At 38.3% G+C, this 130,895-nt stretch overlaps 9 protein-coding genes across 11 annotated transcripts; 4 read left to right on the top strand and 5 right to left on the bottom strand.

Annotated features, from left to right (window-relative positions):
- The first annotated feature begins 27,174 nt into the window (after positions 1-27,174).
- eya2 (EYA transcriptional coactivator and phosphatase 2) lies at positions 27,175-51,841 on the top strand. The gene is made up of 16 exons (XM_085457598.1): positions 27,175-27,457; positions 36,237-36,317; positions 36,521-36,561; positions 37,437-37,549; positions 38,398-38,514; positions 42,341-42,417; positions 42,571-42,754; positions 43,020-43,156; positions 43,281-43,364; positions 45,940-46,029; positions 48,123-48,181; positions 48,930-49,090; positions 49,840-49,954; positions 50,110-50,231; positions 50,336-50,436; positions 50,777-51,841. Exons 4-16 carry the CDS (start codon positions 37,447-37,449, stop codon positions 50,855-50,857), a joined length of 1,431 nt encoding a protein of 476 aa, XP_085313724.1. The 5' UTR covers positions 27,175-27,457; positions 36,237-36,317; positions 36,521-36,561; positions 37,437-37,446; the 3' UTR covers positions 50,858-51,841.
- A 246-nt stretch (positions 51,842-52,087) lies between these two features.
- Positions 52,088-58,673, bottom strand: tgm5l (transglutaminase 5, like). Of its 2 annotated transcripts, none has more exons than XM_085457596.1 (14): positions 58,591-58,673; positions 58,190-58,372; positions 57,851-58,084; positions 57,429-57,547; positions 56,943-57,071; positions 56,408-56,585; positions 56,072-56,207; positions 55,868-55,971; positions 55,535-55,774; positions 55,332-55,394; positions 55,028-55,240; positions 53,128-53,285; positions 52,579-52,715; positions 52,088-52,424 (listed from the first exon to the last, which is right to left on the bottom strand). In XM_085457596.1, the coding sequence occupies exons 1-14, from the start codon at positions 58,595-58,597 to the stop codon at positions 52,271-52,273; spliced, it is 2,055 nt and encodes a 684-aa protein (XP_085313722.1). In that variant the 5' UTR covers positions 58,598-58,673; the 3' UTR covers positions 52,088-52,270. The 2 variants fall into 2 exon arrangements, with proteins under 2 accessions (XP_085313722.1, XP_085313723.1); XM_085457597.1 differs by having other exon boundaries at positions 55,028-55,237.
- Positions 58,674-63,185: 4,512 nt separating this feature from the next.
- pxmp4 (peroxisomal membrane protein 4) lies at positions 63,186-64,769 on the bottom strand. Its single transcript, XM_085458103.1, has 4 exons — positions 64,603-64,769; positions 64,309-64,371; positions 63,991-64,189; positions 63,186-63,902 (listed from the first exon to the last, which is right to left on the bottom strand). Exons 1-4 carry the CDS (start codon positions 64,713-64,715, stop codon positions 63,633-63,635), a joined length of 645 nt encoding a protein of 214 aa, XP_085314229.1. The 5' UTR covers positions 64,716-64,769; the 3' UTR covers positions 63,186-63,632.
- Positions 64,770-69,543: 4,774 nt separating this feature from the next.
- Positions 69,544-80,353, bottom strand: itcha (itchy E3 ubiquitin protein ligase a). Its single transcript, XM_085457594.1, has 24 exons — positions 80,234-80,353; positions 79,223-79,269; positions 78,808-78,949; positions 78,400-78,524; positions 77,793-77,924; positions 77,355-77,403; positions 77,037-77,215; positions 76,571-76,793; positions 76,384-76,479; positions 76,003-76,177; positions 75,298-75,367; positions 75,125-75,209; positions 74,380-74,508; positions 73,695-73,767; positions 73,462-73,533; positions 73,274-73,362; positions 73,002-73,161; positions 72,033-72,166; positions 71,486-71,626; positions 71,149-71,269; positions 70,874-70,978; positions 70,599-70,695; positions 70,422-70,494; positions 69,544-70,016 (listed from the first exon to the last, which is right to left on the bottom strand). The coding sequence occupies exons 2-24, from the start codon at positions 79,245-79,247 to the stop codon at positions 69,917-69,919; spliced, it is 2,595 nt and encodes an 864-aa protein (XP_085313720.1). The 5' UTR covers positions 79,248-79,269; positions 80,234-80,353; the 3' UTR covers positions 69,544-69,916.
- Positions 80,354-80,723: 370 nt separating this feature from the next.
- On the top strand, positions 80,724-85,862 carry bloc1s1 (biogenesis of lysosomal organelles complex-1, subunit 1). Its single transcript, XM_085457593.1, has 4 exons — positions 80,724-81,046; positions 81,194-81,266; positions 83,111-83,243; positions 84,833-85,862. Exons 1-4 carry the CDS (start codon positions 80,986-80,988, stop codon positions 84,941-84,943), a joined length of 378 nt encoding a protein of 125 aa, XP_085313719.1. The 5' UTR covers positions 80,724-80,985; the 3' UTR covers positions 84,944-85,862.
- A 939-nt stretch (positions 85,863-86,801) lies between these two features.
- Positions 86,802-91,001, top strand: rdh5 (retinol dehydrogenase 5 (11-cis/9-cis)). Its single transcript, XM_085458102.1, has 6 exons — positions 86,802-86,947; positions 88,160-88,245; positions 88,381-88,703; positions 88,828-89,086; positions 89,915-90,078; positions 90,450-91,001. Exons 2-6 carry the CDS (start codon positions 88,214-88,216, stop codon positions 90,668-90,670), a joined length of 999 nt encoding a protein of 332 aa, XP_085314228.1. The 5' UTR covers positions 86,802-86,947; positions 88,160-88,213; the 3' UTR covers positions 90,671-91,001.
- A 2,598-nt stretch (positions 91,002-93,599) lies between these two features.
- Positions 93,600-105,631, top strand: gls2b (glutaminase 2b (liver, mitochondrial)). 2 transcript variants are annotated; one of them, XM_085457591.1, is made up of 19 exons: positions 93,600-93,638; positions 93,761-93,932; positions 94,281-94,380; positions 94,500-94,621; positions 97,262-97,391; positions 97,616-97,695; positions 98,227-98,390; positions 99,882-99,940; positions 100,431-100,463; positions 100,577-100,635; positions 101,092-101,158; positions 101,790-101,840; positions 101,931-102,107; positions 102,223-102,354; positions 102,840-102,932; positions 103,021-103,082; positions 103,466-103,542; positions 104,424-104,487; positions 104,695-105,631. In XM_085457591.1, the coding sequence occupies exons 1-19, from the start codon at positions 93,602-93,604 to the stop codon at positions 104,849-104,851; spliced, it is 1,836 nt and encodes a 611-aa protein (XP_085313717.1). In that variant the 5' UTR covers positions 93,600-93,601; the 3' UTR covers positions 104,852-105,631. The 2 variants fall into 2 exon arrangements, with proteins under 2 accessions (XP_085313717.1, XP_085313718.1); XM_085457592.1 differs by lacking the exon at positions 104,424-104,487 and having other exon boundaries at positions 104,695-104,808.
- An 8,095-nt stretch (positions 105,632-113,726) lies between these two features.
- Positions 113,727-116,407, bottom strand: LOC146710229 (elastase-1-like). The gene is made up of 8 exons (XM_085457590.1): positions 116,308-116,407; positions 116,098-116,195; positions 115,899-115,999; positions 115,579-115,704; positions 115,245-115,381; positions 114,923-115,065; positions 114,038-114,187; positions 113,727-113,818 (listed from the first exon to the last, which is right to left on the bottom strand). Exons 1-8 carry the CDS (start codon positions 116,390-116,392, stop codon positions 113,807-113,809), a joined length of 852 nt encoding a protein of 283 aa, XP_085313716.1. The 5' UTR covers positions 116,393-116,407; the 3' UTR covers positions 113,727-113,806.
- A 9,173-nt stretch (positions 116,408-125,580) lies between these two features.
- On the bottom strand, positions 125,581-128,533 carry LOC146710228 (elastase-1-like). Its single transcript, XM_085457589.1, has 8 exons — positions 128,449-128,533; positions 128,143-128,228; positions 127,900-128,000; positions 126,705-126,830; positions 126,318-126,454; positions 126,082-126,224; positions 125,831-125,980; positions 125,581-125,697 (listed from the first exon to the last, which is right to left on the bottom strand). The coding sequence occupies exons 1-8, from the start codon at positions 128,486-128,488 to the stop codon at positions 125,689-125,691; spliced, it is 792 nt and encodes a 263-aa protein (XP_085313715.1). The 5' UTR covers positions 128,489-128,533; the 3' UTR covers positions 125,581-125,688.
- Positions 128,534-130,895: the final 2,362 nt, after the last annotated feature.

Here is a 130,895-nt window from a genome sequence, read left to right as displayed (position 1 = left end):
TGCAAATCTACCTTTACCATAAAATTCTCCCTCAATAAAAATCCTGGCAAATGAAAAAATATTTTGTGAGTTTAGGTTGAGTAGGGAATGCTGCTGTACTCAGTCAACTCTAACAGCACGTATCCAGCCATATACAAGTTCATGTACCTAACATATAATGAGAAATCCAAAACCCTGGAAAAAGAACACCACATCCAACATGAAGACTGAAACCAACGGGTTACCACACACCAGTCGACCACAATTATTTTCTCATTCCTTTTTCTGTTTATGTTGAAACTCACATAGCTAAAATTATGTCAGTTGGAAACACTGGCCATAACTAATTTTTCTATCCTCTTGGTCTGAGCCATGCTAGTGTTATTAACCCTATTGAGTTTTTGCCATATATTGATACAGACTCTTGATAGCTTGTACGGTAAATTATCTCATGTAATTTGGCATCAAGTCCTAACCACACAATTGTCATTGTTTAAATGATCAAAGATCAAATTAGGTTTTGCTTATATTGCTCAACTTTGTGCAGAAATGATAAAGAAAAACATGCCTAATGTTGTCGTAATTCCTCCTGCAGATGATTGCGGGACATTTTTCCCTGTCGCAGCAGTCAGCTGTGTGATAGTTTTGATCGACTGGCTGCACTGAAGTGTACAGCTCAACAATTTATTTACCACAAATTTCATGAAGAACTGGGACCTTTGTGAGCCCAGCCAAGCTGACACACAGAGCCATGCAGCAGCACACAAGCGCAGTCCACCTGGATGCATTTTTACCATCACCCAGCCAGTTTATGATTATCTTTTCCACTGTGGCAAACCAGACTGAACACCCACCAACAGATAAATGGATACATGCACGCCCACATGCAAGCACACACGCATTCGCAGTCTCTAAAAGCAGACGTGCTTATGATACAGACACACACACGTTCCAGGGTTCCTCCTTGATGGCTGTGACCTGGTAAGGAAAGTCTCCATACATCAATAGAAGGTATATGAATGGAACAACTCCTTGTGTGCTGGCAGCAAAGACTCAGTCACAACTCGTTAGCCTGACAGGCTAGCAGAAAGGTTCTGACAGCATCCTGGCTGTGATCGGTGTGGCCTGGGGTGATGGGGACATACCTGTGGCTGCTTTGTGTACTCTGTGGGCACGTGGTGAAGACTGAGCACACGTAGCAGCTGAAGCCTGGCAGCAACAGTAGCTAAGGGTCTAGGTGCCCACGCCAGCCGCCGCCTCACCATACACGTCTTCAGCAATAACAAAGTTCACTCTCACTTTTTTCAGTATTTTCTACACCCAATTTCACCTTCTCATGCCCTCTCTCACTTTCTCCTGCCTTCACACACTCACACAGACACACACAGATTATAGCCATAAGGGGAAACCGTGAATCTAAGCACTGCTGTGGTACAGTGAGCTCAGTGCTAAGTTTGGACACTGAGCAAAAATCCATTTGGAGAGCAGTTATTATTTCAGTTGATTAACCAGATTTTGTGGTTTTAAATATATAGATTTGTTGGTCTTTAAAGAAGTAGTTTGACAGTTTGGTTACTTTCTTTCAAAGAGTTAGATGGTAGGAATTGTAGACTAGTCCCCTTGTGCAGTTAGTAGGCCAAATAAATATGGCTACACCTAGAAACCAGTTAGCTTAGATTATTAAGATGATGTAAAAGAAGCCGTTGGCCAGGAAACATACACATTTAATGCTTAAATATATGGATAATCGTCATGATAAAGCATATATTTTGTTAATTCATGCTTAAGAGGATCTTGCAAGTGTGTTTTGTTTCTTTGTAAAGAGCTCATTCCTCTGTTTGTCTTACACTTACTTTGAACTTTTGCATTTTTAAGGTACTTATTATTTATGTATTTTTTTTTTTTTTAAATATTCATGAGTCTTATTTCAGACATTTCCTTCAACAATGTGCTGAAAACGAGATGAGCGAGCCCTCTGCAGAGATTTTATTCAGCCCCTTTCTAGATGTCTCTCTGAGGGGTCTTTGGAAGAACACGTGTTTTTAATAAGGGTCTTTGCGTCTGGCCTTGCATAAATGTTTTGCAGTGTTCCTTCTGTGAGCTGGGGCCTGTCTTTATAGTGGAGGCTAATCAGCTGTAAATTCTGTTTTAAAAAGGAAAAGAGGGGCACGGAAGGAGTTAATCTCCAAGGCCCATTCTGTCTCACCTAATTGTCTCTCTCGCTTTCCCTCTCTCTCTCTCATATGTAGACCTTTATAGGTGATACACACTCCTTAAAGAAAGAGTCAAGAGAAGATGATGACAAAAAAGAAATGTGTGTGGGAGGGGAGAGAAAGGTTCAAGGCTCTGACAAATGATCTAATAAACGAGTTGGAAGATTACAGGCTAGGTGCCCACAGGGAGAGGAAGTGGAGCAGTAAATATTTTTTAAAAGCTGTCAATAAATTTGCAGTGTTGAGTTGAGAGAAGTATCCACAGCGAGAGCCTAAGAGATGGGGCTCCTGTGCTGGGTAGGTGCTTCACTGTCAGGACCCTGGGTAAGGCTAAAAGTAATTTAAGTGCTGAAATGTTGTTTTAAAGGAGCGCTAATATAGAGATTTCTTACATTAGCACCAGAAAGAGCACCTTGTTTGATTAATATGCTACAACGAGCTGTCGAATTAAACTGTATTCTTTCACACTTTTTTAAAGGTTAATATGGATACAGCTGTATAATAGTAGTCAGTAAGCCTTTATAGCAGTACGTCGAGGATTTCTTTTACTCTGCACAAGACAAGGATCACAGTTTACTGATATTTTGTTTTGTGGTTCTTTTCATAAAGGCATAAACAGCTCATTCTGTCGGTGGTCTATAAAGTTCACAGGCACCAGCCTCACTTTCCCACACCTTTCAAACATGCATTTTACTTAGCAGCCTAATTAAAGTTGATTCAAGGGTTCACCTGCATGCCTATTGGCAAATGTTCCCCACAGGGCAGTGCTTCTGTCTGAGTGATGGTTTGATGAGGTAATGTCAGGAGCACACAGGTCTCACCTGCAGATGTCTTTTGGTAGAACTCCAGTACAGGTTGTCTGATTATGTGAATAAGTCACATCATTCAAAAATGATTAAAACTATCTGACAGAAACAGCAAAGGAAGCAGCTGTGATTAAAATGTTAGGTGGCTTCATTTCAAGTTGTACTAACAGACGTTTTGTTACACAAACATTAATTACACATTGACTCATACTGTTATAATTACCTGTATTTACCCTTGATAGGCCCTGTGTGCCTCTACTAGGGTACTGAAAGTTAGGTTGTCATTTTAGATCCAGCAAACTCCATCTTTATTCACCTCAACCGGGTGGAGTAGTTGGATTCCAAGGTGCAATAGTGGAACCTACGCCACCTCATAACTACCATAGGAAATTGAAATTTTTAGACCTCCCAGTCATCAGACATAACAACACTGATTTCATTCTTCTGTACTTCCTCTCCAACCAGCTTGGGTAAACATCAAAATTAGTGGTCAGACAGTAAAAATAAAAACTAGCTCACTTTTTTGCTGGTTATAGTGAGCAGTGTGAAATGTTCAATTAGGGCCAAGAAAGATTTAAAAAAATATCTTTTTGACAGAAACATGGTTTACGGTTGGTGATCTTACTGACATATGTGTGCTTTCTCTATAACACAATAACACAAATATTCATTCCTGTGTGGCCATACAAACCGTAAACACAACAAAGCCCTGAAGACATGGGAAAAGCATCAGGACACTGATACCTTCTATGACACCTTCCTCCTCACTCCTGGAACAAATCCTCTTGAGTTTCTGTTTGGTAAGCAGGGAGAACATCCTCCCATCGCTGCTGTTCTCCACTTCCCAGCTGGTTTCCCCTGCTTTGGATAATGTTTCACTGATCCTCGCATCACACCGCTGCTGCTAAGGTGTGGTGGACAGAGGTTCAAGACCTCCAAGCCAAATAAACACAATACAGAGGAGGCTTGGTGAGGTGTTAAGGTTGCAATAAGAGGGTGTAAATTACAAATAGTAAGTTATAATAATGATCATACTTTTTAAAATAACATGATTCATTTAATCCTAATAGTTAGTGTCAAATAGAAACACATAAACACACAAATATGTCATTTAAAAAGTGCACAGGAATGTGCTCATTTTTGTCATATACAGTAAAAGGAAAAACTTAAAAATAGGTACCTCTGATTTAAAACACCATCACACTCTCATATTTAATGAATTAGCTCTTTTCTACATTATTTGAGACATTCAATACAAAAGATGTAAAGTAGCAATTATTTGGCGCATATGGTCGTAATTATTTATATTTTCATAATATAACCCTGTAAAAAGTGCCACACTAGTACACTAAGTTTTGAACCTTCTCATATTCATTCCCAGTCTTTGCAGTGAATTTGAGATACTGACACTTAGTGACACGCAGAATTTGAAGGTGTTTTTTTCTCCACACAAATTTTGCAATAGGACCCGTTCAGAAGGAAGGCTTACATTGTTGTCCTTAGGATGGCACTGGCTAATAAATGTTACCCCTAATCACTTTCATTTCTGATTCCTTCACACACCTCTTTGTTGTACTTTGTCTAACCGTGCCAAGGTCCAACTGCCTCTGACTTTTATACAGCTATCCTTGAAGCAGAAGCAGCAACTACCAAACAGACATCACTTCCAATCATTGTCACGACCCCAAAGCCCTCTGAAAACAAGCAGCCTACTCCAGGTCTCCAGTTTCTCTTCAAAATCCCACTAGACTCACCAGTATTCTCTTGGATTCATTCTGGCCTGCAGTGTCTTTTTTTGCAGGCAATGCATGTCATCTTAACAATCACTAAAAATCAGAGGCAAAAGAAAAAATTCTTTAAGCCATTATCTTTCTTTTGATGGGCAATTGACTTCAGGAACGGGAGTTTTTAGGGAGGGAGGGAGCGGGGCTGTGGAGCTCGGTTGTGCTTGCCAGTAAGAGCTCCAGGGCCTCCTGTTCTGTTCTGCTGTGATGCCTGCGCGCTGAGTTTGGCTTGGCTTGAGTCTCTGCACTTGATGGTTTATTCATATTCAGTGGTGCAGGACGCTGTGCCATGAGGTTCCTCTCACACTCAATATGTCTGCAAAAAAGTGACAGCGAAGAATTCTGAATCCCACTTTTGCTGCATAGGTGTTTAAAATGTTTTGTTCTCATCTTAAGATTGAAGCAATCATCGCGCACTGATGCAGCCAATACCACACATCTTTACCGTCTCTCTCCACAAAAGCCGACGTTTTACAACAACATCTTGTCACATGTGTTCTAATCCTGTCTTTTCAAATTTGGCTTTTGTTTTTTCATGTGTTTATTTTATTCTCCTTTTTTAAATTGCTAGTCTTCTGTTGTGACATCTATTTCAGCATCAAAACCATGAATTCCTTCAGTTTTTTGTGCCTCAAACAGACTGGGAAAAGAAGCTTTAGCAAATATATCTCATGCACATCAAAGCATGAAACAGGCAACACTGGAGAAAAGTTTGGCATTCCTGGGGAAATTTATTTTCTGTATATATTACAACCTCCCACACAGCCATACTATTCCCACAAATTCGTACTATACTTGTACATGCAAACTTCACATAAATACACAAATAGGTAAACACCCTAACTTCAATAATGTCTAATCTCGCCCGGGTGATTGTCTCCATGGCTTGTACTCATCAATTAACAAGCCACTTGCTATTCAAAAACAAACAACATCAACTTCCCCTGAAAAGCCCAGTCAAAACAAGCAGCAAAGCCTGGCTTGTCCACACTGCCCCTCTTAATCAAAGCCAGATGTCTCCTCAAAAACTATTTCTCTCTTTTCCTCGCAGCACCCCTTTCTCCAATCTCTCATTCCCCTTCTCTTCCCTCCGCATTCCCTTTCCTTTCAGATATTGTGTAGACCTCTTTTCCTCAGCAGTCATGATTTGGCACTCTTAGGCTATCTGTCTTTTTCTCTCTCTGTCTCAAGTTTTCCTCCTACTTCCCTCCATTTCCCTTTTTCTGTCCTGAGAATCAGCATCTTGTCAAGCAAGCACAGACCTACAGTGAACCTCCACAGCATTCACAATCACTCAAGGTGAAAAATTAGACCCACATGGAAGATGTCGCCAAAGAATTGCCTCTTGCCGAATACCTTCCAGTAGATCTGCTGGGGCATTTAATGTCATGGCGATTTTGAAATACATGCCACAGCCTGCCTGTCTAAGTAAGAGTTCCAGATTTCTTTCTATTTACTTAAGCGTGAGCCATGTCCCTTAAGTTTCAGCTCTTTGAAGAGAGCAATCTCGTGGCTGTCAACACACCATTCTCAGTTAGTCGGGGCGGGAGCCAAGCCCAGAATGAACGCTAATTTACTTTTCCACCTCAGTGCTGAGAGAAAACACCCTTCCCCAAAGATGCTAAACAGAATCGGCAGTTCTGTTCTGCTAACTGCTCTTTAGGGGGAAACCTCCAGAGCATGTCTTCCTACTACCACTGCTTTCAGCTCTCTTGCAAACTCACCCTCTTTAATCTGAGAGGCAAATAGCCCCCAGTGTTGTTCTTAAAGCTCAGGCACAGCTCTGGACAGCTCAATGGGCCCTTGGAGAGATGCAACAAAAGCACAAGTCTCTGTGTTTGAAGTCTGCCATGTGATTGGCACTAATTTAGTGGCTCTTTAGCCTCTTTCTGCTTTTGCATCGCATTGTGTTGTACTGCCTCATATAATTAGCTGTGATTTCGTGTATTCTGGTAAGGAACTGTTGCTCAGAAACTGCTCTGTCAAATGTTGCCAAATGTTCTGGTCTTAGATAAACTCCTCCAAGTCATTCATTATGCAAATCACAGATGGAATCCAACAAAATCTGAAATTACCTCAGTTGGTCCTTTGCTTTAAGGATGACAACCAAACAGATGTTTGCCGAAACAACTTTTTACAAACAGCTTTTTAAAAATTATTATTAAGTAAAAATGTATGTTGCACATATATTTTGATTGACAGAGGCCATTCAATTTACAATCAAATGGCTTCCTCAACTTAAGTCTCTGTATTCTCCAGATTTCTTAATCCTTGCAAAACACAACATCCAAAACCGTTAAAAAAACAACAACAAAACCTTTTCTGTAAAGCTTTGTTTTTAAAGTTTAATTTTAATTATTATAATCCTCACGCCTGCATAAACATATTGGTAAACCACTACTTGATTTATTTTTAATATGGAAGAAGAAGAAAAAACAACTCCTTCACACCATCCTGTCCTGGGTCTTATCAGCACGGACTTCATGCCTGACTTGCTGGCTTCATTGCTTCAATGGGTTTGAGAGGATGGAGGAAGGGGCAGCAGATTCTTGAAGGGGACACTTGTGGGAAGGAAAAGGGTCTCATTGCGAGAGATCAGCTTGTGTAAACATTCAGGTTAATGAAGCTCAGTGGGTCTAATCCTCAGTCCTCTTTCTCACTCTCCCTCACCCTGGCCTCAAACTCCCATCACCCCTCCCCAGGACCCACACCCCTATTTTCGACTATAATCCCTTGCAGGAGCAGGCACTGTCAATCAAAAGAACCTAAGAAAAGAAAGACAAGGGGTGTCGTGTGCATGTGCTCGTGTGTGTATATACGCATTTACTTTGCATACAGTACATCTGAATGTGTTCATATGTCAGAGAGGATATCCGCTTGTATACACGAACCACAAACGCCATGTTTGTCAATGTACGGTTACGCCGGGTGCTTTAAGGTAGGGGTTGGATGGGGGATTTCCATAGTTCTTTAAACCATATGAATCGAAACAGTGGAAGCTCTGGGCTGAGACCTGGACTCGGGGGTAATCAGCAACACATGAACAATGCGTGTGTAAGAAGAAAAGGAGATGAAGGAGGAGGAAAAGAACGGAAAGTAAGGTTTCTAGTCTAAGTTCTCCAAACATTGTCACACGTTGTGGTCAGACTATCAGGCAAGCACAGGAGGAAATATTTTTTCTACCCTAAAACAACGTCACATTATCACAGCACATTGGGCTCGCTGAGAAATAAGTGTTACATGCCATGCTGCTCCTCGTTCATGGGAAAAATTCTTGGTTAAAGATTTTGATATACAACAAATGTTGGAAAGGATTTCTGTAGTTAAGACACATATTATTTATTAAATCACACAAAGTTTACTGTTTAACAGAAACTTCCCAGAGCAGGTCTTTGAAGCTTTGATCCAGTGCAAAATGGGTGTGCGTGAGGCTGTAGTAAACACAGTGCTTTGGATGTGAAGCATTTGAAAGCAGGTGGTTTGTTCTGAGTTTATTTTTAGCTGGTTCAAATTCAAAGTTGTCGCATTCCTTAGCACGTCTAAATAAGTTACTTACTAACTAATTACTGAAGTAGTCATGGTTTTAATTCCAAAGAATATGTTACTAACTTCATTTTAGGTTGCTCAGTGGGTAATAAGCACCTGTTCACACCAGAAAGCCTGAGGCTTGGTTAGTTTTGGTTACAGATTGTAGTTACACAAGTGCCCTTAAGAGTATATAGTACCTATATCCTCTTATCATCATATGTTGGATGCAACTCCCTTTACTTTATACCACTGATTTGTAGCCGGTATTTGTCTGACATGTTTTCCATTTAGTGGGTAGATCTCTACTGTCATTTCAATTCATGGAAACAAATGAATGAAAAAAAGGATTTATATTGCTGCTATTTTACACACTTGTTTTTTTTTTTTTTGTTTGTTTTTTTTTATTAAATGACATCAGAAACAGCAGTATGCGACATTACGTGATGGCAGAGCTTCAGTTCATCCTTTGTCATTTTTTTTTTTTTTTTTTTTTAATAAATAGGACAGGGGGAATGAATGAGAGAGAGAGGGGGAGAGAAAGAAAGAAAACCCAAGGGGAGAAGAGACGGTGAGAAGGGGGGGGAAGAGAGACAAAAAAAAAACTCCTGGGTCACCTGTATGGAGAAAAAACAAACAAACAAACAAACAAACAAACAGAGGAGACAGCAAACAACAAAGAGCAACATAATAATAGAGAAAACAAAGCACCATCACAATAAACTAGCTAGTCATAGATATCAGTATTTACTAAGTAATAAACGATATTGTGCAGCACGCAAGATAGACAGCGCACAGTGTGCTTTGAGGCAGCAGCCAAGAAAGCTTTAGTCCGCGTCTGTGAATACCCATGTGTGCATACCTGTGTGGATCAGCATGCTTGCATTCCAAAGGTTTCTCCATGTAATGATCTGCTAGGGAGTGTGGGGGGGCCACAGCCCCGTCCTCCAGGGTGTGAAGCGGGTATGGAGGAGATCAAAACTCCAGACATCCAGAGGCCCCCAGAACACAAGAGACCATGGAAGACCAACAGAGGGGCAGCCGCGCCACTGTTCCAGTAAGAGCTGAGGAGAGTCCCAGATGAGGGCTCACTCAGCAGCCGCGGAGCAGAAGCCAGGGGGGGTTGCAGTGACGCGCCCGTGAGCTCCGCCGGCCCCCAGCTGCGCCTGAGTGACCGAGCCCTAGGCCGAGAGGCCGGGGGCACCCCACCTCCAAAGGGGCCCGAGCGAGCCCCAGGCCCCAGGCCCCGACAAGCGGCCGCCAAGGAGTGAGCCGGTGTGTACCCGGACGCCCACCCCCAGACACAAAGAACCACCAACACACCGACACCTGAGGGAGTCCGCCACCGGCAGGGGAAGTGGTGGTGGGTGGAGATAGGCCTCCAAACCTTGGAGGGCCTGAGGTGTCCCCAGAGAGGTGGCGTCTGATACCCGACCTGACATATAGACACAGACATACAGGCACACACAGACACAAACATCCATTCCCACCCTCATGCTCTCATATGCACTCACTCCACACTCAACCAACGTGGAGACAGACATAAAGAGACGCTGTACACACAATCACACTCCCCAAGCGTACTCTACAAACCGGGTCTAGGTACCCTTGCCCCTGGAGGGGGGAATTGCACCCAGACCCAGGTGGTGTTACCCTTTTCCCTGCGGTGGGGAGAGGCAGACCACCCCGACTCCGCAGCAGCAGGGAGGCCCCACACCCCAGACCGCAGTCGGACGGCCAACTCCTCCTACTAGCCCTCCCGCTCCAGCAGGCCGCAGAGAATGGGGGTGGGAGAAGACTCCAAACCTCCCTCCACCCGCTCATTGTAGTGTTGATGCATATGTGTTCTAAGGTGCAATTAAAACCCAGGAGGGCATGGAGCTACCTGCCAAGGAGCAGCAGGTAAGCGCATAGTCCCTCCTGCTAACCCTCAATGACTAAGTGTATTTAAAATTGAGAGGTGGGCAACGACGTCAGGGGTGAGGTATACACCCTGATGGTGATTTGGACTCCGTGATTGTGCCCACCCCCAAGATCCTATATGTATGTGTAATGAGAGTGTGAATAATGTGAATGTCTAAGTTGTGGGATAAAATTGAGGCAGAGGCAGCCAGAAGGGGACAGGGGGGGGGGAGGGGTGGCCTCCTCTGCACCCTGGTGACATACCCCCACTCCAAGGCCCTGCATGTGTGGGTGGTTGTGGAGGAGCGGGAAGAGGGAGGCAGCTGGAGATGGGGAGGGAAGGAAGGGAGGGGCAGGTAACCCCTCCCTGGGGCCAGCTCCCGCTGACCCCAGTAGGCACTCCCACCCTCCGCGACCCGCCAGGGAAGGGGGGCCCAGGCCCATCAGACCGGGGCCCAGTGCAGTAGCGCCCCCCGGCTCCACAGAGCCCTGGACAGTCCACCCAACCCCACCACAGAGAAAACTGCACCCACCCCACCAACCACACATCTTCCAGACTACATAAGACGGTAAACGCCCAGGCTGAGATCTTCCTCCACCTCTCCTGTATCTCCCCCTCCTGCAGAGAGTTCCTGAGAGAAGAAAGCTCCTGCCAGATGTGACCGTCCCCCCCACCAGTTGAAGAGCCCCCCAGGCGGCTCGATGCACCGGCGGCACCCTGCTCCAGGGCCGGGCCCCCATGCACCCACCCGCCCACAACCCCGGCAACACACCAACCAGGACCCGAGCCCCCGAGGCCCGGCCCGGGCCCCCGCCCAGAGGGGGCCCGGGCCACACTTGCACACACTTACACACTTGCCACACTTACACACTTGTACTCTCATCCTTTGAGGGGTTTTTTCCCCTTTGTGAAACTGTAGAAACATATTTCAGTAAATTTATGACAGCCTGAATTTTCCCCTTTAAATGGCGAGTGACACAATTTGGAATTAATGCTTAAATAGCTAGCAAGTAACCATGTAGATCGTAGAGCGGGGTCATGTCAGCAGTCCATTATAATTTGCCCCTACCAAGGTCTTCAAGGCCAACTTAATGATTTAGTGTTGGAAAATTGACAAAAAAATATGCATAACTTAGAAACTGTGATACTTAAAAGTGTGGTTTCTATTGTCAACATATAGAAATTACCATATAAGGATTTAAAATATCACGTTACATTTTACCTTTGACCTATCTTTCTAGATCAATAGATTGATCAGAAGGTCAAAGGGATAATGCCTATATAGAGTTTTTTACTGCCATTTTTTAAATAGACAACATATAGGTGAATAGGAAATATATACATATATATATATATATATATATATATATATATATATATATATATATATATATATACATATAGTCATTACTTTTTTATACACATTACAGTAACATGTCTTGATGCATGCCGTATCATCCAGGTAAGCAAATCCCAAAAAGTTGATTCTGTCCATCTGGATGTAACATTTTCAGTGGAAGAAACATTTCATGAATCATCCAAATGACTTCCTCAGTCTCAGCTGATTGCAGGTTTCCCCAACCTTAAAAACATTAATTATATTTAATAACATTAACCAGCTCTGGTTACTGTCTCCACAGCAGCTCACATCCCAAAGAAATAGTTTGAGCTAGCACAAGTCCACTGTTGTGACATTGGCTTCAGAGCTTGACCCATCTTATCATGTTACTCTACTTCTGACACTGTTGGGAGCTAACATTCATTCAGATTTTTTTTTAAAGAAAAAAAAAACTAAACAGACACAAAAAACATTATAGAGCTCTCATAGATAAGAGGCATGGAGGGCACGTGGGTTAATTTGAAAGACTATGGAGGGCATGACTAATCAAAGGAGTATTCGCTTACTGGTCATACTTAGTCTTTGGTCCTTACAATTTTTCTCACAGTGCTCATTTTTCTACCATCTTTACAGATTTCCCTTCCTCTACCAAAGGTTGGTTGCTGTTTTATGATAGCAAAGTTATTTGTGAGGATGAAGATTTATGCTTTAATATGCTTGTCCCATTTCTTTCTGCTCCCTGGGTTCCCATAAATCAGTACTTATATGGAGCCCAGCATTGCTTCTCATGGGACATGCAAGGGCTAAAAACAAGGGGGCATGAAAGATAAATCAAAGAATTACTGAATATTATCACCATCCTATTATTTCCTGAACATTTAGTTCATAGTTCAGTGTGAAGTGTCTGTATAATATCAGTTCTTTTGTCCTCTTCTCTTAAAAAAATTTTAATGAAGAAGCAATTGTAAACGATTTATTGTCTACCTCTGATTTACTGGCGAAGCTGTCGGTGAAGTTTTTGCAGTAAGATTTGGTGAAATAAAATGAGCCCCATTAATGCCACCCAGACCATTATGACTGAGCTGTCTGAGCACTTCTGTCAGAGGTCTGTTCACCGAGGCCAGATGGCAGAAAGAGCGAAGGAGGAGAAAGAGACAGATGACAGAAAAGAGTGAGGTAAGAGAAGGACAAGATGAAAAACTGGGTGGTTTGGGCTTTCCCTAGCATTCCACATTAAGCTCTGAACCCAAACCACACATACAGGCACAAATACAGTATATCCACACATAAACACTGGAGTATTCACTCCAGACTCTGAACCCAACCAGTGGCTCTGATCCAACATTAACATGGTACCGTCCATAGCCACGTGTGGCACCATGGAGCAAGACTGGATTGTTCTGCCAATTTCTCTGTGGCAAAGCTGGTGTATGGAACCAAACGATGAAGCCAACAACATCCCATTGTCACTGCCAAACCCCTTCTTTCTTTTTCTGTGGTGGTAAGACTGGTCTCTTGTAGTGACAAGGGCAACCTGAGATACGTGGAGTGCCCCTCATTTGACTGTATTGTCTCATCTCGGGCCTTTTATTAAGAACTCAGCAGGCTTATTATTTTTATTATGAACTGCCTGTGTTTTTGTCCTCAGGATGCCAGGCTTCAGTGCACACAGCTGTTTCTCCTCAACTCCCATGTTTTCTTAACTTAAGAGGTGCTTTTGCAAAATGCCGTTCAGATATTTTTCTTCAGCATCCCCCCAGACTATGCCTATCTATTCACTAGTCTGGCTTCTCTTTTTTTCTCCCTTTCCCCTATCCAGGATTAAGCCAAGCTGAACTGCCATGTCTTGAGGCTGAAGTGACAGACTAGCCATATTATGTCGAGTACAACAAGCCAGATAATCATTAAAGCATGAAATAATAAATCCAAATTTGCCTGGTTTGTCTCAAGCAGGGCACCCCAGTGTGTTTGAACATTCAAGGTGACAATAAGAAAACAAAAATGATCTCAGGAATGTAAACCCTATGTAGACTTTGAAATTATAATAATAAAAAAGCACCACAGGAAAGAATTAGCGGTAATGAACAATATTCAAAATAGACATACTTCCTCTATATCCAGCTGATGAAATTCTACTGGGAAGATTTATGGGATATATTTTTATCTATCATTAATCACACCCCCACTTCTTTTAAGAGAGGGTCATAAAGTGAATGTGGAGACATCAGGCTTCTAGCTAACAACATGGAAGTCTGATCAATAGCACAGATCAGGTTTCCCAGCTACATCGCAGAGAGAAAGTAAAGCAGCAGCTGTTTAGAGTTTCAATTTGGATATTAGGTGCCAAGCTTAGAAAGAGCAGAGAGGCATTCCTTAGTGCAGTTCAACATATGGACAGTTCGTCTGTGTAAAAGATGGCTCAAAGGACAGCTTTCTATTTTTGGTGTTTAGACTTAAATTGGACACAGGGACAAGTTCAACTTGGGTTGCAAACAGACTCTTCATTGCAGTTCATGTTTGGGTTTTTTTGTTTTTTTTAATTTATGGAACTTCTTTTGAAATATGTTCTCCAATGTCTTGGCAATCAGAAGGTAAAAGTTAATCAATCAAGATAATCTTGTTTATCCTTTTCTTTCCAAAAGTCCTTTTAATATTCTCTAAAACATGATTGGGGTTACACACACTGAAACAGAACTTGTTAATGTACCAAAAGCTGTCATTCTTTCTACATACACCATTTGTTTTGGTTTTGCTTAAAGAATTTAAATAATTGATTATGCATTTCACCTGGTGATCACATGCTGGTGTCACTACTATAATGAAATCGTATTTGTTTGTCGCAGATACAAAGGCTAAAGACTAAACCAAAATAGTTCTATTCGATTGCCAGCTGTCACAAAATCAATAAAAACAATGTATGATACAATGTTTGTCTGTAAAATCTAAAGACTATGATGAAGAAAAAGACAAGCAAAAAAAAAATTCTCACAAATTTAACACATACAGAGGACCTCAAGCTGCGCCCAGAAGCAGAAAACATGATTCACGCTTTGAGACATGCAGAAACTCCTGCAGCCGTCAGTTTTTATGGATCCCCAAAGTCCTATTATCACAACCCTCTAGCATGAAACAAGCACATATTCGCCAATGCTTTGTAAGTGGGCCCAGCAAGTCATTGTTAATGTCAGCTGATTCACTGCGCTTACATTGCTCTAAAAACTGTTCAGACTTGACATAATCTCTATGCAATTTCACCAGAATCTCAGTCTAGAATGATGTAGCGATTAGTATTCACTGTGACCAGCGGTATATCAACATAGTGAAAACAGAGGAGGAAACTCTGCTCTGGATAAGAGAAACAACAAAGGTTAACTTGAAGCAGCACGACTCAGTGACAGTTTTGATGCAAAGTGAGTTTGCTTATGTGTTTGAGATTTATTATAAAGTAAAGTTCAGCAGTCAGCTAACAAAAATGAAACGTATACCGCTTAATTTAGATTTAAAAAAACAACAAGTTACAAACCCTTTCCCAAAACTGTGAGTATTTGTCTTTTTATGGCAAGGATGTGTTGCTGTTAAACCTTACTACTGAGTCATGCTTTTCTTCTCCATCACCACAGTCTAATGGCAGTAAGACTAGACTTGGTAAAGCCAGAAAAGGGGGATGGTAGAATGGATGATCTGTCACCATGTTAAGAAAAACACTCAGCATCCATCAATTATACTCCCAGGACAGTTGACTTTCTTTCTGTCCTGGTGGTTTATCAATAAAGTGATTACCGTAATAGAGAGAAATCTGTCCTTTAAAAGCCTCATTAGTTGGGATATACCGTAATTAAACCAGCAGCGAATTCGTTAAGATGGTCAGATGTGTGAATTATTGATAAGTTAGTTGAGATTTTAGAGGATCTCTGGGGATGATTAATAATTGATACCTTCCATTTAGATTAGTACATGATCGTGAAAACAGTCATTGTGTTAACATAAGAGAATTTGAACTGTTCATACATGTATCCATCATGCTGATTCCTTCATGTTCTTGGGCCTCAACTAGTCCAGCAGCAGCAATGAGAAGCAAAGTCCAGCAATCATGTGTGTAAATACTTGCCTGCCTTGGTGGCTGCTTGAAAATTTCCCTCAATTGTCTGCAGAGTTATTAAAATCAGGCCCTGTGTCCTTCTGTACCCAGTCTGAGTAATAACAGGGTAATGCAGTAAGTCAAACAGTCTTGTTCTAATTAGGTGTGGTTGTGTGCAGCGTTCCAGTGCCTGTCGACTGCTCACAGACATGACCATAAACACGTTGGCCTCAGGAGTCATTGGATTCACAGCATAGACTATAGGGCATAGATGGATCCAATAAAGCATTTTCTGTCAATGATCAATGAGAAAAAGAATAATAATCACATGGGAATGCTGTTAAAAAGTAAAAATAGCTGAAGGCAATGGAAAGGGGAGAGAAGCAGTAGGTTGCAGCAGTTTGACATCCACTGGGGAATGTTTGCTGATTTGTTTTGTGCGAGAATTTCCTAGAATAAAATTATTCAAACAATTTTACCAAAAAACAAAAAACCAAACAAAGCAAAATGAAAAAAAAAACTATAGAAGAAAATTCCTCAATTTTCCTAACCTCATAGTGGATAGACATTCAAGAAAATACAAAGACTTTTTGCAACTGAAGTTAAATTATGGCTGGTGTCCTTGTACGCTGAATTATCTTACCAAGTAGTGCGGTTTTGTTTTTCATGTGGTTGCAAAATGACAAAATGACACAGTGGACTAGAGCTTTGAAGTGACATGATGACAAACTGCCGCTTTACCAGTGTTTGGTTCATAGCTATAAAACATTTGTTACATCCTCATATTTAAGTGTTTACAGAATGTATCGGGTTTTATAAAACAAAGACATCTCAGTTATGTCTATTGTCATCACAACCATGAGAGCAATTTATAAATTAATAGTCAAAAAGCAAATGTTTATTAGACCAAATGATTTAGGGGTTAAATTGTTTAATGTGAACCTGAAGATCACTCATCAAACAGACCATGAATAACATCTGCACAGACTTTGGACTGGAAAGGAGGTTGTTAATGTCATGTGGTCCACGTGAAGATACAAGATGGCAGATTAAATGCTGAGCAGTAGTTAAGACCAGCTGTAAAGTTAATTGTTAATAAATTGTCAAATTAATGGTTGAATTACATGTTCTATTCATATTTAATGTGTTTACGCAATTTAATTAAAAGAAGTTCACTGAATCACTAAATAATAAAAATAGATTGCAGGAGACAGGCATATACAAACAACACACACACATCCATGCTGCATATACATATACTATCATGATATTCAGAGTATACACAGATAAAAATATACAATTCATTTGAGTATAGCCATGAGCATATCTTTAAAAAGTTGCTTTTAAGTGATTAAAATATTTACAAAGCAAGTCTTCACTGTATCAGTTCAGCTGGTTTTGAAACATTGACCATATTAATTTTTGTTAGAATGTGTTTTATCCTGGAATTCCTCTCTTCTTTTACGTTTTCTGTATATGGATCTTTATAAAAGCTCTTTTTTTTAATCTTTCATAAACTAATCACACAGTTCTTTCCTATTATGCATGATGACTTATCTCTCTACAACCTGAAGTAACTGGATAGCAGTTGGTCCTTGTATGTTCTTTACTTATTTATTGGTCGCCGAGCAGGATTTTGTTTGCCTTACAGTGTGTTAACTTAGACTTCCTTGCTCTCTTTCCCTCGGCCTTCAGCTCGTTGTGGGCGGAGTTTTCACACACTTTGCAGTGACAAGACAATGTGCAACAAGGTGAGGTGAAAATCCACTGCCTGGAGCCACCAAGCAGAGACGAAAGGAAATGAAAACATCACTCCTTTTTTCACACCTTTACCTTTCCCCCAGCCGATCCCCACCTCTCTTCTCCTTCACTCCCTCTCCTTCTTTCTCTCTCATTCACCCCAGGCATTGAGTTGATAATCCAAAAAGGTCACCTGTGGCCTCCTTCTCTCACCCCTCCTTTCTATTTCTCTTCTACAAAGAGACGAGGGAAGAAAAAAAAAAAAACGAGCCTGAGGGAGTTTCAATCCTGAAGTAAAACAAGTATCTCTTCTTCTCATTGCAATTTTCTCCCACATAATTTCTTCGTTCAGTGAGAACCCTTCATTTATTCATGAGGGTGAAAAGGTCAAACAGGTATAAAATGCAAGTCACTTCAGGGTTGAAGAGCCTGTTTCATCAAGATTTGGTAAGAAAACAATAATACATGTATGTAGAAATGCATGACACATAACATTGTAAATATGTGTTGGGTTTTTTGTTGATTTGATTGTTTTGCTTGAATGTTTGTTTTTAGGAACGCGGATTAGTGCAAAATGTTATTCAAAATGAAAAAAAAAGATTGATTTTGTCCTGTAAACCAAAAAGAAAACTAGTGCAGCTTTAAACACACCAATAAGCTCTTAAAATCTCTGTATCTATCCATTAGCTGTGTGTCTAGCTATCACTTTTCAAATTATTGATTTGCAGTGATCAATTATATGGCTTTGTGTACATTTTTGGTGGAAGGAATGAAAGGTCAAAGGCCGCGGGTAGGTCCCCCTTCCCACATTCATTTGTAATAAATCAATATTTACACTTTCCAAGCAGACGGGTAAACTGGTGGAGCAATTTGTACCATTTCCATGTTATATCAATAATCACTTTAAAGACAGTGTTACTCATGAGTATCCCACCGCTTTGGGACAAATGAAATCAAGAGGTTATAAAAGTAAACCTCAATTCTGTACAATATCTCTCGTTTTTATATAGTTTTCAAACAGATATACTGTTATACTTATTAAGTCAAAGGAAGGTGAAAGCAAATTAATTTCACAGAATTTTAGAGGTGGGCAAGAAAATGTATCAACCTCCACCTCAAGAATTCGCTATAGTTATATGGGTGTTTTTAAAACATAAGTGTGGTGGTTTATAGGTGCCTAAAACCTTTCTGCATAACCCATGCATAGTAATGCTGTTCTATATCCACAGTCCTAATAATTTTCAACATGTTTACTTGGTATTCTCATGGTTTGTCATGGTTTTTAATCATGTTCTCTTTTTGTTTGCACCTCACTGTTGTGAATTTTTAATATATTTTATTTTTCTTTAGTTCTTTCTTGGAGGACGTAATATGTCTCAAAATTTATTGTCCATGTGGAGAAATGTCTTTATTTCAGCGTTCACTCCTTAACTCTTTATTTTGCACTTTGCCCCAACATCATTATTCTTTATCCCTCATAACCCACTTTGTTTTTGCTGACAGTGATAAAACATTTTGCTCACTGAAGCCGAAATCACGCAGACATGCGCACACAGGTCATGTAATGAAGACTTCCTTCCCTTAGCCTTCCAGCCATGGGAATTCAGCCCAACACTGACGCAATGACATCATTCAGTCCAATGCAGGTCATGTATAATCACTTATTGAATTAACATAACCAAACAAACAAAAATGTTTGTTTTAGTTCTGTGGACAATTGATCATGAACTTCAAAAAGACCACTTACTTTTAGGAGCAACAAAAATAAATGGAAGACATAATTCATACTTTTTAACGTCGGATGGTTATTTCTATTATAAGTAAATACCGATGCTCTGTTCATGTGTTGTTTGTCATGAGAGCTGTATTATTGGCTGACTGTTAAGCAGGGAAATCCCCTCTGCTGATTGCTTTGTTCTGTTGTGTTACCACAACAGCAGTGAACGGAAAGCAGTGGGTACTGTTTGAAACAGTGGCCAAAGCATTTTTAAAGCAAATACTATGCAATTGTATTTGGCAATATTTTATCTTCGCTTACGATTTAATAATGAGCAAGATGAGCTCAGATTACAAAGTCATCCAGTGTTATGCTCAGATGCCACAGGGTAAACGTATTTAGACGCAATTTTGAGAAGAATAGAAAAGGAAACTGAATATGTGTGAGATCAATCTTTCAGGATATTAACATGCAAGGACTTTGCAGGATGCACTGAAATTCCTGAATATTTACTCACATAACAATGTCAGTGAAGTTTGTTTGTTTTTTACCTTATCCTTCCTCTGGATAACTGGTGCCAGAGTACCACATGCTTCAGTCTAGCTCTGATATGTGTCTTGAAATGCCCAAAGAATTAAACAATTTATACAATGTTCCAATGGTCCCTGTAGGGACAGTGAGTGAAATGTCCCCACAACCATTCTTGATTCTTTATATTTGGCTATGTTATGTTCCTATCAGAATTAACAATAATTGCTTCAGTGCTGTCCATTCAAAACTTTATTTGGATTTGTTCTTAGATATAAGCTCATCTACAAGTTAAGTTCCTGACCTGCATCTATAAGTTACATTTGTCTCATCTCTGAGGCTAGATAGATGTGGAGGCTATCCCAGCTGCCACGGGGCTAACAGAGAGACATATAGCCATTCTCATTCACATTCACACTTGTGGGCAGTTTAGAAGCACCAATTAAGCTAACCCCACTAACTTCATGTCTTTGGATTGCAGTAGGAAGCTGAGGAAGCTAGAGAGACTCCAGGAAGAGATGGGGGGGGGGGGGACTTGTCTCTAACGCTGAAATGAAAGCCCCATGTCAGCAAACAGAACAGGAGCTTCAAACAAATCGGGATTTTGCTCAGTGAGTCCAACGTGGATGGTAAGCACATTTGTAATGTCTCCACAAAGGTCAAGTCAGAGTCATGGAGGTGAATACTTTCCTTGTATCACTGTTGTTGATACCAAACATGGCTGTATAGTAACCTTTTGACTTCAGTGATGTCTGTATAGTTGAGACATGGTTCTTCCTTTTTCCTGCTTCAGAAAATGATTACCTGAAAGAAATCCATTCAGCTGCGAATCCCTATCACTCAGGAATGTGAGTTCTTTGTCATCACCAACTACTCAAAAAATCTGAAAAAGAAACTGTACATAACTGTTGATAAGACAATGGGTTGTGTTGTTGCGAAACTATTTCTTTCCTCAAGTCACCTGAACAGAAGAGAAATGCAATATTCTTAACACACCTAGTCCCTATCAAAGGAAGGAGAAAAGGAGAAGGAAAAAAATCGGTCCTGGATCTTAAAGACTGGTGTTTTTCAGAGTTGTGGGAACTTGTGACTCTATGTGAGAACATATCCGTTCTCAAATCTGTGCGTGTGCACAGGAAATGGAGAGGTTGAAAACTTTTTTTTTTTTTTTTATGTTTGGGGTGCAGGTAGAGGTCTCAGAAGTGTAGTGTTGAGGAATTCCTTTAGGATATCATCCATCATAGGAGAGTTGGACACTGGCTGAGGTTTTTCTTTATTTGCATCCATAGGGGAATTATAAATCACCAGAAGTGAGAACAAGCGTCAATTGTGTGAGGTGTTATTTGAACACCAGCTGTGTTTTAGGGACATTTGTAGTTTGGGTTTCTTGAGTTTCTTGTTTTAAGGCAGTTGCACTCTTTTTATTTAGGTGTTTTCTGTTAGTAAAGGCTATTAAGACGGAAGTCATGCCTTGTCACGCCCTGTGTTGACTCACAGGCTATGTAATACATAAAGCAAAAACGTAAGCCATTTTCACACAGATTGACACAGCAGCAGTTGTGTTCATACACATGGGAAAACATAGAGCAATCAAGAATTGAATACCTGCCCTGAGGTTGTTGAATTTGACATATCCGCTGAAGACATTCCTTTAAGTTTAATGCTGTGTACTACAGTACTTGGGTTTGGTGAGAAAAGCTTTAGCAAACCAAACAGTTTTCCCACAGTTCAGTTGTTAAACTAAAAGTTGGCAGAGGATGAGTCTTAGTGTACCTGCTGTGTAAATCAACAGAAAATGTTAATGCTCTGAGGACTGAATAACAGTTAGTGTAGAAAGACTGATTCGTCTTTCCTGCTTCTGCAGCTGAAGATCAACTGCCAACAATGCAGAAATATAATAATTATAATCATCATCATCATAACCATAATAATAATTTAATTATTTTTAAAATGGCTCATTTTAAATCTATTAAAGAATTGATTATCATGCCAAAACTTGCACAATTCAAACTCAAAATAGGTATAAATTTAAAATAAACAATATTTTTGAGATTCCGTTAAAAAGAAAATTGTGATTTCTTCTCTGACTCTGAGTTTTAACCCTTTATTTCTCCCTTTGCCTTCATTCAGGAGATGAAACAAAGGATCTACATCTACAAAATCTACAAATTTACAACACAATATGATGAATTTTTTATTTAGTTTTTCCTTTTTGTAACACAAAGGTCATAAAAAGGTCACTATGTGGTATTTGTACAAGCTGAGACACAATGACACAAATACCTTGCAGTATACTATAATACAGTCAAACATTGCAATGTGTCAAGTACTGACACATGATTTGTAATCTCCCAGGCAGGAAGGTCGTATTTATTGCAGGGTTGTTTAAATGGAATGCATTGTTCCCATACATGCTATTTACGTTACAGTCAACTCCCTGCAACTTAATTAAAAATATAAAGTGTTCTCTCTTATGACACCTTAATACTTCTATATTTCTTTATCTAAATAAAAATACAGAGGAAACTTTTCTGAGCTATTAAAAAAGCTGAACTCTAAAGCTGTATTGCTCGCTCAGTGTTGTTACAAGTGCATTTCTAATGTTATTTCTCATGCTGTATAAACATTAGTCATTTAGTACAGTGTATCAGACGAGTGGGCAGCCCCTTTAGGCATGGGGTTTCATCCCGCTGTGGAACCAACTATGTCTGAGGCTTATAGCTCGAAACATCTGTTGTAATTTCTGTCAAATTGAACTTTTATTACCTGGTCATTAAAGCCCCAGCAATGGCAAAACCAGATGGGTTCTTGCTGACCTACAACTGCTTCTTTTTTATGGTGTTGGTGAAAATTGAACCAAAGGAAGCCGTGCGCTTTATAAAATTAAGGCAATCATTCCCACATTCCTGAGACATAGGGGGCATTGAAGAGGGCGAAGAGGGGCTCAGAACAACAAGGCTGTGAGTACGCGCGTGTGTGTGTGTATATGTGTGTGTACGTTGGCGGGAGCTCGAATGCATATATGGTAATGATATAAAGTAAATAATTAAATGTAATCCAGATCACTTTACATAAAACTGTAAAGTAGATCACTGACCTCAGGAGAAAACCACACTCCTCCAGTGCTTTTTCTATTTTTTAACCAATACATTTAGATGATTAAATATTAACATTTTATTTTTCTCTCCAGTCAAAACCCAACAACAACATTCCTTTGCCCTGCACATGCGTGTGTTCCCAAGGGCCTGTGGTTAGAGGCCAGGGTCAGTTAAATAATACGCACATCACATAGCTAGCCTGGGTGAAACTTGTCTCATTGGGAGGGAGGACTGCTCCATCACTGGTCCCAGTGGGGAGGAATGGAGGGATACTGGGTCTGTTCATTAGAGACAGAGAGAAGAGAAAAATGCTTCCAAAAAAGTAGCGAGGAGGTTTTCAGTATTTTTACTCAGTTTTTTCGACCTTGTTTTTGTGATTGATTGGTCTACATTTACTATATTTTTGATTAAATGTGTGATATTTTTCTCAAATAGATAAGTGGAAGAAAAAGGATGGATTCCAATCATTTAATGAATATTATAACTTAACTGAAGAAAGTTAGAAACTGAGCGTTTTGGTGAATATGACAGGGTTAAGAATCATGTGTATAATTTTACACTACTTCTGATTAAGAGAAATATGGACAATGTATCAAACAGCACTTCCTTCATTTCCTACTAAAAAACTAAAGCAAAAATCGAGGCAATATCTTTTCAAAGAATTCTCCCTGTAAGCTTTCTAGACATGGCCCATCAGAGCTGCGTGCGAAAACACAAATGACTGACTCAGTCGTTACCCTCCCCACCCCTACTGCAAAATCTGTGCTCACCAACTGAGCTCATGTGAGAAAAGAATGGCAATTGTCTGATAAATTCACAGGGAGAAGTGGACGTCATGTGTCCCACCTCCTGCATGCCCTACCCAGGTAGCACCCGTACCGAAACCAAACGCTGTGTTTCCTGCAGAGAAAGCACGTCTGAAGTGGACTATTTCCTGCTGTGTGCTACATGTGAGAAGGTACAAATGCGGACAACCTCCTAACTCTTCTGAGATTGCCCGCAGTTTTGTGCGAAAACACCCAAAGAAAACAACTAGCTGACAAAGACAGTAAGGTGCAGGGTGATTTTATGTAATGTATTCAAGAACACTTGACGACGATTTGAGCAGGAAGTGGTATATCATTGTGAAGTTGAACGTAATCCGATGGGGTAGATGTCAGTTTTCAGTCTAGAGTTGACGCTTTGGTGGCTGTATGTGGGGCATTTAAACACAGATGTAGCGGTTATAGGGCTTTTCTTCCTTTCACATGGCATTAAGCCCTGCAAAGTATAAGGTTACATTCATTTTTCCTAATGTTTATATTCTCCCTCTTTCCCTTTTCTGAGTTTTCTCAGTGTCCCTCAGCATGGGAATGATAACGCTTATGTGACATTTGCATGAATATTTCACACAACAAAATGTTTAACTTCACATGAGACTCTTCTTTGACAGGCTCACATTTCAACGCAGGTTTTTTATTATTATTATTATTGCTCAATGATACAGCTTGGACTTCCAGAAAATTCATAAGAAGCCTTCCACTAACTTTGTGGCAGGAATGCCGATGACACACTGTGACAGTAAGTGTATGTCAGCAGATCGAAAGACAGCTGGCTGAGGAATCACAGGAAGACAGAGACAATGGCAGCTTTTATTTCTTCACCACACACTGGAGTTGAAGAAAGCAGTTGGCCTGCCTGCCTCTTGCTTGAACAATTGGCAGACTAGGTCGTCATGTCTGCATCACAGTACTTTCCAGAGCTATTGTCGTTTTGTACCTCTGCTTTGTAATATCACAATGTAGATCTAGGTATTTTTCCTTGACTCCATGGCACTGAAATGATACCATCATAAAGGATTACAAGGAGAACAGTGTCAGCTTCAAGGTGTTTCTAGGGGCCATTAACACAGCACTTAAAACATAGATGTTCACGAGTATTGAAATTTAAAGCAACAAATTAAAAAGTTGCTAATAGTTAAAGATTTCTGTTTTTCTTTGTACAGATGTGATGTTTAAAATGAATTCTGGTACACATCAACATTTCAGAAATGTTTAATATTTTTTTATTTAATTCTGACAATAATTTTACCTAAATGTGTCAAAGCATATGATTTATCATTTCACACAGAAAGTAGAATGCTTTTGAGATCTACAAAGCTCTTTTAAATGTGCATATCCAAAGTTTGTGAAACAAACACTGTGCAGTAGACTGACGCTTTAACATATGGAATGTTTAGCTAACACAAGTGACTTCCTCCTACTAAATACATTCTTGTGCGACTCTAACACACTTTGGGGATAACACGTGTCGGTCCCAGACACGGAAACAAGGGAATAGCCTCCCTGACTTTCTGTACTGCTACATCTCAAATCTTGTTAGTACTGAACATTGTCATAAAATATAAATATTTCAAAAAACAAGATTTACGTAGTTACTGTGACATTTTCTATAGTCTTTTACTAGCAAAAACCAAGCATTTCCCTATAGACTCATTACTGTCATCACTCATTAGACAAGGCGGAGATACCAGTTTCTCCAGTGACAGAAGCCTCAGTAGGCCAGTATGCGCTGTGAGTGCTTCAAGTCTTGCAGTATGTTTTGCAAAGTTCATAAATCATCTTCACAGCCAATATGTTTTCCTTTATTATTGCTTTCACTATCACTCCTATTCTATAACTGCCAAGTGCAACAGGTTCAGACTCATGCTTTATTTAACGACCCAGAAAAAAACAGCCTGACTGAGGAAATAAAGTACAGATAATATTAAAACAGAAAAACGACACAGTGAGGATGAAAATCCCCTTTTAATTTTGGAAAATAATACATTGGTCTTCAGCTTTTGTTTTTTTTTTTGTTCTCCATTATTTTACATTGTGTCAGAAAAAATATTTTAAACCAGGCCAGTTTTTTTAATGAAACGTGTATATATGTGGCAAGCTGAATGACCTTTGAGGTTTACATATAAAACTGCACGTTTCTATGAATGTGTTTGGTTAAGCAAAAAGTCAGGATAAAAAACGTGTCTCTGTTACTTTTGAACCACTTCTTCTAAATGTCTTCTGCTTTCTTGCCATTCTCTCCCCTCTATTTTAACAAAAAGTATTACCCTAAAGGTTGTTCCATTCTTTTATTTGGAAAGGTCAGTGATGTCAGTATTAGCCCAGATGTAAAGTAGCACAAATCTCCCCCCAGGAGTCCTTACGTATCCATGTCTGCGGGTTTGGAGATGGTGTCAGTGAGCGCATCCTGTTGTCCATGCTCAGGAGAACCTGTTTCCTCCTGAGTCATGGCTCCCAGCTCCGACCCAGAAGTCCTCATGTTACAGAATATACACAGAGACAATGGCTCACAAGGTGGACACACATAACGTGGGCACAAACACAAATATTCTCATCATATTAAACAAAAGACAAGCTGAGGATGAAACAACTGCACTGTGCTTCCTCAGATTCACGGGAACTCACTGGAAGTGAGGGCTGCAATCAGACCGACAAGACATGTTAGATTCATTTCATTCAGCAGGTGTTGTTAGAACTGCACATCCACATGACCTGTTTGGATAACCTTGAATGATCTTTGACTTTTCAGATACATGACTAGACCCAATACAGTGTGAGCAGTCTAAATGGCTGCATGCAAATGTTAGGGTTATGACTTTTCTTTTTCTTTGATTGTTTATTTTTAAGTGAATGATTGTTTGAGGTTTAAAAAACAGATAGATTACACACATAATAAATGTGTGACAAATGAAGGAGTTATTTGAAAGACATTTTTATTTTCTTGTATCATGTATGATATAATTCATTAATGGAAAGTACAGCTGGCAAAGGTCTGTACTTTTCTTAGGCATTTAGAGGTTGGGGAGAATTTATTCTAATACTGGTATTCTCCGAGTAATGCACATTAAAATTTTGGATTTCAAGTTTCTTTAATGATGTTTTATGTACTTTATCCAGTGTGCACATATAATGAATAATAAAAAGACCCCCGCTTATAAAAGCTGAGTAATATCAAATTAAACCAAAGTAAAAAATCATTTCATCTCAGCTCTATGTTATCTTTAAAGTAAGCTACACACACACACACACACACACACACACACACACACACACACTAAAGATAACTACTGCTTGATAAGTTTGTCAATGCCCAGGAGTTATTTACCACAAGCTAAGGAAACTCTTCATATCTGGAGTGCAGACGTTGAGTCCTCAGCATCAGCGTGTCTCCCTCAGTAGTTTCAGCGTCGTTGTGTAAACACAGGCGGTGAAGAGCCTTTGACTAAACAAAGATTTAAAGATAGGCGAGAAGTGAGGCACTTCTGCTGAGGGCATAAACGAGGAGTGGCTGAGACATGGGGGGCGCGCACGCACACACACAAACACACGCGTTCAGGCTGTGTGCAGCGCGCACGCACTTCTTCGGTAGTAGTAGGAGGAGGAGGAGGAGGAACCAGGAATCTTCGCTCATTTACTTAACACCGCTTCCCCACCGCCGGGAAAGCAAACACGCTCCTGAAGCTGCAGAGTGCGAGAAGAGAGATCGATGCGAGTCAGTGTCTACAGAAAGCTGTCACCTAGAGACCCTCGATTTAAAGCGTCCGCTTTTTCTTCCTCCTCATCTCAGGAGCTCCGAGTCAACAGGAGCGTGTTGTCACTGATTTCCTGGGACACTTGGGGGAAAGACCTGCGGGCTCTCTCCTGGGCATGGAGAGGCTCTGATCGGTAATCGGATTTTTCCTGCATATGCCTTATTCTGAATTATGGTAAGTTTGATATACCTTGTTTACTGTCTTTTATTTATCTATTTATTTATTTATTTATTTATTTATACAATAAGGCATCATATCATTACATATATCACTTCATGGATTTACTGATTTAAACCAAACAATCCGCAGAGTTTGATGCTCATCTGTTTCGCTGCGAATTTTTATGTATTTCCTGATACTTCCAAGTCTGACTGAGAGCTTTTGAGATAAATATTACAGAAAGCATAATTTGTCCCGTTAAGAGAGTTTTTCTCCCCCCCCCCCCCCCTTTTTTTTTTTTCAAACCGTATCAGTGAAAAGTGTATACTAAAGTAAATTTACGGCATAATATTTCAGCTACACTATTATATTTTTTTTTCCTCGTTTGGCTATTTTAAAATTATAATAATTATTATTATGATTACACAATTAGGGTAATATAATGACGGTATTATTGGTATTGTTAAAATGTTTGTTTTTATATATTGTTTTATAATTAGATTTTTAAAAATAAGACAGCCCAAATGTAATGTATAATTATAGGAATCTTCAAAGCCGTGATACAAACAGTACTTGGCACCATTCCTATTTGTGTAGGGACAAATGTTTTCTAAAGCGGAAAAATTCCGCGCCATATATAAGTAAAACTGGTTAGTTTTGTTTTTGTTTGTTTGTTTGTTTGTTTCAGGGTATTTTAAAAATCCTATGGGCTGAGAATAGTACATTCTGATTAAGCATTTAACTATAATTCTTAAAAATAATTCCCAGCAGTAGAAAATCACCATCAGCAAAACGGTTATTTTGTGTCTTGTCAAGCCATTAAAAAAACTGGGGCAGAAGTGTGTGAGGTGCCTTCTCTTTAGATTGAGCTCCTTTTGTTTTTCTTGGTGGGCTTTGAGTCCGTGGACTAATTTTTGCTCGGGCCTATAAGTACAGAAGATTACACCCAAATCACTGCCACCCGTGTAGCAGCCACGCAATGACCCTCAATGAGTAAATTAGGGGAGCCTCCCCGTTAGCGTTTTTCAAAGACTGGTATTCATATTTGTCAAGGACTCCTTCATTGCTCCAGACTAGAAAACTCGCTCTACTGTTTTGCCAGTCATTCAAATTACTTTTAAACATTTCTATCGGTTACAGGGTTGGAAGAGTAATGAGTAATGGGGTCCTCTGGTTTTAGCATTTACATAGTAAATGTATTGACATGAAAAAATTCTGACATTGCATTGTCTTGGATTTCTAGTAGACTTTTGCCATGATATATAGATGAAACATATATATATATTAATTAGGAAATATTTTTAAAAATGTACATTTAAACTTTAATAAGTTAAACAATTACATGTTTGTTTGCAGAGATCTTTTTTTAATATAAGTGGGACATGAAAATATGTTCCTTATATACCAGCACTCTGAATTTTATAAAGCCCTAGTTGGCATATCTCTCGCCTGCCACTTACTCTCAGTTGTCTCTGTTCCAAAGCGGGAGTCTTACTTTAGATAGTTGGTGTGTGAAATTCAGATCCCCAACCGTCCATACGTTCGAATCTCCTGCTACCTCTATTTCAATCTCCATAAATATCCAGGGGTCTGATGGAGGCGACAGGGATGCTGGCTCAAACCACATTCACAACGTTTGTGCTCGAGCATGTTTGATTTAACACTGTGGTGTGTCTCCTAATAACATTAGGCCCCATTTCTGGATTTCTTCTCTATAGCTGACCCGAGCCCCTCACAGTCTTTCTCCCTCTGCCTCTTTCTCTTCTCCCTGTTTCCTCAGACTTCATGGTTCTTATTACTAGCTCTAATAAATTGTGAATAAGCAGGAACCCAAAAAGTCCCGAGTTGTAGAGAATTCCCCATCCTGAACTGAAGGCACCCCCTCTTAAGAAAACACAAATTAATTCCAAACCCCTCTGTAGCCAAACGTTTCTGGAATGATAAATATTTTCATAGGAAGCTCTGCTCTTCCTGACTTTATCGGCACCGATTTTATGATATTTCTTCACAGCTGTGCAGCTCTTGATGTCTTATGGCTTCTGTTTGTCCCTTTCTCATCAGCCTCTCTCTTCTCTCTCTCACTCTCACTGGGAGTCAAGCAGCTTTAATGACATGAATTTAAGGCTACAGCAGTGTTAGAACCAGACTTCTCTGTGTCATTGCAAAGCTTTCTAATTTGCTGCACTAAAATGAGTGCGTTTGTATTTGGCGCAGAACCAAATATTTTTTTTAGCCGTTTAGTCAGCTTATTATCAAACTCTTAGACACACAACTTGACATCTTCTCGTTGTGCTTCATTAAGTGTGGCGTACAGACCAAATTTGTCCACATAGTGGCATGTTGTCTTTGTCTAAATTCTCTAATATTGCACTTGGTGTTTGTCAAGGTCACAAGTATTTCCTAGGCAGTAGTTTATCCTGTCTTTTTAACAGTCACAGGGACACAATAGTCAAGTGATACAGCCAGTTTAATCCTGACTTACAAACAAGCACACAAGGTCAAAGTCATAACGGCTGCATTTATGTGACCAGTGTACGTCAGTGTGATTGCTTGTTTTTGCTCTGTCTTTTTATTTTAAATATACTGTTTTTTTTTGTTTTTTTTAAATGTAGTTTATATTCTTTGCTCATAACCCGAGAAGCCTGCAACCAATCAGGTAAAATGTTAAGGAAATAAGGAGAAGTTTAAATGTCCCAAAACAACTCAACAGCAAGTTTTTTGTTGTTGTTTTTTTGGGGGGAGGGGGATTAATGTTTAGATTTTATATTAGATTTTTTTTACTAGACTTCTTTATTTATAGTCTCACAACATAAAAGCTGACAGTCGAACATCATTTAGATAATAATTTTAAATTATTAAAAACTGCACATTACTGTCAATGTGTTTGGTTTAGCAAAAAGTCAGGGCAGAAAACGTGTTTCTGTTACTTCTTGAACCACTCCAAAGTTATGAGGCCTCCTTCTTAATGCCTCCTGCTTTCCTGCCATTCTCTCCCCCATATTTAATTCCCTTAAGGCCCAGAAAGCTCCCGGCGAGTCCTTGTGGTGATGTGTGTGTAGGTCTGGGTATGTGTAATAAACTCTGGGCTGTCAGCAGACAACAGCTGTCTTTCTGGCTATCTCCTTATCTCATCTTGAATAGTGAAGCCACACACATTGCAACAAAACCTACTGTGACCATTTTTTTCTTGGGGCGGGGGGTTAATGTGTGAGCACTTTCCAAAAGAGAATTTAATATTTCTTGGTTTTCAGTAGAATATTTTTTTTAGGTGTAGGAATTTCTTTTTTTTTTTTCAGCATTACTTTTTCCTCATATAATATAATGTTTTGGGGGTTTGCTTGTTTTTTTTGTTTGTTTGGTTTTTTTTTTTTTACAATTTTTCCATCTGTTAGTCTAAGTCACCCATCCATCCACCTATTTTCTTCCACTTATTCAATTCAGGCTCGCAAGGGACTGGAGCCTATCCCAGCTGCCACAGTATGAGGTTGCCAGTCTGTCACTGAGTTTGAATTCATATTTGATAATGTCTTATTTTTTCTGGCATTCTTATCTCCATTTTTGTTTCTTGCTTTCTTCGTCTCTCTCAGACACACACTTGCACAGTAAATTTACCAGTAAAGAAGTAATTGGACCTCGGTCTGTCCGTAGCACCTTTGAGATTCAGCTACTGCTGAGTTCTGTCTGGCCAGCTGTTAGCGGCTAAGGCAGCCACTTGCCATCATGTGCTAAGGAGACGATCGAGGGTAAACCTAATGACTAATAAAGCAGCAAGTCTGAGAGTGTGTGTACTTTAGTGTGTGTCTATGAGTTCATTAGAGAAGGCAGGAGCACTCATGCAGTCAGGCGTGTGTCACTTTTAAATTCATGAGCGCATGCACAGCCGCCCTCCCATCACCAGACCAGATGTTTTTTTACCTGGGAGCCAGACCACCATCTGACTGGGGTCAGCCCAGTTCTCCAACCCACACCCACTCCTCTAGGCTGCTGGGAGGTCTGCCAGCTGTCCCCCTCTCTGACCCCTGTCCCGGGGCACTTGTTTTGGCGTATAGGTGGTCCTTCTTGGGTTTGGCAATATTACAGGGGGAAATTTTAAGGGATATTATAAGTGTTGTCCCTTGAACACAGGGAGGGAATCGAGTTTGCAAAGAAACAAATGCAAGCTGAAATGAGCAGAAATGTAGAACGGAGGAAAGAGCGCGTGTTTGAGAAATCGGGATAAAGGTGGCAGTAGTGTCGAATAAAAAAGCTTTGATTACCAAGAGACGGAGTGGGCTGCTGACATTCAAGCAGTGCTGTTGTTGGAGTTAGTCAAGTGAAAAAGACAGAACACCAAGTCTTGAAGGTAAAGTTACAGAGTGTACACAGAGTTGACAACAGGTTCACTGCTGCCAGAGGTTAATTGAAGCCGCTTGCAGAATCACTTCTGTTTCCTTCAAAGGAGTTCCCTGTCTATATCAGTTTTAAATGAACATACTTGAATAGCGTCACCATTCAGTTGTATTCGTTTGTGTCTGTTTTGTTATCTCAAGAAAAAAAGGAGACAGAAAAAAGCTGAGCTAATCAATAGAGTCTTTATTTTAATCATTTGTGTTTGTAAGATGAGATAAAACTTTATGTCTTAAAGTGGTTACGGAAGTTAAGGTTTTTTTGTTGATATTGTAAATATTGTAGATAAGTTGGGGTAAGAAGGGAGGGATTGGGGAGTGACAGGACCATTTCTACTGCAACACGTGGAACTATCTTGCGCACGTGTCTTTGTTTTTTGTAGTGTTAGCAAATATCAAACTTTGTATGGAGTCAACAAAAACATTTCTGTATGGTTTTTCCAAGTGTTACAATTAAACCGTTGCTGATGGAGTGTTTTTTGTGAGTAGCCATTGCTTTAATCATGTAGTTATAGCAATAACAGTCAGCGGTAGCAAATCACATATAGAAAATGAGCATAAAAATGGGGTGCTAAAGTAATTTACTAATATTTTAATATCCATGTTTTCTTCCAATGAAACAATAACACTATGTTACAGCTTATCTCTTTTGAAAATTGGAAACTTGGACAAAAAAAACATATGTAAATTATGAGACAAAGCAAGCAATTCAAAGATGTGCATATTTTAGAACATTTAGTGCACATGTTTACTTAGGAAAATTATCAGCGGACATAATTGATAAAGAAAATAAGTGCCAGACCAGGCTCAGTCCCTGGATGGAAAGTTGCAGATTTGCATGAAGTTTGCACTCTGTTTACTGAAAGATTTTCCAGCATTACTGGACAGTTTGCAGGCTCTGAAAGGGCTTTTTATCATCATAATACCAAAAGAAAAAAAGCATCATGAAAATGTCAGGAAAAACAACAGTGTTTTCCCACATGTGTAATTAAATCATCTTGTGTTCATTTAGATTTGGAACTGTTGGCTTTGTTTTTACTTGTGGATGGATGTAGGGGTTTTTTTTTTATTATTAAATATACAAAAAAAGTTCTGAACATAAATATCCATATATTTTCCTGTTTTCTGTAGTCTGTTGAACTCTGAGTTGTGTGCCGAAAATGTTTAAACGGGGCAGTGGTTGGCAGATGGCATCAAGTTCCTCCCCAAAACATTGACATAAATCCAAATAGTGGGACCTTGTTCAATGTCTTTTATCAGCAGCTGAGAGAGAGGTTTGTGTGCAACAGCGAAACAGCCCCCCAAATTCCCCCAGGCACTTATGTGGACTGTACAAATTGAGGGCTCCAGGTGGGGTTCCATATGGCATGACCAGAGACCACCAAATTACCTTTTCAAACTTATGATTGAAAACCAATAATAAAGGTCAGACCATCCGTGGGTCACCTCAGGCTGTAACCAGACTCTTACTATAAAATCATATCAAGACTCAGAGAGCCAGACATATGCAAACATATTTACACTGTCAACACCAGGCAGACACTGGTTACCTAAATGTCTGACAAATGTAAATAAGATAGGGAACACACCCTGCATTGGAAATTGCCACCAGCTACAGCATCTGGTGAGGTCACCTAGTTAAAATACCAAACTTTACTAGTAGGTTTTTTTTTTTGCTTGTTTGTTTTTTGTTGATTTTTGTCCAGATGTGATAACATGTCATAGAAACCAGTTTCTTGAACATGACAACACCTTAATAACCGAACCTAGTTTATTATGTACAGGTATAAGTTGGCTTAGTGTGAGTCAAATCTGTGGCTTTACTTAATAAAAGGTAAATCTGCATAAACAGATGTTTTCCTTTTATTTTCCCAAATGACATTCCAACCTAAAGCACAATACACTCCACAAAGGCTAGAATTTGATACCCGTGAAATAAGCCAAGGTCTAGCAGAACTCTGAGACCCAGGTGAAGCTGGTAAGACAGACCTTGTGGCCTCGCGGCCCCCTGTAGCATTGCTGGGTTTGTTTTAGCTTCGGTTTCAGTTCTTGGCCTTCCACATCTCTGTTGAGCGCCGCTCATCTTCCCTCCGGTGTCCTGTAGTTCCCATGGCCTTGGCCGCCCTCATCCCAGGCCTCAACCTGAACCAGGAAGTGCCTTGGCTTTCATACAGTTTTTGTGTTTGCGTGTACATGCATGTGTGTGTCTGTGTGGGTGTATGTATACAGGACTGTTACAACTAAAGTCAAGAGGACTCTGAACAGACGTTGCTTTTTGTTTTACTCCCTGGAAAGTACTAGGAAATGCAAAGCACAACAGAACTTCCCTTATTTTTCTTCTGCACTGCAGTATCAGTGTCATCATACTGAGCTTCACAGTCTGCCTGTGATAAGGGTCAGATTAGGCTGCAAGGACTTAAACAAAGGTTACTGATTACATCTAAACTGCAAAGCCTGATTTTTAGATTTCAAATTGAGATGAAAATAATTCAGATACAATTTTATGCTTTTAAGCTGTGGTTGTAACATATTTACTTGGAAAAAAAAAGTTTGTAATAGAAGGAAAAGAAATAACCTGCATTCGCATGTATGTATGTTTAAGGTAAGGTCAATACTATAGACCTACAAAAGGATCTAGTAAGTCCTTGTGGCTGAGAGTGCGCTATTTGTAAGTAATGCATTTTGCCTGTGATTTTGTGAAGCCACTAACGGTAAATCTTTAACTTCTGCCACTTCAGTCTTCTTTCTCGGTCATATCTCTGCTGCTCTGAAACCTAGTTTCTCTTATAATTCATCACTGTCATCTGTCTCTGTCAATGTGTTGTCAGTGAGGTTGGAGGTCAGGCAGTTAGCTACAGCTTTGCCAGATTGCAATGGCCTAAGGCAAAAAGAGAGAGGGGGAGACAAAAAGAGCATATAATATTAATAAAATGTTCAGGTTATTGCAAATGTAGTCATATATTTACAAAGGAACAAGATTGTGCGGAACAAAGACAGGCAACCATAGCATTTAGTCACGCTTTTCTTCACTGCTCTGACATCTACTTGGCTACTGGGACAATACGCACACATACATCAACATTTTAGCAGAGTTCATTCTTCAGAAATTGTTTTCAGCAACATTTGGGAACATGGCTGCAGGATTTTTTTCCTGTTTGTCCTGATGTCAGGCGATAAGACTTGGCAGGCAGTTTGTGTTTTACTTCTTTACAAAGAAGTAGGATGCACTGTAACTGTACTTCCACAGCAAACTTGTAAAGACATTTCTTAGTGCATCCTCTCAAAACTATTACCACAGAATCAGTATCATTGCACGCTCCAAAATCAAGATTTCCCTTCATTTTGATCTGATATGTGTAACACAGATAGCATTTTGACATTTTCCCAGCATTGTAGTAGGAGTTCTGTTGGGCAGACTGACCTCATTCAACTTCCTCCTTTGACTTATTTATATGTGCAGATTTTGTCTAACCATCAGCCCACTTTACAGAATCCTTTTTTCTTATTTTTATTGCTTTTGTCAATTAGGTAGGACCTATCAATTGTACATCTTCTAATCAACTCTCATATCACATTACTCTGATATATCCAATTATCTGTAAATTGACAGGAAAATCAAAAAGGCCATATCGATCTGGTTGTGGTTAATTGAGTGATTTCAGAATGATTTCACTATCCAATAAAGCAATATGTTATCGTATTTCTCATATTAATTTGCAGCATTCAATTCAGTTTTATTTATACAGCTCCAAATCACAACAACAATCGCCTCAAGGTGCTTTATATTGTGAGGTAGACCCTAAAAAAACCTTCAATTTACTCAAGAGAAGCAAGTTAAATTAAAGAGCTACTGTAGCTCAAGGGAAAAATATCTTGCAAAATTTTTCCTCTCCTCATGTCATTATTTTGTCATGCCATCGTGTTTACTCACATCAGCTCTATTGTCCCACCATGTCAGCCAACAGACATGAGAAATTCTGTTTAACAGCTTTCTGTTGAAAACCCTATCCACCCCCACTGGTTTGTGAACTATTCCCTATGTAGCAACACACAATTTGCATGGCACAGGTGTCAGGCAGGAGAGTAAGTCTGAAAGGTTAAAGCAAGCTACTTTGCAAAAAAACCACAACCTTAGAAACAGTTGTACCTGGTTTCTGTAACTCCTCATTTGATTTTCAGATCCCTTATTTGACTGTCTGAAGTCACTGTGACAATAGCTTCACATCAATGCTACATTTAGCTTAATCTCTCTCCCTGAGTCTTTGTTTTCTTTAAACCTGTTCACCTTTTCAACTGTTTGCATGAATAAAATATTTTTTTCTGCTTGTTTTGCTTCAACAGGGCTTGAAGCATGTCAGTAACCTGCATGACTATGTCCTGATGGTATGTATTCACTATTGTTTCCACAGGATAGTTGACGACTGAAAGAAACCTGACAAACACTAGTGTGAGAGGATAAAGAGGTTTAAGCTCTCTCTCTACAGGAGCAGGTAAGAGAGCCAGACTACAAAGGCATGCAGTCTGCCTGAGAAATTACTGAGAGGTTTGTTACATAGTGAATAAACATCTTATCATAACTATTTATATGTTTATAACCATTTCTTTGAGTGACATTGTCTTTTTCTTGGTTGATCTCATGTTTTTTTTTTCTAACTTTTTTCTAAATTGTGTCCACTCTTGCTTCATTTCACAGGGCTTCTTATTATCTAATCCAAGGACATTACACATCCTCAGGTATTCTTTTAATGACATTTGCCACTAAAATTAAAAGTGAACTAAGATTAGAACTTTTTGATAAAGCTTGTAGTTAGGACTGGATCAGGTGACTCTGAACTTTCCCATAGTTATGTTGCATAGGAGTATTTCTCCTTCTCTCCTCTTTTCATTCTACTTGTTTATTCACCACTTTGTAAATAATCATTAGTTATTATTAAACTCTCTTTGAGCCTGGTTCTGGCTGAAGTTTTGTCCTGATAGAATGGAGTTTTTCCTACACACTGTTACCAAGTGCTTGCTCATGAAGGATCATCCGATTGTTGTGGTTTTCTCTTTCTATTTTTGTGATGTCTTTACCTTATTATATAAAGCGTGCGTATGATCAAATGAACTGTAGACATGGGTTTCAGACTCTTCAAAATACCAGTTCACACAGCTCCGGCTGTGAGCACAGAAGATCAAGCCATCTTATGTTTGCAAGAGGCAGCCAATCAAAAGAAAGCTTGTTTAAAGGGGCCTACACTAAAAGGAAATCGGAGCAAAAATAGCTTGTTTTAGCCCCGTGGATAAACTGAGGATCTGAACTGTTTAAGACAAATAAGGATTATTTTTGTCTATGGGTTAAGCTAAGCTATGCTGGTAAAGTACAAAAATTTAAATTTGCGATTCCGGAAATTGCTATAGCTCACCTTTCCTTTCATTTAACTTTTTTATTTTGATTTGTTTAAGTTTTTAAGCTTTTAATAACAGACGAAGCAAAGAGACCAAAACAAAAAAAACAATGCGTATCTTTCAATTTTATCAAAGATTCCTGGCATCCACCCATTCTTCCCCTTTCTAACATGACAAAAACAGAGAAGTCAAACTCTCTAACAAAAGCTTCCTCTTTCCAGGATCATTGTCATGGCAGCATATGGACAGACTCAGTACAGCCCTGCGCTCCAACCTGCAGGACCATACGCATCGTACACGCACCACACACAGGGCTACAGCATGCCATCTTACAGTAAGTACAAACAAACATGGTTTTATGAATATACAAGGCAATGACATTCTAAAACAGTGACTTGAGGTGGACACTAGGGGAACAAACATTTTGTAATGTACACAACAAACCAGGGCATTGTGCTACGAAGATAAATTGCCATTTTACTTACACCAATAAGCCACAGCATTAAAACAATATTTTGTGGGTCTTTCTCATTCAAGTCAAAACAGCTGCGATTAGTCAGGGCATATACACTAGCTCTCTGGCTGCGTCTTGTGATGTTTGGGGCTGAGTGGAACAGTTTGTTCTAGGCATCCCGCAGATTGGTTGATTTGACTAGGATTTGGAAGGATCAGGGGCCAAATGATTACTTTTGGGTCTTTGATTCGTCCGTAGAGCTGTTTCTGTGGAGTTTTTGCAGGTCGTGAGGTGCATTGTTCTAGCCTGCTGCCTTTGAAGGGGTGAACATGTGTCGAAGTGGGTGGCATGTAGCAAACTAACATCCAGGAAGGCCAGAACCACAGGCTTACCAGCAGAACACTGCGTTATAACAAGCTGATCACGTCACTTGTCACTTGTTTTAGCATTATGGTTAATCTAGGCTCTGTTCAGGAAAATGGATTTCAAGAGATGGACCAATCTAGACACTCAAATGTCAAACCTTGATAGTCAACCTCATTGTGTTCTGTAGGTTTAATTATCTCAACTGATTACCATGAATTAGACCAAACCGTTTTCTGATTTCAACATCGAAACTCTAGTAATAGCGTGTTTGGTATAATTGATAATGAAAATAACTTCCAGCATTGTTGGTTAGTCTTGCCCTGAATGCAACATTAATTTTCTGTTTTTTAATGTTATTTTAGATATTAAAACTGAGGATGGCCTAAGTCACTCACCAGGACAGACAGGACTACTGGGCTACTCCAACTTCAGCAGTACTCCATCAAGTCAAAGTCTCTACAGCTACTCTCATACACATGGTTAGTCTGAAACACTGTATGTACTGAAACTAAGGACACGCTACCGCACACAACAACGCACAGACCTTTTATAAGGCATCTCTGATATTGCGTTACTGGATGGAGCATCCATACTCGCCGTCATCCCTAGCTCCTCTCCTCTCTCTGCCACACCTGTTCTCCATTAGCTGCGGTCTGGACTCCTGGCGTCAAAAGTCTCCCCACCCCTCCTCTTTTTCATGGGGTCAGGCCCCTTTTCTCCACTCAGACCAACAACACAGCATGCAAACGCTTGTGTCAGTTTCTCTGGAGAGGGAGTCAAAAAAAACATGTAGATGATAGGAAGAGAAAATGAGAGGATAGCGGAAAAATATGAATTGTAGAGATAACAAAAACTAGGCAGAGGGTCTTGTTGGCAGTCAAATGATTTGACTAAGATGTAGAACTCGTGAGTCTGTTCAGCGCTATGCCCGTGCAGGTCTGTGTGTGTTTGTGATTGAGTGTGTGTGTCTGTGCTGTACACATTCCTCAGTCGTCCGGCGCCCAAAGCATGACTTGCTCAGTGCGACTTTATGGCTTTGAAACCAGCGTGAAATTGACCTTGTGTGTGAGAGGGGAGAGGTTAAGGGGCATTTTACGGAGGGTTGAATGGGTTTAATATTGCAGACAGAGCATGAGCTTTTTCCACTGAATGAAAGCGACAAGGAGAAGATGAAACAATTTCGGGCAATAAACCGATGAGTGGACGTGCTTTTAAAATGCTGTTATTTTGCATTGAATATTTTTCAGAATAACAACCCAGTACTTTCTGAATCTTACTGCCTTTCTTCTTCTTGTGTCTATAAGGTTGGATACCAAATGACTACTCACTAGCAAGGATAATTACCTTGTGTTATTCTCACTTCAACAAAATCAGACACCACACAGACTTTGTACAAGGTTAAAAGCCATCTAATGTTGGGAACTTGCATTGTCACAAGCATTTCTAAGTTCATGGCTGCAGTTAAAATGAGCACTAAACTGTCATGTTGTGAATAAGCAGAGTTCATTGTTTGTGAATAACTATAGTTTACTCTATTGCCAAAATAGTCATGGTGATAGATCCTTTTCCTTTCAGTTAGTTAACGGACTAACTCAGCGGACCCCAACCCCCAGGCCTCGGACCGGTACCGGTCCGTGAGTCGTTTGGTATCGGGCCGCGAGAGTTGAGGCTCAGGTGTGAAATGTATGGTTTTCAGGGTTTTTATCGGTTTTCAGCGTTATTTTGTTATTGTTTTTATCGTTAACTCGGTTTTCCTGGGTCTTTTCACGTGTGTTATGAATAAATCTTCTTTTTTTTCGGTACCAGTACTAGTTTTATTTTGTTGTATTTATCCGCGGCACCTTAAAGGCCAGTCCGTGAAAATATTGTCGGGCATAAACCGGTCCGTGGTGCAAAAAAGGTTGGGGACTGCTGGACTAACTGACTGATGACTGAGTAGTTGTTTCCACAGCTTTTTAATTTACCCTAATCTTCCTCTTCGAAGAAGAATCGCTAGTCTTTTACACGGTTAAGTTTGTGCTCTGCTTAAAATCCAATGTTATCCAATATGAATGTCATGCTTTATCTTTCTCCACTCACCCACTGACTCCAGATCAATTGCTTGTCAGCTCTTTACAGACAAGTTAAATCTTTTTTTCCATATAACTTTCTTTTAGGAGAATATTCAGATGTGAGGCATTACACAGGAATGTAAATATTCATGTAAACACACTTTTGATGAAGCCTCTCAGAAACTGCAAAGCCTTTAGTGACTGCGCTTTGTTAGATCACCCTTGAACCAACAAACAGTTTTTAACATAGTGTACTTAAAGCTTGAAGGACACTGTTTCCAAACAAAATACAGTTGTTTGAATATTTGTATGCATAAATCATTAACTGAAAACTTCAAACGGTAATAAACTGCCACAACAACCAAATGTTTGTAGGATTTCAGAATGTTTCCATGCCATCCATTATACTGCACACAATACGCAAGCTACACACACACACACACACACACACACACACACACACACACACACACACACACACACACACACACACACACCACAAAGAGCCTTCAGAAAAACTTACTGTACACTGTGTGTACAACTCAAACCAAAAAGGGGCTATGGGAGCTTTTTGTGTTTACTCCAGAGACGTCCTATATTTTTCCTTTAGTCACTCTAAAGGCTGTTGTGTTATTTGAGACCATTTCATTGTGATTCTTCCACTGAGTCATTATTCTACTGTTTGTCATGCACTGTGTCATGGTGAAGAAGGAGCAATGATCTTATGAAACAATGAAGGGTAAACATAAGGTAATTACATATAGGAAGCTAGGAAGCTAGCAGTGTCTGTTAATTAACTTCCAAACTATCCCATGGAATTACTTATTGCTTAAAACCACCCATTCAATAAACAGTACAGGTGGAAATAAAACAAATAGTAGGCATGTCATTTGATCTGTTTTTCATATGAATGCAGATGGCAATAGAATAGAATAGAATAGAATTCAACTTTATTGTCATTGCACATGCACAGGTACAGGGCAACGAAATGCAGTTTGCATCCATCCAGAAGTGCTTTAGTGATATAGATATATTACAATATATATTAGCAATAATATAGATATGTGAGTATATTACAGAAATGGGTCTATTATGGTATGTTATAATGTACACGGTATGAAGTATGTTGTGAATATTCTATAACTATAAGTATGTACAGGCTGTAGTGAGTACAAGCTATGTACAGGATATGAACAGGATATAAATATGAAAAACTATACAGAATATGAAATAAATAACTTTACTTCATATTCTGTATAGTTTTTCATATTTATATCCTGTTCATATCCTGTACATAGCTTGTACTTGTACAATAGACACAATCATCTATAACAAGCTGCATAACAAGAAACGGCTTTTAGTTTCTCTAAAACGGGAACATTAAAAGGTCGAACTGCTTTTAAAAATGTTCTTTCTTTTACTTTACAGTTACTACAACTGTCCTGTAACTCAGCTGGTTTAGCAAAGACTGCAAAATTTGTCAACTGTCATCTTCTTCGGTTCATAACATGCATAACTGTCTGTTTGTAAATTCTGAAAATGTAACTGTTTTACATGAAGTTGTTAGGAAATAGTATCCCCATTTTAAGGAACCACACACAACATACTTTTTTTTTTCACAGTTAGTAGAAGTTCATTTGATCCTCTTTGGCTAATAGCCAGCATTATTGCATTTTTTTATTTTTTATTTTTTTTGGGGGGGGGGTTAATTTAATTTGCTTTTTTTTAAAGCTACATCAAGATAATGGTTAAACTAAAGGGATGGAATGAAAATTAGAAATATATCCAGTTCTGTGGGTGAAGGTGATAGAATTACAGGAGAAGTAGTTAATCAGACAAACAAACAGTATGCACATACCTGACAGGAAGATGCGAGGTGAGACGGCATTAATGTGGGGCAAAATCGCTCGGAGGGAGACATTCTTGCCTTGGCTTGATTAGATTCGAAGATTCCCAGAGCAGCAGGAGCAGCAGACTTTCCCACCTGTATTGTCATGTCCATAATAAATCACACTCTAACCTTCTACAGCACTTAGCTGTCAAAGAGGAGTCAAAGTTTACTGCTCAGTACTTCCTCTACTCAGATCACAGATCAGATTGGATCTTGCGAAATTATATATGAAGCGGATTCAACAATACTAGATGGAGCAAAGTCAAATATCCCTCCAGTTTGAAATTGTATCTTTTTTTTTTTTAATCCTTTATGAGTGATTTATACCTTAAAGCTAACCCTTGTCTGTGCATCATTCCTTAGGTAGTGGAATCTCCTCTGGAATTTTTCAAGGCACCCATGCAATATCAAGTTCAACCCCTTTCAACCCTGCACAACAAGTGAGTATCTAAGTTCTTACTAGCAACACGTGAACAAAATGTTTCTTTGTATATAGTTATTTGCAGAAATAAAAGGGGAACTCTAAAAGTCCTGTAATCGGTTATCAACTGATGTTTGACGTCACTGACTAATATTCTTGTCTGTGTTGGCAGGAGTTTTCAGCGTATTCAAGCTACAGTCAGAGTCAATACTCGCCGTATTATAACTCACATCACTACAACAGCCCCTACCTAACCAGTAGCAACATTAGCCCTGCTGCGATCACTGCTCCATTAGCCTATCAGCACCCAGAACACCCAATTATGTTGCCCAATCACAGCCCAGAGTCACATACAGGTAAAAACTGTATTTTGTTTTATTTCTAAGCTTTTTTTAAGAATATATGAGTCATTTATTCACTTTAATTATACTATGTGTCATTTTTTTTAAATCATTGTGACATTAAGAAAAAGAATACAAAAACTGAAATATTTAAAATTTTACTTGCCTGATGAGTCTGAAAACCATGTAGTTGCCCCTTTGAACATACAAATTGTTGTTTGTGACCAGTTTAAAAAAAAAAAAAAAAAAAAAGTAAGAAAAAAATATTTCTGTCTTTTAGGAGAGTACCACCCACCACCCAGCCCCCCCACACCAGGTAAAGAGGAGGGGGTCCCAACACGAAGGGGTTCAGATGGCAAGTTAAGAGGAAGAAAAAGAGCCAGTGACCCCGCTCCACCTTTGGACTCTGATATTGAGGTAAACCCATGGTCACACATTGTTGGAAATTATCAGCATTTCTCTCCAATATTTATCTTTCTCTCTCACACACACTCACAAACTGTCATGTGGTTAACATTACATATCTGTTATTTCACTGCAGCGAGTGTTTATCTGGGATCTGGATGAAACCATCATTATTTTCCATTCGCTCCTCACGGGAACTTTCTCCACACGATTTGGCAAGGTATGGCGATATGACCATTCTTGTTGTCATTTACCGTAAGGAGTATGTACTGAAGCTATATTCACACCCAATTCCAGCGATAAGGCTGGTGGACACATGATCCTAACAACAAACGCGTAACCCTGTTTTCTCTCAGCAATCAAGTGCTTATTTAACTTAGTGGTCAACAGTTTGGCTGCCTGAGACAAGTGACCTTTGGGTCTCATCCCTGAGCATTTTCACACGCTGGCTGTTTTTCCTTTCTGCCCTCCTGTTTCTTTTCATAATGCAGCAGGGCTGTTTAGCTACCCCGACAACCTGCCGCGTGATTGACAGCCAGCGGGACCTTTACATAACAGACAGGCAGCTGACGAGGGGCGGACAGTGGTGCATTTCTTGTTTTTGGCCGGGGATCTGTGTTTTGAATTCTCACGGTCCCCCTGTGGGTTGACACAAGGCTGATGGGAGTTTGAGAGCAGCGTTTCTGATGGGCCAGGGATCTGTTGTTTCTTTTTCTTTCTCTTCTGCCACGGTGAGGGGGTGAAGAGAGAAAGAGCAGAAGGGCCAAGAAAAGAGAAGGAGCAAGTTAGACTGTGTGGATGTGTTGAAATGTGACTCATGTGCCAGAAATTCCTGATTCCTCCCACCACCCAAACACCCCACTGTTGGATCTAGGGAAACTCGGGACAGATTCTGACATCAAAACTAAGACAAGCAGTAAAGGAACTGAATGAATGACAGTGGAAAAACAAATGAATAGACTAATATTGAGATGGCTCAGAAGCTAGAAATATTTTGTTGTTGTTGTTCCTACTATGGGAGAAATAATATAATCATTTCTGGAGTTAATTAACTCTGTTTGCATCCTGCTTCTCACCATAAGCCTCTTCCAACTGGATCAATGTAATTTGCTCTTATTATTAACAAATGCTTGGGCATTTATAAAGTAAAGGTAAGTCTGGGCCCACTCTGAGGAAGACTAATGGGTCTGTTGAAAGAAACCTGTTTTCACTAGCTTGGTGAGCCAGAGGTGAATAGATGTCCACATGAGGAGCTGACCCTTACTCCCAAAACCTTGCTTCCATTATCTCATTTATCATGCAGCACCTCACTCTATTCTCCAGAGTGTGAATTCTCTTCCCAAACCCTGTCTTTTATATCACAAACAAAAGTCCCCTGCAAAGGTGCAAATTTGGGAACCAATTTTTCTTGCATGTTCTTTCCTTTTCTACCAGTTTTCATCTTCATTCCTCTGCTTTGGGGTTAAAAGAAAGAGGCTTTTATTAGATTTTCTGTGTAGTAGTAACCACAGTCTTCAGAGAAGGGTGATTACAGACAATTATTTCAATTATTGGACAAACAAACCTTTCTCAAGCCTTTAACTCCACCCACTTCACCCTTTCTATTCACCTCTTCCTTAGTCCTCGCCCACTGCATTTTCTCCCAGTCACCTGTGTCCTCCCCGTCGCTCCTATTGAACTTATTTTGGCCTTTGTCCTTAATCACCTTTTTTTAAGCCCTTTTGTGGAGGGAGGTATTTTGTAATTGCTGTGATTTAGCCTACTTGTGTCATCAAGTCCATTTTACCAACCTGAGTGAGAACACAGCCCTGCTTGTCATTTCAAATGAACTAATTAAATGATCACCTTTGGCTGACTTTTCCTGGCTTTGCGTGTCTTGCTGCCAAAGAGGAGTTATCAAAACAATGCACCACTCATATGTACACACCTTTTCTTTTTTTCTTTTTTAAAAAAAAAAAAAGTTGAACAACATGGATGATTTGTCAGCCAGACTGCTGGCACATTATGATTTATATTTTCTGAATGTGGTAATTCAGAAAATGCTTATTAAAAACTGAATTGAAGTTATTGTAATGCAAAACCTGGTTTTTACTTTGCTTTCTATATGATTGAAAATAACAGAAAATAAAAGGTTTGAGGGAAAAGGTGAAAGACTGACTACATTTCAGCTATTATATCCATTGCATTTAAGGTGCCAGTAGTTAAACGAGTCTACATGTATACGACTGAAAATAAGGGTTTTAATAGTTGCTGACTTCGATTAGTTTGCATTTCTGACCAAAAGCAGCAGCAGAGAACAGTTGGGGAAGCTTGTTGGCTGAATTTATGAATGCCAAAACAAATAGCTCAGAATGAAGATGGCAGAGATAACGATAAGCAATAAAGTTTGATTGACAGATAAATATTCACGCCTACCTTCTTCTGGAACCTGTTTATGTCAATCCTTTTACTTAGAGCAGAACAAAGCTTCTATTATGTGTGCATTGACATAATGAAAAGAGCAGTAATGTTAAATAGCTTTAAATGAACAATTTATTCTCTAAATACCAAAGCTTCTAGTCTGAACATAAGCCCAGAATTTTATTTCTATGAACATGCTAACAAAGAGCATAGCCTTTGTTCACATTCACATTCTATTCATGGTGCCAAATCTGTTTATAGTTTTAGTTAAGGATGCCAAAAAGAAAAAATTCTGTTACTGTCCACACTAACTTTTAACAGTTTTCTTCTCTCCATCTTGTGCGAGAATGGCATATACAACATGTGTCAATTTTTCCTGCCTCTGTGTGTATCAGGACTCTTCAAAGGCAGTGTCTCTGGGTTTGTGGATGGAGGAAATGATCTTCAACTTGGCTGACTCAAGGCTTTTCTTCAATGACCTGGAGGTGAGGTTTGAAATTTGTGTGATGAACCGTAACTGTTGAAAAAAGAAACACAATGAAAATTCCAAGACTCAGTGTTGATTAATTAGCGGTGTGCTTTGCTGCACAAAGAAAATTGTGCCAGTGTACTATTTTCATATTTGGCTTACAGTGCACTGGATCTCAATATATTCTAATAATTGTGTGACTTTTTCCAGTAAGCTGGAAAACTGTAGCACTGAAAATTATCCAGCAATGTAAGCTGGCATACAGTTAACCAGAAAACCTTGCCTGCAAGAGCTTAGCGAGCGGTTTGACATTTTGCTGCTTTTTCTTCTTACATAAAGCACGGTGGCACTCATTGAAGAAATCCCTTCACACAATATCTATCTCGTATTTATTCTTTCTGCTGCATTTACAGCATTACCCAAACAATTTACTTTCATGGGGAATTGACAGGACATAAAAAAAAACTCCCAAAGTTAATACACAACGTCTTAAAATGATGACTCCTTAAAAAAAGAAATAAAAGCCTCTGTTGGTCATTAAAATGCATTTTAGTACCTGCTAGTGACTGAACAACGCATGTGTTTTTCATCCTAAATTCCTTAACCTTGTTCTGACAAAGAAGAAAACCTGAAGAGCTGCATAGAAAAAGAGAACAAGTACACTTTGTGCTATAATTATAGGTCTGTGTCTGAGTATCCAAGGGGGAAATTAGTCAAATGGGAGGAGGAACAGTCAAGAAGAGGGAAAGGAGCCAACAAAGCCATTTGCAAACCCAGTTTTTATCCCTCCTTTTGTTGTCAGGACTCAGTAAAGCTCTAAAGCAGTGCCCCATATCAGGCTGACAAAGCCTGTTAAGTCTTAAGGTGCAATTATCTTGTCCTTATCATGTCTGTGGCAACACCAGTGGCTACAACTGCTGCTGTCATGACTCACGTATTGTAAATAGTCGGTGTTACTGTCTGACTAATCAAGTCCATCATTGCCAGTTGAAATTTTAATGGTTTAAAAAAAAAAAAAAAAGATTTCAGTGTGTTCTAGTTTTCTTTATCTCAATTTAACGATACAACTATTGCAGTCTAATCAAAATCAGACTAACTCAGACTTTTGCTTTTTGAGACTTTTAGCATATGTGCAATTTTTTTTATTTTATTCTGCACTTACATTGACATTTTAGGACTTGCAGAGCTGACAGATGAAGGATCCAGTTTGCTTTTGTCCGTATTAAATAATCAAATGTTTGAAATTAAATTATACAAAGGTAATCCGCATTGTACGGTCAGCAGTTACATTTCAGCATGGGTGGATGTCACCTGAGTGGGAGTGGGTTGCAGCCCCTGGGAATATAGTTATGCAGCAATGTAAGGGAGATGAGGTAGCGTCTCCGTCTGGGAAAGGTGATAGGAGAGCCGGTCTGTACTGGGCCGTTGCGTTACAGTTTGGAGTCATACTAGGACTCCATTTTTAAGCATGTGCGTGCTTAAAAACAGAGTATATCACTGAGTGTGCAGAAACCAGAGTGCAAGTTTTTGCTTGATACCTTTGCATGGTGTGTTTTCACTTAGTCTGTGATGACTGACTTGTCCTACTTTGTTTTGTTTTTTTTTTAATTTAACATATCAAATCATAATAGCTGTTTTCAAATTTCTTTTTTTACTGCATATTGCTGAAGGTGTTTTGGCTGCAGACACTTGGTTAAGCTACAGTGTGGTTTTGTTCCCTGCAGTCTGGTTGGCTGCATTAACGTCCAACAGAGACAAATATGCAAACCATTGTGTTTGTCGGACAATGAGTGATTCTTAAGAGAATTTCTTTTTTTTTTTAACCAGTGGTTAAATTGTTAGGTGTATTTAAAAAAAAAAAGTGCAGATTTACTTTACTTCACTATGTGGTTGCGCTAGAATTGCACCACTATGTTGACGACTTTTTTTCCGTGGCGCCTTACTGGCCCATTTCCTGACACCTTATTTCCTCCTTCCTTGTATTTTATTTTAACCCTTTTTTTTTCATATCCATTGTGCTATCATTTCTATAGAGCAGAGACCTGCCTGTAAATGGCTTTACTCTGAAAAGGATCTCATCATATATCTGCTCTCCTTTTCATTTCCCAGGAATGTGACCAAGTCCATATTGATGACGTGGCATCAGATGACAATGGACAGGACCTGAGGTAAAGTTTCTGCTGTGTTACTGTACTCAAAGCTTAGCTGGGAAACTGACAGTTCTGCTATGGCTTGTGAACCAGACTTGCCCTCTGGGTTTTAGTGGGCAGGAAGAGAAAAGCATGAAGATGAGATGGGGGCTGTGTGCATCTGTGTGTGCTCATGCATGCAAGCATGTGCATGTCTTTTATTTTCCCTACTTCCACAGTCATATAATATGTCAGAGGATTATCCAGTGCTTTCATTTCTCATCAAACTATCTCTTTCATTCCCTCTGTCTCCCTCAGTGCTGGCGTTTTATTGCATAAACTTGTTGAAACACTTTAAGATGCTTTTAGGAATGATTTGAGCGAACCAGTCTGTATTAAAGTACATTTTTGACATATTTATTTTATTGAACTTGGACCTTTTCATTTGAGTATGTTTTTATATTTATTCTAGTCACACTACATGTATATAATATTTTTAGTGACAAATGCTCATTCAATTTTACAGGATTTCTTGGCCCGGACAGTTTCATTTGCACTGGCACATTTCCCTACATTTGATGAAAAGCTCGAGCAATGCTTTCTTTTTCAATGGTTGAATTGCTTTAATAAATTCCTGCAACCCTAAAATATATTAGTGAATATAGCCACTGATTCTTGGAGTACCAATGTCAACAATGATGAACTATTACAATAAGATCTTCAGAAGAATTCAGCTCACGCCTTTATGATTTATATCCTGGCTGTTTTCTTTATTGTGACTCTGCAGCACTTATAACTTTGGGTCGGATGGCTTCCAGAGCCCAGCAGGAGCAGGATCTCTGTGCCTGGGGTCAGGGGTCCACGGAGGGGTGGACTGGATGAGGAAACTAGCTTTCCGATACCGCAGAGTCAAGGAGATCTACAACACATACAAAAATAATGTCGGGGGTAAGTTCTAGTCTCATTTTATACAACATTGCTGTCTATGTGTGACGTGAAAGTTTAGAAATTCTTCCTTCCTTCTTTTATGTGGGGTTTTCGTGCACTTATTAAACACCTAACACTTACAGGAAGTTAGATGATGAGATTATTCTACACAAATGCAAATATTTATCAACTGTAGGACTTTCACCAGTGCCCTTAAAGGCAAAAGAGAAACTAACTGTAAGTGTTACACCTAGTCAGGCTTCAGTGGGTAAAGAGTTAAAGAACTAAATCTTAACATCTAAGAATCAAAAGATGATTGATTTGAAGTCATAAAGTAGGACCTTTTCATTTGAGTTCATTCAAATTCAAATTTTATTTGTCACACACACAACCATACACAGTATGACATGGGGGTGAAATGCTTGTAGCTGTACAATGCCCGACTATTAAATGACAGAAAAAAAGTTTTACAATATTTACAATTTACAGGTTACTACAAAATTTACAAATTAACTTAGGAATTTACAGTAAAGAACGTGCAAATAGCAGAAGAGATTATAAAGATTATGAATATTATTATATTATTATAAATCCTATAATTTATAATTATAGGATTATAGGAAATGTGTGGTGGTGCGTGTGATGATGTGATGTGTTTCATTAGGTTCCTATTTTTTTTCTAGGCATAAACATGCAGTTTGGATATGAAGAAGAGTAAAATACTTGTTTCCAAGATTATCTGTCAAGCTTTTGTTCTTCTTGATGGTCAGGTTTACTGGGCAGCCCCAAGAGAGAAGAGTGGTTACAGTTAAGGAGAGAGATGGAAGTCCTCACTGACCTGTGGCTGACTCAAGCACTCAAAGCTCTGGCTCTCATCAACTCAAGGTCAGTTTATGCTTCCATAGTTTTATTACCACTTAGAGGTGAATTAAATGTTAGCTTTGTTTAATTTGACATTTTCATTTTTTTTCTCAGTTTGTGACAAAATATATTTGTTTGTCATATTTACTGACTTTAGTGCCTGTCTTGCCCTCTTTCAGGCCTAATTGTGTGAATGTGTTGGTGACCACTACTCAGCTCATTCCAGCCCTGTCCAAGGTGTTACTCTATGGTTTAGGTTCAGCCTTCCCCATAGAGAACATATACAGTGCCACCAAGACAGGTGAGAAAACTTCAAGGGAAAGTAGGCAAGGAGATAATATCACAGTTAAGCAAGTGAAAAGGCTGTAATAATAATTTAAACTGTGATTTTTCTCCTTTTCAAAGGCAAAGAAAGTTGTTTTGAGCGTGTCTCTCAGAGGTTTGGTCGGAGAGCAGTCTATGTGGTGATAGGAGATGGAGCTGAAGAGGAGACTGTAGCCAAGAAGGTAAAACTGTCTGGTTTTATTATTACTTTAACGGCTGAAAAATGGGCCACAGCAAATCAGTTAACCTTACACTATGCTTGATTTCTGCAGCTTCTGTGGTATGGGTTTGTTTTTTCATGAAATTGCTGTTTTGAGATTTTCCTAGATTTTTTTTTCTAATGCTTTTCTATAATGTTATCCAGATGTATCTGTGTACTATAGCACCCCTCCAAATGGGACAATACTTCACATATGCTCTTCTTCTGCAGAAACACTGAAAACTTCTGAAAAGATACTATCTTAAGTTTCAATGTTATACTCTATACACGCGTTTGATATGACATTATTTTTGTTTTATCAGAAGAACATGCCATTCTGGAGAGTGTCCTGTAGGGCTGATCTCGAGGCTTTGAGCCACGCACTGGAGCTGGACTACCTCTAGAGGGCGCCATCCATCACATTCTGCTCTTATGCTTGTGTTATGAGAAACTCTGGAGCTTCTGAGTGCACCTTGCAGGTGAAGATTCCCCTGGAGACTGATTAAAAGTCAGTACTGCTATATTGAGCAAGCACTCTGACAGACAATTTTATACCCAAGCCAATGGATTTTGTGGGGATTCTGAAGCAAGGCTGCAGTGTCTGTGATACATAAATATGAAAAAAAGGGCTGGAAACAAAATAAAAGGCCAAAGTGAAATAAGGGACCAAAGCCTCATCGCTAACTCCAGGGAATTATGGTTAATACCGATAATATTAATCATATAAAACAACAAACTTACTTTTTTTTTTTTTTAATTCATCTTGAGTTTATAAATTGTTCCGTTTTCAGGATATTTACATCCTGTTTAGCGATCACAGTGAGTAAAGTTCAGATTGTTGATGACTTTTTCTGCTGTGTCTTTATATTTCTTTTGAGACTTAACACGTTTTTTTACTGGCCATTAATGTTGTAAAGACAAAATTAGAAGCAAGAATTCTGATATTTTGATTTTTAGTAATAAATGTTAAATACCATTCTCTTAAAGGTAGGGGCTATTAAATAGTCTGCATTTCAGCTTTACAGTCTGAGCTATTTACTGGTTCAGTTTTACAATACAGTACGGTAATAGTTTGGGAGCTCTGCATAAAACAATAATCACAGTTAAAGACCAAAAATCTGCTCAAAAAGTTTAATGAGTTGGCTTGAAGATGCTGTATTATAGGCTGGTGCTTGAATGAATCTTTACCTTTAATCATGGGTTGTATATTGTTTTCTTTACTGTCATTAAGTTCCTAATAACCTGTTTGTAATATAGTTGGACTGGTATGATTGTGCATGTGCCGATTACACTGCCTGTCAGCTTAGCAATGATCTGTATATAATGCTTTGTTGCCAACTTGTTGTGACAGACAGTTGAAGTAGATGAATAAAGATAAATTAATTACACTGAGGGCAAAGGTGAGTTCAGTTTCATCTCATTTTGCACTGTTGCTCAATCTATAGACGCATTCTAATCAATCTACATGACATAAACCTAAAAAGGAATTTTAAAGTTTTCCATGCACAAAATCACTCGAGGGACTTTTCTTTCTTTATGGGGAAAGATCACCATCTTCAGGCCAAGAAAAGTAGTAACATAAAGACACTGATAGACTCATACACTGTGTGGCTTTTAGAAGAAATGAGACAGAATTGAACATTTTAGGATTTTATTTCTCAAATAAAGGTAAAAGTACAACAATAAATTAAAAAATATATATCTTTGGGTATCAATGTTAATTTTTATGGCACATATACACAAATAAAAACAATAAATAGCTAAATAAATAATATTTACATTCATCATTTACAGCATAGGAAACATGGCTGCAGGTGCTAAACACTGTTGACAGAGACCATCTTAAAGCCTCTGATGGTGACATTCATATTTGTGAGCCACAGGCTGGCTTGCAGCATCTTTTCTCCCACCATGTTGGGCATGAACGGAATTGGCTGATCCGCTCTTCCTCCTGGAGGCAGTGGGGGCATCCTGCAGGAAAATGTAGAAAGCTTATTTTAAAAAAATGTTTGCAAAATGTAGAAATTTATTCCAGTAACTTAGATTGGCTGACTACAATAAACGTCCTGTCACTTTGCATCACGCCTCTAATTATTGCCCATGAGACAAAAAAAATCATTCTTACCTGAACTGAACTTTGCCTTGGAGCAGCCCAGCCCCAGCTACAGTCAGTACTCCACTGACTGGGTGAGAATATGGGTTGATGAAGGTCACTAGGGCAGTCTGTTTGCTGTGTTGCTTGATGGACTTTTCATCTGCAACCTGAAGGACAAACACATTAGTAAACCCAGAACATTTCCTCAAGTTCTCCATTATATAACTTTAAGCTAATAAATATGACATAACATCTGCTGTCTGCAACTCATACTTGTAACTATATGATTACATTTTTATTCAAAAAGGAGAAATATTATAGAAATTTTCAAAACCACCGATGCATTTTTTTCACAGCTGGTGCATCATCAAATCAGATATGAAAATCCTGAATGCCCTTTAAATACTTTCTTATAATATTACATAGCAACCTGTACTTGGTATCAAAGCATTGGAATTTGTGCTCAAAGACATAAAGTTTAATTAATTAATTTGTTTAAAGAAGTTTAAGTTGATGGATGCAATAAGTCTGTATGTGAGAAACTTTAAGGAGGAAATATTGAGAATTTTTGTAAAGTACCTGTATGATGAGCTGTGGACTGGTGATGTTGAACTCCTCTGAGCTCAGGACTCTCTCCTGACTGGCAGTATCCTCCACAACAACTGCAAGGTTGATCAGGTTATCCCCCACCACGTCTTCATACTGTGCTAGGGGGATCTTCTGCCTCACTACCTTGACTGGATAGAGGAAGTGACACAGAAATTAGGTTGTGTTAAATACAGCGGGGAAAATAAGTATTTGACACATCAGCATTTTTATCAGTAAGGGGATTTCCAAGTGGACCATTGACACAACATTTCCACCAGATGTTGCCATCAAGCCAAATATTGACGTCATACAAACAAATCAGAACATATAAGTATACAAGTTAAACCACAATAAATAAAGTGAAATGACACAGGGAATAAGTATTGAATACATGGAGATAACAAGGGGCAAAATGACATAGAAAGCCAGGAGATCACCTGAAATCTGTCAGTATTGATAGAGAAATCCTGTCCCCTATCAGTACTAATTGATATCAGCTGCTTTAGTCCTAATTGATGGCCTATAAAGGCTCCTCATTACCCAGAAGGCACACAGGAAAGACTTCATGATGGGTAAAAGCAAAGAACTCTCTCAAGATCTTCGTAATCTTATCGTTGAAAAGCATTTTGATGGGAATGGTTATAGGTGCATTTCCAGAATGCTGAATGTTCCTGTGAGCACTGTGGGGGCCATTATCCGGAAATGGAAAGTGCATCAGTTCACCATAAACCTGCCACGATCAGGTGCTCCACGCAAGATCCCTGTCCGAGGAGTCCAAAGAATAATCAGGAGGGTTCTCCAAGAGCCAAGAACCACTCGGACAGAACTTCAGGAAGACCTTGCATCAGCAGGTACTGTTGTTTCAAAGAAAACTATAAGCAATGCACTGAACCGCCATGGCATCCATGCACGCTCACCACGCAAGACTCCATTGCTGAACAAAAAGCATGTCAAGGCTCGGTTAAAATTTGCGCAACAGCATTTGGAGAAGCCTGTGGATTATTGGACGACTGTAGTATGGTCAGATGAAAGCAAAATTGAACTTTTTGGCAGTCATTCTACACACCATGTTTGGAGAAGAAATGGCACTGCTCACCACCCCAAGAACACCATACCAACAGTCAAGTTTGGGGGTGGAAGCATCATGGTTTGGGGCTGCTTTTCAGCAAGGGGTACTGGCAGACTTCATATTATTGAAGGCAGGATGAATGGAGAGATGTACCGGGACATTCTGGATAAAAATCTGCTGCCATCTACCAGGAAGCTAAAAATGAAAAGAGGGTGGACATTTCAGCAAGACAATGATCCCAAACACAAGGCCAAGGAAACAATGAAGTGGTTTCAAAGAAAGAAAATCAAGTTGCTTGAATGGCCCAGTCAATCACCTGACCTAAATCCCATAGAAAATCTATGGAGAGAACTGAAGATTAAAGTTCATAAAAGAGGCCCAAGGAACCTTCAAGATTTAAAGACCGTTTGTGTGGAAGAATGGGCCAGAATCACTCCTGAGCAATGCAGACGACTGGTCTATCCATACAAGAGGCGTCTAGAAGATGTAATCACCAACAAAGGCTTTTCTACAAAGTATTGAATAAAGTGTGTTCAGTACTTATTCCCTGTGTCATTTCACTTTATTTATTATGGTTTAACTTGTATACTTATATGTTCTGATTTGATTGTATGACTTCAATATTTGGCTTGATGGCAACATCTGGTGGAAATGTTGTGTCAATAGTCCACTTGGAAATCCCCTTACTGATAAAAATGCTGATGTGTCAAATACTTATTTTCCCCGCTGTAAATAGTCAAATCCAAATAGATTAAGTTCTGAAAACAACAACAGTCCTTCAAAGGTGAATATTTTAGTTGTAGATGAGAAAAGTAAATGTACCTTCCATAGGTGCAAGTTGTAAGACACCGTGGTTTTCCCAGAAGGTGTCCGAGGGGCTGTGGTTGTATTCTTTTGCCTGGGCATTGAGGTGAATCTTCAACATCTTGGCTACATTCTGCTTGTTCATGATTTTCACGCTGAAGCTGACAGGCTCCCCAACAATGGGGGATTTGTCCAGGGTCAGGAAGACTAGCACTCCCTGGGATGAACCTGCTGAATAAACATGAAAAAGTCCTCATGAAGAGATATGTTTTTAAAGAAATCGGTATAAACTCTGATGAATACATTCAAAACTACAAATTACCTCTTCTTAGTGTTGAGTCACCTGAACTTGAAGAGCTTCTTGATGAAAGTGTTGAAGTTGGGCCTGTGTTATAAAGACAGAAAGACAAATGTGAGTATGTGAGAGTGCTATTATTTCACTTTATCACTTTAGTTCAATATATCACTTCATTAAATTGCATAATGTGCAAATCAATGAGCAGAATTCTAGTTTTATGGTCATACTTTTGATGTATTTGTAATCTCCTGTGATCTTTTGCAATCTGGGGAACCCAACAGCCTTAGTGCAGATGAGGGAGCCAACTCTCTCAGTGTCTTTGCTGAACCCGAGCACCTGACCCTGGCCCAAGATGATTGTATGGATATCAGCATTCACACTGGCGTAGACAAATGGGACATCATAGAACAGGTCCACACGCTTGTTCTTTATTGCTTTGACTGGTGCGGGGCCACAGCGGTACACTCCTGTGATGATGGCAGAAACAAGACCGTTTTGAAGAAGTTCACAAAGAATTAAAGAGTGGAAGAAAAAGTTTAAGAACTTTTTTTAGCACACACCTCCACTTCTCTGCTGAGGAGTCGGGTCAAGAACTTGCCAGCCATCCATTCCAGATTCAAGATCCCGACGAGTCATCCAGCACTCCACCCAGACATGGAAGTTCCTGTTAAAGTCCAACAAAAGATAAAGTTAAGCATTAAAATGTCATTAAAGTCTTTAAAGTAGTTAAATAATACAGTTTATAAGCAAAATATAAAACTGACCAGATGCTGTCTTTGGTGAGGTTTAACTTCTGCCCTGTTGCGCTGTAGTATTCCTCAATCACCAGGTTGCCATCAGTGTCATGGGCAGAGTTGAAGTTTGTGATCACACGGCAAGGAATGCCAAGAACTCTCATAACTGAAGCACAATTGATTTTAAAAAAGACTGTTAAAATATTTGAACACTGTCATGGAAAAAATGACTCGGTGTTAAAAAAAAAGGAATGAAAACACTTTATTATGATAGCATCATTTAGAACAACTGATTATCAAAGACCAGAAGTACATGATCTAAGTTACTTGCTTTTATAAGGTTTTAAAAGATGAAGATATAAGCACCTGTGCACATGACAGCTGCAAAAACCCAGCACTGTCCATACTTGACTGGGCTGTTACCAGACTGGTTCCACTTTCTCAAAATGTCCCCACTCCCAGTCCACATGGAGGGACTGACACCTTTTTTGAAGTCGCCTGTCCAGTTCCCCTTCAGCACCCCACGGTCATCATCACTGTTGATCTAAACACAAAGCACAACTTAAGTATAGTTTTTACTGTTTGCACAGCACGTGCCAAAGATGCCAAAACAGGTTTGGGCATCCCATAATTTTCCATGTTGCCTTGGCAGTTTTACAGTAATAATTACAGTGTTGCTGCATGTGACATTTAGTGTTCAGAACATTGAAGGCTGTGTCTCTTCATCGTGTCAATGTGCAGAACATAGTGTCCCAGGTTAAGCCCAAGCTTGTTTAACAAGTAGAAATGATGCTCATGTAATAGATTGTAAACAAGATCCAAAAACTAATGTGATTCATACAATTTGTAAAGCTAGTTAATGTTGAATTTGTGTTGCTAGACAGAATCTGTTGACACTCACCATGGCAGACACAACCCGGCTGAGGTACACAGGGTTGTTTCGGTTCAGGTAGTCCATCTTTCTGTTCTTTTTGTGCTGAGGGCTGACTTGGAGCAAATTCAAGCATGCCTCCAGAACACCAGGCTCATACTTTACAAGCAGAAAAAAGAAAAGAGAAAATTTGAGTACATCCTGTTAAGCAGGTGGTTTGAAGTCAGATTTAAGGTCAAGATTTTACTATGTGCACACATACTTTAAGATGTTTTATCTCATTGATCCTCCAAAATTTGCACATTTATTCATTTTCAAATATTGTTTTGAAGAATTATTAAAGTGAACTGAAAGTGAACACTGGGAATCTTTCAAAACAGTGTTACAGAGAATACGATCTTTATGCACTTTGATAAAACATAATACACTCATACATAATACCTCATTTAAAAGGCACATCTTCTGGTAATACTTTTTTTTTTGAGTTGCTTAGTGTTCAGTTTGCGACTTTCTTACCTGATCAAAAGACCACGGTCTTCCAACAATGTTTGTCTCTGATCCCATAAACAGCAACCCAAAGTCACTCTGGATATATTCTTCTCTCTGATCCTCAAATGGGATGTATACTGTATCCTCTGCAAGAAATACATCCTGCATTTAGAACCACACAGTGTACTAACATTTTCAATTCATGTTCAATTCAACATTTTCAAAGAGATTTACAGATCATTCAGTCCACGGACCTATATAGTACTGTAGCAGATACTTAAAAATAAGTAATTAATAATTTATTATGTATTCTACAATAATGTAATTTTCAATATGGTTTGTGTGTTAGGCCACACAAACCATATATGTATTCTGATACATATATGGTTGCTGCAACAAGCTACCAAAATAAATCTGATTCTCCAGCACTGATACTTTGCTTCACTTACCAGAACACCAGGGGTTGCAGAGCAGGATGAAATTGCCATATGCAGAGCTTTTCTTGCCATCCTGAGTAAGCACACACAGCTGAAATCTGTAGGAGCCGACTGAGGCAGAGGCAGGAGAGTAGATGTAGATAGAAGGTTTCAGAGGGTTCCACTCCTCAGGGTCAATATAGGCATTCCAGCTGGACTTGGAAGAGCTCTTGGAGAAGGTTACAGGCATTACTGCGTACAGGTTACCTGATGGGAAAATTGAGGAATGTTAGAAACACAAGCAAAAGCCTTAAATTGTGGGTTAGACCACTTGTATACAAAAGCATCCATGCAATATACTCAGGAAAGTACCTAGCATGATTTTCACCCTCAGAGTATTGATCTTAGGGTTGAAGGGTCGCCCTTCCAGCTGAACGCTGACTTTAAATGGGGCTCCTCTCCGCACCACCAGAGATTTGGTGTTCCTGAAGCCATTCGTCCTATGACTCTCAAGGTTTTCTGATTGTTCCAGGTCAACATATTTTATCCTCAAGTCTGCAAGTTGAGAAAAAGAAACATTAAAGACTGTCAACATCATACATTGTCTGTAACAGTAAAAGGCAATCACGCACAGCAGTAATCATGGTAATAATCAAATCATAATCATAGTCTTTATCAAGAGTGAATTTGCTCTGTATAACAAATGAATAGTAATGAATAGTAAGGAACAGAAAAGAGTGAAAGAGTTTGCATTTCTGAAGATGAAATCTCACCTTCCATCTCTTAGTCTCTCTTTCTCACAGCAACGTTGTATGACTCCACTATCGCCCACTAAAGCTATATAAGCATTTTGCCCAACCCTTCTTAAGCATTTCAGAAGGCGGGGAGAACGCAGTGTGACTTTCTTGAATTGTTACCAAGGCCCGAGGCCTTGGGCAAGAACAGTACTTTTCAGTGTTAACAGATGCTAGCAAACCTGATTTTCAATAATTAATATCTGTCGCATAGACCACAAACTTTGATATTCCACACAATAGAATCTGCATTCAGACGTCATGTTATGACACAGGATTCAACTGAAGGATGATTCTATTACGTAAGTCCTAGATTTTGTTTCACATACAGGTCTGTTATCCAAATATTATTGTTTACATTGTGTTCTAAGTTTATTTGCAGAGAGGCTTTTTTCTGACGATTTTGAATGAATGACACTTGTTAACGGCTAGTTTGATGCACCCACTATTTGAATATGTGACTAATACTATATTACAAAGTTCTGCATATACAGTATGAGGTGGTACTAACTATTTATTTTGTTGACTATAAGGTTGAGTTGGATGTTCGAAAACTTGTGTAAAATTATTTCAGTTTTGTGACATGGCACGTTATCCTGCTGGAAGCAGCCAGCTGAAAATGGGCACAATATTGTCATAAAGATAAGGACATGGTTAGCAACAATACTCGGATAGGTCGTGCATTTAAACAATGCTAAACTGGTACTAAGGAGTCTAAAATGTGCCAAGAAAATGTCCCCCAGAGCTGCGACAGCCTGAAACTTTGATACAAGGCAGGATCATTTCTTGCTCTTATTGTGTTTAACCCAAATACTGTCCCTGCCATCCAAATGACCAGGCAACATTTTTCCAGTTGTCTGTTGTCCAGTTTTTGATGAGCTCATGTGAACTGTATATTCAGTTTCCTGATTTAGGTGACAGGGATGGCTGTTGTGGTATTCTGCTGCTGTAGCCCATCTGCATTAACATGTTCAATATACTGTGCAATCAGTGATGTTCTTTTGCATACTTTGGTTGGAACAAGTGTTTAACCTTTCAGTATGAAGCAGTCTGGCCATTTTCCTCTGACTTTTGACATCAACAAGTGATTTTCACCCTGAGAGCTGCAGCTCACTAGATATTTTCTCTTTTTAGATGATTCTCTGTAATCCCAGAGATAGTTGTCCATCAGTTCAAGCATCAGTTTCTGAAAGACCAGTCTATTCACGCCCTCTGGATGACGTATTATCCTTTTCACTATTACCACCTTTATATTTCAAAGTAAAATATCAATATCAATATTAACAGTTTGTTGCAAAACACTTGCTTATTTTGATAATCTCCACAGCTTTAAAATTTCAGGTATCTGGTGGTTTTCATAGTTGTCTTTTACATGGGCAGCCTCCCTGCCTGACATTGGAGATGAGATACTAAACTATGAAAGATTTTATCTTGTTTGAATCCACTGGAAAAAATGTCCATCTATTCTAAAAAATAAATTAGACTCCCACATGCTTTCACGCTTTGATTACATTAAAAAGAGTCACAAAAATATGCATACCAACCCACCTAGTCCACCCTGTTACTGTGGAAAACAGTAACTGGGTGGACAATAAGAAAGAGCATGTTTTATGCTTAAGTCAACTATTATTATTCGTATGATGCACAACAGGGTTGCGTGTGAATAGAAATTCTTTTTTAACATTTTTATAAGCCATATGATCAAATTTACAAAAATACTGGTTTATGTTGTAAATAAATGTAACCTGGTGGACATGTGATGATAAACCATCAGTGAACCACTGTGAAACATGAAAAAATGGCTGATGAAAGAGTATTTTCTCTTTGTCTAGTAGATGATTTTCCTTCAAAAATATATAACGAACTATAAGCAATAAAACTAGAGGACCAATGAAGAGTGTGTTTCTTTTTATACAATTTTAAAAGAAAATGTTAGCAGATAAACTGGAAACAATTTTTTTTCATGTTTCTTGTTTGACTTTATGAATTGTTGGGTTTCTTAGCAGGATAACACATGAGACCAGAGTTGGAGTCTATTTTCAGACAAATAGACCACTTTCACAGACTTCCCTCTGGGTTTTGCTTTATCTCTATGATTGTTTATTCTGTATACCTACTGCTGTAAAAACAACTTTTTCCCAGCAGACATTTTATCACGCACACAGATGACACTGCTTTAGTAAGCCCCTACATGATTTGTTAAGGTAAATCATCATGGTAACAATAACCAATAAGTTGTTAGGAACTGCGTTTCCTATTTTAGAAAGTGGCATCTTCTTTTTTGCCTCCTCTTTTCAACTCTTGCCATCCGCATGGCACTATTGCCCCCACTTGCTCACAAAAGAAAAGATCTTTAGTTCCATATTGGTGTATAGAAATATCATGATTTTCCCAGAGGGACAAATAAATATAGATGAGTGACAAAGGCCTTTTCTTCTTTTCTTTTCTTGTCTACATTTCTTAATGCAAAATGAAGACATTTAAAATGATGTCAAATGCAATGAGGCTACATGAATATTAAAATCACCCTCTGTAATTATTTTATCTGAGCTGAATACTAAAAAAAAGCTGAGCACTTAAAAAAGAGAGATTAGACTTAAGGGGCAAGAGGAAAAATGGACAACAACAAATAACAACAACGCTTTCCAGTTAGGGTGGCTAAGAGTAAGGTTTTCAAATGAAAGACATGTGGTTTTTATTAATTATACATCTCCCTCAACTCTGTAAGGCAAAAGGTTAGAGCAGCTATCCATAAATGAGTAACAAAGCTAAACTATGAAGACAAAATTGGCCATTACATACATTCATACACACTCATGTGCAGCTTTCCCCCCTCTGTCACTTTATCTCTTTACACGAACATTCCTTAGGTTTTGTAATTCATTGATTAATCCACCTCAAATAAGTTGCTGCACAAGGATATGGAGTTTTGCCCCAGAATAGAAGCGTGGGAGGTTAGCTATTTGAAACTCATCATTGTTCACTCTGGTTTGCCTTTTAATGAAACTAGCATCATCATCATCATTGCGCAAATGTTTTTGTAGTGAAGGAGCGCTCACCCACTTATAATTACAAGCACGCACAATATCTTGGGTGGGAAGCATTTTTGGAGAATGAGTACTGACTCGCTCTCATGAATTTTAACTGTTGCTTTCTATGTTTCATATCTGCCTGGATTATACTTTTCTTGCTCAAATCGTAACATAAGCCATTTGTTGAAAAGTGTTAGTGTAAGAGTGAACAGTACTGTGTTGCATTATTTTACATCAACAGTGTTTTTAGTTGAAGTTGTTTGATATTTTATTTTTTAACATTTGACATTTAACAAGTAACACCAGTGCCTTTTAGTCGCAGCACATATATAATCTTTTTTTGTCTACACAGGACTGTTCATGAAGTACGGTGTAAGTGCACTTAGTCTATATTTACTTTTAACAGAGAGTATTATCTAAATTATAGAAATAAGCACATTCGTTCAGAACAGCCCTTTTATGGTGTTATAATAATATGTACAGTATTATTACCACCAATGGGTAAGTAAAATTCTGATGCTCTAAAGCATGGATTGTCGTGGCCAAATTAAAGGTGTTTTTTATTTTTTATTTTATATATCGTTAGTGTTATTTACCAATGGAGAGCATAAAGTAACATTAAATTGAAACATTGAAAGTCATCATCCATGTCACTGTCACTTCTCATTTGAATTTTGCATCAAAAGTGATTCTGTAAGTTTGACACTAGGATGTAATTTCATAAGGAATGCATAAGCACAAGTACTATTATCATCAGTGAGCTGACAGTTCTAGCTGAAATACCTGGCCACCTGGGGGTGTTCTGTGTGGGGTTTGCATGTTCTCCCAGCGCATGCATGTACAACATGCCCAAAAGTCTGCATGTGAATGACTGTCTCTGTGTGATAGGCCTGTTATAGACTGCCCTGGGTGCAGGTCTCTCTCTGTGTAACAGTTGGGTTAGGCTCCAACACCGCTGTGACCCTGAATTGTCCAAGCAGTTAAAAATGGATGGATTCTTCTAGTAAATGTATACATTACCATTAATAGCATTTTTAAAGTAATTAATATTTCAATTCAAATAACAGACTGTAGAACATTTTTAACAAGCATACAGTAGAGAATGCACCTGCTTAATTCAACCAACTAAACTTGTTTTTTCTTGAAACTGGCCACGTTGGACCAATTTTGTGAATAAAACTAGAAAACCTATGCAACGTTGTTGAACAATATGCTATTGTTCAACAAAATGATGCAATCAAAAAGTGATGATTAACCCTTTGAAGATTTCACTCTACATTAAATATTATATAACAATGGCACACCTTGAGTCACTAAGACAACCTAACAAAATCTGCAACATGCAAATCCAGTATTTCTTCTGCATGCATTGCTGGGAGGAGTTCAGGCGTAAGCAGTACGAAGAAATCATTATTTCATAAAAAAAAAAACGCAAAGAAATACGTGTCATTATGCTTCATCATTCAAACTTGCAGAATGCATTGCAGAAAGAACATTAACAGTTCATATATAAGTTAAAAATAACAGCTGCCATTGCTTTGTTACTGAATGAATGTTAAAGAATGTTTTAATTTTTTTTAAATAAATCAGCTGACAACTTGAGGTGACACAAATATGTCAATGTGTAGCTACAGGTTTACAAGAGATAACAGAAATTTAATTTAGTTGTTTATTAATTCTTCAATTATACAGCAACTACATTTAGTGACATAGCTCTGGAAAATCAGAATCTCCAACAATCTGTACAATCAGATAAAATATGAACACAAAATCATAGGAAGTACTGCAACCATTGCCTTTCAGCAATGGTACTTAAATATGATGGTTGAGCACTTTAGCGAGAAACTTGGTTGATACTGACAAACAGAAAAGAATTAGGACATTCAAATACAAACTTCAGTGTCAAACATTTAAAAAGGCAAAATTCAATCATATTTAGACTAGTGATTAAAAAAAAGATTATTTTACAAAAAATAAAACAATAAACCTTCAGTTTTGGGCAGCAGTCCTTGGCTTATTGTAAACTAGGAAGTCTGAGATGTCATGCCACACGTTGCTGTCATGATAGAGGTAGTTCATGGAGGACTGCAGTGATGGCTGGAGTGTATGTGGGTAATACTCAAACAACCACAAGACGATACCCCAAACTAGCGTGGCAAAGAGTGGGAAAGGGTCATGCTTAGGCTGTGGGATGAATCCTTTCTCTACAGCCAGCCGAGACAGGGCGAACAGGATTCTGGACAGCAGGTACATGTTGATCTAGAGTAGAAAGTAAAGAGTTGTATAATCGGAACACAGACAGATGCAACAGGCAAGTTTGACACCCACAGGCTGCAGTTTGTCCTACCTGACTGTTAATGTTGTTGTTATCGCCAAACACTAACCATCCACCAACACAGGCAGCCAGAAATGAGTGAGACTGTAAACTCTTTCCTTGAAGTTTCTGCTGCAAAGCTTGCAGTCCTTTGTACGTGAACACAAAGCAAGCCAGGTTTCTGGAGTGGGTGTATGTGGCCTTCAAAATGGCTTTGAACTTGTCGTTTAAACTAGAACACAGGAGGAAAACGGGATGTTTTAACACTTCAGAGGCACGCGAAGTGTAGCACAGGGTTTGTTTGGGTTTGTTTTTTTTAATATATATATAAGCTTGAGATTTATGCCTTACCTGCCACTTCTAAATAGAAATGTCATAACCAGGGCATGTGGTGCTCTGATTTTAGCCCCATATCTGAGAAATAAACAGAGTGTTATATAAGTGCTTCGCTACCGGCTAAAAATCTCCACTTATTGTTATTATCCTCAGCTGCTGCTAAATCCACCGCCAAGTTACCAGTCTGGCTCTCTGCCATGACAGAGAACAACAGCTAAAGGAACAAGTGCAATAGTCCAGCTGATAGCAGTGTAAGTGTAAATAAGTAAATAGCGTAGTTAAGCTCGCAGGGTGCTCCACTGAACTCACACAGCGCCGTTCCTGAATCCCTTCAAAACTGCCAACGCCGCTTTGTATTTCTCCTGCTGTAGAAGATTATTGACGGTATACAGAAGAGTTCTTATCAGATCAGGACCTGCCATGACTTTCAACGGAGCCGAGGGGAAACAGATACAGGTGGGACACAACAGTGCAGAATGCTGTGCCACATTAAAAACGCACCCTGTAGCCGAGTTCTATTAAAGGTTCCTATGCGTGCAGAAGCGCAGCTCAGTGAGATGAAACTAACACTGAAGGGGAAAGCTCTAAAACACCACAAAACAGTACAAGTATTGTGTGGTTACTGAAAGTAAATAAAATCGTACAGGACGTGTCTTTACTCTTAGTTTTTTTTTTCAACACAGTCAGGATATCTGCTTAAATCCAACAAAATCTGAAGTAAACTTTAACTCGATGAAAACTACACAAAAAACGAACAAACAAAAAAAATGGAAAAAAGAAAATAAGTAAATAATCAAAAAATACCGAAGTGTAGTAAAACTCTAATGTTATTTGAAACCGCTCCACCTGTTGAAAAACACACTTTAAAAAAGAAAAACAGAAAAATATATTTACAGGTAATTTAGCTGAAAACTCTTCAGTATTTTGCACAATGCCACAAATGACATGAGGAAAAGAGCCTACTGCACCTCATTATTATTGCACTGCAATTTATTGCTGACTGTAAATTAAATGCCTAATTTTTGATACATTACTGCACTAGTTATTCATCTTCTGCTTATTACATAATGCAAATGTGAATATCTCATATGAAAACTGAAGTGTTTTTATGTCAACCTTCACTTTAAATGCAAGCCTAAGACCAAAGACCAGTTTTTGACTTTATCCTGCAAGAACGGTTACAAATTTTAGGATGTTAAAATAACAACAAGGAGAGGGCATAATTTGTTTAGAGGTATCAGCATGTACACATGCAGTATTCTAGCACATTTGCCAAGACACCACCCATGTAATTCAGGCAGACACTTTACTTATGTAATAGATTCATACAGTTCCCCATCATTTCTTGTTCTTATCTTTAGAAATGTCACCTTGATAACTATTAATAACTTATAGTAGATAACTCTAGTAGAAATACAAAGTACCATATGCTTATAATTCAGAAGTCAAGTTTTAAAGAAACAATAATTAATATTATGTAACAGAACAATTAGCAGACAGCAGTTTCTGAGTCACAATGTTAAGTAATGGCTTATGACATGCACATACAGTGGTGTGGTGAGTACTATTAACGTTGTTCTTTGGGGTGGAAGAAAACCTATTCTAAAAACATGCTCATTTCTTATTTTAGTAGAATTTGTTCTGTCTATTAAACAAAACAACTAAATATGAAACTTTAAGGAAACTGTGTTAGTCATTTAATTATTGCATATTACATAATGTAAGAGTGGATGCTTCATACAAGTACTAATGTAAAATTATGCAATGAATTCTAATTGTTATTTTTGTGCTCTCCACTGTATATTTTGTGATTCTTATGTTTTTTGAAAGGCATCACCCTTTTAACCAGGATTTCAAGTAATACTTACATCCACACTATAAATGCTGTCTAGAAAATCATTCTGTACAATACAATTATACAACTGTTTATGACTTGTATAGTTCATATTTCATAATTCTGTATAGTTTCATATTTATATCCTGTTCATAGCTTGTACACTCACTACAGCCTGTACATACTTATAGTTATAACATATTCATAACATACCTTCATACCATGTACATTGTAACATACCCATAATAGACCCATGGTTTGTACCCTCTCTACAATAGACCCATTTTTGTAATATATCTATATAACTATATTATTGCTAATATATATATTGCTAAAGCACTTTCTGGGTGGATGCAAACTGCATTTCGTTGCCTTGTACCTGTGACATGTGCAATGACAATAAAGTTGAATTCTAATTCTATTCTACAACATACAGTTGAAAGAAAGCAACACAACATTCTCAAAAGTACAAACAGCATAGTGAAACAGTGCTAGAACTTGGTAGTTCACTCACTGTTTCAGCTGTTACATAATGGAGTAAGCATCCTCCTGTTAAATGATGTTGCCAAGAGCCATCTTACATACCATCTGGTGTATTCTGGTACATTCTCTGTGTCAACACCCATCAACATACCCAGCATATGTAGTTTTGTAACAAAGAGAGTTCTCGTTTTCTTTCATGTATCTTCTGTGTGTTTTCAAAGACAGCAGTTCTTACATAATTTAGGTCACTTTGCTAAAAGTAAATGAAGACAGCACTCTGACAAAACTGTTGGAGACAGAGATAGATTTGTTTGGGAAATTTCAGCTCACAAAGGGCAACAATAAACCCAGCAAGATGAAGAGATCAATTCAAGTGGAAGACAACATAAAAAAAAAATTATTCAATTAGACTCGGAAGAAATATACTTACAAAATGAATGAGTTGTGTGTTGTAAGTTATTGTAATGTACGTGTACAAAATACCCATCACACTTTCAGTGTTTTAATTGTTTTATTGCTCTTTTTTAAATCTACTAAATCCATTGATACAAGAAATTCATCTTCCTAATATTTATCCACAAACTTCCACTTGTGTATAAAAAATGTTAGTCTACTATTCGAATGACTGTGCAATCAGAACAAGTCAAACACCATTTTGCATATTTTTTTTAAATATATTCATCTGCCCCATGACCTGGACCACAGTGGTGGTTAAACACAGAAGTGGTTAATTCAACCACTCCGAGTGTCAATGTGCTGTAATATTGTTACCTGTTAAATATTCAACAGTCAACATACTTAAAAAAAAAAAAAAAAAAAAAAAGAAAAGAAAAAAGTTTTATGCATTTTTTTTACATTAATCTGCACAGGAGTAGCTACACTGCAAGTGTATGGGTGTACAACCAGTAAGGGAATAGAGGTGAAGTCAAGTGAAACATCCTACACAATTAAATGAAGAAAAACTGGTATGTGGCGGTGGAGGTGTGGCCTGAATGAATGTACTCATCAGGGCAACGAGGGATCACTTACATCAGACAAGTCTTTTTTTTTTTTTTTCCTACCTGCAGTGCTGACGACATGAAATGGGAAAAACAGCCACATGGTTCACACATGAGTACATTAAAAATGACAGTATTTTGTCTGTTTACATTTCAATCTGTATCTTAAAGACACCATGTATAAAATCATTTTCTGGGCCACACACTGGAATTACTGCAGATAATTTACACCACGCTGCCAACATACACACTACCACAGGTTGAAGGCTGGACAGTGGGAAGAAAAATAAATAAATTAAAAAAAGAAATCATAATATGAGTTTTGGGTGTTTATTCAATCCTGTTTATAAAAAAATATTAAGACCTACTGACCTAATGATCTTTTAAAATGTGCTTACTTTCACTGGCTACGTCTTTGTTTCTGGTGTCATTCACTTGTAGAACTACATTCTAAGTAAAAGGGGGAAAAAGTAAAGTCTTTTTATAATGGCAACAAAATTATTAAAACGTGAATGTGAATATAATTCCTCAGCAAGGTAAATTTGTTTTAAATACAAAATATATTTTTAGTTTTCTTTTCTTTTTAGCAGAACAGAGCAGTTTTAATTTCTATACCTTACCACAAGTAAAACAAATAACAAACTCTTAGTACTGACCATTGATATCACGTGTGTAATTACTTTGGGACTGTTCGGAATTGATTACCTCTGTTAAGGGTTCTTTAATTAATTTAACTCATTTGTTAGACTGGTTCCAAAGATTTTATTTAAGTGATACTTTACCTAAAATAAACTATATCTGTCAGCAGACAACATTTTGAAAAGTCATGAAATACAATACAACTGTACAAATCTGAAAGCCATACGCCCTATAAAACTAGGGGCACTTGCTATCATAATTCAGATCTTATTTCACATCTTGCCAGCAACTTAAGAAGTTCTATTGCTAGAATAAGTCACTTTTCTTTTGATTAAACTTCGGAGTATATTTACATAAACTGCCTTAGCCACAGATAAATTTGTTAAGAATCAGAATAGTCATTAATCCTTTTTGTTGTATTGTGGTATCATAACATCAACACACACACAAAAATATACAATTTTTTAAAAACCTTTTTGTTTCCTAATAAATGTGCCACATTTTATCTATTTTGTGGGAGAGAAAACAAAAGGTGGTTGCCTCAGAAACCCAGCATCAGCACATGTAATACTTTGCTCTGGGCAATTAGCAGAGATCAGTTACCATCTCATGGAAATTGTTCATTGACATTCCACGTCATCAGTAACAAGTTAATTATCAGGAAAAGCCCGTCATGTTCCCTGACTGACAAAAGTGCTGAGCGCCCACACTTAAATCTGATTTCATACAGCACAGTATGGGAAGGTAATCTTTTCTCAAATCACAATCACATTAATTTCACCAAATATGTCACCAACTTCATATTGGAATTGAAATCAACACTAAATGGTAAATATTATCAAAGTGTTATAAAAATGATCAAACAGCTTTGACTCTTATCTGGAAAAATGTTTCCTACAAAACAATTGCACATAAAAATACCACATCTTTCAAGAACAATCAAAGCATCTTACTGCTCACACAACAATGTGCAAAGGTACTCAGCATCTTAACTCATTAAATTTTTAAGAAATAAACCTGTCAAAATAAGATAAAGCTATCATTATGTTTTGCAAAAAGTGTTAAAGAAACTGTATAAGTGCTACGGGAGTCTTTACAGTCTGTCAGTCAGCGATTTGGGGGGGGGATCCATTTCATTCATAAAAAATAGGAAAGATTCAAAGCCATGTGTGAACCTCTGATGTTGTTTTTAACATATCAACTTCCATCCTTTAAGACAAAATGCACAAATATGGTTCTTCATGCTCATGCATAGAACCAGAAAGTGTCTCATAAGTTTCTACTGCATATTCACACATGTAGATGTAGAAACTGCAGTCGGTCTTCATACAAGTGCAAACACGACAATGCAAGAAAGGCCCCGCCTCCATCGCCTGACAGTGGATTAGGAATGAACTGATCACCTCTTACTACAGGAAAGAGGTGAAACCAGGTTAAGAGGATTTTTAAGGTCTCGTTTGAAGCAAACTAATTTTTAACAATACAGCTTTTTCTTTATGAATATGCAATTGTAACAAACTATAAGAAGGAATAATAAGTTCTTCCACCAGATCATAAGCAGCTTCTGACTACAAAGACAATCTGCTGGAAAGTGCTCTTGTCTGAAATGGATATGGCTCCTCCAAGTCCACTGCCATCACCACCATCCTATACGTTTGCACTTATAGTTTTACTCCTGCCCGAATCCTTCTGTTTCCTCTATGGCAAACATGAGTTTCTCCTTCAGCTGTTCGTAGCTCTTATAAGGAGGGAGGTCCAGACGATTAAAGCTACATAAAACAAGAAGACAGAAACAGAGGGTGGCCAGAAGTGCTCTATTAGTATTAAGTTAACATTTTCTTTCTAGGTCATTCATAATGATGACAAGTGTGTTGTGTTTGCATTTATAAATGATAACATTTGTTCAGCTGCAGTAATGTCCCACGGTACTCCGCACAGCGAAGACATCTGCTAAATAAACACTTAACGAGCAACAATGTATTCTCACATAGCATTATATAACAACAAACACCAACATCTCAGGCTAAAAATAAAGGAACGCTTGCAACGGTTGAATCAGAAATGACTAATAGGGTTTGGTCATGAAAGTTTAATCCCACATTAAGCCGGATATGACACGAGGTTTAACACATGAACTGAAGAAACCTGTACAAATGTAGAATTACTGGTCTTACCATGTGTGGCTTCGTGGAAGCCAGTTTTCTTTTCCAACTTTCTCAATGCAAAACTTCTGTGGACCATTGCTTCCTATATTGATCAAAAATAAGGATAAAGAGATTAAATATGATTTTGATATCACATACTGGTTTATACTACTGTACAAATGTCATGTGTCTGTTCGCTGTTAATACCCATTAGATCAGCGAAGCCGCCCACGGGAAGACGACAGGTTCCTGTGACAAACTGCAGAAGTCTCATCCTTTTTTCGTTGTCCATCTCCTTCACAAACTGTTAACAGACAGTTTTGTGTTAACACCAGTATCAGGCTGATATCCGTACATTACAGTGATACTAATTTTCCATTTGTTGTTTTTCAGTTGGAAAAAGAAATATTCACACTGAATTAAGCAGCTACAGCTGATTCAAAAACATATATATATATTTTTTTTTTTTTTAAAGTACCAACCTGCCAGAACCACATTATCTGCTTGCTAGTTCGGGCATAATGTCTATAGATTGCGTTTCTCTGCCAGTCCACCAAGTCTATCTCCTGCATACCGCACAGCATCACCTACAGACAAGAAGGGGACATTTTATAAATAAGCCCAACATTCATGTTAGTATTTATTTTCTCTAATTTTTTAAATCCTTATTGTTACAGAATCCCTGTAGTATTTAAAGGACCAGTGCTACCTCAAACACTTGTAAAGGTTATAGAGAATCATCTATTGACTTCAGTACCTCTAATTCTCTAGCATCAAAGTACTGAAGGTATTGTTGTGGAAGAACTTCATTGAAGCCCTCAAAGAAAGCCTGTGTCTGCTCCTCCACACCTCTGGATAGCCTCCACTCTGCCACTAACCTGCATAGAGATGACATAATGAAATATTAATAAATTAATATTAACACACTTTAGAGATGTCAAGTGCTTCTTAAAAATGAATGTTTTCAAGGAAAACAGAATTATTTAGTTTAAACATGACATGTCCGAATTCAAATGTTACGCTTGTTTACCACATTATGTTATGGAGCATGTAAAAGTAGCAAATGAATATGGACGGTAGGTAAGAAGTTGTACCTGATGTATTCCTCTTTATTTTCTTCAGTTACTAGAATGTTCCCTCCATCTGGTTTAAGCTCATGTGTGGTGACCTCCCCAAGTATCTCCTTGTCAACGGAGAAGAACATTTCCAGACCGCACTCCTCTATATTATTGTCCCTACAAGCAAGACAATGACAGTTACCGTCATTACTGACAATGTTTAAAAAACAAAAGAAGTTAGCTATTATGTCTGCTCTAAAGGTCACTATAGAATCCTATACATTTCCACAGTGAGTGACAAATTACGGGAGCATAAATCATTTACTCAAATAATGCACATGACCCAATTTGTCCTCTCAAACTCTTCATTTGTGTGCATAGGTTATCAAAACCTAGTATCTAACAATATGCAAACATATTTAGGAAATGAAAATATTTTTTTTTAAAGCAGCCAGAAGTCTATGTATATATCCACAAATTTTGGTCCACTTATAACAACCCAACAAATGTAAAATACATCAAAGTCTTCGACACCATCCACCACAAGTATAACTCAATTATCACATGTACATCAGAAACTTACTTGATCCAGATGAGTGAATTATAGAATTCTGGATCTATGGACTCCAGGTCTTTCAGACCCAGAGGTTTGTTCAGAATACGTTTGTAAAAGGGCAGCGAGAAACCTGTGTCGATAAATTTGCCATGGAACAAGGCCTGGAGAGACATAAAATGGAAAGGTTTTGTATGCAAATTAAAAAACAACAACTGGGAGAAAGTCAAACATATTATTCTGTAAGGCACAACTATCTCTTTTTGAAATTTAATTCAATAATTAGATTTGAGATCTAATCATTGTGATTAAATTGCAATAAAAGACAAAAGCATAAAATATTGCATGATTCACATAAAGTAATTAATGTGTTACACAATGTAATAATATACAGGGTGGGCCATTTATATGGATACACCGTAATAACATGGGAATGGTTGGTGATATTAAAGTCCTGTTTGTGGCACATTAGTATATGTGAGGGGGCAAACTCCTCAAGATGGGTGGTGACCATGGTAGCCATGTAGAAGTCGGCCATCTTGGATACAACTTTTGCTTTTTCAATAGGAAGAGGGCCAAAACAATGGTGTGCTTGGTTTCAACGTAACTCACGAAATAATAAAGTTACGTTGAAACCAAGCACACCATTGTTTTTCTTGTGACATTACCAATAAGTTTGATGTGTCACATGGCCCTCTTCCTATTGGAAAAACAAAAGTTGTATCCAAGATGACAGACTTCTATATAGCCACCATGGTCACCACCCATCTTGAGGAGTTTGCCCCCTCACATATACTAATGTGCCACAAACAGGACTTTAATATCACCAACCATTCCCATTTTATTACGGCGTATCCATATAAATGGCCCACCCTGTAGTATGGCATAATAATATGGTAGGATATAGCAATGGCAGACCAGATTAATCATGCACATACATTTAGTTTCAAAACTAATGATTTAAACTTATTAGTAACAACTGAGAGATGGTGCGCATACCATGGCAATAAATCGCCCAATGAACTTGAAGTACTTAAGGTGATCCGGGTTGATGTAAGAGGCAGGGTTGATCTGAAGACAGTAGTTGTCCTTGCCAGCATACTCAAACAAACAGTACATTGGATTCAGCACCTCATGAGACAGCAAGAAGAACCATTCCCTGAAAATAAGCACAAGTGGTCAAACTAGATTTTAATGACAAAATCACGAGTTTTTACTGTTTGTGTTGTTATTTTAGCAACAGGGTGGTGCAGCTTTTACTTTGAGATTACCTGGCCACACCTCCATAGTCCAAGCCTTCCTCACCAGGGAAAATTATCCAAAGTCTACGCCTAAGATCTTGTGGGTGGAAACTCATGATCTAAGAATGAATTAATTACACATCTCAAGCACTGAAAAGACAATGTTATTAAATATAGAAATGTGGTGAGAAGACAGTACAACCAATTAAAACAATTACCTGTTGAAATGAATCCTCAAACAAAGTTTTGCGTGAAACTGTAATTTTAATGTGCTGGGGCATCGACAGTTGCTAAGAGGAAACAAAACATGTAAACAATGTAAATAATTGATTTTAAAAACTCTGTCCACTAGCAAAATCATTTACACTTTACTTTGCATTTACGTAATTAAAAACAAGAAGAACATAACAGCATATGTAGTAAAACAGTATGATATGCTGAAAGCACGTACCTGACACCAGAATCTGAAGTATTGCACTTTGGCTTTGAAGTCCCTGACATAAGTTATCTGTGGCCCATTCTCACTACAAAAAAGACCACATTAAATTATTGTCAAATAAAAGTATCAAAATACATTTTGATAACAAGTGCTTATATTCATCTCTGGACATTCTGAGCATCCTGTTTGTTTTCTTTAGCAACACCCAGGCTTTGTGGTCATGATCACTTGAGATTATAAGGCTCATTTGATTTTACACCAATCGCTGATTTAAATATATTCAGGCGTGCACTAATCAATATTCTCGACATTTGCAATTTAGTGTGGAAAGAGTTAGATAAGCAAACATATACAAATTTTGTAAAAATTAATGAGACACACCTGTCCCATTTAAATTGAACTCTGTTCATCCCCCTCCCCCCTTTCATGATGCTTGTTCATGCAAATGTAAGCACTGTAACACACCCAGGTACGGACCAGAACACAGAACAGAGACCATTGGAGTAGGTCTCAGTCAAACTCCCGAGTTGTTTGCTTATGTTGAGAATGACCTCAATTATAATTATAAATACGTATATAAAAACAACCAAAGACTTTTTTGATTCACAGGCTACAGAAGCTTTTAACGTGCAGTTGTGTCTGTCTCCATTAAATGAATCTGATCCCCCTCGTGTTAGCACAAGATACCAAAACTTACAGTGAGGATTTCCCTGTGCGAGGGTCAATGTAGGTTGTTGTTCGCCTATTGTGATCTACAAAGTAGGGAATACCATCCACAGTGAACCTCATCTCCCAACCCTCAGGCAGAGGCTTGTCATTCAGCAGCCTGGATAAAGTTAAGTAAGCACAGAGAAATGCAACCATTAAAAGAAATCATTTTAAAAGAAACATAAAATGTATATTTTAAGTTAAATGAATAAAAAATAATAAATGGAATCAAAGATTTAAAAACTCGTCCTTAAAAGCAGGGTTTCCTCCGTACTACTTAACTGTGATTAGCTGGTTACAAAAAAAGCATTTAGACAGAAACCCTTCCCTTTGTGTATCCATAAACCATAAATTTAAGAGCAGTTAGTGGTCAACAGCAAAGATTTTCTGAAGGAACTATCCAATTCCAAATCTGTCAAAGATGTCAGAATCCAGTCATTATGTTCTACACATTTAATCCAGTTTCACAGTTGCCAGATCATCTGCATGCAATTTCTGTGCCACTGTTGACCTGTTCCAAACTCCAAGCTCCTAAGAGGTTAGGACAGTTTTTCAGGGAGTCCTGCAATGGAAAGAATTAACCTTCTACATCAAATTGATGGCTGAAACACAGACCTAAAATGTGTCACTCAGAAATTTGGGCCTGCCAAAAACAAAGTGACATTCCTTTCACTTGTCATTTTATTCTAGACATATCAGCGCTCCCTACTGTCAAGAACACAAAATACACTCACCCTTGGGTCCTTGGGTCTTCCCACTGTGTCCTGCGAGTTGGGTGATGGACAAAATACACTCTACCATTGGTGTCAGTTCTCTTTTCTTGTGAAGGAGAAAATCAACACATTTCATTTATTTATCATGTCAGTAACATCAGCTAAAACATTTTTGTAATCTCACTGATACTTACCCCATCCGTGAGGCAGAGGTCCTAGTGGGTCAAACTCCTTACTGGCTGTGGCTGCAAACTGGTCTTGCAGCTGAGCCAGAAAGAAAATGTTACAAATGTCAAGTCTGCAAAAACATCTGTAAAAACTATTTTTGTCACGGTCTGTTTAAACACAGTTTAGACTTAAAATCAGAGAAGAAACTGACCCAAGAGCATTTGTATGTTTATTTCCATCGGGTGCTTAAAGCTTTTTAGTCACGAGACTTAAAACATGCTATCTGGACTTTACAAACTCATGCAACCTTACTTGAGCTCCTTTCACACTCGAGAGCTACATCAGACCTCAAAGTCTGCACTGTCACTTCATTTTAAAGAGAAAGATGTTCCAAAATGTTTCCAAGACACAATTATTGCAATATATTGTTCAGCATGAAATATGCAAATTACACAGTAGAAGTGGAAAGCTGAAACCTTAAGTGCTTATTCATTAGACTGCAGGTGTTTAGTACTTAAAAGTTAAAGTTATTTTTTTATTTATAAATTTGAATTTAAGACGTAGAAGGACTGTGCAGTATAATTTTTGTATGTGGTAAAAGTACACCATATACAAATGATTTTATAGATCAAAAACCATGCGTAGATGGGCTCTTTAAGCAAATCAAAAGAAATACATCTTCAAACTGTTCTTCATGTGTAGTCTGAAGCACATTCAGTGACTGCTCTCACCCCATATATGAATCTCTGGTTAAATTGCTGCATGGCTCCCTGAAGCTGGCTACGCTGGTGCTGCCATTCCTCGTAGTTACGCACTGACTCCTGTGTGGGTCTTTGCCATGTAGTAGTTCGGGTTATGTGGTCAACATAATAAACTCTACCCATTGGATCCACTCTGCGCTCCCATCTGCATAAAAGGAGAGCAAAAAAAAAAAAGTTGTTTATTTTGCCAAGGATTTCTTTCTAGATATTAAAAACTCCCACAGAGAACACATTACCACATAGTAAAAGTGATTATAAACAGTGTGACATAGATAATTATATGCCACTGAATACACAATATTCAAACTACATATATATCTGTAGTATAAAAAAAATAAAGATGTTTGGCACCCTGAAGGCAAAGGCTCAGGCCTATCCCAGGTTGTTCTTTTCTCAATGTGATCCACATAGTATACCCGTCCATTCTGGTCAACTCTTTGCTCCCACCTGCAGAAGAAATACAAATTAAATAAACAGATTGAAAATAAGCTTAAATGAGGGGCCTATAAAACAAAATGCAGAAAGCATTGCTCTTTACCCTGGGGGCAAGGGACCATTGTTTATGGGAGCCACCCTGGGAATTGTTGCTGAGGCACTGGCCCCTTGTTTAGGAACACTTGCTGTCTGTGAGGAACTTGATGTTGCCGCCCTTGCATTTGATTCATTCTGCTGATCTGAACACCCACTAGCTGATGCCTGAGAGGAACCATCGGAAGCTGGGCCTTCGCTGAGTTCACTAGGAGAAGAACTGCTAGAAGAGGCTATGAAATGAGCAAGAACAAGAGTAGGGAACCTTTAAGTCTGTGAAAAAAAATGTTCTTTCTATTTTCAAAGGTGTATTTGTTTTCAAAAGCGTAGTGACTTTAATACTGACTGAAGTCAGTATTCAGTGCTTTAGCTAGTATATAAAAGAATAATGGTATATTAGACATGAGGGAGATTGAAATCACTCATGTGATGTATATGTAAGCCATTTAATCTTTGATGTCTTATAGTTTTCCTACATGGTGAAGCTGCTGGTTTCTGTCGCATAGGAGGGGGCGGTTGAGTAGGTCCAGAAGGAAGTGATGCAGTGGAGCCCCCTGGAGACCGTGAGGGAGAACTTGTACCATTGACAGCATGCACATTTGGTACAATGACCCATTCATCCAAGTCACTTGAAGGTGATGAGCCTCCGCTTGACCTACAAGTACAAAATACTTAATATTTGAGTAGTTTTCCAAGACCAAAGATTTAAAATGTTTATTTAATCTTACAAAACCAATGTCCAAATATTTTAATGCAATAGTATCTTAAGATCATTAATTAAAGATTTACTAGACCTGTCACCAGTATCTCCATTTTGCCGCGTATTTCCATTTGGAAGAGCAGCTAGCAAGCCATAAAAACAAAAATAAAAAATAAAAATCAAAGTAAAAGACAAATGTTTAATGTGACATTCAAAAATGTATGTGTAACTCCCAAGTTCTCAAATGCTTGGGTGCAAATGTAGTCACTAATGCAGGTAGATATAAAGGTTACAAGTAATGCCAAGGTCTTGTCAGGGCACAGAACACTGATAAGCATTTACAACCTGGCAGCAGTTTCCACCTTGTTACCTCATTGCTATCAAATTCATTAATAATGACCAACATGGTAACAAGCTAAATTTATTCTGCAATTCTATTCATTTTCAAATTACAGATTATGAGCATTCCTGTTCTAAAATTGCAAATGTGTCCCACATAGTATACTGGGTTTGTGTGAGCGTGGTCTCTCACCTTGTTCTCTCTCTGCCAAGCCAAAGGTTTCTGGGTCTACCTGCATGCCATCCAGACAGACTGACAAGTCACCTACAAGATCCTGGGGGTCTCTGTCAGAGCACAGCTGCAGTGTCTGCACGACCTCACATACTTAAGGGGGACAGAATACATGTCAAGTTTTAAGCAGGCACTGTAATTACAAGACAAGAGAACACATACGATACCATAACACAAAAGAATAAAAGCAATTATTAACGATGTCCTGGTTTAATTAAAAACTGCTCCTACAAGCACATTGTTCTCCTAGTAACATTTATTACTAAAATAAACAAATACTGAAGAACAATTTCCTAAGGGGTCTCTGATTGTTATTAATCACCTGATTTTTAAAGCAACGTTTACTTTTTTAGCCCAAACTGTGACAGTGTGAAAAGAGCAGAGCTGAAAAACTCCAGTCACATGGAATGCCTCAAAAACCACGTGCAACAAGAATCTAATTCAGTGCTTTAAAAATCACAGACAAGTAGCTCTTACAGAGAATGTAGACCAGACTGTAATGTCACTGTAATGCTATGCACACTGACCAGGTCTGAGGTCCAATCACCACTTAGGAAAATGAACTTACATTTCATGTCATTGGCCTTAAGGGTCTTGCTGATTTCCAATGTAGCTAGACCCAATAGAATGTCTGACTTGAGTGTCTGATGGCTCCAAACACGAAATATCAGTTTGCTGAACGGCGTCACAATTCTGTAGAAAGGTGAGTAATTTTCAGCATACAGCACCAACCAATACGATACAACAGCAGAGAAATAATTGAGGTAATCTGTACAGCTTCTTAGCTTTTGTTTGAAACTCATCAAGCATTGATACTTTTTGTTTTGTTTTTCCCGCCTCCAAGTACAGAGGAAATCCAATTAATAAGTCTATGATGATTTTAATCCTCCATTATATCTTACATTACATTTACTGTCTACAATTGCAACATTCTGCTAAAATATGGACCTAAACAAATTTTCACAGTTGTACTCACACTGTGAGAGCCTGCTTCCATTTAGGGCTGTGTGTGTTGTTGCATTTCTCAGTCCTCTTTGACTGGCCATCCACTGCTATTTCAACATATGGACTTGGACCAAACCAGGTCTTTTTGTTTTCCTTCAGCTTAGCTGAAAGCACTGGAAAAATAAAAATTCTAGTCATGGAAAACCAAGATTTTAAAACCACTTCCTGTAGCCCCATGCATCCTGAGCTCAACAGCAGTCAGTTTATTTACAACCAGCTTTAAGGTATTTTTTAAGATCAAGGGATTCATCAAAATCTAGGTTTCCATGACAGATGTTAAGCATATTAATAATGATAAAAGAAAACACCGTTAAGAATTTATCACAGTCCTCTACTGGTTTTTGTTAAATGATGAGCATACAAATTTTGCAAAAACAATAACTTACCAGTAACTTGCAACTGGGCCTTCATGGTTCATCCATAACATTAGAGCCTAAGTGGCAACAACAAATGAACCTCCAATCAATGTTATCACATATAACTTAATACTTAAAGAGTGAAAAATATAACCTGATTTATAGTCAACTGTGAGTAAGCAATCTAAATAAAACAAAGAGATACTTGAGACAGATTCTGGTATCTGGGATCATTTTTTGTTGACTCAAAGATAACATGTTATCTCAATTATCACTCTGGTTAAATATTTAAATTGACTGTGGTTTACAATACACAAATAAACAAATTGAGCTATACCCTCACTAGCTTCTTAGCACACAGGCCCAGGGAAATCATTCATAACTGCTGTCCAAATCTGTCACTCATCTGGTAGAGCTTGTAAATCAGCAAACCGCATTGCTATGTGTGCTAGACAGTCAATTTTAGTAATCGACAGTCAATTTTAGTAATCAAAACAGAGCCTGAACTAAATAATGGTTGGTCAGTATAAAAAAAAAATCTATTGGCATACATATTGTTCAATGTTGAGGTTTGAGATATTGGTACTGAGAAACTGAGGTTGTATGGAGTAAAATGATTTCTGCTTGTTAGTTTGTGAGGTTTTATATATATAAACAGAAGGGAAACGAGACGGAGGATATCAGTCAGTAAACTGATATCTGATCTCGTTGCGCATTAGGCTCAATTTTCTCACAGGTTAGCAGTAATGTTAGCCAACAGAAGATTAGTTATTAAGACAGCGTTAAACACTAGACTCTAGTAGAGTTTCCGTTTAAGCTGTCACATCACCATCACTAGCCAGCTTGTAAACTGTTTCATAACTGTAACGAAGGCGGACAAGTTCAAGAACCTGGAACTTTGCACACCGATATCCCGATCAAGGCTTTAGCTAACCATGCATTAAACCCACGTTCGAAATGCTAACACCACTTTCACTCATTCGACTATTTAGAGGAGGAATAATCAAAGCTGTTCCTTGGAAGAACTCTAAGTGACCATACCTGATTAAAGAAGAAGATAAAGAGTGACAAAAACTTTAGTTTCAGCTATGTCTGAATGATGACAGGTAAGATAACAACATCAGCTCAGACCAGTGATCCGCTAGCTTGAACAAGTCCAGGTTTTCCGGTACAAGTTTTTCATAATAAAGCATTGGAGAAAAAGGCTTATTATCTATATAATCTGATTATCTATATAAGTTATAAGCAACATTAGGCGTCAGACCATGTTAATTTTTATTATAACGTTATACACATTAAAAACAAAAAGACAAAAATAAAACAGCACGATGCACCAGACTATATTTGTCTTGGTATTTTTGTCCCCCAGCTTTCTGCTATTATAAGTCTGGACTAGAGTAGTTTTGTCATTTGATTTCTGTCTGCAGTATTAGTAGATGTAGCCTATAGGCAAGCTTTTATTTTGAAGGGATGTTGAAGCTGCTGACATCGCGATAAAAAAAGATAAAACAATCGTATAATTTAACAAGATACAAGATACGTTTATGTTCCTTTAAATTTTACATTGTTTGGCAGTACATACTAAAATATATGGTTTTATTTATGAAATTATTCAGACATTTACTCGATGGCCAAAGTGTGGACACGCCCACGTGTGACATCCGTCTTTTTAGTCCCGTGACACGGCTGTAATTGTTAGCAGTCAGCAAGAAACGCCGCGGTGTGGTAAATGATATGTTATTTGTTCTATGAGCAGTCACTTTCGCCATTAATATAACGTCTGCTGAAGCACGATGTTATCTCGTCTATTGAAGGAGCACCAGGCGAAGCAAAATGAGCGGAAGGAGCTGCAGGGTGTGTGATAACAAAAATCGATAGTGATAGCCGCCAGTGCTAACCATTGCTAAAAACAAAGCTCTCTTTGACTTAGGATGTCCCAGCACCACACAGTGCTACAGTCCGGTGTTGATTGATTGTAGTAATGTCTTTTTTCTCTCACAGAGAAACGCAGACGTGAAGCAATTGCTGCAGCCACTTGTTTGACAGAAGCCCTGGTAGACCACCTCAACGTTGGGTATGACGGTGATTCCTTTCTTTTTTCTTTTTGCTTATTTCTTGCTGTTCATTTTGGTTTGGTAGTATTTAAGGAATGCTCAGTCATCCAGGTAAGTAAATCTCCAAAAGTTGATTCTGTTGATCTGGACGTAGCGTTTTTAGTGGGAGTAACGTTTCGCCACTCTTCCAAGTGACTTCTTCAGTCTCAGTTTACTGCAGGTTTCCCCAATCGTATAAACAGTACATTTGCATAATGATCGAAACTAACACCACTGAAGGAACAATGCGCTGGGAGGTCAGTTCCATTGATCAACAACCACTGATCAAAGCCCATTGATCAATGGCCATGAGTACCATTCACATAGAGTTGGGGAATGGCTGCAATCACAGCACTGTAAGATGCCAAGAGATGTACCCTTAGACCCCCTTCTCGATTCAGAGATGGTCTTTGCCTTTTCACGTAAATGGCCTCCTTGACTACGCGCTCAAACCAGCGTTCCTCCCTGTCCAGGATGTGTACATCCTCATCATTGACACTACAGGCCACTAGACTGTAGTGTCTAGTAAATAGACTGCGGAGGTAGCTTTTCTGTGTTGTGCCATCCGCTTCGCCTGAGGTTGTTTGGTTTCCCCGATGTATAAGTCCTGGCAATCCTCCTGGCACTTAACAGCGTACACTATGTTACTCTTGTTTGCGTCGGGCGACCTGATCCTTGGGGTGGACCAATTTTTGTCACATTGTGTTTTGGGGTTTAAAAGCCACAGGAGACACGGTGTTTAGCAAAAATGTGTCTTGATAATCCTGAAACATACAGAATCCCTACAGGTTTTTGCTTAGGCCAAAACGCGCTGCGCCAAAAATTGCTGCGCCAAAAATTGGTCCACCCCCAGGATCGGGTCCAAAACTCATCCAGGTTTCGTCACTTGGATGAGTGACAAAACGTTTCTCCCCCTGAAAATGCTATGTTCAGATGAACAGAATCAACCTTTGGAGGTCCCACAGAAAGGTACATTTCACGCAATCTCTCTGGAATATTGGACATCTGTGTCCTGCACCAATTGTATTATTTACTTTTAAGTGTTGCTCTGAAAGCTGTACTTGTTTCAGCACCAGTAATTATTGATTTTCTTTTTTACATTGCAAATTTAGTCAATGGAAAGTAAGCAAGTTGTGAAAAATCTCTGAGCCCAATATTAACTTTCCACATGTTGTGTTGTTTACAACCAGTATTCAAAATCTAAAGATATTTAATGTAAAATGACAATAAAGTTAGAGAATATGTTACATTAAATATTTTTTTGCTTATTTAAAGTCAAGTGTAAACAATTTTAAAAGTATCTTGATTTTAGTGTGATGTTAATAGCTAGTAATTATTTATTATTTGTATCCCACTAATTAATAATAATTTTTCGACTGATTACTTCGTATATGGTATGTCAGTGCCAGGCTGACAAAAGGCTTTCACACACATCAGATTTTAGTCATACTGTTTCTCCAGGCTTTCACATTACTGACACCTTCTTCGGACCAAATTAATCAAACAGTTTATTCTTAACAGGATGGACATCGCCTAATATTTAACACAGCCAAAAACAGTATGCTGAAATTATTAACAATGTATTGTGAAAGATGTGATGAAACCAGGACAATCAGCTTAAGAGACTCAGAGTGGGATGCAAAGACCATTATTGTTGTGCTGCTCCTGCATGAAAAAGATTAGCCACCAGACCAAAATCCTTCTGGGACAAAGAGAGATTTTTACTATATTGAGTAACAGTGTATGGTTTCAGTGTATTGAAATTGAAGCGGCTATATGTATTATAATGCCCTAAACCTCATTATTTTGTTCTGTTTCATTTTAGAGTTGCACAGGCATATGTAAACCAGCGAAAGCTTGACCATGAGGTTAAGACTCTCCAAGTGCAGGCAAGCCAGTTCTCCAAACAAACTGCTCAGTGGATCAGTATGGTGGAGGGTTTCAATCAAGCATTAAAGGTAGGTTAAAAGGAAATGGCTGTCGTCTGTCATCATCTCAAATCTACCATATCAGTCTTGAACACAGTCATGTTGCAAAGTGATTTTGCAGCAAACATCAGCATTTTTTCAAGGTCAGTTAGGATGAAAATGTTAAAAGAACGTTATGATATTTAATAATATTGTACTTGTAATGATAATTTGTTTGACATGTTTTTTTGTCAGTATAATTTTTATCCAAAAATTCCCTAAAAGACATCCCCTTAAGTGTGTCAGCAGGCTAACTTCTAGCTGCAGTTCTTTGTGCAAGTGTGAGGAGTAAAACACATTAAAACTGTAACACTAGACGCTGGAGCAAATAAAGTACTATTGTAACCTTGTGTTAAATAACGTCAGGAGTACATACAAACAAAACTGTTTATGCCCAGAAGACAGTGGAGATTATTGTGGACTTCAGGAAGCACACAGCCCCACTCCCCCCCATCATCCTGACTGACACCCCCATCACCTCTGTGGACTCATTCCGCTTCCTGGGTACCACCATCACCCAGGACCTGAAGTGGGAGCCCACCATCACCTCCGTCATCAAGAAAGCCCAGCAGAGGATGTACTTCCTGAGGCAGCTGAAGAAATTCAACCTGCCAACACGGACGATGATGCAGTTCTACACTGCAATCATCGAGTCCATCCTCACCACCTCCATCACCGTGTGGTGGAGCCACTATCAGGGACAAACAGAGACTGCAGCGTGTTGTGCGCTCTGCTGAGAAGGTGATTGGCTGCAGACTCCCATCTCTGCAGGACCTGTACACCTCCAGGACATTGCGGCGTGCAGCTCGGATCTCAGCTGACCCTTCTCACCCTGGACACAGTCTGTTTGACCTGCTCCCCTCAGGCAGGAGGCTCCGGTCCATTCGCACCAGAACCTCTCGCCATAAGAACAGTTTCTTCCCCTCTGCTGTTGGACACATGAACAATAACCATATGACTGTTCCCACCACTAACACATGACCCTACGCTGTGTTCACTGCATCATTCCATGTTTGGCACTGATCACCACCTGCACTCATGTATATATCTTTCAACGTAGCACTTTTAATTCTTATTCTCATGTATATATCTCATGTATAGCTCATGCACATATCTTTCTACGTAGCACTTTTAATTCTTATCCCTACTTTTATTTTTTCATGTCTATTTAAGTGCTATTTATGACACTATGTTTGCACTGAAGCACCGCAGCAATTTCCTAATGTTGTAAACCTGCTCAACATTTGGCAATAAACCCCTTTCTGATTCTGATTCTGATTCTGATCTTCCAAAGATCTGCGCTCTCTGTTGTGCACTGGCAGTTCCAGGTCAACACATCGCACTTGTGTAAAATACAAACTGGATCATGATTGGCTTAGGAGTTATTTGTGACATCACCAAGGAATTGCTTGTACAAACACATTTTAATTAGGGACTTAATCTGAGCTCAACACACTTTTCCCCTTTTGAAAAAGAATCCAAAAAACACATTTTGGGAATTAAAGACGGCTGATAGTGGGTTATATTTGTACATTAACAAGGTTGTGAATACTAATTTTTTCATGCTCTCATTTAAACAGGAAATTGGAGATGTAGAAAACTGGGCACGCAGTATTGAGATGGACATGAGGACAATAGCAACAGCGCTGGAGTATGTACACAAGGGTCAGCTTCAGTCTGCTTGCTCATAAACCATGAACATGTACGTGCTGGACATTTGCAAGTGAAACTGAATACACTGGAATAACATTTAAATCTACTTGAGTTGACCCCTATCAGCGAATATGTGTTTTGCCTTTGTCAGCAGTTTATTTGCTTGTCTGCACTCCCCTCTAAGTTTGCCAGGGCAGCTCAGATGAACATCAGAATTCTGCTGCTTTAACAATTAAATGCACATGTGCAGAAATTGTTATGTTGTTGTGTTAGCAGCAGTGTTGGAGGTGCTTACAGATCAAGGTTGCAACAACCTAAATAACAGTAGATAAATATTTAGAATAGAATAGTTCATGTACAAATGGGGAGGGGGAGGGGGGGGTGCAAAGAGTCACCTGTGGCCCTACTTTTTCTGAAACAGGAGAATCTGGCGATGGCCTCCAGGCGTGGAAGAGGAATCATTTTTGGGGCAGTGTTAATTACCCTTTGCATAGCCTTCCTATTCTCAGTTGTGGTCCTTGCGTACCTGATGAGTGGTAGAAGGCCAGCAGCAGCTCCCGGTCCTGGTTATTCTTCCTCAGGACATAGTCGTGTGCACACGGCATACATACAGTAGGGGGCTAAGAACACAGCCCTGCAGGGATCCTGTCACTCCATGTGGTGAGTGACAGTAGGCGATAGAGGTGGGGGCCGAGTCAGACAAATTGGTTCACTACATTGCCTGATTTGTTGAATAAAAGAGGAAAAAGTAACATTGTTGTAAAGATTCAGTTTACCCCTTTGCAATAGGTTAAAGAAGCCACAGACATAATAAACACCGGTTACCTTTATTTAGTATATCCAAAAAAAGCATTTTGTTTTATGGCTTTCTTTTCTGTGGCTGATACCTGAACGATGGATGGATTTCAGATGTTGTTAATGATGGAAAAATATTTTAATAAAGTTTAAAAATCTTCACTTGTGTTTTCTTCTTATAAAAAATGTGTTAATTGAACAGTTGTTACATATAAAGAAATTGGGAACAAGGAAATGTGAATATTTGTATAAAGTACCTCATTTAAGAAAGAAAAGCCTGTAGGCTGCTTTTTAAGGAGATACGTTGTCAGGAGGTTCATATGCACAGCAGATGTCAGTGTTGGGTAAGCACAGATTAAATCTTTACAACAGGAGAACAAGTGAGAGTTAAAGGCTATGAGGGTTGCAAGTGGGCAGTTTCCTTCAAAATTACTTCAGGATCAAGAATTGTTTCTTTTTTTGTTTTTTTGGCTTCCCAAAGAGACCTTAGCATTTATGGACTTGCAACTATTGCAACAAGTTTTGATATAAATATAGTAAGTGGATAAATACCTGCCTGGCTAAGGTGCTTGGACAGTTTGTGGAATGTGTGACGTGTCAGTGAGTGTGGCTTGTGAGTTCACTAATCGTATTACAGGCAAGAAATTTACCACACGAGACTGCTCTTAATCTAATTTTAATGTAAAAAAAAAAAGGTTGGATGTATTTGTTCTTTTTCCACCGGCCCAAAAATTACGCAGGTCATAGAGACTGTTAAAAGAGTACTGTATGAGCTTTATTACTGATATAACTGTCAGGTGAACTGAGGCAGTCACAGATTGTACTCATGCTTGGTCCTACAGGATTATCACAATTTGTATAAATACTCTTAAAACACAAAGTATTCATGCCGCTATAAACTAGGAACCTTCAGGCTTTGAAAATATATACTGTATACACTTTGTGGTGCACCATTTGAAAGGACCTGACGTAACATGTTAAAATGTCTTTAAGAAGATCTTGAAATCCAAGTGCACGTCACAGAAAAGGGTTTTTGTTTGTTTCGTTCCCACCACCTTTTTTTTAAACACACCAACCAAATGGTTACGCGTTGCTGGATTACCAGTAGCGGGCTAGTCTAAAGGGATAAACAACAGGGATAAAGCTTCTGTCCAACCAGCTGAACTAAGACAGGAGAATAACCAGAAAGGGAACGGGAAGAGGAGCGACAACGTGTGGAGCGCCATCACTTCCCAAAAGATAAAAAGGTAGGACAACACAGTTTTGTGTTTTACTCACCACTTCAGTTTAATCAAAGAAAGTAATTAGTTTAAATGTGAATATTAAAAACTCAAGATATGCAGAAATGGACTTTTGAGTTTTATCTGATTATAAATTTACACTGATTGAGATTTAAACAGTTATTAGCAAATTTAGTAAACCACATGTCATAAAAAAGAAGAAAACATTTTAGAAATCTGTCAAAAACCAGTTAAAAACAAAAAAGATATGTTGTCATTTGCTATTAGGCTAATAGCAAACTGATTTCATGGTTTTGTACCCAAATTTGAAATGGAACACTAGAGAAGTCCCTGAGAAGTCACAAAATTAATCAAGCATTTAGCATTCAGTTGGAAAATTACTGTAATTTGGCATCAAAAATAATAATGTGGTTTATTATTTTTTTCTGCTTTTTTTGTAAAACAGCAAATTTGAACATTTGTGGTTAACCAAAATAATTATATTCTAGCATTAAAAATATCATTACGGTGAAAGAGCTTGTACACACTGGTGGAATAACGATTACAGAAACATAAGAAATCAATTTGGTAATTACCAATATTGTTAATTTAGGGCAGCTGTAGCATAAACCTTGCACTGACATCTCTCTCTTTCTGAGAGAGTGTTCTGGTTCAGAAAATGTAATTATAACTCTACTTGCTAACTTAATTTATCCCAAATGTAACAAGATTTTAACAAGTATTAGTTTTTCCACACAATAAATATTTTGGATACCTTAAGCCACAGAAGTTTTTTTGTTACAATAATAAGCCTGCAGACTAATTAGTTTTCAGCAATCCCAAGCAGATCCGTTACGGGTATTAAAATTATGCTTCAAAAACATGTCTTCGTCCCCCCCACTCACTGGGTTTTACTCCATCACAAATGCCTTTTCTTTCTTCCTTAAGAGTATTATCCAAAGATTTATCACATGCCCAGAGCAGCCAAAGCAGTTTTGCACTAGGGGCACCCTTCAATTATGGCTCTCACTGAACAAATTCATTGTGTCAAATAGCTGTCAAAAAGATGAAATAAAACAATATAAAGCTTCAATAAAAACCTAATTATTGTGGAATTGAGACAAAATCGGTTTTGCAACATTCCTGAAACGTATCAATGTATTTCTGATTTACATTCTCTTCTCTGAAAACTGTATTTGAGAGCTTCCCATGTCAGTACATACTAACATGTTATTTCAGCAGGCATCAAGTTCTCACAGTGACTGAAAAACTACTTCTAGTCCTGAAGACATCATGGATACACAGTTTGTGTATGACCTTTTAGGGTAAGAAATACCAAAACTAAACTTTGACTTCTTGATTTCTTTGCTACCTGTAGTCATACCTTACCATACTCACGGATGCAGATGTGACAGTCAAATACTTAACATTCTTATTACATATTATTTGATCTCTTTTAGGGAAAATGCTTGGTTATACATTTCTGCTACCTTCATTGTGTTGTGGATTGTCGGGTGGCTCTACAGAGACAGCTTGGAGATTGAGGATTTCAAAAATAAGTATGTCTTTGTTACTGGCTGTGACACGGGGTTTGGAAACCTGCTGTGTAAGAAACTGGATCGTAAAGGTTTCCGTGTACTAGCTGGCTGTCTCACAGAAAAGGGAGCTGATGATCTGAAAAGAGTGGCAGGGCCTTATCTGAAGACTGTCCTGCTGGATGTGACCAGTCAGGATAGCATTGAAAAAGCAATGGAGTGGACCAAGCAAGAGGTTGGCGATAAGGGTGAGAGATGATTTCCTACAGTTACATATACGATTGTAGGACATTATTAGATCACACAAGGCACGCCTGTAAACAAAACACAGCATCATGTTTTCCTTGTTTTGTCTTTTTATTTGCTTTGTAGGACTTTGGGGTCTTGTGAACAATGCTGGACGTTCATTACCCATGGGTCCATCCGAGTGGATGAAAGTGGAGGATTTCCACAGCACACTGAAAGTAAACATGAATGGAGTGATTGCCATGACAATGACCTTCCTGCCCCTCATCAAACAGGCTCGTGGTCGTATTGTAAATGTAGCATCAGTGCTTGGTAGAGTGGCAGCAAATGGTGGTGGATACTGCATTTCCAAGTTTGCAGTAGAATCTTTCTCTGACTGCCTCAGGTAAGACTCATTTAAAGGGCTGCTGCAACCATATATATTAGCTTAAGGACCCAGTTGGTACTCGTTTCTTATTTAGAAAGACAGACAGTGTATCATAATTAGAAAGTTAGCATGGGTGATACAGTTTTATTACATTTTCAGTGATAAAAAAGACCATCAGTAAATTACAGAGTGCACTAAAAATGCACACCATCTAACCAATTGTACAAATAGACCTAATTTGGCCACAGCGTGCCTCAGAGAAGGATTTTTGGTTCTGAGGCCAAACGGGGGGAAATGTTTGTTGCCCTCACTGACTCACATAGCTACATTAACTCTCTTTTTCTGCCAGGTAGTTGATTATGTTTTCATTAATGACAATGAAAAGCTTGCAGCCTGTGTTATAGAGCTAGCACTGAAACCATCTAAATCTATAAACCTGAATATTAGTTGGTAAGTGGAAACTCAAGACTTTACTAATGTTCAGTAGGTCATTCAACAGTATTTGATAGTAATAGAATACAATGTATCAGTTATAAACAATTGATAAGAACTCATTTGCACTCTCAGAAAATCAAGAAAGCCCGCACTGTAAGGGAATACTAATGACAAGTAGAGATTTTTAGACTCATTTTTTGGCTTAAATGCAGATGGCCAATCCATTTGGCCATTTGATTGGCCTTTCTACCAATCCAAATATTTTTATTAATATCTCACAAATAAATTGTAAAGCAGATATAAAGCAGGACATGTGTGAATGGTGACCTGTTAGAAAGTGGTGCTCAAAATTAGATGAGGTTTTGTTATTGCTATGAAAAAGCAACACACAGAGCATATCTGTGTTTCCAGGAGAGACATCCACTACTTTGGAATTAAGGTATGTATCGTTGAGCCTGGGTTTTTCAAGACTGCAGTAACGAGCCTCGAACCCATTGAGAGGGAGCTCCATCGCCTGTGGAACCAACTCAGCCCTGAAGTAAAGGCCAGCTATGGAGACAAATACCTTGATAAATGTAAGTACAATGGGCCGTGGACCATCTGAAGCATTTTATTGATGCAGAATAGGTCAATTGTGTCACATTCTTACTGATTTTTTTTGACTCGTTTTTGTTTGTTTGTTTGTTTTTTGCTTTGATACACTAGGAATGAAATGTAACTGTTAATTTTAGATATAAAAAGTCACCTATTGAGAAGTGACTTCCAAGATTCATACATAACATGTTAATCCAAAAATATCTTTGCGTGCTTTTAAAAAAAATGAAGTATAAAAATAAATCATTGAACATCAGATAAGAATGAAGGATTCTTGGAAATTGCAAGTTTACTGTGGCTTAAAAAAATCACAAATTACTCTCTGGTCACAATACATAATTCTCTTTTTAAGATGTCAATATACAGCGTTTGATCATGAATGCCGTCTGCGACTCTGACCTCACTAAAGTGACCAACTGCATGGAGCACGCTCTCTCTGCTGCCTACCCTCGCACCAGATACAGTGCTGGCTGGGATGCCAAGCTTGTCTGGATCCCCCTCTCTTACATGCCTTCCTTTGTAGTTGATATTGCACTGAAGCTCGTGCTTCCACGTCCTTCAAAGAGCGTCTGATTTGGGATGACCTACTTTATGTCATTTTGACGCAATAAGGAGGCTGACATTAAAAAAGTTTTTTTTTCTTGATCTATTTTCCTTATCAGAGTTGGCCATGCGATGATAATACGACAACTTTAGAAATTACTGTTATTATATTTATAAGTGTATACCATAGAAAAGTCTTTTTCCTCTGTAATGTCTCTTTGACACTTCTAGACAACACAAAAATACTCATACAGTTTACCGTATGCATATTATTCTGTTTGTTGGGTGTTTTAACGCTATTATTTAATGTGCTTGTTATGGATGTTGTTCACCATGGAAGCCTAAATAAAGAACATTTTAATATTAAGAAACTGTGTTTGTCAGAATGCAAGGATGGGCATGCTGCTGAAACGGGAGTGAGAACGGGCTGCATACAGAAAGAAAATAAATAAAGCTTTGCTCTGAAACAATGTCTACAGGCTGAGCTACAGTTATGGGCAACATGAACACGGCAGTTAAATGAGAAGAAATATGCATATATGAAGACTCATGCACTGTACAGTGGGGCAAAAAAGTATTTAGTCAGCCACCGATTGTGCAAGTTCCCCCACCTAAAATGATGACAGAGGTCAGTAATTTGCACCAGAGGTACACTTCAACTGTGAGAGACAGAATGTGAAAAAAAAAAATCCATGAATCCACATGGTAGGATTTGTAAAGAATTTATTCGTAAATCAGGGTGGAAAATAAGTATTTGGTCACCTCAAACAAGGAAAATCTCTGGCTCTCACAGACCTGTAACGTCTTCTGTAAGAAGCTTTTCTGTCCCCCACTCGTTACCTGTATGAATGGCACCTGTTTGAACTCATCATCTGTATAAAAGACACCTGTCCACAGCCTCAAACAGTCAGACTCCAAACTCCGCCATGGCCAAGACCAAAGAGCTTTCGAAGGACACCAGGAAAAGTATTGTAGACCTGCACCAGACTGGGAAGAGTGAATCTACAATAGGCAAGCAGCTTGGTGTGAAAAACCAACTGTGGGAGCAATCATCAGAAAATGGAAGACATACAAGACCACTGATAATCTCCCTCGATCTGGGGCTCCACGCAAGATCTCATCCCGTGGGGTCAAAATGATCATGAGAACGGTGAGCAAAGATCCCAGAACTACACGGGGGGACCTGGTGAATGACCTGCAGAGAGCTGGGACCAAAGTAACAAAGGTCACCATCAGTAACACACTACAACAGCAGGGAATCAAATCCCGCAGTGCCAGACGTGTTCCGCTGCTGAAGCCAGTGCATGTCCAGGCCCGTCTGAAGTTTGCCAGAGAGCACATGGATGATACAGCAGAGGATTGGGAGAATGTCATGTGGTCAGACGAAACCAAAGTAGAACTTTTTGGTATAAACTCAACTCGTCGTGTTTGGAGGAAGAAGAATACTGAGTTGCATCCCAAGAACACCATACCTACTGTGAAGCATGGGGGTGGAAACATCATGCTATGGGGCTGTTTTTCTGCCAAGGGGACAGGACGACTGATCCGTGTTAAGGACAGAATGAATGGGGCCATGTATCATGAGATTTTGAGCCAAAACCTCCTTCCATCAGTGAGAACTTTGAAGATGAAACGAGGCTGGGTCTTCCAACATGACAATGATCCAAAACACACCGCCCGGGCAACAAAGGAGTGGCTCCGTAAGAAGCATTTGAAAGTCCTGGAGTGGCCTAGCCAGTCTCCAGACCTCAACCCCATAGAAAATCTGTGGCGGGAGTTGAAAGTCCGTGTTGCTCGGCGACAGCCCCAAAACATCACTGCTCTCGAGAAGACCTGCATGGAGGAATGGGCCAAAATACCAGCTACTGTGTGTGCAAACCTGGTAAAGACCTATAGTAAACGTTTGACCTCTGTTATTGCCAACAAAGGTTATGTTACAAAGTATTGAGTTGTATTTTTGTTATTGACCAAATACTTATTTTCCACCCTGATTTACGAATAAATTCTTTACAAATCCTACCATGTGGATTCATGGATTTTTTTTTTTTCACATTCTGTCTCTCACAGTTGAAGTGTACCTCTGGTGCAAATTACTGACCTCTGTCATCATTTTAGGTGGGGGAACTTGCACAATCGGTGGCTGACTAAATACTTTTTTGCCCCACTGTATGTGTGTGATTGTCGTGTTTTTAAGTTGTGTATGACTGTATTATTGTTGGCTCTTTAAACATTATTTTATATTATTTTGTATACTTTCTAAATGCAGTTCAGTAGCTCCGGGACATTTTCAACTGACAGAGATGGAATTAATTACCATGATGGAGGGACATTATTACTGTTTTATGTTTTTTAATGCAAAGAAGCAGATAGAGTGAGTCATCTGAACCACTAGAAGAAACAAGAAAAAAAAAAATGTTTCGTCAGAACTGGGTTCAGTATTCTGGCACATTGCTAGCCAACTATAAATGTACACCACATTACATTCAAACCTACTGACTGGAAAATCCACCAGGTGGTGCTAAAACATCGCATGAAAGTTTCAGAACTAAAGTGCTTAAAATTGCCGTACTATAAAGATTAGATTTTTTTCCCCATAATGTTGCAAAAGCAGTTAAGTAATGCGTAAAATATTAATATTTCTTTCTTATGCGCGTTTTAATACTCCAACAGCTTTGGAGTTTCAGATTGGGAAATTTATTTCTAGCTTCTGACCGGCTCCTGTGCAGACTCTGCTGCTTTCAAATGCTCCTTGTAAAACTTTAACCACGCTTCAAACGAGTATTTGTGGAGTTGTGGGTTGTGACACATTCTAGGCTGTTTTAATAATATAAACCTGTTTCTTGTTGTGCTGTTTAAGTAGTCGAGATCTCTATATATTTTAAGTTAAATGTTTTTTTCCAAGTAAATGAACTGTACTTGTAAAGGGCTTGTAAAAAAACAGTCCCACCTTTCCGATGACACATGAAGGTAACAAAACTTCAACTTCAGCCTAAAGCTGGTGAGTCAACGACCTCGCACGATCAGCTGGCGTCCAGCTCAGAAAATAACAGCAAGGTTATCTGTGTTGATTTCATCCTGAACGAACTATCGCGAAGGCTTTATTTGTGCCGTTTGTCGCAGCCATGCATTTCCTGAACGCGCTGCGCCGGTCAAACTCTGCTCAACTGGTGGTCAAAAGTACAGATGTGGCGAAGGTTTTCATCGTGCAAACAGCATGCTGTTTGGGCACGAAATCAATAACTCAGTTTCAGAGACGATCCCCTGCACTACGAGATCGTTTGCATCTGAAAATGTAAGTATGTGTGTGCTAAACTGGTGAGAATCAGCACCTTCTTACTGGTGTGAATTCGTTTAAACAGAACGCCTCCACACTAACTATTATCTGCCATATGCTGGTATATAATTATTTGTGCATAAGCAGTTGTTTTCTGTGTTATGGGCACAGAGAAACTATAGGAGGAAGAGAACAGTCACCATATGGACCTCCATATAGGTGGTTATGTCTGTGTGTGCAGCATGTGTAGGCTATAAAAGCAATCTTGTCTTTTATTTGTTGTTGTTGTTGTGTTTTTTTTAAGGGAATCCAACACTTCTTTTGATTGTTTTCCTCTTTTCAAGAGTGTGCTCTTCACTTCACCAGGAATATGCATTCAAAGCCATCTGGTTCCGGAGTGGAAAACATGCTTTTCTACACCATCACAGAGGGAAAAGAGCAAGTGCCCATCTCATACTTTACAGCAGTAAGCAGACATCATCTGTACATTACTTTATATGCACTGTTGCTACTGAATATATACTATCCTATTAATTGTACATACTGTGTGCAATGACATTAATGCTGACAACTTCTTATTTGCAGGCACTGAAAAAAAATGGCCTTCACCCATCCGATCCTCGCCTTAAAGACTGCATGGAGAAGCTCCGAGAGGCCGTGAAGGAATCTGTTGGCGAGGTGATGATGGACAAAGACCTTTTCCACAGGTGACAAGCGGTTTCTCAAGGCTAAGAAAATTTATGTCAATAGCACCTCTAAAGCACACAGGCAGTTCAAAATGATTGGGAAATGAGTCAGTTAATCATTCTTTAATTAAACTAAAAAGAATCCAGTCTGACCAAAACTTAATTTAATTAAAGAATTTCTTTTGTATTTTCCTGCAATTTGGTTCTGGAGCAATTTGGGGGCCATGGTCTTGTATATACAGGTTTACTGCCAGGGCGTTATGAATATAACTATATACTGTGATTAGAAAGCCTGTGCCTTTCCCACTGACAAGAGAACAGTCAACTCCACTGTAGTAGACCATGATAACCCCCATATCTTGTAAATTTTACAAATGCAAACTGTTTAAAAGACAACCTCTATCTTCTACTGAAGTCCAACCAGTAGAAGATAGAGGAAAGTCTGGATAATTATTTTATATCACTTTGATTTTAAGTAGGCCTAACCATTGAAATTCTCTTTTCTAACAATGTAAAAAAAAAGTTTAACTACACATTTAATCTCTGAGAATAATGTCAGAAAAAAGTGGAATTACACAGTAAGTCCTAGATTTTCCACATGACATAGTAATGGTGGTGTAGTAGATGAAATAATTGAAAGAAATCTTTCACAAGACAGGAAACAAGAATTTCTGGTAGCTAATTGCTCAGACTGTCCTGCAATAACAAAACAGAAAGTTTCTCTTAATTCACAGAGAATGCTCTTTTCTTGTGGATTCAATGTAAAGTCAGTATTAAAAAACAGGAACTTTTCTCTTATTTAAATATTCATATATTTTTTAATTACTGTGGTGTAATATAAATTGTGACGGGGGAGGTCTTTAAAAGCATAAAATGCTGCAAAACCTATTAAAATACAGTTAAAAATACAAACATTTATAACCCCTTCACGTTTTCCAAAGCTGTCCATTATGCCGATTCTGGCCCCTGGGCCTTAAGTTTTATACCCATGGTCTAGCTGGAAATGTGTGCACTTTTTAACTTAATAAACAAAGCATTTTACAATTAGGACACAGAGATCAGATCAGTAACCCTGTGGTTATTGGACAGAGAGCCTGAGCCACAGCTGCCTCTGTCTACAGAGTGTGAGTCAATTTGGAAAAATGGTTTACATTGCTGGTAAACGCTTTATGTCTTTGATCACTACAAATCAAATGAGGCTAAGTTTCATTGCATTAGGGTTATTTACACTCAGTACGTCGACCCTCGCGGTGAACTGCCTGTAAGTGCTGACATTTAACTGTTAGTCCTGCGGCTGCTGGAGATATAGTTTTGCTCCCTTTTTTTAGTTTTTTTTGTTGTTTTGGTTATTTCATTGTGTTTTGTTTTTTATTATTAGTATTATTTCTTATGCCACTCTGTGAAACCAATGCAGTCTGTGGATAAGCCCATGATTTGTCATTTGTGTGTCAGTTTAGCAAGTCAGAAATCAAGTTAAGAAAATGGCACACAGAATAACTTTTAGCAAACTCTAAAGGGCAACAGTGGCCAAGAAAAATGGATCTAATGCGGCAGTTGACAGGAAATTTAACTTTACATTTCTCCCACAATTATTGTTGTTTTTTTGTGGGACTTAATCTTCGTTACACTATCCCTCAGAGAGGGCTATCTTAGCTGTGACAGTCCATGGTGTTTTCTTTTCCATGCATGAGGAAGCAGGTGCAGGCATGAGACCAAACTATTTTTAGCCTGACCTTCCACTAACAATCCATTTTAGTACAGGATTTGTTGTATGTGATGTTATGCGTAATTGTTTCTCTCTTCTTTTGTCTTCCACGTACTTTATGTTCAGTCATTCAGACAGGTTTAAGAATGATAAGGTGGAACTATAGAATGTAGAAGAAGTCGGAACTAAATGGACAACATTTTATGCAATTTTTAAGGCTTCTGGTGTCACAAATTGTGCGCATACAGATTTTTTCTTTATAAATAATAAATTGAAAAACTGATACACTGTATAATGTAATGCAAATACGTACAGGTATAGCTTAAGAATGTTAGATTTATCATACAGTAATAAATTCACACACATTGTAATGTCATAATTAAATACATGCATTTCATCAAGATCCATCCCAAACATGGATGTGTGAAAGTCGGTGTCAGGACATGTCAGTTTTATTTACTGTCGTTTTGATCAAAGGAACAGCTTCTCACACTTAATGAAAACTGACAGCTGCTGGCTTCCACTTACTCTAGAGGCTACACACACACACACACTCGTGTGTGTACTCCTATCCTTGTGGGGACATCTACTTGACATAATGCTTTTCTTTCCCTAGCCCCGTACCCTAACACTAGCCATCAAAAATAAATGCCTAACCCTAACCCTTAACCGGACCGTGCACCAGAGCTTTATGAAAAGAAAACTAAACAAAACTCTCTTAATACCTAACCATAACCCAATTGTATCTCTTTAACTAAAACCGCATTTTGAATCTGAAATGCCTTCAGACTTGTGGGGACCGGGCTATTGGTCCCCACAAGTATAGTAAACTTCCATTCTTTGGTCCCCACAAAGATGTCTAAACAGGTACACAAACAACACACACACGCAATGAAAGTATTTTCTTTTTATTTAGGGCTCTTGAGTAATTCTGCATTATGCTGTTTTTGTCTTAGATGTGTAGGAGGAAACATTGTTCTGCTAATCCAGGCCTTCAGGAAGAAGTTTATCATCCCTGAGTTTGACCTGTTTGTACAGAAAATAAATGAAATCTACGAAAAAGTGCAGAAGCAAAGTGATGGGAAGGTAAACTTTTCCTAATTTAGTTTTCCATGCTATGATGGTTTATTTGCTGCGTAAAGCTTTCTCCTAATTCATCCTGCTGCCCCAATATCTGCACACATTAAACATAATACTTGATGAGTAAATAAGGAATCTCTTCTACTACATTAACATTAGTTCTAACAATTACTTCTGAATGAGCATTACTTCTGTCTTAACTTTAACTGTGTTTCTCATTGTGACTGCAGGTTGCAGACTACATTCCCCAACTGGCTAAATTCAGCCCAGAGCTATGGGGTGTGTCTTTGTGTACAGTTGACGGACAGAGGTAGGAACTAAACATTTGAATAAATGAAATGAGAGTCTTTTATGAGATTTGTAGAGATTTATAGAGCTATTTTATTCATATATTATGAGATTCCTCATTAGATTGTGATTTCCCAGCTATCACTGAATGACAGCTGGAAACAAAGATTCTTCTTGTCTAGTGTGTAACTAGATTTATTTGATTTGACATATTCTTTGTAAGACAATTTCATGTGAAAAAATTTTGCAGAACATCAGCCTAATGTTTTGCTGTACCTTTGTTTTATTTTTGTCCAATTTTGAGTCACAGACTTACTGATACACATTTCTGTAATCAAAATATAATTTTTAGTTCCAGTCTTATAATCTTCATACACAGTGCATTTGCTACAGATTTCAGAAGGTGAATCAAATATAAATGAGCGTTCTCTCAGTCTCTACTTAAACATAGTTCATACTTTTTTTTAAAGTGATACTGCACATTCAGTATGACTGTCACTTTATTTTCAAGATTGTGTAGGCTCTAAAGGTCTATTCTGTTTTCTTTTTGCAGGCACTCAGTAGGCCACACCAAACAGCCGTTTTGCCTGCAGTCCTGCGTGAAGCCCCTGCAGTATGCCATTGCCGTACATGAGTCAGAAACTGAGAAGGTTCACCGCTATGTTGGCATGGAGCCCAGTGGACTCAAGTTCAATGTGCTTTCACTTGATGATGAAGGTATGTAAAGCCTCATTACCTCCTATTGGATTATAAAAATCTATCAATGCAATCAGTGCGCGGAAATGACACCTGAAGTTCAAAGAAATCTAGTTATGAGGCATCTAGCACAGCACATAACATGTATCTTAGTTTCCTTTTACTCCTGCATAAGTGCTAAACTGACTGGATGAACAATGTCTTCGTCCAGATGAAACCCGAATTTATATTCTCATAATAATTTTATCATAATGTTTCTTTATTCTTCTGCTTAATATCAAGGAAGAAATCTAGCTGTGTTACTCTGACACAGAATTTAGGTCCTTCACAACTGTCACTGACACTGGTTTCCTTCTCTGAGAAATACTGTGAAATTCAGGCCATTTCCGTTCCACCGAGTCAAATTTTACACCAGTAATAATTAATGAAATGTAATAAACTGATTAGTTGCTATTTTGGTAACAAGGTAGTGTTTGTAATTGTTTTTCAGTTAAAAAAAAAGAACAAATATTTATTGGTTGCCCTTTTCAAAAAAAAAAAAATTGGTAACACAATATACATTTAAAGACATTTTGTAAATTTGTTTTTGCAGTACTTTTTTGGTACAAATATTATTCTGTTATTCAGATTATATTTCATGCACATTAGGAATTTTGTCAGGACCCTTTTTTTAAAATATGCACTCGTGGTCAGAAATTTACATATACCCATCATGAGCATGTATGTTTGGTGGTAATTTCAGGAATTTTAATGATTTCTTTGACCTCTTCTTTTGGAAGAGGTGGAATGATTGTACAGCTTTATTTTGGAAAATATGAAAATATTTTATTAAAAAAAGAATTCGGTGCACAAATTTGAATATACTTTGTAATTTCTCTAATCTAAAAAGGTTAAAAAGTATACATACAGGCCCAAATTAAATTTTTTAAATAACTGTTGTTGAAGCTTCTACAGTGCCTTTTAACCTGACAACGCCAAGCCCTATTAGCTTTGTTAGTAAGCTACAAGTGGTATTGTAGTCTCTTTTTGCCAGCATAAAAAGAATTTGTTTGACACTCATTGGGTTGAACATTAGCATTGAACTCTGCTAAGAATAGCGGTCAAAAATCCAGTCCTCCCAGTAGCATGTTGATGGTGACCAAAAGCATCTGGTTGAGGTGCAATTTGTTAAGAGTGGGGGCAGCATGCATGTTGGAACCTGCATATATATTTTTGATGTTGTTTGAATTAGAGAAAATCCACAATAATTGCAATCTTGTGTACCCAATTCTTGTTTTTTTTTACATAATTGAAGATGTTTGCTGTACAATCATTCTACCCTGGAAAAACAGCAGTGAAAAGAAATCATTAAAATCCCCAAATTACTATAACAAGTGTATATAAACTTCAGACCACAACTCTTATGTTGATTCACATATTATAGAGATTGATTTCAGTCCTTTGTACAAAATCATTATTTCATAAAGAATTTGTCTTCAACCCTGTGTCTTATCTTACTGTCCCGTCTCATAGAGAAGCCCCATAATCCCATGGTGAATGCTGGAGCCATTTTGATCAGCTCTCTTATCAAGGTAGACAGATAAACACTTATCACTCTCTTTTTAGTGAAAGACTGTGGCAGCAAAAGGTTAGTTGCAGATTTTATATATTTTTGAAGCTCAAATCTCTTAAATAAAGAAATTAATATTAAAATATGCACTAACTAACTGTGTTTACCCTGCTGTTGAGTAAGACTCTTGCAGCAATGGTACTTTGCAGTAGAAAGTTATGCACTCAATTTAAAAACAACTTAATGCATCAGATGTTTTACTGCATGAAAATTTGTGATGTTCTATAGCATATTTAATGTTTGCCTTAAAGTTGGACCACTTGGTTTATGATCATTACCTGCTCTTCTCTTACTGCTGATAATAGGATACTAAATCATGCAATCAGTAACACATTCGTGTTTTTATACTGTGCAATTGGTACCAGCTTCTGAATGCAGGAGCTGAGTGAATGTGGCAATTATACTCAGTACTGTTTGTTTTTACACAAGCAAGCGACTCTCCTTGTTTTCAGCCTCACTCAAATAAGGCAGAAAAGTTTGACTATGTAAGTAATGTACCTCCAGTTTTCTACTCTGTTTAGACCATGAATATAAAAATGTAGGCTTATTATTTTGGTGCTCAGAGGTATGCTGAAAAAGCACAGATGTTTTTTTCCAGGTTATGGAGTTTGTGAAAAAGATGGCTGGCCAAGAATATGTAGGATTCAGCAATGCCACGTGAGTGCATTTCAAAATAGAGTTGGAGTATTTTGTATTTATTTGCCTCCATTTAGCACAAGCATGAGTGAAAACCCATATGGAAAAGATATATATATATAAATCTTATAAAGTTTGTATCTGTCTTGTGTGAAACTTGTATGAAAAGCATACAAGAGTGAAAACACATAAGATCCCTTGGAAAATTATATAATGAAACTTGTATGTTTTGTATACTTACTAAAAAAATATATGAAAGTAATGAGAAAGTGGCCACTTTCATGAGTAAATCATGTAAGCCTTATATGATTTATATATGATTTACTCATGAAAGTGGCCACTTTCATGAGTAAATCATATATGTTTTTACTATTTCTTTTCCATATGGAAAGACTTACTGTGTTATGGGTTTAGTCCACTACCTATTGCATTATTGATGTTTTTTTTATATTGATTTCTGCTCTTTCTTTGTCTCAGGTTCCAGTCAGAAAAAGAAACAGGTGACAGGAATTTTGCCATTGGATACTACATGAAAGAGAAGAAGGTCAGTTTCAGAAAAAACATTTCCTAAAGCTCACATATATGAATTTAAAAGTTTCAACTTGATAGTACTTATCTTTTAGTAATTAAAAACAATCAAAATTAATCATCCATGATTTTATTATGAAAGTAATGACTAATTGATCAACTGAGTGTCTCATTGAGGTTTGCAGACAAGTTAGCACTAACCAAATGACATTAACTTGTTTGCCATTTTATGATGTGTGACAATCATGGTGACAATGAAGGATCAAATGAATAAGGCCTGTAGGACACAAATCAGAAGCCAGCCAGAAACCTCCAAGAACTACTGATTTTTCCTTAGCAATGGTCGTATTACTTTTAATATGTTGGACAACTCAAGCAATATCCGCATGAGGTCATGTTAGAAACTCAATAGATGACACACATGACAAGGAAAAGCTAACATTTAAAACCTAAATACTGTATTTTTATCCATTTTAACCTATTATAAAATGTATATTTTGATCAGGTACTCAGCAGTCATATTCCACATTTATAATAAGGTTTTTATATTATTTAATTTTCATGAAACCAAATTGCCAAGTTTCAGATAAATATTCTGCTTACTTTGGTCAATCAGATACTCATGATGATAATATTTCACTCACCAGTGTTTTCCTCTGGGAGCAGATATGATCGATGCCCTTGACTTCTACTTCCAGGTAAAATGTCAATAAAAAGAGTCTTTTGCAGCCTTTTATTTATGAAAAATGATTCAGTAGTTTCAATAATAAACTGACTATTCCTCTCAGCTTTGCTCCATTGAGGTAACCTGTGAGTCAGGAAGCATCATGGCTGCCACTCTGGCCAATGGGGGAATTTGCCCAATTACAGGCGAGCGTGTCCTGAGTACTGAGGCTGTGCGAAACACCCTGAGCCTCATGCACTCCTGTGGCATGTATGACTTCTCCGGCCAGATGGCTTTTCATGTGAGTAACAGCAGGATGTGATGGAAAAAGCACTTCACTGTGTCACAACAAAAATAGGAATAATCTCATTACCTAGAACAAATGGCACATTCAGCCTCTCGTTCTCATCTCACAGGTGGGCTTGCCTGCAAAATCAGGAGTATCCGGTGCAATTCTGTTGGTGATCCCCAATGTGATGGGAGTGATGTGCTGGTCTCCTCCACTGGACAGGGTTGGAAACAGTGTCCGAGGAATACACTTCTGTCAGGCAAGAAAATAGTTTCTGTTTTATTATATTTAGACCACTTATGTTTTGTTTTTTCACGTTAATGTTTTAATTTGAATTTTTAATGCAAGTAGAACATCCTGGCCTTTCTAATATTTTTCTCGTGTTTAAATTGGCTCTGAAGTCGTCAATACTTCAGGCCTTACGGTAGAAGCTTTAATTTTTTAAAAGATGATGATGATTACAGTAATAACCAGTTTAGTTTGATAAATAATTTGCAGTCATTACACTATCGACATTGTCTTAAAGCCAGAAGCCTGGCTTCGACTAATACCATAAATATTCCCCCAGAATGTGTCTGTAGTTGCTTTACAGAGTGCAAAATGTCTAATAAACCTGACTTATTCTGTGGCTGTTATATTCTGTTTTTTAATATTTAATTATTTTTTTTTGACAGAACAAAACAGAATAAATAATTTTTTTGTTCCCCCCCTAAAGATTAAATCATACTGTTTTTGTTTTCTTAGGAACTTGTGTCAGTGTTCAATTTTCACAATTACGACAACTTGAGGCACTTTGTAAAGAAACAGGACCCTCGCAGACAGGATGGAGATGACAGGGTGAGTTGCTCGTATTTTGTTTGGTACTGTATGTAATATGCGCTGTGCTCTAAGCCTCCATGTTTATGGCTCTGTGGTGTTTTTGCAGAACAAGTCTGTTTTCAACTTGTTGTTTGCTGCCTACAGTGGAGATGTATCGGCACTGAGAAGGTAGATAATCGAGACTCCTGATTTTGTCTGTCCTCTATAAAACATTTCCCTCACAATGTCTAAAACAGGCCCTGGATCAAATTACCTCAACAATGTTTATTACTAGTAAGGTGTAGTGAACAAAATGACCTTTTATACCTAGTACAGAATCAGAGCATAGAGTATAAGACCAATAAGAGTTCTCTTTTTCTTTTTCTTTTTTAATAAGACAAGTGTGGAATCCACAATTTGTTTCAGGGAGGAGATACAAATCTCTTTGGGGTTGCATCAGTAAAGGCAGCTAGTGAAAAAATCTGCCAAATCAAACATGCAGGGCTACCCGCTGCGGCGACCCCTTGTGAATAATGGAGCACTTGAAAGTAGCTGACTGATTTGTTTTGCAGATTTGCACTTTCTTCCATGGACATGGACCTCAAAGACTATGATTTTCGAACAGCGCTTCATGTTGCTGCAGCTGAGGGTAAGCGTCATAAGTTCAGGCTAATTTTACACTTATTCGGTCATTTTTTTATTTACTTATTTATTTTTAAATTAATGACTTCAAAACAAGTGCAGTTAGCTTAAGTCATCATCTGAGATCAAACTAATCATGACTTTGATCCAAACAACATACATTTAAAGTTTTGCTACAACACAAAAGTTTGTCATAGATGTTTAAGAAAACTTGGTGTAATTGTAAGATAACAGATGCAGAAAGTTGCAGATTTCAGTTTTAATGATGATTGGTTGGTATAGCAGATAAAAACAACCTTTATTACCTATCCACTGTCTTCTCTCAGTTAAAAGAATGGTGTCTGTTCACTCTGTCATTTCTTTTCATTGCTGACTGATACAAAAATACTTAAACTTGTTAAATCGTTTGTTTTGATGCTCACAGCAGTAATTAGCGCAAAGTTTTCACTTTGTTTATTCTCATGATTAACAGTAGAGGTTCAGTACCTCTGGCTCACATTATATAAGCCACTAATGAACCAGCTCATAAACCCTTACAGAGCACCATATGGTAGATTATTTGTCTTCTGTTGCAATGTTAGTTTATTCACAGCACAGATTTAATACTCCGCTGCCACGACTACAGCAGTAACGTTTTTCTTGAAAAGAGCCTCGTAAGCAAACTATTTGTTTCGAGGATTAACATGGAAGTAACAGCAGTTTTCTTCCAAAAGGGAAAAGGCAAAGATTCCTAAATGCCATTCTGAGCTGGATTCCAATACATATTTATTGTTTTTTGTTTTTACTTTAGCAGATTTTCTTCTCCATTTCTAATTCTGTGGTGCTACTAGATTAATTTGTCAATGGTGACAATTTGGTTTTTTTGCTTTTTAAAAATTATATTCTTAGGTCACATGGATGTAGTAAAATTCCTCACTGAAACCTGCAAAGTTGATCCATTTGTAGAAGACAGGTGAGATAAATACCTTGTATATAATTCTAATTATAATCAATTGATTACATTAACCCTGTACTGTCATACTACTTCATTGTAAAGAGCCTTTTTCCATCAACTAAACTTTTCCAATTATTTATCAGCACACGATGTTAATACCACAGTTTGTATACTCTTGGATTTTGTCATCCATAGTTTTATGAATTGCCTCTCCATCACTTGCAGGTGGGGGAATCTACCGGTCGATGATGCCATGCAATTTGGGCATGACGAGCTAGTGACGGTGCTCAAAGATTACCAGCAAGAGTGCAAGCAGCAGGAAAAGAAGCAGAGTGAAGCTGTGCATCCCCAGAAGCTTGACACCATTGACGGCATGGTGTGATAGCTAAAATGAAGTTCTGAAATTGTAATACATCAGGGCATTTGTGCAATTTTCCAAGTTTAGAAATATGGGTGTCCATTTGTAGCACGAAACATGAGTGACGCACAAACAACAGAATATAACTGTCATGGAGCTTTATGAAAGATTTTCTTCAAATTCGAGTCAGGTGAAAATTTTATTGTTTAGCATTTCCTTTTTGTGATTTTGAGTCTTTTTGTTAGAAACACTAGGTAAGTAGGTTGGTGCCACCCATGTAATTTTGAGTTTGTTTTGAGTTGAGGTTTAGGGTCTTTCCCTCTTGTTTTTGCTTTTCTAGGATAATAGCTCAGCTAAGTTTTGGTTTTGTCTTTTTGGTGGGTTTTTTTGGCACAACCTAACTGTCCCTTTCTCCCCCACATTTGTTGTTTGAGTCTGGGTTATTTATTTTGTGAGAGCGCTGCCATTAAACCTTTTTCATAACACCTGTACCGAGTTTCCGGAGTTGTTGTGTTATCCCCTCCTGCCCTCGAGGAGACGCAACAATTGCATTTTTAGAACACTACAGTCCGTATAGCATTTCTATTCTATAATGTATATATGTGTGAGGTTCACTTGATTGATATCTCTGTCAAAGTGCAACCGAGTACAATGTAGTGCCACACAAAGGGAAATTGATGCCACCTGACTCAAAGTTACATGGATTTCAGCAGCAGGTGACAGGGTGTAAAAGATTTTTGATGACAGGAAGGTGCTTGTTGTTTTTGTTCTATAAAGGATTTTCCCTCCTTTGCCTTGTCTGAATGTTGTGTGACACTCGTCTTTTTTACTCCCAGTCAAACCAACTATCAAACTCAGCGTATTTAAATTATTTGAAATCCATACCATAAACACAATGACATAATATCACAGTTATAACACATAGTGGCCAACTTAATGTTAATTTATTATGTATATGTTTATACCTTGACTTGGGAAAACTGCATGTTTTTTACTGTAAAAAAAAGAGACAATGAGTGTCTCATTGTGGTACTTTATGATCTCCAGCCTCATAATAAATTAGGTTCCAAAAACTAAATGATGTGAAAGGTTTGGCATTAAAGCCATGTATGCCACCCATAGCTTGATTTTATTTTGATTTTATTAAGCTAGTCAGTGCTTCATAGTGTGACAAATTTGATATTAAATATTTTGCAGCACCGAGTAAATCAACTGAATACATGATGAAAAAGCAGCAGGAGTGTGTGTTTTGCATAATCAAGATATTTCAATGAAAACAAATGGAACAAGTAATGTAATAAGAACTATTTAGCGAGATATAACAAATGTGCACCACATTATTTTAACCATATAAAGACTGTACCATGAAATAATTGCCAAAAAAAATCACATTTTCTGAAACAGGATTGTGTATTTAACCTTCTGAAAAATGTAATAAATAAATAAATATAAATGTGCATATATGAGCTTATATTGCATATATGAGCTTTAATTTACACTATTTTTGTTAAATCCAGTATTTTTGTGCAATTTCTTGCTTAGAAGTCACACTTTTAAGTCTTTAAGAGTCTTTAAGACTCACAAAAACTCATAACAAATATGATACCCTTGACATTACAGGGTTGACTTCCCTCTCCTTACCAATGCTTTATTTATAAATGTAGAGTTAATAATTTTTGACAGATTGTACCTTTAATTTCATGCATATGATACAATAGACTGTAGCCACAGAGCACAAATGCTTCATTTTTTCTTTAATCCATCAGATGGCACTATGTGCCTGTCCAACATGTGTCCGTGTTGTCTGCAAACTGGTCAACCTACAGTATCAGTTGTTATCAGGTGGAACAGTGTGCCTTAGATTTGTGGAGAGAACGAGCACTGCTGAGCAATAAAGAGCTTATATAAGATTAAGCTGACGTTCAGAGAGACTAGTGCCGCCTGAAGAGACTATGGTGGTCCTGACAGGATCTTGAACCCATTCCACTAAAGAAATAAACAGAAACAGACATTTAGACAACAAATATGCAGTGCAATATTTTCTACACATTTTACTTGCTCTTTAAATGGATTTATTTTAGTCTCTTAGACCAATATTTCTCTTTTTTATTTTGGAAAGTGAGCAAATATGTCACAACTGTATCCAGCACTTTGAATGATTTACAAAGAAAATCTACACCACCCAGTCGATTAGGTGCAGCTCTTGATTTGAACGCTTTACTGTGTGTAGACTGGTGCTCTTCATTTTCTCAAAAGCATTCAATAAAATCGATTGTTGGCAATTGCTACCTGTGGTTTTTTCTACCTTAAGAAGACAACTGGTGAGGTATCAATGTGTGTCTTCTGAAAAGACAAACACATTTGTATTGCTTTCCACAATGATTAAAATTTTGGACTCTGGACAGTTCGTGACTCAGATAAATTGGACCTGCTTATTAATGTCGTAGACAAGTGTTCATTTTTTTAATGATTTGAACTTTTTGGCATGAAGGAGGTTTAATGAAGCCAGAAATATAAAAGCTGACTTTAATGAGTTGGCACAGGGATGTGTGTGAATCCCACAAGGATGTTAGGATTTTCTCAAGTTGACAAGGTTGTTCTGCCATTCAGCCATTGCCTTCTGGAGATTAGGTTTCAGAGAATGCATTTGCAGCAGTGAGATTAAGGGTGGTAATAGCAAAATACCTGAATCAGATCAGTTGCTATTAAATTTAATTTTAATACTTATAGTTCCAGTAGAATGATTCCTACTAGCATTCGTGTTTGACTTAATTTTCTTCTATTGTAACTTCAAGTTGTAATTTACATTCCCTTTTTGGTTTCTAATAAAATCATAGTGAATCTATCAATATTTCAGCATCAGTAGCATATATATAAATATATATATACGTTTCTGTAGCATATGAGTGGGTCACACATGTGGGTCAAACAGACTTTACCAACAACTGTGTTTGTACTGTCATGGTTCATCAGTGGCTGCCCTGGCATGCTGTTCTTACTATGTTCACCAGGGAGGCGTCTGTTCTTCTGTGTTCTTCTGATTCTCACACCTGCGCACACACACCTGCGGCTCATCATTGCTGATGGATCCTGACAGTATTTAAGGCCGTGTTGGAGTAGTGTTCCTCACTGGATTGTTGTACTTACTTCTGTTAGTGTAGCCTGGCTCGCGTTTGTACTTCCCTGTGGTCCCTGGTGCTTCTTCTGACCTCTGTGTCCATCTACCTGTATAGATTGCCCTGGACCTGACCAGAATGAGAGTGGGTCACGGTGTTGGATTGGACGGTGTGTGTATCATGTTCTGGACTCTACGAAGAGGTGCTTGACGTGTGTTTCCCTGACCCTCTCTTGGAATCCCCGGAACACTGTCGCTCTGTATATGTAAATATTTCACTGGTGTTGTATATAAATCCCCTTTTGACTGCACAGTTCAGAGTCCTGCCATTGAGCCCTGCTTCAGTAACAGTGACATGTAGCAACAGTCAGTGAGATGACTCATGAGAACATAACACAAAGTTTGTATTCACAGTAGCTTACCCCTGACAGTGTGTTAAATTGAGAGGTGAACATTCTTCATCACAAGAATGTGATTAATCAAGCGCAAAAAATGATGAATATGTGTAATTAGCGAACTGTTTTTCATTAACATGAGGAACGTAACCCTCTTGCAGAGATATTACAGATACGCTGACCTTTGGAATTAGTTCCACCAACTGAGAAAATGGTTAAAAAATGTTATGCATTAATTCTGTGTTGATTAACTTTTGTATTCATTTCTAATATGTTTGCTAATCTTGTCCACATATCACAAAGAGATGTGCACAGATTTTTAAATATTCACAGAGGCATGAAAGCATTTCTGTTAAAGAATTGGGGATTTATGAAACATTAGACAACACAAATCTAAATAGACTTTAAAAAGTGCATTAAGCTAAAACTTAATCACCAATTTACCTTTAGTATTATATATAATATAATGCAATTATAGAAAGAAACCCATACAAAAACCACAGGATAACCTTTTGAGCTTGTAACAACAGAAACAGACAGTCTTGTTCTGGTCTTCTGAAGTTTTCAACCACATCACACAGGCAGCACATTAAAATCATCCATGTGTCAGCTCACGTCACTCGTTCAGTTCGGGCTTGCACACCAGCAGTTCTTCCACAGTTGCACAACTATTAGGTTCATGGTTGGTGATACATCTGGATTGTCAAACTCTTCTACTGGGACATCTGGACATCTACACTTTTAGTGGTAGTTGTCATGAAGCCATTGCCATTATGATGCAATACTTACAGCTTATAGCTTTTCACATTTAAGCTGCAGTTTGCTGCAGTCTCCCTCACTCATTCTTTCTCCACAGACAAGTTGATATATTCTGTACACAAGCAGTGTTTACTGAATCCATGAGCGGTCAAAGATGAAAAAATTACATTTTAAATGAAATCACGACACAGGGTGTCCTTTTGCCATGATTGCTGTGTAGTAAAGATTGTAGGTCTTTTGATTTCAGTATGTGTGTTAACAAACTTTAAAATATCAGAAAACAGTAGTCTGCTATAGTAAAATCAATACCCAACTTCTCCACTTCTCCATTCCAACTTACATGTTAGATGGAGTGCATACAGTACATAATGAGGTTGTCAGGGTCCCTGCGCAATTATGGACATGTGTGTTTTTGGTGTGCTGTCCCTCATTCTCCCTGCTTGCAGATTTATGTGTGTGTGTGTGTGTGTGTGTGTGTGTGTGTGTGTGTGTGTGTGTGTGTGGGGATGCCGGTGTTTCTGAGAGCACCTGTTTATAGGCACCTTCAGGCCTGGTGGGTGTGGCCCTGCCAGGCGGTTGGCCACACCTGAAGACCATCACACAGCTGATCAAGCTTTGTAGGAGGAGCTACTTAAGAATGCGTTGGAGATCTCTCCGACGGATCATTGCGTGGTAAATAGTGAATAACTATAAGTGAGCTGAAGAAAGGAATAAACAGCTGGAACAGGAAAACAAAGTCATGACAGTAGTTTGAAGTAGAAAGAAAAATGAAGGACTGCAAAAAAAAAAGCAACTGGAGGAGAAATTTAAAGCCTTGGAGCAGAAGTATAAATTACTGGAGGAAAACCAAAAAATGGTAGAGGAGAAAGAGAGAAAAAAGAGAAACACAAAGAGTTGAAGATGAGAAATGTATTATGAATTGATGCAGATGTCAGGAGGACAGTAACACAAAAATACTGCATGAGAGGATAATCAGCTGACCTTTCAACTGCAAGTTAGGTTTGTTGACTGACATGGATTTTTAATTTTTCACATTAAAGAATAGAGTTGCGAACACACTCTGTACATGCTAGACGAAAAAGAGTTTGTCTTTATCTCAGTGAGTCTGTCTATACAAATAATCTTCTTTTCCTTGTAATTAACTGAGTATCATAGAGATGGAGGTGAAGCTCTTTGGATTTAAATCTGTTGAAGCTGCATTTGGAACATGAAGAACACTTATCGTTTGCAGTATGTCAGAAAGGGACAACTTGATTATCCAAATGCAGAGCTCAAAGAAGGATTGTCAGTTAGACAAAAATTGTATTATTTTAAAAGGAAGTTTAAAGAGGGTGCTCATGAGGCTTTGGCACATTGGATGAGCTGAGCTGAGCTGATTGCTGGAGTATGGAGATAAGAATGTAGCTCCAGGCTGAACAGGTTTAACTGAAGTACAGTATAGCATGTAGTGTGTAGCTGATAATGCTGGCACAGTGCCATAAGAATACTCTGAGACACATAAAGAAAAGACTGTGAAGTAAAAAGTAAAAAATATTCAAGAAGTGAATGATGGTTTTATTTAAATTATAACTGGAGCTTGAATCTTAATCAAGCAGTCCTTCAATTTATTTATAAGCACATTTTAAAAAAACACACAGGCTGACCAAAGTGCTGTACATAGTAAAAAAAAAAAAAAATAGAGAGTAAAAATGTGTTTTCAGATGGGTTTTAAAAATGTCAAGTGTTGGAGAGATCCTCAGGCATGTAAATGGATTGCCCACAGATGCATAATCAGAGCACCAAGTCAATACACACCTATAACAGAAATAAACCAAATAAGGCCAGTGTTGGGAAGGTTACTTTTAAAATGTATTCCACTACAGATTACAGAATACATGCCCCAAAATGTATTTTGTAACGTATTCCGTTACGTTACTTAGTGAGAGTAACGTATTCTGAATACTTTGGATTACTTAATATATTATCATGCTTTTTACAACTACATGAATGTACTATTGCTGTGTGATTTATTAGTATTACTGAAGGTTATTGGCCATAGCAATACTGACTACATTTTTAAATCTTAATATAAAATGTGTAACAGTAGGGTGGACATTACGTAAGGCTGCACTTTTGCAGCGATCTCTTATAGAAAACTATTCCGCGTGTATATAAAACAGGTCCACAGCTCCGAACCGTAAAGGCGTGAAACCGTAAAGGGTCCTCTGGCTACATCACTGTCAGAGGCCATAGGTATTTCTGTATTCTGTATTCTGATGAGCTATGAAACCTGACTGAAACCTCTCAAGTCTTGCAGACTCCCATCTCTGCAGGACCTGTACACCTCCAGGACACTGGGGCGTGCAGCTCGGATCTCAGCTGACCCTTCTCACCCTGGACACAGTCTGTTTGACCTGCTCCCCTCAGGCAGGAGGCTCCGGTCCATTCGCACCAGAACCTCTCGCCATAAGAACAGTTTCTTCCCCTCTGCTGTTGGACACATGAACAATAACCGTATGACTGTTCCCACCACTAACACATGACCCTACGCTGTGTTCACTGCATCATTCCATGTTTGGCACTGATCACAACCTGCACTCATGTATATATCTATCTACTTAGCACTTTTAACTCTTATTCTTATTTTTATTTTCATGTCTATTTAAGCATAATTTATGACAGTATGTTTGCACTGAAGCACCGCAGCAATTTCCTAATGTTCTAAACCTGCTCAACATTTGGCAATAAAACCGATTCTGATTGTGATTCAGATTCTTAGCTGTTTCACAATTACTCTTTCAAAAAAAGAAAACCAAATCTCTAAAGAAATCTCTAGACAGTAGATTTTCCACTTTCATCATATACCTGCTCAACAGAACAATATGACAGCTATTTACTGTAAGACTTGGAGCTATCATCACCACCATATGGCCACACCACTGAAAAGACAAAGCTTTTTTTCACAAGCAGACATAATGATATAAAGGCAATATGGCAGTGTTTTTCTTAGAATATACTTCCCGAGAATCATAATACAGGCTTCTTGACATACCTTGTAAGCTATGTAATATCTGGCAAAAGCGAGTGTTACCATTTGAAACTGTGAATACACTCGCTAGCCTTTAAATATATATATCAATATTATTTACAATTTAACATTTAAATGTTACATAGCAAAAGTACCACTTGAAAAATTGGTATACATTAACACGTGTGTTTTCCTTAGAAAAGGAGAGTCCTTTAAGAAGGACTTAAATGTCATGGTGTATTATTTTGTCCTTATAAATGTATCGTTATGACAAATATTTTTAAGAGGCTGTCAGAACTGGTATCAAAATCTATTTTGATTTTCAAGTCTGCATATCCTTCTCTTCTAGGCATGAAGAGACACATCATATTAGTCATATTCAAAACTTCAACTAACCCTGAAAATATCTGACTGCAGGTTGAGTTTTCCAACATCTCCTTATTCTATTCTGCTTCTATATAACCCATCTGACCCTGCCAAGCAAAACCTGTAGGTACACTAATGAGGAATGACATTTTCTTTCTTCCTCAAAGATAGAAGAGCTACCAGCATTCAACAGCAAGTTTTGTAGATTGTTTTTTCAGTTTTGGTCTGATTGTTGAACACATTTAGTTTATATCACAAAAGCATTCTGCATGTCCCCTGAGTGGTTGTGTGGGTTCACTGAAGGACTCTAATCTGCTTGTGAGTGGATGACAGAAGAATGAGTTCAGCCCTGGATCTGAATTGAAGCACTGAAGGTAATAGAGCCTAAAAGAAAGAATGATTAAAAATAAACTTTGAAAGAGAGACTAATTGTATATGAATGTGTATCACTGCATTAGTGTCACTTAGAGATGCATCTGTTTAGTTTATTGCACATCAAGCTCTGGGTCACAGGTGGGCTCGAGATTATCCCAGCATATCCCAGAGGGGTGATATAGCCTGAACACCCTAGTAAGCAATATAAGGCTAGCACTGAGACATGCATCCACACCAATGGGCAATTTAAAATCACAATCAGTTAATCTAACAAAAATATGAAGGGAAAGTGAAACACCCAGGAGATACAGATAAATGCACACAAATCATTCATGCGGAAAACCCTAGGTGACCAGGAGGTTCAAAAATCAGAGCTGTATCTTTGCTCCGATTGGAATAACATCTATGGTATGCCGCAGGTGAAGCCTATCTTTAAAATATATTACTGTGTTTCTTCGTCATATGATGACAAAGACACACAATAAAAACAATAAACATAATAATAGACAAAGAGAATTTGGGCAGCCATTAGCAGTTTTCTTCCTAAAACAAATTTGTTTTATTTTTCCAAATATTTGAATCGCTAATGTTATACTACTTCCTCACTAACAGTAACGATCCCTGCTGGTGGTGATAGTGTAATTGTTGAAGTGTTGTTAAAATCAGTTTAGCAGAAGCAGCAAATGGCCATGACACAAAAGAAAAACTTGTGTGAATTTTCTTAGAACTGCTGCCTCAATAGTCAATAGATTATGTGTTTCAGATATTTTACTTTACCTCAAATTACTAATGCTTTTAAATACTTTAATGGCCAAATCTTTTATATGCAACACTAAAAAAAAGCACAAAAAAGCAAAAACAAAAAACATAGTGAGGCACATGTGCATTGAAGGACATTTTATTCTGATGGAGTAAGAAACTGAGGTGAATCCAGAGTGTTTCCATGGAGATGATCACTCTTCTCAACCCATGATCTGGCAAAGCAAGGACAAATGAATCATTACATGATTACCACAACAATCAACCTGCACAAAATGCTGCAAAAATATTTGTAAGAATTGAATGGATTAAATTAACTATGAAATCTTCTATTTACTGCATTAGTAAGACTAATAAAACATTACCACACACAGTAACTCAAACACAGTGTTTTAAAATGCTGTGATCTATATTAATGGTTATAAAATACTAACACTGTTCATCCAGCTGATGTAAGCAGAGACGCGGGTGAAGACAGTAGGCTTCTGGTAGGCATTGCAGCCCGAGGAGGACACAAAGCTGGTCACACCATGGACAACATACTGGCCACCAACACTGCAGTTCAGGGGGCCACCAGAGTCACCCTGCATTCGAAAGGTTACATCACAGACAAGCAAAAAAAAATCATTTATGCATTTTGGGTAAAGTCAAGAGCAAATTTGCCAGTGCACTTAACTACTTCCCAACTTCCAATGTCCAGCTAACATCTCAGTCAGCCTAAAGCAAGTTTGTGCAGAACACAAGTTTACAACATGCACTTTGTGCAGCTTAAGCACTTGCTTGAATTATTGTAAGTGACTTATGCCCTGCTGAAGCAGCAAGTAATCCCACATGTGCCCCCCAAAATATCTTCCTTGACAGGAAGGGGTCAGCTTCCAACTCAGTGGGAGACATTAAATGTCACTCTGTTACAGTGACATGGGACTGAAATAGAACAACTTCTTTCCAGCGTTTCTTCCTGTCTGTTTATACCCAAACATTTTTTAGGGCTGACACACCTGTTTGCTAAAGAGCTTAAAAAAACAAGGTTCAACGTTTGTTAAATATTACAATGAATGAAGACAGTGTTCATCTTTGTTTGTAGCTAATAATGAAGTTCTAGATTTTAACTCATCTCAACCCTAAAAGGTTATTAACCACATAGCAAACCTATTTTTCTTGCTGATGGTTTATTACGGATTCAAAAGACTTAATAAATTATTTACGCATTACCAACTTAACACTCCTGGATATTACACTTTAAACAACAAAGCGTTGCTAAGTAAAAAGCATGAAACAATCGCTCTGGCCTAAAATACTTCATAATGCTCTTGGCTCACCTGACAGCCAGAATTGCTGCCGCCACCAGCACAAACCATGGTGGTCTTCACTGTGCTCCCCCACCATCCGCTGCTGGAGCAGGTATTGTGGTCAACAACAGGCAGAGAGGCCTGCTTCAGCTGGGCGGAGAGCTGACCTCCAGCTGTGTACAGCAGTACAGAAAAAAGACTCACAATACAACTGTGTCTTGAAAAAAATCTGGGTGAAAAAACCCTCTCTTGACTTTATGGTTCTTACAGATTGCTTTCCCATGTATGCTAGCACTGCACCGAATAATTTACTGTATAGTGTAAATGCATGATATCCTTATGTCAGACTCACTCTGGGTGCGACCCCATCCACTGATATAGCAGGGGTTTTTGTTAGGCAAAACCTGGTTAGCAGGAGGCAGAGCGGCGAGCTGGACGTAGTTATTGAGAGTAGCATCAGATGTCAGACGCAGGAGGGCAATGTCATACCTGAGAGACCAGCACACAGTCACTTCAATGAATAACACGTTTTGTTCATCTTCTAAAATATCATTAAGTCTTTAAGGATACAGAATAAACATGCCCCAATTTGCCAATTTTAAAGATTTTACTTGAAAAATATATGCACACCATATATATATAAAATTTGTGCATGCAAATGTGTGTCAGATCATGATATCACTAACCCGCCTGCAACATTGTTGGAGTTCCAACTGGGGTGGACGTAGACCTGACTCACGGTCATGTACTGCTCTGTGCCCTCTTGGGTATAGATGTCGTGATCCCCAAGAACAACACGCCAGGTTCTGGGGCTGTGGGAAGATGAAATTTACATCTCTTTAATTATATTATAATGAATCAATAATAATAATAAATCAGTTCACAAAAAAACTATGTAGTTTTTTTGCTAGTTTATTAAATAGAAGACTGATATGCAATAAGAAAAATGTAAAGCCAAGATTTTTTGATGAAGTTAAGTCATAAGAATATCCTGTGTAACACGCACGTGTCCACACAGTGAGCAGCAGTCATGACCCATCCTCTCCTGATCAGGGTCCCTCCACAGGTGTGGTAGTAGGAGCCTCCAGATAGGTACTGAAGACCTATCTGGAATAAAATATGGGTTTACGAAATCTGAAAATCCCTGCATTCTGTTTTGATTTGCATTTTTGGACTTTTTAAAGCATTTGTAAAGTATCAAGTACCTGCCAGGGCCAGGAGTGGGGTCTGGCCACCTCACCACCCACCACTCTCTCCTGTGTACGATCATCCTCCAGAAACCTGGGCTGGGGCTCAGCCAGCACTAGACAAGGTAGAGACATGGAAAGTACAACAGTATGCCATCAAGCGTTCAAGTGATCGAAAAGATTTTTGTCTTTTGCAATAATGTCAAAGGAGAAGAAGACAGTTCTTACCAAGGGCTGCAAGAGAGGTCAGCACAAGAAACCTAAACATGTCTGCAGTTTCCTGAAATCTTCTGCAATGAAGGCTTCCGTCCATGACTCTTTTATACCCTCTAGGCCGTGTGTGTGTGTGTGTGTGTGTGTGTGTGTGTGTGTGTGTGTGTGTTTGAGAGAGAGCGAGAGAGAGATTGTGTGTAGTGCTCAGCACCAGCCCTTGTCCACCTGTGTCTGTCTCACAGTTATCACTGAAGTGAAGGCCTGCGGATTCATTCATGGAATAGCTGACTCAGCCGCTGAATTCATTATGTTTTTCCATTTACATTAGCAGTTGCTGCTCAGGATTATTTAGTTGGATTCTCTGTGTAAACTAAACTAAACTTTAACATTAATGTAATAGTCAGGGAATTTTGGGGTTCTTTGTCTGTGCTGAGGGTAAAACTTGTATAAATTTTAATAGATTGTATGCTTCTCAGAAGTCAACTAACAGTATGCTCTGTTGAGCTGAGTTCAAGTGATTGCATTGGTGATTGAAGAATATCCCATTTTATTCCCTGAAAAAAAGGTTGGGTTGCTTTTGGAGAATGCTATAGGCTATTGTTCAAAACCTGTCAGATCAATTTTAGAGTGTTTAAATTAATCTGAACAGATTATAATCCTGTACACTTCAGAAGTCATCCTGTTTCTTTTATCACCAGACATAGGATCAATAAACATTAGCGGTCCCGTCCCACTGGCAGCCATACATGCCCATAATATTACTTCATCATGTTTGACAGATAATGTGGTGTGCTTTGGTGTGCTCATGAAGTACTCATTTGCTTCTCAGTTTTCTCTTCCCATTATTCGGTAGAAGTAAATTTGGATTTCATCTGCCCAAATAATATTTTCCAGAATTGGGCAGACCCTTTAAGTTATTTTGTGGCAAAATCTAATTTGATATTCCCTTTTTTGTGTGTGTAAAACAGTGGCTTGCACCTTATTGTAAATCCTCTGCAGAAAGTGATGTAACAATGATTTTGTGGTGGTCCAATGACCCAGTGTTTTGAGTTTTGTGGGTTCATGATTTATTTGTTTTTTAAAAGTGATGTTCTAGTTCTTTACTGTTTCATCCTTTGAGTACAGTTTTGTTTCCTAGCACTTCTGAGTTTTTTGCTATATGTTTCTGGTTCTATTGTCACAGTTCACACTGGCCAACTGTGGGTGTGTGGGGAAGGAAGACCCAAAATGCAGGACTCTGTGCGATGAATGCAGTGCGTTTATTTGCAGTGAAGTAAATAGTACACAACAATAAATCCAACTCCCGTGCTGTGTTTCTTTCTAAGTGCTCGTGCTCCGTGTCCCCGCTCCCGTGAAACATTTGCTTGCTGCTCTCCTGTTCCCGCACTCCTGCTGGAAAATCCACAGAGGCAGCTGTTAACATACAACTAAACAGCAACAGACTAGCACTCACTGATTTTGCTGGAATCCCTGACGGGTAGTCACTCAACGATCCAGCGTTGGAGAGAGCTCCACCACACTTTAAAGCGGCTCCTCCAACGAAGCTTGATCAGCTGTGTGATGGTCTTCAGGTGTGGCCAACCACCTGGCAGGGCCACACCCACCAGGCCTGAAGGCGCTCTCAGAAACACCGGCATCCACACACACCTGCCTATACACACGCACACCCACAAGCATGGAACACGAGAACACAGCACAGTGCAGCAAACAAACACCATATACTATAATAATAATAATGAGGATAATAATGGTCCACACTGCTCATGGACCCCGAGTCCCTATAGAACCGGGTCCGTGACAGTTATTCCTTGTTTGATGTTAGTTCCCTTTGGTGTTACTTGCCTGTTCCCCCAGTCATGTCCACACGTCTGTCTGATCTCTTTGAATTCGATCTTTGTGGTTGACTGGTCTGATCGTTTAGTTGTTTCAAGTTTCTTACCTTCTTTGTGGATAAGGTTGCCAGTTTGAAACCTTCTACATTATCTCCCGTTGATCCATTTGTGCATGTTTCCTGTTCAAGTTTGCTTATTTCTTTCCAACCAATTGCTCTACCTGAACTAGGGAAACTCGTGTTAAATGCTAAACTGTGTGGTTCTCCAAATGATATCACTCCTCCCTGTTTTTACTTCTACTGTTGGACCACATATTCTGAACATAATCAATACCATCAATACCAGGCTCTTGTCAGGTCAATCACCAAGTGAGTTTAAGCATGCAGTTATCCATCCCTTACTTAAGAAACCAAGCTCAGACATTTCAGTTATGTTTTATTTATACTTATACTTATTTATACTTATATATACATATATATATAAGTATATATATATATATGTATATATAAGTGAGAGAGAGAGAGAGAGAGCTCAGCAGGTCCATATGTATGTAAGTCATATGTCCTAAACAGTTAATGCAATACTACTACTGCAAAGCTACTGTCCAAATACTTTGGTCCTAACTGTAACTCCTGAAAATGCATACATCTCATATTTAGATCATACTTAGTCCCTGCTGTTAAAACAGTCTCTATGTAGGTCTTTGTTCCTGTTATTAGTAAGAATGTTTTTGTCACGGTCTGGCTGGCAGACCGTGGGTATGTAGGGAATGAGGACCCAGGCGCGGAGCTCTGAATAACAACAGTGCGTTTATTTACAGTGTGGTAAATATTGATGCACAATTGATCCCCGTGCTCCCCAAGACTCCTGTGTGTGTCTTCCAGTGGCGTCCGTGTTCGTGCTCCCCGCTGTCGTGACTCTGCACACCCTGTGCGTGCTGTCCTTCCTCTCCACGTTCCTCCTGTAGGAAAACAATAGAGGCAGCCGTTAAACACTGACCCCCGCGGGCACACACGATCTGCACCTCCTAAACGCACACTGACATGGGAGACTAACGCAATGATCCCGCGTCGGTGGGAGCTCCAAGACTCTCCTAAGTAGCTCCCCCGATGAGCCCTGATCAGCAGCAGGTGTGTGGCTTCGGGTGTGGCCAGTCCCCTAGCAGGGCCACACCCACCAGGCCTGAAGGTGCCTGTAAACAAGAGTTCAGACACACCTGCACCCATACACACACTCATATCTACAAACATGGAGAAGAGGGGCAGCAACACCAAAAATACATATAATATAACAAGTCCATAACTGCTCAGGGATCGGACCCTGACAGTTTTCTTTTTTTCAACATTAAGATTTAGCACTTGACTTACTGAGTCATTTAATATCTTTACGTTTAGACATTAATATGTTTACATATTTTCTCACTTAACCTAGAAACAATCAGTCACTCTTACTAAATATTATGGATGTCAGATTTTTGTAAATGTGTCATTTTAAATAAGTAGAAAAACTGAGTTGTTGCAATTTATCTTTACATAAATTGTAGTTCACTGTTGATGACTGTGGTGAAAATGCAGTCAGCTTTTAATCTATTGTTGTTTTGACAGGTTCACAGACCTGTGAGCCATTAGGAAAGACAGCTGAGCTCAAGCTACGACAATGCAGGTGAACATCTAGAGAAAAGGGAACAGAAAAGGGATCCTGTACGTCGCAGGTTACAGGATATTTATTGCTATAGATGAGGATCACTGTTAAAAGCTACAATATCAACCCCGAAGCCACACACCAGAATTATACATTAACCCTTTGATAAATATTCATGACGCCCTGCAGAGGTGCTATTACAACTCTCTATCTTTAGTGCAGGTATTGCACGTTAAGTGTTGCCTCAGAAAAGGATGTGGTTTAATGGAGATGAACGATAGTGTGGGGTACGATTTTTAAGGCATCAAAATAAATTCCACTTGTCATGTTGATTTTAACACTACAACACAACATATGTTTATTTTACTTATCTTACCTTTAGCCAGAAATAAACTACAGAACTTCATTCAGCTGCTGTGTTTGAGTATTGTGCCTGTTATCTACAGCACCACTTTTGCGTTCCATATACTAACTTCACATGCTGGACATGCTGAGCTCGATTATTTACTTTTCTCAAAGAGAACACTGCAGGTCTGATATGAGCTTGTTCTGCACACGTGGCTCACAGACAGCATTCACACAGTGAACAATATCTCCATTTAATATACCAGTAATTAAAATGTAAATTCTGTAAACCTATATTCAAAGCTTGTACTTGAAGTGAGGCAAGTTACATTTTTTATGAGATTTATTGTGTGAGATTTTTGTTTATAAACAAAATAAATGTCTTTACTTTAAATGAATTTAACAAAAAGTAAAACACGAGATGAATAAAACACTTTTCATTTAGTGTGTGCAAGAAATTCCTTTTAACTTTAAAGATCACTGCTGGAATCATACACAGCAGCTATCCTGTAATAATAAAAGCATAGCTAGGAGCATATAACTAATATCCAAGTAAATCCAGGTTCATTTAGGTTCATTTAACCTCCCCACAGGCCCTGCTTTAAAATATATTCATGGACAGTACTTTGGTGTTTCAAGGTTGAGTTAAAGATACAGTAAAAAAAAAAAAGGCTGTAACATTTCTCAGATTTTACATAAAAAGGCATAACAAAAAGGTTCAGCTGTACTTCTAAAAACATGATACAGATAATGTGAAAACATTTAAGACATATGAAATGTAATCAATATCTCCTGTTACTGTCACTTTGACTCTTAAGTGCTATTTGAATTTTGACTACACCCTAGCTGCAACAGGTGTGCTGTTCCCACTATAGGCACACAGTTATCGTGCATCTACTGTGCAAGTTTGTTAAGCCCCAGCCTTTTACTTCTAAAATGTCACTGAACCACCAGAGAGACAACAGAAAAGGGCAACACAATATTTATGTTTATTAAACAGAACAATTTTGGCAACCAAGGAAAAACAAAAGAAACAAAGACAAGAGAAACTGAACTGGCTGCCAGAATCAGAACATTATGCTTTATATTTAAAAAATAAAATAAAATAAAATAAAATGAATGAATGAATAATAACACATAAATAAAATAACATAAAAATGCCTTTTGGTGTGCTTGGTAAAGCCCCTCTGTTTCTGCATTTGCTCTATCATAAAGCTTTTGGATGTGAAGTTTTAGGAGGTCTAATAAAACCTTTAGGTATCAGGAATTTTATTAGAAATGTGGATGTTCATTCATCAGAAATATAAATGTTGCAAGATCCACAAAATCCAACTATACATCTGTGTTATAAAAGACATCATTCAGATGCCACGTTGGTTTTTATCAATTATTGGTTGAAGATTTGACCAGGGAAATTGCAACAAGAGAAACTTATCAAGCTTAGCTCTGAGAAAATTCTGTTCACGAAAGAAGAAAACACTTTAGTATATCAATCAATCAATCAAAGCAGAGATAGATTAGATAGATTATTATATTCTATTCAAATCCAGTCTGGCAGCTGAATCAGCACTAACATCAGGACTTAAAAAAAACTCCACCATCATATAAAAAAAACAACAAAAACGAAGAGACATACACTGTAATATGAAGAAACTTATATGTATATGTAAGTTAATTTATATAGTTAATATATTTAAGCTGAGCAGTGGCTCCAACTGCTCAATGTATCTTTCTCACTTAAACCCCTCTTACAAATTCTGGTGCAGACTCTGGGCCTACCTACATGTCTGTGTCCTGAAAACCTCCGGTGGGTTTTGTTTTTATCTAGCAATAAATATTTGTATGTTCTGTATCTCTTTTGTTTCGTCTGTGTCATTCTTCTGTTGTGAAGCTAACTGAGACCTGTTTGAGTCTTTAGGTCCTACCATATTTATTTATAAATGTTTTATAAGGCAAAAGTAGTCCTCACTTTAGATGAGGTCAAACCGAATAATTAACTAACAACTAGTAACTGCCTGAATTAACCATGAATTACAGTATGAAATGAGTATATATAAATTCTCCAGTAACACACTCACAAACAATGAGCTCATATCTTAATCATTATGTATATATAACTGTGTATCTCAATACTTAATTACTTATTTCATATATTGAATTACTTTCTGTATACTAATGCTAAGGCATTACTCATTAGTAAGGAATTGCTGATACACTTACTAATACACTTATTAATGCTTAATGCCTTACTAATGTTTAATGGTGCAACATTATAAAGTGTTACGCAATATAATAATAATATTAGAAAAGATTCTATTTTATTGAATGTGCTGTCAAAAAACAAAGTGAAGCTGTTTAACAGCCTTTATTAGTTTCTCTTTATTTTTCATTACATTTCCATTAGTTACCCAGTTCATTCATGTCATGTAGTAGGCAGAAAATTCTTCTGAGGCATACTAAATCCCATAAAAGACACAAAGCTGTCTATCCCATTGGCATGCCAAATGCTTTTAGCTCTGCAGCTTGGAGGCCCACCAGTCTCCTTGTGATGAAATGAACGGAACTTTTTGATCAATACCATAGACCATACATATGTATGAGTACGCGCAGAGGAGCAACCTATAAAAGCACATACCATCATTTCTCAAAGTGTTAGTACTGTTGGCAGCAAATAAACAATTCAATTAAAATTTATTTATATAGCGCCAAATCACAACAATAGTCACCTCAAGGCACTTTATATTGTAAGCTAGATCCTATAATAACACATACAGAGAAAAACCCAACAATCAAATGACCCTATGAGCAAGCACTTTGGTGACAGTGGGAAGGAAAAACTCCCTTTTAATAGGAAGAGACCTTCAGGGGAACCAGGCTCAGGGAGGGGCGGGGCCATCTGTTGCAACCGGTTGGGGTGAGAGAAGGAAAACAGGATAGAAGACGTGTTGTGGAAGAAAGACAGAGATTAATAACAAGTATGATTCAATGCAGAGAGGTCTATTAACACATGGTGAGTGAAAAAGGTGACTGAAAAGGAAAAACTCAATGCATCTTGGGAATCCCCCAGCAGCCTACGTGTATTGCAGCATAACTAAGGGAGGATTCAGGGTCACCTGATCCAGCCCTTAGCAAAAAGGAAAGTTTGTGTCATGTTCCTGGGTCTTATGACCCAGCGTTTTGAGTTTTAGTTCATTTTGATGTTTATAGTGTATGTTTAAGCTCATTAGATTTTCTATGTTCATTTGCTTATTATATTCCCCTTGTGTTTTCAACCCTTGTGTTAAGTCTCCCTTATCCTTCATGTGTTTTATGTCTGTTTCTTGTCAAGGTCATGTAGTCATGTCAGTGTTTCATTGTTTCCTATTTTATTTTTAAAGAGGTCCTGTGCTTCTGTGTTCTGTTTTGCTCTTTCCCTGTGGGCGTTGTTATGTTCATGTTGTGTCTACTTTGCCTTTCTGTCCCATGTTTCAGGTCCCTATGTTCTGTCTCAGTTGCTGTTAAGTTTACATGTTTTGAGTTCAGTCAGTGTGTTTCCTGTTTTACTTTCACAGTCTGTCCTATGTTAATGTTTCTAGTTTTGCTTCCCTTGTCTCGTCCTGCGTTATTACTCTCCTCCTGTGGCTCATTCCCCCTCGTTATCCCTCTGTGTATTTAAGCCCCGTGTTTCTCTTTGTCAGCGTTGTGTCCTCCCTCATAGCTGTGTGATTTTCCCTGTGGCTCCTTGTGCTTTAGTTTTCCCAGTTTAGTTTTGTATTGTTTGTATTGTCCTCCTACACCAGCAATAAAGCTGTGTTTTTTGAGTTTACCTTTGTCTCTGTGAGTTTGCGTTTGGGTCCTTCCCTTGCCTGCACACAGCCGTACTGTGACAGTTTGAAGCCTAGGTAGAGATAGTGTCTGTCTCCCGAATCCAAACTGAAAGCTGGTTCCACAGAAGAGGGGCATGAAAACTGAAGGCTCTGCCTCCCATTCTACTTTTAAACACTAGGAACAACAAGTAAGCCTGCAGTGCGAGAGCGAAGTGTTCTAATGGGGTGATATGGTACTACAAGGTCCTTAAGATAAGATGGGGCCTGATTATTTAAGACATTAATACATTAAATTAATTATTTAATTAATTGAATTACAGCATTTGTTTGCTTACCAAGAGTTAGTATGCAAGTATAAGTGTACACTAGCCTCTTTAAAAAAAAATTATGACAGTGGGTTCATATATATATATATATATATACACCTTAGCTCTAGAACCTTCTAACATTTGGAAAGCAGTGAAAGCAGCTATCTCAAATTCCTGATGGTAAAACAAATGTGTACACGAACCCAAAGAATGTGTGTCATAGAAATACAAAGCAATACAGGCTGAGAGTTGTGTAAGTATCATAAAACAGATTTAAGACAAGCATCTTAGATTCTTTCCACCTGTAGATTCATCTGCAACCAATACTGAAGGGCAAAACTAGCACTGCATTTACACAACCTTTCACAGTCCCGATTCAGCTAGTGTGTGAAACTTAACTTGCCAAGGCCATTAGGCAACATAAGCCACTACTTCCGCACCCACAGCTCCTCTTGCGATACTACTTTCTGTATAGACAGTTCAGCCAGCACTGAAGTCTAAAGGACATGCATCAGTTATAATATTAAATATATCTTAAATATCACCATGTCATTTGTTACATGTTGCAGACTGGACTCTCTGTTTAAAGGGAGGGTCCAAATTCCCTGCTAGCGACTCATTTTTAAAAAATGTTTGTAGAGGCAGTCCATATTGATTTTTTTTCTGTTTTTTTTTTTTTTACACCTGTGGCAATTTAAGCATTTTAGGTGTGCAATGTAAAAAAAAAAAATCAAATACCAAGAATAACTTAATCAAATCACCTGATTTTTATCCTAATCTAACTAATAAACTTGAAATGAATAGATGAAAAGAGCTACATCCAGGCCTTGTCCCGTGCCTGATAATGTCCAGCAGTGACTCAGTATGTCCTCCAATCCCTTTGAAACCTTAATCCAACTTGGCAAAAAAAAAAAAATGAGTAAAGACAAAGCTAAAAATTATAATTACAATTTGTAATTCCTGTGGCATCTCAGAATTTCTAAATCTCTAAATCTCTTTTTTTTCTTTTTCATAGTAAAAGATGACCTTTGTCCTCCTCCGCTGTGCTTGGCAGAGGTTAGACATACACCTGTTGTCTAGCTCAGACTTTTTTGCTGTTTCAAATAGTTTTTGCAATCACAGAGGTGACAAAAAAAGTGCCTCTATACTTTCCATCAGTACCCAAGTGTTCAGCATTTACTGTCAACACTATAATTTACGTACTTTCATAAATGATAGTTAATTCTTTTCCCCCCCAATGTCCTTGATTCACATCTTGTTGCAGGGTAGAATAGACTGATGTCTAAGCCTAAGTAAATTACCTTTTTAATGGCATTTCCATTGCATAAACTTTCTGATGATAAATGAGTCATCACACAAAGTTAATTACATTTATTTTTGCAGAATTGCACCAGACAAGTGAGTCTGTACAGATGAAAATATGATGGAATGCGGTCTCTGCAGCGTCAACGATTCTTGTGCTTACTAGACGATCTATAAACATAAAACATTCAAATTGGTTAAGCATTGCAACCTTAGAGATATAACGATAAATGAATTCTATAAAACATTTTTAGTTGTAATAATTTCATGAATATCTCTGATAATAAAATCCTTTTATACTAACAGTGTTTATCCAGTTAATGAAAGCGGAGACACGGGTGAAGACAGTAGGCTTCTGATAAGTATTGCATCCCAGACCAGACACGAAGCTGGCAATACCGTGCACGTAGTATTTTCCACCATTCAAGCAGTTAAGAGGGCCACCAGAGTCACCCTGGGAAAAAAAAAAAGATTTATTATTTTAATTATGTAAAATGATCCTGTATTTCTTTCTGGCAGCATAGTTTTCTTCTTTTTTTGTAGGATGAAACTCACATTGCATCCAGCCTCTTTTCCATCACCACCGCACACCATGTTGTTTTTCACAGTGCTGCCCCACCAGCTAGGGCTGGAGCAGGTCTGATAGTCCACCACAGGAAGGTAGGCCTGCTTAAGCACAGGAGACAGGCTACCACCGGCTGGACAAAATAAAATGGTAAGGTACATTAGTCTTTACAGAAGACACCCAGTTATGACAGTGATATTGATAGGAGATCATACAAACGACTCACTGGCAGTGCGCCCCCATCCTGTGATGTAGCAGGGGTTGTTGTTGGGCGGAATCTGGCCAGAGGGAGGCAGAGAGCCCAGCTGGACATAATTGTTCAGGGTGGCGTCTGAGGCCAGTTTCAGCAGAGCGATATCATTCCTAAGGTAGAGAGTTAACAAAATCTGTTTTGTAAAGCCTCTAAAATTGTCTAAATTGTCTAACTCTAACCAAAATAGTTCTGGGAGGCGAATTATGTTCATATCCTTGACCCACCACATCCATAATGTAACATTCAGACCCCAAATCAACACATTTGCCAAACATAATATTACTTAAAAAGGTTATAAATAGCTACAAACAAACAATTTAAAAAATGCTTAGGAATACAAGACATAAAGGTACTTCTCACCCCTGAGACAGTTTGTTAGCATCCCATTGGGGGTGGACATAAATGGCACTGACAGCTATGATCTGCTCTCTGTCACTGATGCTGTTGAGGTCATGTGCACCAAGAATGACACGAAAGGTCCGGGGGCTGCAATGTTTCAGAAACATCCAAAAACAAACACAACATTGTTAGCAATCAATAAGTTGGATTTCACTGCATTATACTCTTGTTTATGTTTGATTCATGTTGTTTGTTTTTCTTTTAAATCAATAAGCAAATTTTCTTTCAATGTGGCAGTTACAAATGAGGTTGTAAGATTTTTCCTCATGCTGGTGGCTTTATGAAACACGGAAATAAATCATAACTAAGTATTCGGTTAGAAGTAACCCATTAACTTTCAAGTCAGGGGTTGAATTTCATTTTACCCTCTACTGTAGAGGAGTTTATATTGGTTTTGAGGACCCTTGTTGGTTTTCCTTAGTTTTACTATGTCCATTGTTAAACCAGTTTTTTATGTTTGTTTGTTTAAATTTTCTGCCTTAATATTCTGTGAAATTTTTTTTCTGTTTTTGTATTTAGGGTGTGGATACTGTTTTTATTTCTACAATCTAGTCTGACCCTGCTTCTTTTTAGGTCGCTGGTTTCTGTTTCCTTTACGCTTTCGTAGGGATTAGTTTAGTTCTTTGTGTTTCCAGACTTCTAAGATTTCTGTCATCATCCTCTCTCTCTTGAGTTTATATGTCAGTCTCTTTTTATTTTCCTATCCTGTAGTTGTTGTCAGGTCTTTGCATTTAGGTTAGGATTAGTCCCCTTTGGTTATGTCTTGTTTTATCCTTTGTAGGTTTATTTTCTTTCCTATTTCAGTTTTACTTCCTGTCTGTATCCCTTTAACCCCCTTAATTGTGTTCAGTTTTTATCGTGTTCAACTGCCTCCCATTCCCCCCCAATGTGTCTTTTCACCAGTCACCCCTCTGTATACTTATAGCCTATCATCCCTACTCATTCCTACCAGCTGCTGGATTTATGATTGTTCTCTTTTCTGGAGTTCATCAGCCAAAATAAACCCCTTGCCTTTTGTTTTTCAAGCCTACCTCCAGCGCCTTGCATTTGGGTCCTCTTCAGCACTTCGTGATAAATGACATAATAAGCCCAAATAAAACTAAAACTCCTACAGCCAAAGAATACTGCGTGAGCCTGTAGTTCATCATTTTGTTACCTGTCCACACAGTGAGCAGCAGTCATAACCCAGCCTCTCTGGATCAGAGTTCCTCCACATGTGTGGTAGTAGGAGCCGCCAGATAGGTACTGAAGAGAGATCTAAGGGAGAAACAGAAATCTCTGTGTAAAAACATTCAAGCTTAATTAAAGTTTAATTTAACAATCTGATATTTTGGCTCTGAACGACCACATGCTTTCATTTTTATTGTGAAAATCAATTGAATGTGTCATACTGGGTTACCTGCCAGGGCCAGGAGTTGGGTGCAGCCACCTCACCTCCTACAACCCTTTGATCAATGTTCATCAGATACTTGGGCTCGGCCAGCACTAGTTAAAAAAATAATGATCAGTTTATACACATTAACAGAAATCTGAAAATGTTATTTGCTTTCATCTTTCGGGAAAAGGAAAAATGATCGTCGCTAAAAGAGTGACTGAGTGAATGTACGGACGGTACAGGGCACGACAGAGAGTATGAGAATAAAACGAGACAGACGGATCAATAATGAATGGTTATATAGCACAATGTCTGCTGTCATTTTCTTACCCAAGGCTGCAAGACTTGTCAACACCAAAAACCTGAGCATGTTTGCAGTCTCAAAACGTCTGTGCAGGAACCAGTGCTGCTTTCCTTCTTTTATACCTGAACTTGACCTTCAGCTGATGTGGAAAAATGTGACTGGTCTTTCCCCTGTGACAAAACCCAGGTGTGTACCTGTGGTCTGTGTCACACAGCGCTATCACAGCCAGTTAAAAAAAACATCCCCTGCTTTGGTCAGTTGAATGTGGTCCAAAATGAACAATGTCACATGGATTGACAGTTTTATTGCTGGATAAAATGAGTCACAGTGGTTCAGAGCAGTTAAAAGGAATACATTTATAAATGTATTCTTGCTAATAGTGCGCACCACACTTATTTTGGGCAACAGCTTACAGAAAAGATATTTTCTCAAAATACTTTTGTCAGAAAAGGAGTGTAAGAATGATTCATTCTGTAAATAATGACAATAAATCATATCATAATGTCATCATATCAGATATGTATGACAGATACGTATGAAAACCTACACTTTTACCTCTCACCCAATGTCCTCAATGATTTATTAAATACAGATCATTCCCATTACAGTGCAGCATGAAATCTTAAAATAAAGTGCCTGATGTAAGAGAGGGCAAGATCTTGTGAAGACTTACATCACAGCATAATCACATGTCCATTTGAACCAGCATGAATTATCAAGTGAGCATGGGAAAGCAAACGGCTGTGGCATCAATGGTGTAATGGCATATTCCAAAAGTACACATTAAAATGGAAAACAGGTTCACTTTTTATCTTCTAGTGTCTAGAATCACCTAGACAGTATGACTGACCATGTTAGTCTCTGGAAAGTAAATCTTTTGTTATATTTTACAATATGTTTTACAACTGTCCCATCTGGTCTGTATATTAATTAAAGAGAATATTTCTAAAGTTAGAAATATAAAGAAATGAAGGATAAAGAAGACAATAATTCGTATTGTTGTTATTCATGCCTAATTTAGTTTTTTGGGGGTTTTTTTTTGTTGAAGCTGTTTCAAAAAAACTGAACTGAAACGAAGCTAAAGGAATACTTGAGTGTGATGTCTAGATGGTACCAATTATTTACTAATGTCAAACTAAATGTAATATTAAAAAGGTAATTTAATTTTGTTTGTAGTATAAAGAGTCATTCATGATTCAGAGCAAGGTAAGCGTATACATTATTTTATAGATACAGTAGAAATATGAACTGTAAAGCTAATTGAAAACAGGACAATATTATGGGCTAACACTAGAGGGGACTAAAGACTAACAAACACTTGGCATCTCTACAAAGGGACACACACATTCCTGGTCATACAGACAGATGACAGATGTGGTCCTGACTTTGCTTTGAAAACCTCAAATATTCATGCAGGTCGATTTTAAATTCAGTCTGTAGTGTAGTGCTAATGCTACTACTGAGATTTTTTAAGAGTTCTCTCCTTTCCTAACTCTGTGTTTAAATCCAGTGTGAGAACTGAGGTAAAAGTGATTTCTCTCCCTCAGTTCATCATAACCCCTCTGACATTGAACATTAGAATCACAGATGGATTACTTGATGATTTATGCACAGTAAGTCTCTAAGTAAAATACATATAATTATACTTTTTAAAAGCCTTTTACTTGTTCTGAACTAGTCACGCTGATAGCACCAACAGTAGCTTACTGAACAATAGGAAGGCCTCTGATGTGTCCATATTTTATAAAACAGTCCTTAATTAGACAGAAAGTCATTAAAACTGTATGGATTTTGGATTATTGTCTTATCAGGCTATTAAAGAGATAGCTGTGCTGCCTAGTAATTGAGCTGCCCCCCTGACACACAGGGGAAAGGTCCTAATGCTGTAGGACTTCCTGACCAACAGAGGCTCCACAGTTTCATTATTTTCTCCTCGTCCTTTTCAAACTTCTTGTGTACTCCTCCACCACCCCAACCTTTTCTTGCAGAGGCATAAATCAAACGAGGAGATCAAAGACAGGAAGTACTGGGGATGTGTTAATTAAAGATGTTTGTTCTTGATACAGCTTCCCTCATTAATGAACAGTCGATTTGGTTCCCATAAAGATGTCTCACATACACGAGCAGGAAATTGAGGTTTGGAAAAAAAGATGGATGAGATGCACTGATTGTGCGTTGGGTGTGTGATAGAAAGTTGGGGAGGGCTATCACGCAGTGTAAATGTTGATTATGCCAATGTGACACTATTTAAACATCATTTAAATAGGAAACCACTAGCGTTACTACAACCAAATACAGTTACTCATTCCATGATATTCTGATATTCGGTTATTACTTACCATTGGATAATGAATTTCTGTGAGGAAAGTGAGGCAATACAGTGTGTGACACAGACAACTCAGACATTTTAAGAGCTATATAAAGTAGTTTAAGGTAAATCCAAATAAGCATGAGTACAAAAGTTGCCATTAAA

Source organism: Copadichromis virginalis, linkage group LG5 (genome assembly GCF_057382275.1).
Source record: "Copadichromis virginalis isolate Kocher_CV1m ecotype Utaka linkage group LG5, C_Virginalis_male_GT1.1, whole genome shotgun sequence".
NCBI lineage: Eukaryota > Metazoa > Chordata > Actinopteri > Cichliformes > Cichlidae > Copadichromis > Copadichromis virginalis.
The sequence above is the reverse complement of the archived record's forward strand: the minus strand, read 5'-3'. Positions and strand labels throughout refer to the sequence as shown.

Coding starts and splice junctions, on each gene's coding strand:
- eya2 (XM_085457598.1), top strand. CDS start 37,447: ATGGCAGCATATGGACAGACTCAGTACAGCCCTGCGCTCCAACCTGCA. Junction 37,550..38,397: donor CTACAGCATGCCATCTTACA/GTAAGTACAAAC, acceptor ATGTTATTTTAG/ATATTAAAACTGAGGATGGC. Junction 46,030..48,122: donor TTTTCTTCAATGACCTGGAG/GTGAGGTTTGAA, acceptor TTCATTTCCCAG/GAATGTGACCAAGTCCATAT.
- tgm5l (XM_085457596.1), bottom strand. Junction 57,072..57,428: donor GACCGTGGTCTTTTGATCAG/GTAAGAAAGTCG, acceptor CTGCTTGTAAAG/TATGAGCCTGGTGTTCTGGA. Junction 52,425..52,578: donor CAAGGCAAAGTTCAGTTCAG/GTAAGAATGATT, acceptor ATTTTCCTGCAG/GATGCCCCCACTGCCTCCAG.
- pxmp4 (XM_085458103.1), bottom strand. CDS start 64,715: ATGGCAGGTCCTGATCTGATAAGAACTCTTCTGTATACCGTCAATAAT. Junction 64,372..64,602: donor GGATTCAGGAACGGCGCTGT/GTGAGTTCAGTG, acceptor TTTATTTCTCAG/ATATGGGGCTAAAATCAGAG. Junction 63,903..63,990: donor ACAACAACATTAACAGTCAG/GTAGGACAAACT, acceptor TTTCTACTCTAG/ATCAACATGTACCTGCTGTC.
- itcha (XM_085457594.1), bottom strand. CDS start 79,247: ATGAAGGCCCAGTTGCAAGTTACTG. Junction 76,794..77,036: donor GAAACCAGCAGCTTCACCAT/GTAGGAAAACTA, acceptor CTCATTTCATAG/CCTCTTCTAGCAGTTCTTCT. Junction 73,768..74,379: donor CGCACAGGGAAATCCTCACT/GTAAGTTTTGGT, acceptor TCTTTTTTGTAG/TGAGAATGGGCCACAGATAA.
- bloc1s1 (XM_085457593.1), top strand. CDS start 80,986: ATGTTATCTCGTCTATTGAAGGAGCACCAGGCGAAGCAAAATGAGCGG. Junction 81,047..81,193: donor TGAGCGGAAGGAGCTGCAGG/GTGTGTGATAAC, acceptor TTTCTCTCACAG/AGAAACGCAGACGTGAAGCA. Junction 81,267..83,110: donor GTAGACCACCTCAACGTTGG/GTATGACGGTGA, acceptor GTTTCATTTTAG/AGTTGCACAGGCATATGTAA.
- rdh5 (XM_085458102.1), top strand. CDS start 88,214: ATGGATACACAGTTTGTGTATGACCTTTTAGG. Junction 88,704..88,827: donor GCAAGAGGTTGGCGATAAGG/GTGAGAGATGAT, acceptor TTTGCTTTGTAG/GACTTTGGGGTCTTGTGAAC. Junction 90,079..90,449: donor AGACAAATACCTTGATAAAT/GTAAGTACAATG, acceptor TCTCTTTTTAAG/ATGTCAATATACAGCGTTTG.
- gls2b (XM_085457591.1), top strand. CDS start 93,602: ATGAAGGTAACAAAACTTCAACTTCAGCCTAAAGCTG. Junction 98,391..99,881: donor GCTTTCACTTGATGATGAAG/GTATGTAAAGCC, acceptor CCCGTCTCATAG/AGAAGCCCCATAATCCCATG. Junction 100,464..100,576: donor AGGCAGAAAAGTTTGACTAT/GTAAGTAATGTA, acceptor GTTTTTTTCCAG/GTTATGGAGTTTGTGAAAAA.
- LOC146710229 (XM_085457590.1), bottom strand. CDS start 116,392: ATGGACGGAAGCCTTCATTGCAGAAGATTTCAGGAAACTGCAGACATG. Junction 115,705..115,898: donor GCTGCTCACTGTGTGGACAC/GTGCGTGTTACA, acceptor ATCTTCCCACAG/CCCCAGAACCTGGCGTGTTG. Junction 115,066..115,244: donor TGGATGGGGTCGCACCCAGA/GTGAGTCTGACA, acceptor TGCTGTACACAG/CTGGAGGTCAGCTCTCCGCC.
- LOC146710228 (XM_085457589.1), bottom strand. CDS start 128,488: ATGCTCAGGTTTTTGGTGTTGACAAGTCTTGCAGCCTTGG. Junction 128,001..128,142: donor CCAACTCCTGGCCCTGGCAG/GTAACCCAGTAT, acceptor TTTCTCCCTTAG/ATCTCTCTTCAGTACCTATC. Junction 126,831..127,899: donor GCTGCTCACTGTGTGGACAG/GTAACAAAATGA, acceptor GAAACATTGCAG/CCCCCGGACCTTTCGTGTCA.